This window comes from Haliotis rubra, unplaced genomic scaffold (genome assembly GCF_003918875.1).
Source record: "Haliotis rubra isolate DU_JTF1 unplaced genomic scaffold, ASM391887v1 Scf117, whole genome shotgun sequence".
Taxonomy (NCBI): domain Eukaryota; kingdom Metazoa; phylum Mollusca; class Gastropoda; order Lepetellida; family Haliotidae; genus Haliotis; species Haliotis rubra.
Window position 1 is genome coordinate 1,822,685 of NW_025765081.1, and position 144,179 is coordinate 1,966,863.

Sequence of the window (144,179 nt, forward strand, 5' to 3'; positions counted from 1 at the left end):
ATGGTATGGGAGTTACAATCTCCAGTTTGTAAGTCTATGTCATGGTATGGGAGTTACAATCTCCAGTAAGTATCTATGTCATGGTATGGGAGTTACAATCTCCAGTTGTAAGTCTATGTCATGGTATGGGAGTTACAATCTCCAGTTGTAAGTCTATGTCATGGTATGGGAGTTACAATCTCCAGTTGTAAGTCTATGTCATGGTATGGGAGTTACAATCTCCAGTTGTAAGTCTATGTCATGGTATGGGAGTTACAATCTCCAGTTGTAAGTCTATGTCATGGTATGGGAGTTACAATCTCCAGTTGTAAGTCTATGTCATGGTATGGCAGTTACAATCTCACTGGCGGCTAACTTTTGTAAGTCTATGTCATGGTATGGGAGCTACAATCTCCAGTTGTAAGTCTATGTCATGGTATGGGAGTTACAATCTCCAGTTGTAAGTCTATGTCATGGTATGGGAGTTACAATCTCCAGTTGTAAGTCTATGTCATGGTATGGGAGCTACAATCTCCAGTTGTAAGTCTATGTCATGGTATGGGAGTTACAATCTCCAGTTGTAAGTCTATGTCATGGTATGGGAGTTACAATCTCCAGTTGTAAGTCTATGTCATGGTATGGGAGTTACAATCTCCAGTTGTAAGTCTATGTCATGGTATGGGAGTTACAATCGATAACCTGCTGAGCGCCTGTAGCGTTTGTCAATTAGCACTCATTGATGCGGGTCTCCAGTCACAGCATCCTATTGACCTGACATCCTTGCCTTTTATTTATTTAGAACATCAAAATAAACAAAAGGTATTTGTAGGTTTAGACATTGGTCTTGATGTAATGTGAGATGATAAAGGCAGGCGCTTGCCTACATATATGGTCTTAAAAGGCCGCCCAAAGTGTTCATTCTGAGCTGGATAGGTCTACCACATTCTGAAAGCTTCCATATTATTCTTAAGCTCAACATCATCTAAATATAGCCCACTCCCTGTACAGCACTGTTTTACAGTGAATTACAGCACCACATAACACCGTTATGTTTGACAAACAGCTGTGACCACAGAGCGTTCAGTATTATGCCTTCAGCATGTTTGCATTGTAATATCCCACAATCTTAACCTGAATTGTTGTTATCATACTAAGCTATTCCAAGGGCCACTTGCATGTTCTCATGTAATAAAGTAATAATCAGATAGGAAGATGCTATGAAGTTCCCATTGTGATTTCTTAGCTTCAGAGATTTTGAAGACATGTAAGAAAGTTCGCGGAAGAGTGATGTCTCTTGTTGTACGTTAAAAAAGCACATTAAATTTGATCTCCAACTATTTTATTGTTTCAATCATATTTGTCATAGAAGGCAACCTTGGATGACTGGGATGCCGTTTGGGGACATGAATATTTTACACAAAATCAGGAGTTGGTGTTTTGTCGAAATTTATAGGTTGTTTTTGTGAAGAGGGTTAGATTCCTCCAGTCACAGGAATTAACGACTGACTAATCTTGTAAAAGTTGTAAATGTCGGATTAGAAATTAGATTTACTAGCCCTAATGTCCGGTAGTAAAATAGAGCAAATATATGCATGAATTAGAGGACTTGGATAAATCTTCTTGAGATGAGCCTGTTCCAGATTTGGCATTGTGGGTAACTGTTAATATATTAAAAGCTCATTGTCGGAATCATACAATAAAATCAACATGAAATACATTGTCCATTTGTAAAAACAAAAATCAATAATGATAACATTCGTACTGGAGTAATCATGCATGACAGGTAATGCATGTACGCGTTTTAAAACAGAAACGCAAGGCAGGTAATGAGAAATTGGCTTTGGTTTTATCATGAAATATTCAGTGCAAAGACATTACAGTTCTCCACAATTTTCATAAAAAAGACTAACGCAGTGCAATCTTTCCTTCTGAGTACTTTTTCAAATATATTCAATTACTCAGGTTACATAATAATGCAAAGCAGAATACCTTTTCCACCTAAGTATGTGTCGAAATTGTTCTTGTCGATATAATATTTTTTTCCTATTCTTGCTCTATAAGTGATGTTGAAAGTATACGTTTTACGTTCCTCTTTACGTAACATAGACTTCTGTCAATAAACCAGACATGCTTGTGACCGATTAATATATCAGCAAATTCAGTAAATCTTCATACGTCTTAATGCATTTATTTGATATTGTACAGAAGATTAATCTTACCAGATATGGTCTACAGCCACAATTGTTATATCTCATATTTTGGCAGTCATTTCTACTCTAACAAGTAGGGCAACTGACAAGTGAGATATGACAGTTAAAACTGTATTGATTGTAATAATGAAGTATCAGTTTGCAAACACAAAAGTGGTTTTACGATTTTGTGGCGATGCAGAGGGGCTGAAGCTTTTATTCTTCGGCGATTTAAATTTCATTTATTCTATTTTATATGATTGTTTTCAACATTTATATTCTTGATTTTCTCATTGAAAAGATTAGGAGAAAGTGATTTTTTCCCATGCTAACCAGTCTGACACGTCTATGGGAAAGGTAATAGTTAGCATAAACAGTCAGTTCGTCAGAAAAAAACAAACATTATGAAAACTGTCACGCAATTCAACATCTGCAAATGTCAGTCAAATAAAAATACTTCTGTAAGACGTGTTCAAGTAGCAGCAATAATGTATAAACTAGATATAGCGTAACCCCGAAACGTAGCAATTAAAAATATATTTCATATGTGTTTTACAAGTGATAAATGTAAATTCGAAGTAATAAAACCTTGATTACTTTACTATAATGGTCTGGTTAGTTCCCATGAAGTAGAATTGTAAAAACACAGGAGTGTGCATGGGGGGATTACCTTCAAGGCCTGGTGATGTCGAACAAAGGCCATTCTATGTTTTTACAGGAACAAGGTTGATACGAAAAGTTTAACTGGTAAAGGAATGAAATAACTGATATTTGACATTTCATGACAATTTATTTGGTATCGCTACAACTAATCACAAGATGAAACATATGAAATATATCAAACATTGAACCAAACATTACAAAGTACAATTATATATTCTATAATATGTAAAATTCAGTTATGACATTGTTACTGTGTAACAAATTAATTATCAATATCGCTATAAAACACCCAGTAGTCACAATTCACACAATTCATATTACATACATTACTACAAGCTAGTTTCATGCCATGAGATACTCTAAGTAGTGTAACACATCAATGTCTCCACGCGCAAGTCTATGTTTCAGGGTGGACAGTTCTCTGTGGAGGTCTTGATACTTCTTTTTCTTTTGGGGCAGTCTCTGGCCGTCACTGTATTGAAACATTTTCAGTTCGTTAACTTCTTGCTCCAACAGGAATTTTATCATCGCGAAAACGGTGGGGCTGGCCTTTCCAACGATCGACTATAATCTGCCATCCCAACCCTCCAAGCTGTTGTGGGGCGGTGGGGTAGCCTAGAGGTTAAAGCGTTGGCTCGTCACGCCGAAGACCCGGGTTCGAATTCCCACATTGGTACAATGTGTGAAGCCCATTTCTGGTGTCCCCCGCCGTGATGTTGCTGGAATATTGCTAAAAGCGGCGTAAAACCAAACTCAGTCAGTCAGTCCAAGCTGTTGTTTGTTCTGGATCCGTCGGTATCATGATGGTTCCATTCTCGGAGGTCAGCCTCAACCCAGTTCGTGGTCTGTTGTCCTGGGGCATGTTTGCTAGGATTTACTGAAGATCAATTCTAACCCGGATTTTCACGGGTTGGTGCACGTCGTGAGCCGGTAGACTGTCTCTATCACGAGAGCTCCAAACCTTTGGTTGCTGCCTTTTCGAAATCTGAACTGAATAAAATGCAATGCTCATATTAATCAGGGGAGAAACGTTTCGATAATATAAGAATTAACTCTCTTCCGAACTCCTCACACAGGACTGTGATGTTTAAATATTATTTGAGGTGCTAATGACGTCACAGGTATAACTAAAATAGCATTCGGAATGAATTCGGAAATGGTATTTATTCGTATACCTGTGTGCATATGAACGTGCATGGTGCCTTAAGGAATGCTTTTGGTATCATTGTTTTTCACTCTCTTCATGTTCAGTTTTAACTGGATTATCCCTTTAATTATTTAGGAGATGATGTAATTCACGTAGTCAATAACAAATGTCAATTTTACAACTACAAGTCCGAAGTGCTGTATATGAGCGATATAGCTGAGCAAACATTACATGGAATTGTATTCCAGGTTTCAGCTCACCTGTCCATTAGTTGGGATATCTAAGCTTCAAGGCAGCAGGTGAACCATATCCTGGGTGCAGATGTTTGCCTTTTTGTCGAAATGTTCCGTCATGTTATACTGACAAGCATTCTTATGTAACATGTTTTTGTTGTGGTATTAAGCAGGTGCTTGTTCTGTGAATATGTATAAATGCAGCTACATTTCAACACTTTCCAGCACATGCAACATGAATGTATCAGGCATGATTTGCTTTACTCTGGTAGTGAGCCTTCTTCTGGCTCAGACCGAAGGACGGGCTTTCAATGTGAGTATACGTTCTGCGAATTGTTTTACTACAATTTGACAAGGGTATGATGGTGAAACTCCTGGAACAATCTTGAAACTTAATGTCAACTTTATGTCAACTTAGAGGATTCTGAAAAATATTGAAATATGTGTTTGCGTGTTAAGTAAGATGCCTTTCAGTTTTAAGTACGTTACTATAGTTTTATGTTCATTTAACACATGATGTCAAAAAGAGATGCAAGGTGCCTCCACAATTGATTTCCTCAGCGTTAATGTATGAAATGACCGCCTCCGTGGTGTAGTGGTTAGACTGTCCGACCGGAAAGCAGAAGATCGCTTTGTTATACAATCGTCAGTGTTTCAAAACTTGTGGAATCAACTCCCACAACACCTGGGATCTAACCACGACCTGGACTCATTCAAATCACAGCTAAAGACTCATTACTTCCGTGAAGCATACAACAACTAACTTTCCATCAGGGTCTCAGGCGCTGCAGAGCAGTTTATTTCTGGATATGGAGCTATATTAGTTTTCCATAGATAGATAGATAGATAGATATGTTGTTGTTCATATGTTATTAATGCACATGTTTAACATCGAATTTGTTATCTACACTCTTTTGAATATTAAATAAACAATTTAGATTTTTCAAAAACGTAGTTGGAATCAACAGGTGCCTAGTATAAGGCCAGTGCGAATATTAAGACTGGTTATGTCTATACACATATAAAGAAAGCATGTTTGGTTGGATTGACTAGGACATCAAACTCATTATTTATTCATTTTATGCCACAGAACGCTCAATCACGTGAGAAGCGACAAACAAGCAGTAAGTAAAAATGTTTATTCATGAGTTGTCTTCAACATCTTTTGTTTCAATGACGTATATATACTCTCCGTGTGCTGTATCTACCAATAACGTCCTAAACCATTGTATTACAGCTGCTTAAACAGCGCACTATTTAATAAAATTACTATTAACACGGAGGTTTTAATGTCAACTTGGTAAATGTTGTTCATCTTGGTCTTCTCTGAGTTGTCCACCATTATCAGCATGTAAGGTCTAATCACATTTCTTCTGCAGGTTGTGACGGAGGAACAAGGTATGACACTTTCGGGCCAATTTCCACCAACACTGAGGGTCAATACAGCAACAACGAGAACTGCTGCTGGGATTTCGCACCTGACATAGGAGGGACCACATTTAATATCACGTTCAACTTTGACACGTTTGAACTAGAAAGTAGTTCTACTTGTAGATATGATGCCCTTACTTTCTACACGGTAGATGGGCCTGAGAAGGAGTGTGGACTGAAGACGAACTTCACAAGGACATGTGAGTAGTATGTTTAAGGAAGTTCATATTTGCAAATGTAATGCTGAACGTAGGCGTAGAAATTAATAAAATATAAACAAACAGTAAGAGTCTGTGTTAGTGCTTCTATTCGTATAGTAGGTAATGTTACAAACTCGACTTTAAATGGTTGTTATTCAGCATTTGAGTGCATCGGATTGTTGAATGCATTTCATCCAATACAACCGATGAATAAATAAACAAGGTACTGAAAAAGCTTGGCTTTCATAGTTCTTGGTCTTGAGGTGACGATCCACAAACACTATGGCAAACTCGAAACTCATCTATTCAGAACCAAAATGATCTTAATGGTGCCTGGCATTCGGGATATCCTGGTATTTGCTAATTATCAGAGAAAGACTATCAACTAACACACACAAAATAACCAAAGCAAATATATATTAATTAGTACAATTTTTCTATTCTTTACATGGTCACCATCAAAACATGAATCCAATTTAGTTAACGGCAACAACCGAAATTTGATAGCGCAATGTTTGTCCAATGCAGTGGATCAATACTTTGGTTTTCGGTTGTTACATCTTTAAAGTTTATGCTGTGCACATTTTCAACTATTAAATATTTCAGTCACGGTGACAGAAAGTCCCTTCCAAGTGTGTTTCACCAGCGATAGCTCCGTTACCGGACAGGGTGTCAGTGGATCCTACAGCATAGCCGCAGGTGAGCAGAACAATCCATTGCAGTACATACACAGGCAAAAGAACAAACAGAATTCGTGTTAAACTTTTACTGCCACCAATTAAATGTCATTATATGAAAGGAATGGTAACGAGTAAAAACGAAATCCGCACATATGTAAATAAGCAACTGCACGAAAGGAAGTTCAAGAAGTGTGTCCACCTTGCACATTGATGCAGGCTTCATCAAGGAAACACAACTCTGATGAATAGGTCATGGGGAAGATCATTTATGGGGAAGAAGTAGAGTTTCTGTAGCGTTGTTGGAGGTTTTGATAACTTCGCAGACGTCACTTTGTTTCAGCTCAGACCTTTTCATTGGGTGGGAGCTAAGGGGATATTGCGGGACAGGGTAACACCTTAACATGGTTCTAATTAAAGGTCACATGCAACCAAAAAAAAACAAACATAATTAAAACACAATTATCACTTCTTCATGACATATAATATGCATTGCTGATTATGAAAAAACATATAAACAAAATTATAAGCGTATAATCGCAAATCAAAAGTGCAATATTTTGTACTTGGGTTTACCTCCCTCGAAACGAAGCAGCCGGGATACCGAACCCAGTCAGAGCGGGTTGGTGTGCACTCAAGTGTAACGGCTGGTTCATTAGCAGATGCCGTCTTCACGGCTCATTGTGTGTGTATATAGAGATGTTGGGTTTTGAAAATACATGCTCATTTTTTTGTGTATAACATTTTGCAATCAACAGACATCATAACATGTCATGTGTTCAAGTATCACACCTGCGTGTCTGTGTAATTACATAATGTGACAGAGACCGAACTCGGGCCATAAATCATTGCATTTTGTTTATGGTGTATAGCCTGATTGGTGTTAAGTTCAAATTGCATGTGGTCAGTGATCGCAGTTGTGTATTGAATATTGTCATTAGCAGACAGGCAGGCAGACACACAGGTGTCAATAAAACAAGACATTGAGTTTTGTCTGTGACAGCGACATATCTATATCACAGTTAGAAATCCTGTCAACGCTAAATAATGACATCGATTTTAAGCATCGAACTGAGAAAGTGACTCGGTAAGAAGAACGTGTGGTGAAATAGACAAATGAAATTATATAAACAGTTTATTTACTGTCATAACATATAAAAAGCTCGCGCCTGTGAGATATCAACAAAACATTAGGAAAATAGCTCACACCAAAGCCTTCACCGAGTATTCACCAGACAGCTAGCTTCCAAGTTGCGCGAACCTATTTCACTGCGCACGTGATATGAGCGCAGCCCAGCTGTTGAAACCCGTACTCCCCAGAAAAGTCGGGGGAAAATTAGTGAAATGTTTGAACTCCGATTTCGCGCGGTTTTTTTCATCGCGTTATTTTTCAACTTTATAAGTTGAATTTGCATTTTTGACGATTTGTTTCGGTAAGTCCATACCGAAAGGTATCAGAATCTGCAAAGTTGTGTTTTACGTTGCATGTGACCTTTAAGATACTGCTCTACAACTCGCGCAATGTCTTGTCATCCCTTATCGTAATGAAACGTGACTCAGGATCAGTCTGTTGCAAACACGATAAAGTAGTCATTTGCAAAACCTCGTCTGAATAGCATTCAGGTTCACCTCAACCAACATTATTGGCGTCCTTGCTGAAGCTGTTATAACGTCCCCGCCTCCAACACAATCCTCTTTTAGAACCTGACCTGTTGTAACGTTCACCTGTGTGTGACACGTATCCTGACTGAAGAAGGCATCATGACTCATTTTCCCCACCCACGTGAATTCTGAATTTCATAAATTATTATTTAATAATAGAACATGTGTCTATATAATCTATCATTATGTCTGGACACAATATATCTTAACTTCCAAGGGTGTTAGGCGACTAATCGGAACAGCCACCTAACCATGCATGGCTATGCACTGTTTTGCTGAAAACGTCGTCAAGGTTGCCAACTGGTGTTTCTATGAATTACCTTTGGTCTTTTGAAGTGCACATTTGCTGGTCGTTTTTCTCGATAATGTCATTCCTTTTTGCGTTCCTACTACCAATTTTTACCAACTCTGTTTGTTGTTCAAATAACTACATTCTAAAGATTAGCAGTTACTTTTGCCTCTGAATAAAGACATTTCATTTTCTTGTCATCAGCACTATTGGTAATAATTGAGAGGGGGTCAATTGTTCTATTGAATTCATTTCTTGTTGTGCCATAAATGTAGACTGTTTGAGCTGACATGAAGAATTTGGGTATAAAACGTGAAACACAACAATCACGTTCAGTGAGTCATGTGACCACCTCGGCGATAGTAGCCAGCTGTTCAGAGGCAGAGTGTCAGCACAGATCAGCATGAATCGACAGCATACGACAAGTATCTGAGCTAGACGACAACACACAGGACCTATCTTGACGCAGTTTAAACGTGCTCAACGTTTATGACAGGCATGTAAACACAACAGTTTCCACCAAAAGCGATGGAACAGGATTGTTGTTGCGCTTTGTCAGTAGCAAGGGCAGCATAATTTATTGGGGAGCATATTATGACAACGGGCGATATCAATTAAGAGGGATGTTTTGACCCCAGTCCTTTTGAAACTCCTGCAGCTACATGGTCCTGGACTGACATTTCAACATGACAACGCTACACCCCATACTTCAGTTTTGACACACCAATTGTTACATTAGGCTGGTGTTAATATCATCGACTTCCCCAGACTTGAACCCGATCGCACACATTAGCGATGAGCTGTGAAGATGAGTGCAACAGCAGATTCTCCTTCCCATAGAGAGTTGATGCAGCAGTCACGGAAGTCACACTGCTCATTGACTTCTTCTGTTTCACCAGTTTTATCAATGTTGAATTATAAAAGCTTGTTATTGAACGTCGCGCTCAGCAACATTCCAGCTTCATTAAGGGTGTCCGTAAGTAATCCAATCTTGACCAGACAATCCAGTGATTGACATCATCAGCATCGCTCTATGCAATTTGGATATGGTGACATGTGTCGACCTAGTCAGCGAGCTTGACCATCCTGTTAAGCCCCCTTTACGACACAGCATGGTTGCTGAAGACCAACTATAACCCGGATCTCCACGGGGCAGTGTGGAAGTTCACAAAGGGTGATGAAAGAACGCCATGCATCTGTCCAATAAAACAATGACGCATTCTACTTGTATTGGCCTGTATTGGTAGGAGGAAGATATTTTGTATTGTCATCCTGTTGCTGCTTATTGTTACTCACTCACTCACTATTTTCTTAGTAATGCACACATTACCTCATTATAGGATTTGATTTAAAAACTGTTAATTATATAATTTAGTTGAATATATCAGGCGGCTAGGATTCGCGTGTAATGTTGCTGACGAATCAGCAAAACAAACACGATCATGAACGAATACCATGGACTTATACGGCGGTCATTACCACTAACAGAAACAATAACACTGAACATCTTTTTTGCAGGTTCAAGAGGATCTACTACTCCAAGCTACTTCACAACTGACTATCCCGACTATTACTATAATTATTACCAAGATTACCTAACTACTCCATATCCCTACTACGTCTCTACTGACTATCCCAACTACGTCTCTACTGACTATCCGTACTACTATCCTACTGACTATCCTCAATATCCAACTACCAGCTATCCATATTATTATAATTACAACCAATATCCAGATTATGTAACTACTCCTTATCCCTACTATGGCCCTATTGACTATCCCTACAATTACCAATATCCAGATTACGTGTCAACTCCATATCCCTACTTTTTCCCCATTGACTATCCCCAATATCCCACTACCAGCTATCCCTATTATTATAATTACAACCAATATCCAGATTATGTAACTACTCCATATCCCTACTTTTTCCCTATTGACTATCCCTACAATTACCAATATCCAGATTATTTGTCAACTCCATATCCCTACTATCCAGCAACCATCGGTGGTATGTATTTTTCTTATCATTAAGCCAGATATCGTGCTTCAAAACACATATGTTCTTTCATTTATCGGCCTTCTTTTATAAGCACTTGAAGAGAAAAATTGTATTACTGTATTATTTGGCACTTTTTACTACGATTTCACCTGAATTTCTGATTCACCGTAAAACAGTGATGAAACCAGTTGTACCGAAGAAATCAGCTTCTCTTGTTCCACCTGTCATAACACGCCAGATATTACCAGGCTTGATTTATCAACGAAATACATTATTGTGGTTGTGGAACGATAAAACCTAAATGGACCACTGAAAATCGTTGTTGACACCAGGTGTTGGCAACAAGAGTAAGCATGTCTTGACCTACGGGTAGCCTCTTTCACTCACTCACTCACACAGAACACGACTCCAATATATGTAGTTGTTTCCTGACATCACACAGCAGCACTCCTGCCATGCATCGGCAGCATGTAACAAAACCAGACAATCAAGCGATGGACCAGAGCCACGCAATTTAGGGCAATTGCCGGCTTTGTTTAAACTTAAAAAGATAAGCTCAGTTTGATTTACTTCTTTACTGTGTAAGAGTTGACATATTCTTCTTCTTAGCAAAGAAGCGTTTATGCAATATATTCCTTTACCTCCCGCATTTACTCACTCACTCTCTACAACTATTTCTATTTCATTGTAATTGTTAGTGAAACAAATCCTGCATAAGTATAAGGAGCTGATGTTTTCACTTGTTGGTTTCAGTGGTTCCAATCCCCGAGGACGTACCTGGCTGTGATACTATCAGCGTAAACACTGATGGTGGGTAAGGTCAGGATAACCATAAATGTTGCCTAAACTATATTCGGTATGAAATCTTCGCATAAGACAAAATGAAAACTGGTTTGTTGCTAGCAGTATACCAGCACGTTTTCCTTGTGTTACTGATGATGGTCACGTATCTTCCAGCAGAATCAGGGCACAGCCAATCAACTTCAACAGCATTTCTGTTCTAACGTATGCTATATTTGGGATTACACTTTCTTAGCAAGAAACGTTGAAATTCAAGCAATTCTGTTTCTAAATCATATCTGTTCTTGGTTGGAATTTCAAACTGTTGACAGTTGTGACAAAATGTGAAATTAGTATGTATGCATCTTGTCCAGGCAACACTACATATTATGGTAACCATGGAAGCATCAGTATCAACGATGACGGTAGCTACGGCAACAGCGAGGACGCTTGTTTTTCACTTCATCCAAGCTTCTCAGGGTCGGGCATCATCACCTTTGTCTTCAACGTGTTTGACATTGAAGAGGCCACCGACTGTATATTTGACTATATCGAGTTTGATGACGGCAACACCAGACTGAGGGAATGTGGCTCTGTTGATATGGGGACCCAGAGAGAGTGTGAGTTATTGACTGACTTTGTTGTGGTTGATTACAAGGGTTCCATGGAGTACCTAAGTTAGTGCTTCATGTGTGAGATACCACGGGCTTGTAGTATTGGGAGACAGGATAGAGATATATCCTTATCTCTAAATGCTAATCAGCGTCACAAGACGATAGGAATATAGGGAGAAGAGGTCTAAATATGACTGAATGGTCGCATACGTTGTCATACAAATAACATTCCTTGGAATTGAAGCAGGTGCCGTTTCATTATAATTTGATTAAACAAAAACATAAGGAAGTTCATGAAATAGTTGTCGGTGCGTAATATCACAATCTCAAATATTTTAGCATTCCTATCGTATGTTGAGAAGTATTAACGGATGTCGCAGAGGGATATTCTAATCCTAACATTGATCGAACGCTTAGACTGCTCAACGTCAATCCAAGTCATGATACAGAACGTCAGTGCTAAAGGATACCCAATCTTGACTATCTTCAGAAACAAATTTCTTTTCGTGTCAAGAAAAATTAGCTGTGAAAATTATGTGAATAGATTACTTAAAATCACAGATGACACCAGGTGTTTCATAAACAGCTCTGGTGTTTGATAAAGAGTTCCCAAGAGTGATTGCCCACGATGTGTATGCATGTATCCTAAATAGTGGCGAAGAATTACTGAATTAGGTTCATTGCGGACATTGCGTCTGTGTTGCGTAATGTTTTGCTTTTGTACCTCCAGTTGAGTTCCACGACGGCCGTTTCAATGTGTGCTTCCACTCCGACGGATCAGTGACAGGACGGGGTTTCCAGGCCACGTATACCATGAATCCAGGTAAATACCTGACAAAGGAGGACGATGAATCATGGGTTTAAGACTTGTGGTAATCAGGAAGCTACATTCGGAATATGATTTCAAAGAAACACCCAGAGCACTCCTACAGCCTTAGGCAGTAAGTTGACAATAACGTACATTGGTTTCTAGTTGTTAGTGTTCTAATTATGTTAACATTTTGTTTGTCATACCTCGCAGTTCAAGAGGTTGACTCTGATGTGACTACATCCTTTCCAGTGTACATCTTTAACTCAACCATATCACCTAATTTTACGCTACCAGGTAGTACACGTTTTTCTGTCTTACTGTGAACTTAGTGCTCTTCAATCATTGTCCTCCTTGTGAACAAAATGTTTCCAAGAACTGAAATTTAACATTAAGCTGTGTAGTAAACATGTCACTTTCTATCATGTTAATGCTGTATATGCACGCCACCATTCGATATTGTTTCATTTCGGAAGCAGCATGACACTAGCCCAGACACTAGCCCAGACACTACACAAATAGCATGAGACGTGAGGCTGACAATAACGTACAACCAGAGTTCCTATGTACATACATCCATACCGACACTTTACCTTTGTCGTTGCTGTTCTTCATGTGTAATGCTATTGTCTATATCCAGTAGATCCTATCTTCAACTCAACGATGTCACCTAATTCCACACAGGCCACAACTCTACCAGGTACTCCACGTGTATTATGTAACTGAATGCAAGTTAACAACAGAAGTTTAAGACGTGTGTCAACCAAATCTTTCTTTAATTAGCGTAGTTCTTGTGTAAAATTGTTGTTGTCTCCGAAAAGTGAAATGTAACTATACAACGTGAAGTAACTACGGTTTTCTGTCATGTCAGTATTGCATTATAACTTAAACTTCACCAAAAACTCCTATTGTTCGAATGTAGTCTCGCTGTTGCTCATGCGTGTTATACTTCTGTGTGCTGGACAGTGAATACAACCGTGAACGCTACAGACGACGCAGATGGCGGTGAGTAAAAGTGGTCAAAACATAACTCCATTCAGATATCCTCCAGTGTACTAACAAGGAGAATGAGCCATAATTATTGAAAAGTAGTAACCAGTCAAGAGCGGAATGTCTGTATGGTGTAGAATGACATGTGTAGTATGAATAGCTTTCATTTCATCATTTAAATAGTGAGGGAATTAACATTTCACATCGTGTCGGCAATATTACAGTTATATTGCCATGAAAACAAGGTAATCATTTTAAAATATCTGTCGACGAAGAATAGTAAAATAGGTCGGTATATCACAGTTTTAAAATAAAACCAACCTGAAGGAAATTACGACACGAAAAAGACAGTAGATTCGATAGATTCATTCTTACAAGTTAAAACCAGGCAATAAACCACTAATAACCAAAGTTAGACCCCCTTACTTGGCACCTTTGAGTTTTTGCTTCATACATGATTTCCCAGTAGGATTTACGCCATCTCTTTGGTTATCAGTGGGTTATGCGAGCCAATATTTCAAATGCTCGGAACAATCAAGATTCTAAAACTCTAGACAATATTATATACTTGTTCAGTAATGGACTTATGTGTCACTGGAAGAAGAGCATTATTTTTACACTATTTTAACTCTCTTAGTGTCACTACCATCAATGATCTCAGTTGATGATAATATCAGTAAAATCCTTTACATATCGATATCACAATTTATCAGCATTTTAATAAAATCAAACCTTTTAAGATGCATTAGTTGGCAATCGTTCTGTTCCGAAATTTCAGACTGCAACCTCGATATTGATGATCTTGAGGGCACCTATACCCTGCCCACTGATTCCGAGGGACAATATGAAAACAACCAACACTGTGACATCACTATCCGCTCTCCCCTCACCCCTCACATCACCACTGTCAACTTTACCCGTTTTGACCTCGAGGACGATACGGGCTGCGACTATGACAGTTTAACTATAACAAGTGACGAGGGCACAGAGAACCTGTGTGGAACCGAAGAATCCTTTACCAGACAATGTAAGAGGTCTTGATGTGCTAAGTAACCTATAAATCTATGCTATAAACCAAAAGCTCTCATGGGAATGAACATCAACAACAGCCGCACTACTGTTCTCTATTGATACTAGGACATAGTCTAAGGGGAGAGAGAAGGTGTAGGTTTGGGAGATAATCCAACAATTATACATGCATCAACGCGTTTTAAGTAGCGACCATGTACACACATGTCAAACTGAAGAATACCATAACTGCAAGGGTTTTCTCAAGTGGTCAGCATGGAAGTGGATTATCCTTATCCTTAATTTTATATCGCTTTGTTACTACACAAACACTGATAATCAGAGACGGTTTCTCACGTTATGAATTGTGTGGAGCAAAAGAGTACTTCATCCGACAATGTAAGAAGTCTTGCTATGCTTTTTAACCTTTGAACGTAAGCTATAAGCCAGAAGCTCTCCTGATTATGAATGACTGACTATCTGAGTTTGGTTTTACGCCGCTTTTAGCAATATTCCAGCAATATCACGGCGGGGGACACCAGAAATGGGCTTCACTCATTGTACCCATGTGGGGATTCGAACCCGGGTCTTCGGCGTGACGAGCCAACGCTTTAACCACTAGACTACCACACCGCCCTCCTGATTATGAACACCAACATGACCCGCGCTAAGACTCTCAAGTGGTTCTGTGAATACAGGAGTGAATTATCCTCGAGGTGCACTTCTGGTGTACATCGCTTTCTGACTACGTAAACAAAGATGTTTGGAGAAATGTTGGTATCACCTTTTATACCTGTAACAAACCTGCTGTGTGCTGATACACATCCACTTACCTCACGCAGTTCTCTTGGTTCCAGCTCATGTCCACGTAAGTGGCGTAGTGTATGTCCCTCCCACGGCTTACATCAGCGGTGTTTGCTGTAGGAAAACACAACAACGTCTTAGATGTCTGTGTGGCATGTAATGACACATTTTGGAGCTGTAAATAATGTCTTCATGGGTCCCTTAAATATATACATTAAGCTGATCATTAAGTCTTAGTTCGAGGACATTCAGAGAGACTATGACAGTGACATGTTTCCCATACATTTTACTGTTTTGCAGACACCGGGCAATCAGTTGACATGACATTTACCAGTGACGGAAGTGTTGTGCGTAGCGGTTTCTCCTTTGACTATGTCACTGAAATAGGTACGTATGTTTGCATGCAATATCAGATATTCACATGTGCCATATCTCAGGGTTTTTTTCAGGTGTATTGTATCGGTTTGACATGGACAAGTGAAGATCCGGGTAGAATTGTTTTCCGCAACATATACTTACAGAAAACAGCAACGAACGAGTTTAAGTGATCAAGCATTTTGAATTGGGTGACGCACGTTATTGTGTTCCAGTTGTGAAGATCGATTCTCATGATGTCTGGATATGGATTGTCGAGATTCGATATTTTACAGACAACAGTCATGTAGCTGACATGTTGCTCATTGTGACGTTAAACAACAACAATGACATGTACTTAAACTCTTCGTGTTACGTGACTATTATTTCTGTTTCGCGTGTGCATCTCAGTTTTGTACGGATGTAAAAACACAAACAGTTTGCAAATAATTAGTCGTTGTTTTTCAAGAACCTCCTGATTTAACAATGCTCGATGAATCAATTCTTTATTTTTTCATGTTTCAGTCTACTGTAATGCAACTATTAACGCCCCATCCGGAACTTTTGAGTCACTACCCGGTGGCTACGAGAACAACATGTACTGCACCTACACCATCAACACCCCTGGTCCTGGAGAACTTGTCTTCAGCTTCCCACTGTTTGACGTTGAGTCAAGCAGCAGCTGCCGATACGACGCCGTGGACATGGAAGGAGACAAGCTGTGTGGAACAAACGTGGACGACAAGACCTACAGTGAGTAGTACACAGGGACGCACAAACACACACACCGTGCACTATAAGAATCAAGGTATGCCTCATCTTTTCTGGGGCACATGCTTTGAAGAATAGGGTTTATGTGCCACAAATGCCCATTTATATCTAATATTTGATAATTCAGGGAACAACATATCCTGTCGCAGTAACACTGTTGTGCCCGAAGACACATGTCTGTCTCATATCTCCAGAATCACATGTGACACATCAATATCTATCTTGACAGATACTCACACTCACGTGTGCTCGATCGTGTTCCTCGAGGTCGAAATGATTAGGCTTGGCTCCAGAATATGAAGCCAATGTTATCACTCTACTGGATAGCATAAGTATCACGAAACAGAACTTATTAGTTTCGTTTTTTGTTCTTAAGAAATTATTACCTTTATGGTGTCAGTAAGATATAAGTATGCTCCCACAGGTACTGATGGGCATTTCCAGATCGTCTTCACAAGCGACGGTTCCGTAACTCGTGATGGTTTCCGCATAAACTTCAACTTCACTCAGACCGATGTACCCACATCCCCACTTCCAACACTACCCGGTACTTTGAATACACACGGCCATGGACATAAACCAGGTTCTGGATCGTGGAGCGATAAGTAATATGAATGCCAGCTTTTCTTTGTACAAGGAATTGGCCACGTGCCCACCAGGGTTTGGGGTGGTATTGAATCAGCAGTAAAGTTTTGGGCCGTCTTATGAATCTGAAATATGCCCACCATGGCTTTGTGTCGTGCAAGGAATCGCCAATACGCCAACCAAGGTTTGGAGAAATGATTAAGCAATGTGGATACAGGAACTGGGCCGAAAACAGAATCAGCAATGTTTGGTTGTCACGAGAATATTTGTGGCTTATGTTTTTCGTTTCCGTCTTTGATTCATGATGACAACCAACGTGTTCTCACTGTCACATTGAGAAGATTGTTCTCATGTGGGATCGACACATATCTCAACAATTTATTGGATTTCTGTTTGTATCAAAGACGGTAAACAAAGAGACATACAAATACTTTGCTGTTTTCTCAATCCTCTATGTCATCACTGAAATGGATTTCACAGCTTGATAAGACTTCAAATAATAATGTGATATGATATTTGTTTTCATATTTGCACAAGTGCATGTTTCGCATTACTTTTCAGCAACAACCATTCCCCCTACCACTGAGCCTGGTGAGTCTTAGTTTGTCTTGGAGTGGCAGCGACTGCCTTGGTTCGTTTGTGTGTTCTTCCCGTCTGAGCCGCCATAAAGCTGGAATATTGCTGAGTGCGGCGTTAAACAACAATCAATCTCCCTGTTTGATAGCCAGGCAAATCATGTTCTAAAGCAACACTGAACCCATGACACATTTGATCTGACTTTGTCTGTTCACGAGTTCATAAATAGTCACCAATAATGATTTTCCTGATATATGTTCTTCTATGTCTGTACAAAATGTCTCCAAAATACTGCATGTATTATCAAGTGATAATCCAGACACGCCGTGATGTAACTGGAATACTGTTCAAAACAGCGTTAAACCCAGCACACTCACTGATGTAACAATTTCCGTCTGCTGTCTTTTAATGACAGAAACCTGCAACCAAGTCCTGACATCAGATAATGGCGCCCTAACAAGCCCCGGCAACGGCAGCTACGCCAACAACGAGAACTGTGTCACTGTTATCACAGGCCCCAATACACCATACACCTTGGTCGTCAGCTTCACAACGTTTGACCTCGAGTCCTCATCTAACTGTGGATACGACTATCTGGAGGTGGATACGGGCCTGAGTAGCAGCCTGAAGGGATGTGGATCAACCTGGAGGAACAGAACAGTGGAGTGTAAGTGTCACATGTATTTTAAGTTACATCTTATATTTCACTATTGTATTTAAAACTGTGTCATTCTTTCATTCAAAGCTACATATCATCCCGTTTATGTTCACAATTACAAAAGAATCAGTAAAAAGGAGAAGACAATACATATGTACGTCAGTTTGGGAATTGCATATTTACAAAATATTAACATTGTACGTTTCGTTATGAATGTTAGCAATGTCACATAACAACTTGTTAGTTGAGGTGGGTTGGTGTGATATGATTAAAGCTGTCACTAAATTTTCAGTATAGCCTAAGTTATATTCATAGTGAAAAACTTCCGGAAGATGCACAGGCTGTAGTCTGCGACATCAAAGCACTAAAACCAAAGACACGTGAAAAATGCATCTGGCGTTCATAAATTTCACTCTTGATAGCTTCCTATAAATTTCCATCATAAGGAGGAGATATATGTCAAACGCGCAAAGAGCGATGAAAACAAGTTAAGCATTATATGAAAGGTGTAAGTAACAAATGTTTTAGCTGCACCACTGAACTGCACTCTTAGTTATGTTTAATACAGCAATGTGCTGATTTTTAGACACGTCAAATGGAGGTAACGCCACAGTGACGTTTTCTTCTGACTCCAGTCAGACAGGATTGGGATACAGCGCCACCTACACCATCCAGCCAAGTAAGCTAAATCCACGTGTACTGGCATTAATTACGGATTATACCATTCTGTGACATTAAAGCCAAGTTCATCTGCAGGGTAAACACTTACCCAAAAGCAGAATCAGCAATAACAATCAATAAAGTGACAAGTGGTGTCTATACTTATGTTGATAAAGTTGGCTTCCTGATCAAATTCTTTAAAACAAATACCACTTAATTGCAAGGAAGGCACATTAAAAGTAGAAATCTACTGCTCAATAGCAACGACTTTGTGTGCAGTGTTTCCTTATTTCTGCCAAACAGGCGGTGTTCCTTCCTTGAATAATGGCGAATGTGCATACATCAACACCAACATCTCGGAGGGCGCTATCCAAAGTCTCCCGGGAACCGGCAGCAACTACCCCAACAACATGGACTGCTCGTATGTGTTCACTCGCAACACCCCCTTCTACCTGAACATCAACTTCACCGCCCTCGACACAGAGTCTTCAAGCAACTGCCGCTACGACTATGTCCAGGTTGGGGATGATAAATACTGTGGAAGTGATTTGCCCAACGCAACCAGAGGTATGCGTCTACAGAGAGCTATTAGCATTCTATATTAAAATATTTTGTATCAGTGGAGTTTGTGGCATTAAAATCAAAAGTATGTGTAGATATCACAATTGCAAAAGGACATACATGTATAAATGAATTTGTCAATGGAAACTGAAAATATTTGTCCGTATTTTCTTTACTACATTTTCATATTTTCTTGTGGCTCTGATATTATTTTGGCTTTCCTTCAGTGTCAGTACAAGGTGGATCAGCCATAATTCGCTTCAGAAGTGACATCACTGTTACAGGAAGGGGTTTTGTGGCTTTGTTCAGCATTGAAGAGAGTAAGTATTCCTTAGATCTATATTTCAACCATACTTATCCAAAGCTGGGTCTAAGTCACTGAAACAGCACAACACAGATTATCATAGAAACAGTCAACAACCCTCGTTTTATCAGCTTATACTTAATGCTACACGTGTCATTTTAATCATCTTTAGATATGAAACATTGTCTTTGTATCTCATAAAATAAGAAAGTAGTTCACATTTGCTTACAGATAAGGTACTTGTAAGTGAAGTGAACTATTTTACCATATTACCGCATACGCTCTATGGCAATATGTACAACCTTAAGAGACCAGCAGTCGATGTGGAGTTTTTCACGTCAGTAATACTATAGTCAGGAATAAGTGGGGATGTAACATATGCTGTATTTAGGATTACAAAAGGAATAGTGTATTAAATATTTATAAGACATCTCATGAGGGACAGAGATGAGGATTAAAGTTCGTATATCAGGTTCAAATTCAAGTATCAAAGGAAGAACTTTATTTTCTCATCGTGTTTCCTGTGACATTCCAGACTGCAACGTCGACAGTGATGACCTTGAGGGCACCTATACCCTGCCCACTGATTCCGAGGGACAATACGAAAACAACCAACACTGTGACATCACTATCCGCTCTCCCCCCACCCCTCACATCACCACTGTCAACTTTACCCGTTTTGACATCGAAGACGATGCGGGCTGCGACTATGACAGTGTGTCAGTGACAAGTGGCGGCACCACTGAGAAACTGTGTGGAGCTAAAGAGTCCTTCATCCGACAATGTAAGATAGTCTTGCAGTGCTGTGTAATTAACCTCAGCTAATATTTTTTCAAATACAACAAAATTCGACCGATTATGCTGTGTTATTAATGTACTTATCTTCATCTATTCTATTAGTTGATTAGTTGATGCTCATAGAGGGCATTTATGGAGAGTGACATATTCATAAGAGTGAAAACAGTTGTTTGGAGACTATATGTTTTACTGTTTTGCAGACAATGGGCCAACAGTTGACATGACCTTTACCAGTGACGCAAGTGTTGTGGGTAGCGGCTTCTCCTTTAACTATGTCACTGAACTAGGTACGTAACTTCATGTAATGTCAGTTTATACGTTCTTTATCTCAGTTTCCTTTCTGAAGTACCTCCGTTTCATGTCTGAATTGTTATTCCTTTTACTGCCCATTATCAAACAAAACTCTTTCTAGGTTACAATAATCCCTAATCACTTTTGCAAATCGCACTTATTCCAGTCTACTGCAATGCAACCATAAACGGCACCTCCGGTACCTTTGAGTCACAGCCTGGTGGCTACGACAGGAATATGTACTGCACCTACACCATCAACACCCCTGGTCCTGGAGAACTTGACTTCATCTTCCCACTGTTTGACGTTGAGAGAGGCACCAGCTGCCCATACGACGCCGTGGAGATGGGAGGAGACAGGCTGTGTGGAACAAACGTGGAAGACAAGACCTACAGTGAGTAGTACACACATATTACCCATAACGTTAATATGTGAAAACCAGTCTTTCTTCGCAGGAGAGTTTTTGTCGCATTTCATTACTGGACACATAGTGGGTTGTGTACATGTCCAAAGTGCGATATATAATCTGAACGGGACATTACGTCACTATGTTATAACTGACTGTTAAAGCTGAACACCACACGGTCATCTCATCTCTTTAACAATGAGGTGCTCTCAACACCTGTTTTCCCGTCCAGTATCTAAAGACGTCTCTTCAATTGGCGTGTGCTGATTTCATAGATAATCTGTAATTATCGAACGTTTACTTTATCCTTCTCTTTACGAAACAGATTTGCAATCTTTTCTTTGTATTATACCGATTCCACCACACACTGTTTTTTAATCGGTATTTCTATTTTCGCAGGTACTGATGGTCATTTCCAGTTCACCTTCACAAGCGATGGATCCGTAAATGGAGACGGTTTCAAGATAGACTTCGTCTTCCTCCCTGAAGAATTTCAGAACTAGGTAGCAGTGTAATCACATATTTTAGACAACATAAATATGTTTCCCATTAATCGGATCCTATACATCACCAGGGATCGTATATCCATAAGCCTACACTAGGTATCCCTTTAACCCCTGCCCATTGATGGTGCATTCTCAATTTACGCGCCTTCGACATTTTTCTGAACCAATAAAATAAAGAGTTATGGACAAAGGAAATAGGCGAGGGAGGTAACGTGTACTGCCCAGACACCAAAACCAGCGCTACTTGTGAAGGACATATAGGCATCCTCTCAGTCAAAAAGAATTTAAGGGATTTCTTTTGTGTGTTAATAAAGTTTTTCAATGTTGACCTTTCTTGCAAATGGAATCCATTGAACTGACAGTCACGTAGTTCACATCATCGCATTTGACAGTTAGGTTGGTTGGAAACTCGATATTTCGATTGGTAGGCCAGAGTGAGTAGTGTCTAAAAGTATACAGGGCAAATAATTTGAAATTGCATGAACCCAAGGAAGGCAGTCCCAAAGACAGACAGACAGACAGACAGACAGACAGACAGACAGACAGATTTTATTCAGTAATTAACATCAATCAATCAAATTTACCAATCAACATCAATTTTGAATACTGAGTATACCCATGTTATACTTTGCAGGGTAATAAGCAGGTGTTGCTGATTTAGTATTGCTAAAGGATGAAATTTATAATGTTGAATTCAAATATTATCAAAGAGATTTAAAAAATACTTTTGTGAAGTCCGTCTCCATGAAATGGCAACTATTTGGGAACGTTGGTTATGTGCATGTACAGGGACACAAAGCAACAGCATGGTCCAGATGTTTAGCCATCTTTCCAAAACATAAGAAAAAGATTTTCAACATCACATTCGGAGAAAGTTGGAACAAGTGTTATCTGCCTTGAGAGATCAAACGATATATCACCTGTTGACGTACCGAGAGAGAGATCGTTTTTTAAATCGAGCTCCCTCATCATAATTTCTTCTTCAACTTCCAGTTGCTTCATCCGAAATTCCCTCTCCTCCTGCTCAGTTTCAAATCTCAATAAATCTGCTTCAATTTTTTAAAGCTTCCATTTTCTCTTTCTTTCTCGCCTTCGATGTTTTTAAGCTGAATTTCCACGTGTAATTCCCTTAATACCAAAGTGCCACTCTTTTCCTAAATCAAGGCCAAAGGATCATCATCCTATATTTCGTCCTCAAACAGGAATGTGATCAAAATGTTCTTGACATCGGCATTAAGCAAGTTCAGACTTCCTGAGCATAGAAACCTCTTCCGTAGAAGGTTGGCTAATAATTTAACAACTGGCTTCTAAACCTGACTAAGATAAAAAAAATCAGTACACATCAATACAGCCTAAGCTGATCGTGCAGGGTATAATGATTACGACACATAATGCTGGTCTTCTTCAAACTTGAGAGATGCGAGGCAAGAATTAACTCCCCTTACCAGAAAAAGAGTGCTTGGAAATGTCAACAGATGCAATGCATTACCCTTGGGATATTGTTACACAATGAACAACACTGCCACATAACTAGGTACAAAGTCAGTCTGGCAGTTTTACATGTAGCATGTTTTGATGGCTTGTCTAGTTATCCATCTTCGTACAATTTGACCACACAGTACAATTACTGCCAGAGTAGGCATTGTATATCTCAGTCACAGAATAGACCCAATATCCACACATTCCCTACAAAGTAATGAAAGTTTCACGCTGCATTAACCCCTCACACATAGAATCTTGGATGAAGAAGGATTCCTTTACCATTGTCATCTTTTAAGTAATGAGAGTGGATTAATATCTTGCCCCAAGTAATGCTGGTAACTACCTCTGGTGTTATCAATGTACAATAGCTTCACAAAACCTATTTTGATTGTCTGAATGCGTGTGTAACCAGCGTAATCACATGTCCTACAATGTGCTTTCACTGCTTCTAATGCATGTTTGTTTTGGTTACAGACACGTGGACCATTTACCACCAGATGGAAAACATGCTCAATAAACAACTGCAATGAAAAACACATTGTATTTTTGTTTTCTTTGTATTAGAAGAGCGTAAAGCATTGTTTCCAGTTAATAATATTCGGGCAATCCGGGAATGGTCTCTTCCGCACGTGAGTCAGGGACAGGAGGATTCGATGCTCAAAAGGTGATTGTAGTACTAAAGTATTCATGACCCACATTTCATCTTAACAATGCATTACTAGAATAAAATCATAACAAAATATGCAATAGTATACAAAGTAGTATTGAAAACCCGACACGGATCAATAATATATCATACAACATAAGGGTCGGCGGGGACGTTCATACCCTGCAATGATGTAGCTGGAATATGGTTACAATGATGTGAAACTATCCTGTTCACTCATTCACTCACACAACATGAATCTTTACACAGATACGTTTGTATCACTGACTATATACCCATTTCAATGTAAAGGTAACAATGACACATTGCATCCACACAATGACACGTTGCATCCACACAATGACGTCAGTCTATCTACGTATTACACACCAATTGAGAAACTCGCTTACATTTGAAAAGTGGACAATCTCTGCACTAAAAGTACTAGAATCTGTACCTTACTGAGTTACCTCAAATATTGCATGTTATAGTTGACCACTTTCTAAATGGCATTGTGTATTCATTGTCGGCCGAAGGAGTCGTGCCAATTTACACTTGTCAGAGATGTACACACAGTACATGATCTATGCTATCAGTTGTCAGCCTTTATACTGTTTGAACGGTGACAGGCCGGGAAAGCCACATTTCAAAAATGACTATTGCCGGGAAGGCCACATTTCAATTACATGGCTGTAGCCGGTAAAGCCCCATTTCCAATAGATTCATTAATTAATGGATTACCGTAACCGGTAAAAGAGTGTCCCCATGTATAATATTGTTTTCACAAGAAACGAATAATCTTTCTTACTCACAAGCGTGGTGTTTAGCAAAACCGGTAAAAGACTTTCCCTATTTATGATTCTAGATCACATTGTATAATATTGTTTTCACAAGAAACTAATAATCTTTCCTACTCACAAGCACGTCGTTAAGCTTCTTCACTCAGAGTTTATTACTCAAAATGGAACCACCTCCGGTGGTACATGAGTACGTAAAATGGAATGCAGAATAAACAATGTATGCAAGAAGGTGACAGGAAATATACGCAATGATTACTGAAAACTTGAACATATACATTTGATAAATTTAGATAGGTGTTTGATTGTTGAAATTTTAGTACTTGACATCAAGTTTTTTTATATGTAGAGAGATTAGGAAAGGAACAAGAGCTATCTCCTAGGTGAGAGATGCGTTGTTGGCTAAAATATGAATGTCTTAAGATATAATGGAATTCATCCCCAGTTAACTGCGAGTTACAAAGGTTACATACTCTTTCTTTTCATGCGAGATTCGTCCATCTCCCACTTTCTATTGACAATTTATGGTCCACGATTGTAAAAAACTGGTCTTTCAGGATTGATTCAGTTTTTGATATGATCCAGGATTGAGTATAATGAAAGAGGTTTACAAATACAGCCGTATTTACAAAATATATGTTTCACATGATTTAGCCAGGGAGCATCATCCATAATTTAATCTAGAATCAAAGCTGCTAGTTTGTTGTTTAGATAAGAAAATTTCAATTTGAACCAATAAGTAATTAATAGTTAAGAGATTTGGAGCTGAATAGGTTGTCTTCCAAGTTCTCCATAAACCATAAAGTTCGGGGTGTTATATCTGAGACCGGTAGCTAATTTAAGGAATTTTAAATAAACACGTTCAATGACATCACAATGCCGGAAAAAGACTGTCCTTAGATTAAGATTAATCTAACTGATTAATCTAACAATAACCTAAAAGGATGGCACAATAAGGTAAAGAGATTTGTCCAGAAGTGCTACCCTAACATTTACGAGATAGTAAAGCTATTTTAGCGTGAGCAGTCTCTCACAGAAGTTGCTGTCCTGAGACTATCTGACCAGTGGACAGCACCTCCAGGAAGAAAGAAATACAGAACCATTGACGCTTGTATTGCATCACTGTAGACCAAACTTCTGAGCCAACACCTGAGTGACATACGGATCAAGTGGGTGACCTCCTTCATCTGCAGTAGGGGGTGTAAAACATAACGTTTTGGGATCTTACGCCATTTTATCTGTTTGTACACATGACAACAAACTAAACCATTACCATTATTATTATGTTTTACAGATTAAGATTTATTATTATTTTGTGATATTATTATTATATGTAATATACCTATTAGTATATTATGTTGTGCTAATTATAGAAACAAAACCTGTTGTGATCTGAACAAAATTATGATGAAACATGTCTTGTTTTGTTAAATACGGTAACGCGTTTGAATCACTAAGCATGTTTTGATATCATAGCCTGGAGCCACATTCCATGTTCACGCAACTGTAACTATTGCCGGGAGAGCCACATCAGTTTAGGCTATCTGTTTCGGAAATGTGTCTCTCCCGGCCTGTAACCGTTTGAACAAAGAAATCGAAGTGGGATTACCACAGAAAACTGTAATCCTTGAATGGATTGAAGATGCGCTTCTTCCACGACTGGACAGTTAAAGGTTGAGAGTGATGGGTAGCATGACGTTTCATGAGAACCTGCAACACCCATCCACAAGCAGTATAAAGTGACAATGTAATAGCTCACGATTCGCACTTCATGCTCACATTGCTGTATATTACCAGTCGAAGCCAACCGACCTAATCTGCAGGGTATTGTTCCCGACCTTTAAGTTATCCAATGAGAAAGATCTCAGGTACCATACGTTTGTGGGAAAACACATCATGGTAATAGTGCAGAATTACGATCGACAGCATTGGGTTGAATAATTACGTGAATAATGTTATCAATCACTTATTGAACAGATTTGAAATTCCAAACAAGTTTGTGCCTAAATTCTGTTGACACTACCTCATTTACACAAATCTCATGTGTTGAGTCATTCATGTGCTCGAATGATGTACGTTTTAAGACATATGAAAAGCCATGCACAGTCAGTATGTTTTGCTTGCCGGTGTGTGTGTGAATGTAAGCAAGATGTTGCCTTCTGTGTTGCTACAGCATAAAACTAAATGTTTTCTTCCAGGCTGTCATCCAGCCAGTGCCTCATCAAAACACATGTCTGCATGCACCAACATCTTCCAGGCTGTCATCCAGCTAGTGCCTCATCAAAACACATGTCTGCATGCACCAACATCTTCCAGGCTGTCATCCAGCTAGTGCTTCATCAAAACACATGTCTGCATGCACCAACATCTTCCAGGCTGTCATCCAGCCAGTGCCTCATCAAAACACATGTCTGCATTCACCAACATCTTCCAGGCTGTCATCCAGCCAGTGCCTCATCAAAACACATGTCTGCATGCACCAACATATTCCAGGCTGTCATCCAGCTAGTGCCTCATCAAAACACATGTCTGCATGCACCAACATCTTCCAGGCTGTCATCCAGCTAGTGCCTCATCAAAACACATGTCTGCATGCACCAACATCTTCCAGGCTGTCATCCAGCCAGTGCCTCATCAAAACACATGTCTGCATGCACCAACATATTCCAGGCTGCATCCAGCAGTGCCTCATCAACACATGTCTGCAGGCCAACATCTAGCATCCAGCTAGTGCCTCATCAAAACACATGTCTGCATGCACCAACATCTTCCAGGCTGTCATCCAGCCAGTGCCTCATCAAAACACATGTCTGCATTCACCAACATCTTCCAGGCTGTCATCCAGCTAGTGCCTCATCAAAACAGAACAATGAATGAATGAATGAATGAATGAATCAATGGTAGCAGTAGCAGATTTACCACAAGACGATGTGGAATGCTGCATTAAAATACACTGGAGTATGTTGTAGCAATGCGGCATGTCATTGTGAATCACCATATAGTATGTTGTAGCACAACACAATGCAAAACAGTATAGCCGTACAATAGCATGTACACAATATAATGACACCAAATGTTAGTACACTGTTTTGTCCAGACGAAACAACCAGATGTGGTCCTACACATGAAGACATACAAAAGTTGTGTTTTACGATTTCAGACATACAGGCGTATATCACAGTAGACAATTTCAAGTTCGATTGGTTTACGGTAACCAGTATTTAAAGAAGTCAACATTATGAGTGAAGAAACTTGAACTTGAGTAATAATATTGGGTTCTTCATAACCTCTGACCCTCTAATTAAATTGTTCTAAGAAAGCTAGATGTATTTCGTTTTCCAATTACTCTTGTCTTACTGCCAAAGCTCTCAAATACACATCTTAGAATAATGTATATTTTACACAGTAAACGCAGTAAATATAGAAAATATTAACCATCATATTAGAGGCCCAAACTTTCATCTGGACGTCCACAGTATCTCACACTAGCAGGCTGATGGGCAACGCACAACCCAACTTTGAGCAATTCTACTCAATCCAAATGTATACAATTATCAAATCCCAATAGACAAAGACTGGTTAACACCTATAGGACTTCAGTGGAGGGATGAACGAACATGGAGGCATGTTGTTAAGGACTTGATGTGCAGGAGGTGCAGGGCACGGAATCAGTATGTTTGGATCGTATTGGTAGGGTTCAGTATTGGCCGTTATGTAATGTTGGATGATACATATAGTCTTAAAAAGCTTCCAAAGTGTTCATGCTGTCATGGACAGGTCCAAGCAATTATAGCAGCTCCCATCCATATTATACAGTACAACCAGAAATTATTGAGAATTTAAAGATTGTCAATTATTTCATTTTTCACTCATTACTCACGTATTAAATGTGAATATAAGCAGAACATAACTCCAGATTCACAGACAGGTGAACAGTTAGTATTTTGTCAAGTCACCATGGGCAGCAATGCAGGCTTCAAAGCGGCGGGGCATACTACTTATCAAAGAAGTTAGAAAGTCGTGGTCCATGCTGTCCCAATATCGGACCACCGCTTCTTCATTTCAGCAATATTTGTCAGCTTTTTCTTATTGACACTTTCCTTCATAAGTCCCCAAACATTTTCTATTGGATTTAGGTCAGGGCTATAGCTTGGCCAATCTAATAATGTCATATTTTGGGTCCGAAACCAGGCCTGTGAATGCTTTGAACGATGTTTTGGGTCGTTGTCCTGCTGGAAAATCTAAAACTGTCCATAGAACACGTGAGCAGATGGAAGAAAATGTCCCTCGAGAATATCTGTGTACCGCTCACTGTTCATATTCCCTTCAAATACACAGAGGGGCGTTGCCCCTAACACAGATATGCCACCCCACACGTTAAATTTCGGACTGTACTTTGGGCGCTGATACAAAGGTTTTTCAGTTTGTTTGGTCCAGAATTTCACTGTATTAGGAAACAGCCACACAGAAATTTCATCTGAGAAAATCACATTGTCCCAGTTAAAATTTCTATGCTGTAAGCACAAGTTCAACCTTCGCTCCTTTTGTTCAGGTTTCATGATCGGTGATGGAATTCCTCGATTTTTCGGCCAACCCATTGCATGCAGCTCAGTTCTAATTGTCTCCTTACAGACAGCCACAGTTCCTCTATCAATCATATCCAGCCTTAAGTTTTCTAAACTCCTTCGTTTGTTTTTAGAAACAAGACTACAAAGCCGCCTCCTATCACTGACAGTCAATTTTCTGGGCCTACCTGAGCCTCCCTGGTGCTCAGTGCCATATCCACTTGCAATATTTTTCAAAACACGGTAAACAGTGGAAAAAGGGATGCCTGTTCTACTTGAAATCACTTTAGCTGATCTGATGTCCTTGTTATAATACTCTAAAATCAACTTCCTCTTCTCTAAATCATCCATACTGAGGATCACTGAAAATGTCGTCTGCTAGCAAGTAAACAAAGGGGGATAACTCTTCACAAACTAATGAAACCAAGCACTTGATAGGTGGTCAAGGTTGTTTATACAAGAAATCCAATTAAACATATTCCTAAAATTCTTAATAATTTCTGGTCATACTATAACTATCTAAATATCGCTCTATCTATCTGTCATACAACAATGAAACGATCAACATTCATTCAATAGTAACTCTTTAGTGTGTTTGAGCCGAAATACCTCACAATCTAAACATATAATCATTTTGTTTATAATATTGTTAGCTATTCGAAGGACCATTTGCATGTCTTCATGTAGTAATTCCTGGGAACATTTCTATGCATCATCAACGAGTTTCTGTGCTACACGCTCATTATCATTTCTCAGCTTCGGAGATGTTGAAGAGTTAAAAGAAAGTACTTACCTAACACGCTGAAGGGTTATGTCTTGATTTACTTTGAAATTGCACAATAACTTCGATCTCCAAATATATTTAGGTTCGCAATTGTATTTAAATAAAACCTTTAACAACATGATGTGTATTGGTTTTGTAGTAAAGAATACTGCAACACTGCACTTTCCTAGTACAGTGAAATATGAGCCTGGGGATTATTTCTCAAGTCATGGGAATTAATTACGACGGAACATGCGACTAACCTAGTAAGAGTTGTAAATGTCTGATAAGAAGTTAGATCTACCAGAACTAATGTCCAGTAAAGATATAAAACAAATAAATGTATGAATTAGAGACGTTGGATAAATCTTCTTGAGATGAGAACGTTTCTGATTTGGCATTATGGGTAATTGTTTATATATAAATTGCTCGTGAAGCAGACGGAATCATACAATCTCTTCTGCTTTTGACAGAGATTACTTATGGGTACTGAAAAAGTTTATTTCTACAGAGTTCTATATCTCGTTTATGGGATCTGCACACCAACCTCAATTCAGCCTGAGATCGTCTGACAAGTTGTCGACTAAGTGACCAAAATCACTGCATAAGGGTAATGCATCTACATCATCGACCTGCTCCTGGAACCCACCGAGACTGCAGGGCATGTAGCTGGTTTGACGATGGTATACGACCAAACAATTTAAAATCGTCTGCCAGTCTATCCAAATGGGATGTCATTGAGCAATTTCATATAAGGTTTTGTAAATATGTTTAAGTGTCAGTTATGAGTACACATGTTGCTGTTTTAGCATAATGTGGGAGACATTATGTTTATGTTGACACTTTCTTAAGACTGACAACGTTTAAAAAATCCGAAACTAATGACTTACAATATTAACAAGAATATAATCTACTAAAATTTAAATATAATTCATATAAATCCTTATTTTACAGATGGGTCCAAAGATGGTGGCGCAGTAGCTCCACGGCTCTATTTTTATAGCCGAAGCAAACGCCATATTAACAGCTCTTAAACATATTCAAAGACATCCTCAACATAAATAGTATATAATCTTTTCTGACTCTCTTTCTTGCCTCAGGCCATTAAAAGTCTTTCTTGTAAACATCCACTTTTAATAGAAATTATTGAATTATATAATGATCTTGCTTCTGGCCAATACGACATCGTCTGTTGTTGGTTACCCAGCCACGTTGGCATTTCTAGGAACACAATGGCCGATCTTGCTGCAAAGGCAGCACTGAACAAATCAGTGACACCACTTCTGACCCTATACTATGATTACAAAGCTGCTTTTAGATCTTATATCCGTGATCTGATGCAAAAGAAGTGGGACACCAAACTGGGTCTTAATAATTTGCACGAAATAAAACCCTATATTGGTTATATCTAGTTGGGTTGTCAGTCCAGATTTGAATAGGCCATCATAACGACGACGGCGTCTATGATTGGAAGTTTGAATTAGTAACTCAGATTGTTAGTGGCTGTATCCTTAAAGGGGGGTTAAAGTACTGTAAAATTATTGTTCTCCCGAGAGGATACGTAAGTCCCAAAACATTCAAAGTAAATTAAAACTCTCCACATTTGTAATCGTAGAATATGTGTATTTTGATATATGGCTAGATTATTCTAAATTGCTAACAGCTGAAAGAATGATGTAAATCCAGCTGTAAGTCCCCATGGTCCCTAGTATGGTGATCTACCTTCAGTTGTTGGCGATCTATAGCCTGTATTTTATATAGTATTGTCCTAGTTTTAAAATTCTAACTGTGACATGCTAGTTGTTTTACTGTTCTTTGGCGGCAGATTTTATATTGTAATATTATAAAGTAGTTACTTACAAACTGTTTTAGTCACGATATGACTGAAATATTGCCAAAGTGACTTTAAAATTTAGCTCACTCACTCACTCTTTATTAAGAGTAATTAGATATTTGTTTAAACTTTTGAACGTACATAATGAAAGGCACCCTAAGCAATGTTATATCATTATTTCATTAATACACTTCTTTGTAATTGTTTTTTGCTTGCTACAAATTGTGCAAATTATGTAAAGGATGCGATTGCATTACGTTCATTATATGTGTAGTACAAACTTAATAGTGAATTATTATTATCATGTTTTTGTACATGGGACTAAGACCTTTTCACGAAATATACCGATTGATTGATAATTAATGCGTCAATGTGCTGCCATGGCATGGCATTCCAGATCTTCTGTACTGAACCCGATAGTGTATCAACGTCAGCATTCACCACAGATAACAGCCCAACTGGCCAACACGTTTCAAAAAGAATGGAAAAGATTTCCATTAACATATTTAGTCTGTGCCAAGGATGTAAAGAGAGCACTGAGAACAGCACACGTTGGTCACACCATGGACAGGTAGTGAAGCCACGCCAGTGGACGCATGGTTCTTTTGCCCGGACAATCAGTATTATAATTACAGAACCTGTAACTATCAGTATGCCGTCATCATTATGTCAGTCAAATGAATTAATTGAAAACATTATTATTTCAAAATTAGCTTATGCGTTTTGTGTCACTGCAATGACTGTTGAGTACGACACAAAGTTCTCGAATTTCTGTTGGTGTTGCTATAAGGGTCCCATCTGTCAGTAAAATTTTTGTGGCATTTGTTGAGGTCTCCAATTATCCAGTACTTGCTTTCTAAAAGATAAATAGATCTGCCATCATCATATCCCATTAATTAAACAAACCGATGAAAATATACTATCCCAAAAACGAAACGCATAGGCCAGAAATCTGTTGCGAAAATGAATTTTCAAACATGTAAAACTCGTCCACAATAGACTTTAGTAGATGATTTTTTACATCAGTTTAGAAGAAAGAAATCTCTATACAGCCAAGTGGATAATTTTAGATAACCGAGACGCTGAGTGACGAAGGTGACGACGTAGCAAGGCCCCGACGTCGGGTCTCCTGGCTCTCAGTCCAACCTCTCTCGTCCCTAGTATGGTGATCTACCTTCAGTTGTTGGTGATCTCTAGCCCGTTTTTATACATTGTATTATTCATAAAATTTGTTTAATTTTACAGTTACATGCTAGTTTTAGTTCTCTATCTGTGATAATCTAGTTATTTTACTGTCCTTCGTCGACATATTTTTAATGATTTTATTGCATTTATTATGAATTTATAATTTGTTAAATTCACGATATGGCTGAAATATTGCCGATGTGACTATAAATCTTAACTCACTCACTCACTCCAACCTCTCTCAACCTGTTCCGTACAGATGTACCGATCTTGGCCTGCAGTAGTGACTCGAGGTCTGCCTGTACGGGGACTGTCATTTGTTTTATCTGTTTGGCTGTAACGAGATGCAAGCCGTGATATCGTGCTCAGACTCACATTGGTAATCTCCAGCGTGCATTTTTTCAATGGCGATGTTCCGTGTCGGAGCGTCAAGACGTGGCGTAGTGATTTGACCTTCAAACTCCTTCAAAACGAATGTAGATTTCTGAAAGTAATCTGGATTTTTATAGCCAGACAGTGCACGCTCTTTGCTGCACGACTTCAATTGGAAGGTGATTTTTGTTGCGTCGTGGCGATGCGTTTTAATCCTTGCAAGAAATCTCATCAAAATCAACATTTTTCTTGTGCCATTGTGTGAAATCACGGTATCAACACGTTTGCTACATGTTTTGAAGATTGTTTGAACACAATAGGTAATTAATAGATTTTTTTAAAAACAAAACGTCTATGCGTTTCTTTTTTTGGATAGTATACTTTCATAATGTTCCATGTACTTCAATAATGTATCACTTCTTGAAGATACATCGTTTAGCCCTTTAAAACTGAAAACAAAACCATTTCAGAATTTCTGTACAGGTTGTGACGTATTCACCGTGGTGCGTCCGATGGTAATAAGTATATAATCATCTTTACCTGCAAATTGTACCAGACTGCAAAACACTTTTAGTTCAAGCTGTGGTGTCCAGATTTGTCTACTTGTGTGATCATCAAACTTGTTGACAACCCTCTAAGTCTGTTCTTGCTGCAGAAGTTGTGTTCAATGTATACCTAAATGTGAAATAACATAGTCAACTCCAAAAAAAACCCGGCCCCGTTTGTAACCGATTAAAATATCAGAAAATTCAGTAAATCTTCATGCACCTGAATTCATAGGATCTTAATTATGGCGAAGTTCATGTCCATTAGATATAGTTCATTACCACGACGACTAAATCTCAGATGTTTTGAGAGCCATTTCTACGCCACCATCTAACAAGCGATGTATCCTACAAATGGGTTTTGTCCATTATAGATGTAATTAAGGTGTAGAATATACGACAAGCTTGCACACAAAATTGGTTATACTTACTGGCCCTGCAATAGATTGTATTCTTCTCTATATTACATAAATATTAATTGTAACATTTTACAGGAGGTTTTCAAGATATATTTTCTAGATTTTCTCCTTGTGTTTCGTTATTAGTAAAGAATGAGGAGATTGAGAATTTATTATTTGTTAACCAGTAAATAAGTTACAGTGTTTTAGGTCTGAAGGTAAAGGTAACGGTATGCATACACATTCAGTTTGTTAAGAAAGCATAAAAGAGGCATAAAGGAATTTTTTATACTTGCTCAAATGGCATAACCCGGCAAATAAGCATAGAAAAACAAAATCCATATGCTGTATACACGTGGTAAACGTCAATTGGAAGTCATATAAACTTAATAACTCCACTATACCGGTCTGTGTATTTCTAACACGAACATATAGTCCCATGCTCTATATATCAGGTACTCGCGCTTTTCAATCTCAAGAGAGCTGGCCCTATTGCAGTACAACACAGCGGGCCCTATTGCAGTACAACACAGCGGCCCTATTGCAGTACAACACAGCGGCCCTATCGCAGTACAAGACAGCGGGGCCAGTTGCAGTACAAGACAGCGGGGCCTATTGCAGTACAACACAACGGCCCTATTGCAGTACAACACAGCGGCCCTATCGGAGTACAACACAGTGGGGCCAGTTGCAGTACAACACAGTGAGGCCTATTGCAGTACAAAACAGCAGCCCTATTGCAGTACAACACATTTGGGTGTATTGCAGTTCAGCACAGTGGGGCATATTGCAGTACAACACGGCGGAGCCTATTGCAGTACGTAACAGTGGAGCGTATTGCAGTACAGCACAATGTAGCATGTTCTGGTAAATAACCTTGCAGCATGCTGTAGTGCATCACAATGTAGCCAGAATAGGGTGCCAGTGACCTTAACAAAATCTAAAGGAGCGTGATATATTATGGTAAAATGTTCATTTAGAGAGGCGAGCATGAAAAAGTGCATTCAACCACTTGGAAGCACAGCAATGCTTACATGATTGCAAATTGACAAACTTGTATCACGATTTGAGGACATGATTGTGAGGGTTGCGTAGTCATTATTTGGAAGAAGTAAAGTATGAGTGAGTAACACCACTTATGCTTTCATCATAGGCTCTTACCCGTGTTCTGAAAGCAACCTTGTCTTCATGGTACAACACTAGAGCTCACAGTTGTACACTAAAACAGGGGTCATCTAATCCATCTCAGAATAATTGTGATTCTACATAGTGAACACAGAAAGCTTACCTGTCCACTGTCAGTTCGTTAGAAGAAAAACATTACGAAAATTGTAACATAATTCATCATGTGCATTAATCAATCAAATTACAACAGCTGTGTAAGACTTGCTCAAGTAGCAGCAATAAATGTATAAAATAACGTAACCCGGAAACGTAGCAATGAAACATAAATTTCATATGTGTTTTACCAGTGATAAATGTAAATTCGAAGTCATGAAACCTTGATTACTTACCTATACTGGCCTATGTATTTCGATCACGAACATCAGATCTACCTTTGGTTGTAATGATTTTCCATCGCAAGGGATAAATATTTCAATGTCAAACAATCAAGGATCTTCTATACAATGTTAGTTATCAGTTAATATCTCTGTTTAAAGAAACATAATCTGTTTGATAAATTATCACTAAAGTTGCGTAAATGGATAAATGTTTTATGATTGGTAGTTTAAATTAGTCAGGTTGTGATTGACTTTTCATCTTCTAAAGTTGTGTTTACTGACAACCTGCATTTATTTTCTCAAATAAAATTACATAAAAATTCTGGGTGGTTGGCAATTGTCTATTGACTATTATAGAAAAAAATAACTGGGTGGCAATTGTCCCGGGTGGCAGTTGACCTAGATGGCAATTGTCCAAAGTGGCAATTGTCCGGGTGGCATTCGTCCTGCTCCCGTTTGAATTTACAACTGATATTGTCAGTGGCTGTATCCTTGAAGGGGGTTAAAGTACTGTAAAATTATTGTCCTCCTAAAAGGGTACGTAAGTCCAAAAACAATTTAAGTAAAATTTAAACATGCAACTATTTTTAACTGCAGTATATATGTTAGTTAAATTGTCAAAATTGCTAACATCTGAAGGCATAGTGTAAATCCTTTTTTATACTGTATTGTCTTCTGTAGGCTAAATATTTCAGATTTACATACTAGTTTTTATATTCATAACTGTGATATTCTGGTTGTTTTTACTGTCCTTTGTTGACAGACTTTTTAAAATTAATATGTATTTATGGTGAATTTAAAACTTGTTTTAGTCACGATATGGCTGAAATATTGCCGATGTGACTGTAAATCTTCACTCACTCACTCACTTACGCACTCACTCACTCACTCACGCACTCAGGTCTACCTACTTGTCCTCTATATATCATCTGCCACATGTGCGCATGTTTTATATGACGAGGGCAGTATCTGTCAGATGGATGGTTGCAAAGTGATGCAACGACTGCATTATTTTAGAAATATATAAGAAAATATCACACTCCTCACAGCGAAAACGTATTCACGGGACGTGTCTTGTTACTGCAGTGACCACACTCTCACCAGTCAGTGTTACCATGGTGCACGTCGCGAGCCGGTAGACTATCTTTCTCACTATTTTGCTGCTGCCTTTTCGAAATCTGAACTGAAGGAAAGGCAAAGGTCATATTAATCAGGGGAGATAAGTTTCGATAACGTGAGAGTTACCTCTCTTCCGTACTCCTCACAGGACTGTGATGTTTAAAGTTTACTTTTAGGTGCTAATGACGTCACAGGTTTAACTAAAACGGCTTACGAATTTAGAAATGGTATGTTTTTCGTGTACTTATGCGTGGTGCCTCAAGGACATTTTTTAGCATTATTGCTTTACACATTCTTCATGTTCAGTTTTAACTGAATTATCCCTTTAATTATTGAAGAGATGATGTAATTCGCGTCGTCAATAACAAAATGCCAATTTTACAACTACAAGTCCGAAGTGCTGACTATGAGCGATATAGCTGAGCAAACATGACATGCAATAGTATTCCATGTTTCGGTTCACCTGTCCATTAGTTGGGATATCTAAGCTTCAAGGCAGCAGGTGAACCATATCCTGGGTGCAGATGTTTGCCTTTTTGTCGAAATGTTCCGTCATGTTATACTGGCAAGCATTCTTATGTAACATGTTTTTGTCGTTGTATTCAGCAGGTGCTTGTTCTGTGAATATGTATAAATGCAGCTACATTTCAACACTTTCCAGCACATGCAACATGAATGTATCAGGCATGATTTGCTTTACTCTGGTAGTGAGCCTTCTTCTGGCTCAGACCGAAGGACGGGCTTTCAATGTGAGTATATGTTCTGCGAACTGTTTCACTACAATTTGACAAGGGTATGATGGTGAAACTCCTGGAACAATCTTGAAACTTAATGTCAACTTTATGTCAACTTAGAGGATTCTGAAAAATATTGAAATATGTGTTTGCGTGTTAAGTAAGATGCCTTTCAGTTTTTAAGTACGTTACTATAGTTTTATGTTCATTTAACACATGATGTCAAAAAGAGATGCAAGGTGCCTCCACAATTGATTTCCTCAGCGTTAATGTATGAAATGACCGCCTCCGTGGTGTAGTGGTTAGACAGTCCGCCCGGAAAGCGGAAGATCGCTTTGTTAATATACAATCGTCAGCGTTATATGTTGTTGTTCATATGTTATTAATGCACATGTTTAACATCGAATTTGTTATCTGCACTGTTTTGAATATTAAATAAACAATTTAGATTTTTCAAAAACTTAGTTGGAATCAACAGGTGCCTAGTATAAGGCCAGTGCGAATATTAAGACTGGTTATGTCTATACACACATACAGAAAGCATGTTTGGTTGGATTGACTAGGACATCAAACTCATATTTATTCATTTTATGCCACAGAACGCTCAATCACGTGAGAAGCGACAAACAAGCAGTAAGTAAAAATGTTTATTCATGAGTTGTCTTCAACATTCTATTGTTTTCAGTGACGTATATATACTCTTCGTGTGCTGTGTCTACCATTAAGGTCCTAAATTGTCATCTAAACCATTGTATTACAGCTGCTTAAACAGCGCACTATTTAGTAAAATTACTATTAACACGGAGGTTTTAATGTCAGCTTGGTAAATGTTGTTCATCTTGACCTTCTCTGAGTTGTCCACCATTATCAGCATGTAAGGTGTAATCACATTTCTTCTGCAGGTTGTGACGGAGGAACAAGGTATGACACTTTCGGGCCAATTTCCACCAACACTGAGGGTCAGTACAGCAACAACGAGAACTGCTGCTGGGAATTCGCACCTGACATAGGAGGGACCACATTTAATATCACGTTCAACTTTGACACGTTTGAACTAGAAAGTAGTTCTACTTGTAGATATGATGCCCTTACTTTCTACACGGTAGATGGGCCTGAGAAGGAGTGTGGACTGAAGACGAACTTCACAAGGACATGTGAGTAGTATGTTTAATGAAGTTCATATTTGCAAATGTAATGCAGAACGTAGGCGTAGAAAAATGTAAAATATAAACAAACAGTAAGAGTCTGTGTTAGTGCTTTTATTCTTTAAATGGTTGGGTATTCAGCATGTACGTGCATTGGATTGTTGAGTGCATTTCATCCGGATGCAAATACAACCAATGAATAAATAAACAAGGTACTGAAAAAGCTTGGCTTTCATAGTTCTTGGTCTTGAGGTGACGATCCACAAAACACTGTGGCAAACTCGAAAGTCATCTATTCAGAACCAAAATGATCTTAATGATGCCTGGCATTCGGGATATCCTGGTATTTGCTAATTATCACAGAACAGACTATCAATTATCACACACAAAATAACCAAAGCAAATAAATATTAATTAGTACAAGTTTTCTATTCTTTATATTATCACCATCAAAACATGAATCCAATTTAGTTAACGGCAACAACCGAAATTTGATAGCGCAATGTTTGTCGAATGCAGTGAATCAATGCCTTGTTAATCGGTTGTTACATCTTTTAAACTTTATGCTGTGCACATTTCAACTATTAAATATTTCAGTCACGGTGACAGAAAGTCCCTTCCAAGTGTGTTTCACCAGCGATAACTCCGTTACCGAACAGGGTGTCAGTGGATCCTACAGCATAGCCGCAGGTGAGCAGAACAATCCATTGTAGTACATACACAGGCAAAAGAACAAACAGAATTCGTGTTAAACTTTTACTGCCACCAATAAAATGTCATTATATGAAAGGTATGGTAACGAGTAACAAACGAAAACCGCACATATGTAAATAAGCAACTGCACGAAAGGAAGTTCAAGAAGCGTGTCCACCTTGCACATTGATGCAGGCTTCATCAAGGAAACACGACTCTGATGAATAAGTCATGGGGAAGATCATTCATGGGGAAGAAGTAGAGTTTCTGTAGCGTTGTTGGAGGTTTTGATAACTTCGCAGACGTCACTTTGTTTCAGTTCAGACGTGCTCATTGGGTGGGAGCTATAGAGATATTGCGACACAGGGTAACACCTTAACATGGTTCTAATTAAGATACTGCTCTACAACTCGCGCCATGTCTTGTCATCCCTTATCGTAATGAAACGTGACTCAGGGCCAGTCTGTTGCAAACACGATAAAGTGGTCATTTGCAAATCCTCGTCTGAATACCTCATAGCATTCAGGTTCACCTCAACCAACATCATTGGCGTCCTTGCTGAAGCTGTTGTAACGCCCTCGCCTCCAACACAATCCTCTTTTAGAACCTGACCTGATGTAACGTTCACCTGTGTGTGACACGTATCCTGACTGAAGAAGGAATAATGACTCATTTTCTCCACCTACGTGAATTCTGAATTTCATGAATTATGATTTAATAATAGAACATGTGTCTATATAATCTATTATTATGTCTAGACACAATATATCTTAACTGTCAAGGGTGTTAGGCGACTAATCGGAACAGCTACCTGGCCATGCATGGCTATGCACTGTTTTGCTGAAAACGTCATCAAGGGTGCGAACTGGTGTTTCTATGAAATCTACCCTTGGTCTTTTGAAGTGCACATTTGCTGGTCGTTTGTCGATAATGCCATTCGTTTTGCGTTCCTTCTACCATTTTTACCAACTTTGTTTATGGTTCAAATAACTACATTCTAACGATTAGCAGTTACTTATGCCTCTGAATAAAGACATTTCATTTTCTTGTCATCAGCACTATTGTGATAATTGAGAGGGGGTCAATTGTTCTATTGAATTCATTTCTTGTTGTGCCATACATGTAGACTGTTTGAGCTGACATGAAGAATTTGGCTATTAAACGTGAAACACAACAATCACGTTCAGTGAGTCATGTGACCACCTCGGCGATAGTAGCCAGCTGTTCAGAGGCAGAGTGTCAGCACAGATCAGCATGAATCGACAGCATACCACGAGTATCTGAGCTAGACGACAACACACAGGACCTATCTTGACACAGTTTAAACGTGCTCAACGTTTATGACAGGCATGTAGACACAGCAGTTTCCACCAAAAGCGATGGAACAGGATTGTTGTTGCGCTTTGTCAGTAGCAAGGGCAGCATAATTTATTGGGTAGCATATTATGACAACGGGCGATGTCAATTAAGGGGGATGTTTTGACCCCAGTCCTTTTGAAACTCCTGCAGCTACATGGTCCTGGACTGACATTTCAACATGACAACGCTACACCCCTTACTTCAGTTTTGACACACCAATTGTTACATTAGGCTGGTGTTAATGTCATCGACTTCCCCAGAGTTGAACCCGATCGCACACATTAGCGATGAGCTGTGAAGATGAGTGCGACAGCAGATGGATAGACCCTAGACCTTGCAAGAACTTAGGCAAGCATTCATTGGCCAATGACGACGACTTCTGGTTGGAGTGTTCTGACAGATTCTCCTTCCCATAGAGAGTTGATGCAGCAGTCACGGAAGTCACACTGCTCATTGATTTCTTCCGTTTCACCAGTTTTATCAATGTTGAATTATAAAAGTTTGTTGTTGAACGTCGCGCTCAGCAATATTCCAGCTTCATTAAGGGTGTCCGTAAGTAATCCAATCTTGACCAGACAATCCAGTGATCGACATCATCAGCATCGCTCTATGCAATTTGGATATGGTGACATATGTCGACAAAGTCAGCGAGCTTGACCATCCTGTTAAGCCCCCCCCTTACGACACAGCATGGTTGCTGAAGACCAACTATAACCCGGATCTCCACGGGGCAGTGTGGAAGTTCACAAAGGGTGATGAAAGAACGCCATGCATCTGTACGATAAAACAATGACGCATTCTACTTGTATTGGCCTGTATTGGCAGGAGGAAGATATTTTGTATTGTCATACTGTTGCTGCTTACTGTTGCTCACTCACTCACTATTTTCTTAGTAATGCACACATTACCTCATTATAGGATTTGATTTAAGAACTGTTAATTATATAATTTAGTTGAATATATCAGGGGGCTAGGATTCGCGTGTAATGTTACTGACGAATCAGCAAAACAAACACGATCATGGACAAATACCATGGACTTATACGGCGGTCATTACCACTAACAGAAACAATAACACTGAACATCTTTTTTGCAGGTTCCACAGGCTCTACTACTCCAAGCTACTTCACAACTGACTATCCCGACTATTACTATAATTATTACCAAGATTACCTAACTACTCCATATCCCTACTACTATCCTACTGACTATCCTCAATATCCCACTACCAGCTATCCCTATTATTATAATTACAACCAATATCCAGATTATGTAACTACTCCATATCCCTACTATGGCCCTATTGACTATCCCTACAATTACCAATATCCAGATTACGTGTCAACTCCATATCCCTACTTTTTCCCCATTGACTATCCTCAATATCCCACTACCAGCTATCCCTATTATTATAATTACAACCAATATCCAGATTATGTAACCACTCCATATCCCTACTTTTTCCCTATTGACTATCCCTACAATTACCAATATCCAGATTATTTGTCAACTCCATATCCCTACTATCCAGCAACCATCGGTGGTATGTATTTTTCTTATCATTAAGCCAGATATCGTGCCTCAAAACTCATATGTTCTTTCATTTATCGGCCTTCTTTTATAAGCACTTGAAGAGAAAAATTGTATTATTGTATTATTTGGCACTTTTTAGTACGAATTCACCTGAATTTCTGATTCACCGTAAAACAGTGATAAAACCAGTTGTACCGAAGAAATCAGCTTCTCTTGTTCCACCTGTCATAACACGCCAGATATTACCAGGCTTGATTTATCAACGAAATACATTATTGTGGTTGTGGAACGATAAAACCTAAATGGACCACTGAAAATCGTTGTTGACACCAGGTGTTGGCAACAAGAGTAAGCATGTCTTGACCTACGGGTAGCCTCTTTCACTCACTCACTCACACAGAACACGACTCCAATATATGTAGTTGTTTCCTGACATCACACAGCAGCACTCCTGCCATGCATCGGCAGCATGTAACAAAACCAGACAATCAAGCGATGGACCAGAGCCACACAATTTAGGGCAATTGCCGGCTTTGTTTAAACCTAAAACGATAAGCTCAGTTTGATTTACTTCTTTACTGTGTAAGAGTTGACATATTCTTCTTCTTAGCAAAGAAGCGTTTATGCAATATATTCCTTTATCTCCCGCATTTACTCACTCACTCTCTACAACTATTTCTATTTCATTGTAATTGTTAGTGAAACAAATCCTGCATAAGTATAAGGAGCTGATGTTTTCACTTGTTGGTTTCAGTGGTTCCAATCCCCGAGGACGTACCTGGCTGTGATACTATCAGCGTAAACACTGATGGTGGGTTTAGTCAGGATAACCATAAATGTTGTCTAAACTATATTCGGTATGAAATCTTCGCATAAGACAAAATGAAAACTGGTTTGTTGCTATCAGTATACCAGTATGTTTTCCTTGTGTTACTGATGATGGTCACATATCTTCCAGCAGAATCAGGGCACAGCCAATTAACTTTAATAGCATTTCTGTTCTAACGTATGCTATATTTGGGATTATACTTTCTTAGCAAGAAAGTTGAAATTCAAGCAATTCTGTTTCTAAATCATATCCGTTCTTGGTTGGACTTTCAAACTGTTGACAATTGTGACAAAATGTGAAATTAGTATTTATGCATCTTGTCCAGGCAACACTACATATTATGGTAACCATGGAAGCATCAGTATCAACGATGACGGTAGCTACGGCAACAGCGAGGACGCTTGTTTTTCACTTCATCCAAGCTTCTCAGGGTCGGGCATCATCACCTTTGTCTTCAACGTGTTTGACATTGAAGAGGCCACCGACTGTATATTTGACTATATCGAGTTTGACGACGGCAACACCAGACTGAGGGAATGTGGCTCTGTTGATGCAGGGACCCAGAGAGAGTGTGAGTTATTGACTGACTTTGTTGTGGTTGATTACAAGGGTTCCATGGAGTACCTAAGTTAGTGCTTCATGTGTGAGATACCACGGGCTTATAGTATTGGGAGACAGGATAGAGATATATCCTTATCTTTAGATGCTAATCAGCGTCACATGGCGATAGGAATATAGGGAGAAGAGGTCTAAATATGACTGAATGGTCGCATACGTTGTCATACAAGTAACATTCCTTGGAACTGAAGCAGGTGCCATTTGATTTTAATTTGACTAAACAAAAACATAAGGAAGTTCATGAAATAGTTGTCGGTGCGTAATATCACAATCTCAAATATTTTAGCATTCCTATCGTATGTTGAGAAGTATTAACGCATGTCGCAGAAGGATATTCTAATCGTAACATTGATCTAATGCTTAGACTGCTCAACGTCAATCCAAGACATGATACAGAACGTCAGTGCTAAAGGATACCCAATCTTGATTATCTTCAGAAACAAATTTCTTTTCGTGTCAAGAAAAATTAGCTGTGAAAATTATGTGAATAGATTACTTAAAATCACAGATGACACCAGGTGTTTCATAAACAGCTCTACACATATCACAAAAATGTTGATTGGTGTTTGACAAAGAGTTCCCAAGAGTGATTGCCCACGATGTGTATGCATATATCCGAAATAGTGGCGAAGAATTACTGAATTAGGTTCATTGCGGACATTGCGTCTGTGGTGCGTAATGTTTTGCTTTTTTACCTCCAGTTGAGTTCCACGACGGCCGTTTCAATGTGTGCTTCCACTCCGACGGATCAGTGACAGGACGGGGTTTCCAGGCCACGTATGCCATGAATCCAGGTAAATACCTGACAAAGGAGGACGATGAATCATGGGTTTAAGACTTGTAGTAATCAGGAAGCTACATTCGGAATATGGTTTCAAAGAAACACCCAGAGCACTCCCACAGCCTTAGGCAGTAAGTTGACAATAACGTACATTGGTTTCTAGTTGTTAGTGTTCTAATTATGTTAACATTTTGTTTGTCATACCTTGCAGTTCAAGAGGTTGACTCTGATGTTACTACATCCTTTCCAGTGTACAGCTTTAACACAACCGTATTACTGAATATTACAGAAAATACGACGCTACCAGGTAGTCCATGTTTCTCTGTCTTACTGTGAACTTCCCTTCAATCATTGTCCTTCTTGTGTAAAACTGTTTCCAAGAACTGAAATCTAACATTAAGCTGTGTAGTAAACATGTCATTTTCTATCATGTTAATGCTGTATATGCACGCCACCATTCGATATTGTTTCATTTCGGAAGCAGCATGACACTAGCCCAGACACTACACAAATAGCGTGAGACATGAGGCTGACAATAACGTACAACCAGAGTACATACATCCATACCGAGACTATACATTTGTTGTTACTATTCTTCATGTGTAATGCTATTGTCTATATCTAGTAGATCCTATCTTCAACTCAACGCTGTCACCTAATTCCACACAGGCCACAACTCTACCAGGTACTCCACGTGTATTATGTAACTGAATGCAAGTTAACAACAGAAGTTTAAGACGTGTGTCAACCAAATCTTTCTTTAATTAGCGTAGTTCTTGTGTAAAATTGTTGTTGTCTCCGAAAAGTGAAATGTAACTATACAACGTGAAGTAACTACGGTTTTCTGTCATGTCAGTATTGCATTATAACTTAAACTTCACCAAAAACTCCTATTGTTCGAATGTAGTCTCGCTGTTGCTCATGCGTGTTATACTTCTGTGTGCTGGACAGTGAATACAACCGTGAACGCTACAGACGACGCAGATGGCGGTGAGTAAACGTGGTCAAAACATAACTCCATTTAGATATCCTCCAGTGTACTAACAAGGAGAATGAGCCATAATGATTGAAAAGTAGTAACCAAGAGCGGAATGTCTGTATGGTGTAGAATCACATGTGTAGTATGAATAGCTTTCATTTCATCATTTAAATAGTGAGGGAATTAACATTTTACATCGTGTCGGCAATATTACAGTTATGTTGCCATGAAAACAAGGTAATCATTTTAAAATATCTGTCGACGAAGAATAGTAGAATAGGTCGGTATATCACAGTTTTAAAATAAAACCAACCTGATGGAAATTACGACACGAAAAAGACAGTAGATTCGATAGATTCATTCTTACCAGTTAAAACCAGGCAATAAACCACTAATAACCAAAGTTAGACCCCCTTACTTGGCACCTTTGAGTTTTTGCTTCATACATGATTTCCCAGTAGAATTTACGCCATCTCTTTGGTTATCAGTGGGTTATGCGAGCCAATATTTCAAATGCTCGGAACAATCAAGATTCTAAAACTCTAGACAATATTATATACTTGTTCAATAATGGACTTATGTGTCACTGGAAGAAGAGCATTACTTTTACACTATTTTAACCCTCTTAGTGTCACTACCATCAATGATCTCAGTTGATGATAATATCAGTAAAATCTTTTACATATCGATATCAAAATTAATCAGCATTTTAATAAAATCAAAGCTTTTCAGATGCATTAGTTAGCAATCGTTCTGTTCCGAAATTACAGACTGCAACCTCGATATTGATGATCTTGAGGGCACCTATACCCTGGCCACTGATTCCGATGGACAATACGAAAACAACCAACACTGTGACATCACTATCCGCTCCTCCCACCCCTCACATCACCACTGTCAACTTTACCCGTTTTGACCTCGAGGACGATACGGGCTGCGACTATGACAGTTTAACTGTAACAAGTGACGAGGGCACAGAGAACCTGTGTGGAACCGAAGAATCCTTTACCAGACAATGTAAGAGGTCTTGATGTGCTAAGTAACCTATAAATCTATGCTATAAACCAAAAGCTCTCATGGGAATGAACATCAACAACAGCCGCACTACTGTTCTCTATTGATACTAGGACATAGTCTAAGGGGAGAGAGAAGGTGTAGGTTTGGGAGATAATCCAACACTTATACATGCATCAACGCGTCTTAAGTAGCGACCATGTACACACATGTCAAACTGAAGAATACCATAACTGCAAGGGTTTTCTCAAGTGGTCAGCATGGAAGTGGATTATCCTTATCCTTAATTTTATATCGCTTTGTTACTACACAAACACTGATAATCAGAGACGGTTTCTCACGTTATGAATTGTGTGGAGCAAAAGAGTACTTCATCCGACAATGTAAGAAGTCTTGCTCTGCTTTTCAACCTTTGAACGTAAGCTATAAGCCAGAAGCTCTCCTGATTATGAACGACTTATTATCTGAGTTTGGTTTTACGCCGCTTTTAGCAATATTCCAGCAATATCACGGCGGGGGACACCAGAAATGGGCTTCACTCATTGTACCCATGTGGGGATTCGAACCCGGGTCTTCGGCGTGACGAGCCAACGCTTTAACCACTAGACTACCACACCGCCCTCCTGATTATGAACACCAACATGACCCGCGCTAAGACTCTCAAGTGGTTCTGTGAATACAGGAGTGAATTATCCTCGAGGTGCACTGTTGGTGTACATCGCTTTCTGACTACGTAAACAAAGATGTTTGGAGAAATGTTGGTATCACCTTTTATACCTGTAACAAACCTGCTGTGTGCTGATACACATCCACTTACCTCACGCAGTTCTCTTGCTTCCAGCTCATGTCCACGTAAGTGGCGTAGTGTATGTCCCTCCCACGGCTTACATCAGCGGTGTTTGCTGTAGGAAAACACAACAACGTCTTAGATGTCTGTGTGGCATGTAATGACACATTTTGGAGCTGTAAATAATGTCTTTATGGGTCCCTTAAATATATACATTAAGCTGATCATTAAGTCTTAGTTCGAGGACATTCAGAGAGACTATGACAGTGACATGTTTCCCATACATTTTACTGTTTTGCAGACACCGGGCAATCAGTTGACATGACATTTACCAGTGACGGAAGTGTTGTGCGTAGCGGTTTCTCCTTTGACTATGTCACTGAAATAGGTACGTATGTTTGCATGCAATATCAGATATTCACATGTGCCATATCTTAGGGGTTTTTTTCCGGTGTATTGTATCGGTTTGACATGGACAAGTGAAGATCTGGGTAGAATTGTTTTCCGCAACATATACTTACAGAAAACAGCAACGAACGAGTTTAAGTGATCAAGCATTTTGAATTGGGTGACGCACGTTATTGCGTTCCAGTTGTGAAGATCGATTCTCATGATGTCTGTATATGGATTGTCGAGATTCGATATTTTACAGACAACAGTCATGTAGCTGACATGTTGCTCATTGTGACGTTAAACAACAACAATGACATGTACTTAAACTCTTCGTTTTACGTGACCATTATTTCTGTTTCGCGTGTGCATCTCAGTTTTGTACGGATGTAAAAACACAAACAGTTTGCAAATAATTAGTCGTTGTTTTTCAAGAACCTCCTGATTTAACAATGCTCGATGAATCAATTCTTTATTTTTTCATGTTTCAGTCTACTGTAATGCAACTATTAACGCCCCATCCGGAACTTTTGAGTCACTACCCGGTGGCTACGAGAACAACATGTACTGCACCTACACCATCAACACCCCTGGTCCTGGAGAACTTGTCTTCAGCTTCCCACTGTTTGACGTTGAGTCAAGCAGCAGCTGCCGATACGACGCCGTGGACATGGAAGGAGACAAACTGTGTGGAACAAACGTGGACGACAAGACATACAGTGAGTAGTACACAGGGACGCACAAACACACACACCTTGCACTATAAGAATCAAGGTATGCCTCATCTTTTCTGGGGCACATGCTTTGAAGAATAGGTTTTATGTGCCACAAATGCCCATTTATATCTAATATTTGATAATTCAGGGAACAACATATCCTGTCGCAGTAACACTGTTGTGCCCGAAGACACCTGTCTGTCTCATATCTCTAGAATCACATGTGACACATCAATATCTATCTTGACAGATACCCACACTCACGTGTGTTCGATCGTGTTCCTCGAGGTCGAAATGATTAGGCTTGGCTCCAGGATATGAAGCAAATGTCATCACTCTACTGGATAGATTAAGTATCACGAAACAGAACTTATTAATGTCGTTTTCTCGTTCTTTAAAAATGATTTTCTTTATGGTGTCAGTAAGATATAAGTATGCTCCCACAGGTACTGATGGGCATTTCCAGATCGTCTTCACAAGCGACGGTTCCGTAACTCGTGATGGTTTCCGCATAAACTTCAACTTCACCCAGACCGATGTACCCACATCCCCACTTCCAACACTACCAGGTACTTTGAATACACACGGCCATGGACATAAACCAGGTTCTGGATCGTGGAGCGATAAATAATATGAATGCCAGTTTTTCTTTTTACAAGGAATTAGCCATGTGCCCACCAGGGTTTGGGGTGGTATTGAATCAGCAGTATTCCAATAAAGTTTTGGGCCGTCTTATGAATCTGAAATATGCCCACCATGGCTTTGTGTCGTGCAAGGAATCGCCAATACGCTAACCAAGGTTTGGAGAAATGATTAAGCAATGTGGATACAGGTACTGGGCCGAAAACAGAATCAGCAATATGTTTGTTTGTTACGAGAATATTTGTGGCTTATGTTTTTCGTTTCCGTCTTTGATTCATGATGACAACCAACGTGTTCTCACTGTCACATTGAGAAGATTGTTCTCATGTGGGATCGACACATATCTCAACATTTTATTGCATTTCTGTTTGTATCAAAGACGGTAAACAAAGAGACATACAAATACTTTGCTGTTACTCAATCCTCTATGTCATCACTGAAATGGATTTCACAGCTTGATAAGACTTCAAATAATAATGTGATATGATATTTTTTTTCATATTTGCACAAGTGCAAATTTCGCATTACTTTTCAGTGACAACCATTCCCCCTACCACTGAGCCTGGTGAGTGTTAGTTTGTCTTGGAGTGGCAGCGACTGCCTTGGTTCGTTTGTGTGTTCTTCCCGTCTGAGCCGCCATAAAGCTGGAATATTGCTGAGTCCGGCGTTAAACAACAATCAATCTCCCTGTTTGATAGCCAGGCAAAACATCTTCTAAAGCGCTATTGAATCCATGGCACATTTGATCTGACTTTGTCTGTTCACGAGTTCATGAATAGTCACCAATAATGATTTTCCTGATATATGTTCTTCTATGTTAGTACAAAATGTCTCCAAAACACAGTGTGTATTATCAAGTGATAATCCAGACACGCCGAGATGTAACTGGAATACTGTTCAAAACAGCATTAAACCCAGCACACTCACTGATGTAACAATTTCTGTGTGCCGTCTCCTAATGACAGAAACCTGCAACCAAGTCCTGACATCAGATAATGGCGCCCTGACAAGCCCCGGCAACGGCAGCTACGCCAACAACGAGAACTGTGTCACTGTTATCACAGGCCCCAATACACCATACACCTTGGTCGTCAGCTTCACAACGTTTGACCTCGAGTACTCATCTAACTGTGGATACGACTATCTGGAGGTGGATACGGGCCTGAGTAGCAGCCAGAAGGGATGTGGATCAAGCTGGAGAAACAGAACAGTGGAGTGTAAGTGTCACATATATTTTAAGTTACATCTTATATTTCACTATTGTATTTAAAAATGTGTCATTCTTTCATTCAAAGCTACATATCAGCCAGTTTATGTTCACAATTACAAAAGAATCAGTAAAAAGGAGAAGACAATACATGTGTACGTCAGTTTGGGAATTGCATACTTACAAAATATTAACATTGTACGTTTCGTTACGAATGTTAGCAATGTCACTTAACAACTTGTTAGTTGAGGTGGGTTGGTGTGATATGATTAAAGCATGTTACTAGATTTTCAGTATAGCCTAAGTTATATTCATAGTGAAAAACTTCCGGAAGATGCACAGGTTGTAGTCTGCGACATCAAAGCACTAAAACCAACCACACGAAAAATGCATCTGACGTTCATAAATTTCACTCTTGATAGCTTCCTATAAATTTCCATCATAAGGAAGAGATATATGTCAAACGCGCAAAGAGCGATGAACACAAGTTAAGCATTATATGAAAGGTGTAATTAACATATGTTTTAGCTTCCCCACTGAACTGCACTCTTAGTTATGTTTAATACAGCAATGTGCTGATTTTTAGACACGTCAGATGGAGGTAACGCCACAGTGACATTTTCTTCTGACTCCAGTTGGACAGGATTGGGATACAGCGCCACCTACACCATCCAACCAAGTAAGCTAAATCCACGTGTACTGGCATTAATTACGGATTATACCATTCTGTGACATTAAAGCCAAGTTCATCTGCAGGGTAAACACTTACCCAAAAGCAGAATCAGCAATAACAATCAATAAAATGACAATTGGTGTCTATAATTATGTTGATTCAGTTGGCTTCCTGATCAAATTCTTTAAAAAAATACCGCCTAATTGCAAGGAAGGCACATTAAAAGTAGAAATCTACTGCTCAATAGCAACGACTTTGTGTGCAGTGTTTCCTTATTTCTGCCAAACAGGCGGTGTTCCTTCCTTGAATAATGGCGAATGTGCATACATCAACACCAACATCTCGGAGGGCGCTATCCAAAGTCTCCCGGGAACCGGCAGCAACTACCCCAACAACATGGACTGCTCGTATGTGTTCACTCGCAACACCCCCTTCTACCTGAACATCAACTTCACCGCCTTCGACACAGAGTCTTCAAGCAACTGCCGCTACGACTATGTCCAGGTTGGGGAGGATAAATACTGTGGAAGTGATTTGCCCAACGCAACCAGAGGTATGCGTCTACAGAGAGCTATTAGCATTCTATATAAATATTATGTATCAGTGAAGTTAGTGGCATTAAAATCAAAAGTATGTGTAGATATCATAATTGTAAAAGGACACGCATGTATAAATGAATTTGTCAGTGGAAACTGAAAATATTTGTCTGTATTTTCTTTACTACATTTTCATATTTTCTTGTGGCTCTGATATTATTTTGGCTTTCCTTCAGTGTCAGTACAAGGTGGATCAGCCATAATTCGCTTCAGAAGTGACATCACTGTTACAGGAAGGGGTTTTGTGGCTTTGTTCAGCATTGAAGAGCGTAAGTATTCCTTAGATCTGTATTTCAACCATACTTATCCAAAGCTGGGTCGAAGTCACTGAACCAGCACAACACAGATTATCATAGAAACAGTCAACAACCCTCGTTTTATCAGCTTATACTTAATGCTACACGTGTCATTTTAATTATCTTTTGATATGAAACATTGTCTTTGTATCTCATAAAATAAGAACGTAGTTCACATTTGCTTACAGATAAGGTTATTTTCTCATCGTGTTTCCTGTGACATTCCAGACTGCAACTTCGACAGTGACGAACTTGAGGGCACCTATACCCTGCCTACTGATTCCGAGGGACAATACGAAAACAACCAACACTGTGACATCACTCTACGCTTTCCTCCTACCGCTCACATCACCACTGTCAACTTTACCCGTTTTGATCTGGAGGACTATATGAACTGCGACTATGACAGTGTGGCAGTGACAAGTGGCGACACTACTGAGACACTTTGTGGAGCAAAGGACTCCTTTATCCGACAATGTAAGATAGTCTTGCAATGCTGTGTAATTAACCGCAGTTAATATTCTTTTTTAAATTTAACAAAATTCGATCGATTATGCTGTGTTGGTATTAATGTACTTATCTTCATCTATTTTATTAGTTGATTAGTTGATGCTCATAGAGGGCATTTATGGAGAGTGACATATTCACAAGAGTGACTATATGTTTTACTGTTTTGCAGACAATGGGCCAACAGTTGACATGACATTTACCAGTGACGGAAGTGTTGTGGGTAGCGGCTTCTCCTTTAACTATGTCACTGAACTAGGTACGTAACTTCATGTAATGTCAGTTTATACGTTCTTTATCTCAGTTTCTTGTCTGAATTACCTCCGTTTCATGTCTGAATTGTTTATTCCTTTCACTGCCCATTATCAAACAAAACTCTTTCTAGGTCACAATAATCCCTAATCACTTTTCCAAATCGCACTTATTCCAGTCTACTGCAATGCAACCATAAACGGCACCTCCGGTACCTTTGAGTCACAGCCTGGTGGTTACGATAGGAATATGTACTGCACCTACACCATCAACACCCCTGGTCCTGGAGAACTTGCCTTCAACTTCCCACTGTTTGACGTTGAGAGAGGCACCAGCTGCCGATACGACGCCGTGGAGATGGGAGGAGACAGGCTGTGTGGAACAAACGTGGAAGACAAGACCTACAGTGAGTAGTACACACGTATTACCCATAACGTTAATATGTGAAAACCAGTCTTTCTTCGCAGGAGAGTTTTTGTCGCATTTCATTACTGGACACATAGTGGGTTGTGTACATGTCCAAAGTGCGATATATAATGTGAACGGGACATTACGTCACCATGTTATAACTGACTGTTAAAGCTGAACACCACACGGTCATCTCATCTCTTTAACAATGAGGTTTTAACATGTGCTCCCCACACCTGTTTTCCCGTCCAATATCTAAAGACGTCTCTTCAATTGGCGTGTGTTGATTTCATAGATAATCTGTAATTAGGGAATGTTTACTTTATCCTTCTCTTTACGAAACAGATTTCCAATCTTTTCTTTGTATTATACCGATTCCACCACACGCTGTTTTTTTAATCGGTATTTCTATTTTCGCAGGTACTGATGGTCATTTCCAGTTCACCTTCACAAGCGATGGATCCGTAAATGGAGACGGTTTCAAGATAGACTTCGTCTTCCTCCCTGAAGAAATTCAGAACTAGGTAGGAGTGTCATCATATATTTTAGACAACATAAATATGTTTCCCATTAATCGGATCCTATACATCACCAGAGATCGTCTATCCATAAGCCTACACTAGATATCCCTTTAACCTCTGCCCATTGATGGTGCATTCTCAATTTACGCGCCTTTGACATTTTTCTGAACCAATAAAATAACGAGTTATGGACAAAGGAAATAGGCGAGGGAGGTAACGTGTACTGCCCAGAAACCAAAACCAGTGCTATTTGTGAAGGACATACAGGCATCCTCTCAGTCAAAAAAGAATTTAAGGGATTTCTTTTGTGTGTTAATAAAGTTTTTCAATGTTGACCTTTCTTGCAAATGGAATCCATTGAACTGACAGTCACGTAGTTCACATCATCGCATTTGACAGTAAGGTTGGTTGGAAACTCGATATTTCGATTGGTCGGTCAGAGTGAGGTGAGGTGAGGTGAAATTGGGTTTAACGTCGCGGTCAGAGTGAGTAGTGTCTAAAAGTATACAATTTGAAATTGCATGAACCCAAGGAAGGCAGAAAGACAGACAGACAGACAGATTTTATTCAGTTATTAACATCAATCAATCAAATTTACCAATCAACATCAATTTTGAATACTGAGTATACCCATGTTATACTTTGCAGGGTAATAAGCAGGAGTTGCTGATTTAGTATTGCTAAAGGATGAAATTTATAATGTTGAATTCAAATATTATCAAAGAGATTTAAAAAATGCTTTTGTGAAGTCCATCTCCATGAAATGGCAACTATTTTGGAACGTTTGTTAGGGACACAAAGCAACAACATGGTCCAGATGTTTAGCCATCTTTCCAAAACATAAGAAAAAGATTTTCAACATCACATTTGGAGAAAGTTGGAACAAGTGTTATCTGCCTTGAGAGATCAAACGATATATCACCTGTTGACGCACCGAGAGAGAGATGTTTTTTAAATCGAGCTTCCTCATCATAATTTCTTCTTCAACTTCCAGTTGCTTCATCCGAAATTCTCTCCTCCTGCTCAGTTTCAAATCTCAATTTATCTGCTTCAATTTATTAAAGCTTCCATTTTCCAAAACCAAATTCTCTTTCTTTCTCGCCTTCGATGTTTTTAAGTTGAATTTGGACGTGTAATTCCCTTAATACCAAAGTGCCACTCTTTTCCTAAATCAAGGCCAAAGGATCATCATCCCATATTTCGTCCTCAAACAGGAATGTGATCGAAATGTTCTTGACATCGGCATTAAGCAAGTTCAGACTTCCTGAGCATAGAAACCTCTTCCGTAGAAGGTTGGCTAATACTTTAACAATTGGCTTCTAAACCTGACTAAGATATAAAATCAGTACACATCAATACAGCCTAAGCTGATCGTGCAGGGTATAATGATTACGACACATAATGCTGGTCTTCTTCAAACTTGAGAGATGCGAGGCAAGAATTAACTCCCCTTACCAGAAAAAGAGTGCTTGGAAATGTCAACAGATGCAATGCATTACCCTTGGGATATTGTTACACAATGAACAACACTACCACATAACTAGGTACAAAGTCAGTCTGGCAGTTTTACATGTGGCATGTTTTGGTGGCTTGTCTACTTATCCATCTTCGTACAATTTGACCACACAGTACGATTACTGCCATAGTAGGCATTGCATATCTCAGTCACAGAACAGACCCAATATCCACACATTCCCTACAAAGATATTAATGAAAGTTTCACGCTGCATTAACCCCTCACACATAGAATCTTGGATGAAGAAGGGTTCCTTTACCATTGTCATCTTTTAAGCAATGAGAGTGGATTAATATCTTGCCCCAAGTAATGCTGGTAACTACCTCTGGGGTTATCAATGTACAATAGCTTCACAAAACCTATTTTGATTGTCTGAATGCGTGTGTAACCAGCGTAATCACATGTCCTACAATGTGCTTTCACTGCTTCTAATGCATGTTTGTTTTGGTTACAGACACGTGGACCATTTACCACCAGATGGAAAACATGCTCAATAAACAACTGCAATGAAAAACACATTGTATTTTTGTTTTGTTTGTATAAGAATGAGCGTAAATCATTGTTTTCAGCCACAGATAATAATATTTGGGCTAGTCGGGAATGGTCTCTTCTGCGCGCGAGTCAGGGACAGGAGGATTCAATGCTAACAAAATGATTGTAGTACTAAAGTATTCACGACCCACATTTCACATTAACAATACATTACCACAACAAAAACACAAGAAAATATGCAATAATATACAAAGTAGCATTGAAACCACGACACAGATCAGTAATATATCATACAACATAAGGGTCGGCGGGGACGTACATACCCTGCCATGATGTAGCTGGAATATGGTTACAATGATGTGAACTATCCTGTTCACTCATTCACTCACACAGCATGAATCTTTACACAGATACGTTTGTATTACTGACTATATACCAATGTCAATGCAAAGGTAACAATGACACATTGTATCCACACATTCTGCACTAAAAGTACTAAAATTTGTACTTTATTGAGAAAGTGTAACCCCAAATGTTGCATATCTTACATTTGACCACTTTCTAAATGGCATTGTGGATTCATTTCGGTCGAAGGAGTCGTGCCAATATACACGTGTGAGAGAGGTACACAAAGTACATGATCTATACTATCAGTTGTCAGACTATTGCCAGCTGTTGTGTCTGAGTGAGTTGGACTGCTGACTTTGTGTGGTGGCAATTATGTGCCTGACCCTGAGAGTGTGGGTTCAAATCACGGATGGGACTCAACCCTAAAAGTACTAGAGTCTGCATTCACTGAGAATGTAAAGTGTAATCCAAATATAACTCGTGTTACTGCACGCGAGGGAAATGTCTTACCGTCGACTGTGAACAAAGAAATAGAAGTGGGATTACCACAGAAAACTGTAATCCTTGAATGGATTGAAGATGCGCTTTTTCCACGACTTGACAGTTCAAGGTTCAGAGTGATGTGTATCATGACTTTACATGAGAACCTGCAACACCGAACCAGAAGCAGTATAAAGTCACAATGTAGCAACAGCTCACGATTAGCACTTCATGCTCACATTGTTGTATATTGATTGATCAGCTGAACTCAACTGATCTGATCTGATCAAGGGTATTTCTTCCCGAGTTGTAAGTTATCCAGTGAGGATATATACCATACGTTTCTGGGAAAACACACCAGAGCAGCAGTACGGTCGGCACCATTGGGTTGAATATTTACGTGAATAATCTTATCACTCGCTTATTGAACAGATTTGAAATTCCAAACAAGTTTGTGCCTAAATTCTGTGTTGGTTCATTCACGTGCTTTAGGCACGTTTAACGACAATTGGTTTCGTGTCTTTCAGTGGCATTTAGAAGATGTACATTGATGTCCAAGATATTTTTTATGGATTAAACTTCTTTTTAATTTCTCTCACGAAATATTTCATGTCAATAAAATATCCATCATCAGTGAGTTTGTGTGCTGCAGAAAGGAAGACAAATGCTCATTGTCATTTCTCAGCTTCAGAGATGTTGAAGAATTTCTGTGTCGTGAGAGAAATTAAAAAGAAGTTTATTCCATAAAAATATCTTGGACGACAATTGGTTTCGTTCCAACAATCCATGAACAGCCAGTATGTTTTCGTGCCGGTATGTATGAATGTATGCAATCAGTAAATTGTCTTCTTTGTTGCTGTTGCATGAAACCGTCCAGGCTCTCATCCAGCCAGTGACTCTTCAAAACAAAGTCTACATGTACCGAGAATGAATGAATCAATGAACGAACGAACGAACGAACGAACGAATGTTTCCTTCGATAACTTCGGAGAGTGACAACTGTTTAAGATCCTCCTGTTTATCACAGAGGTATATATTGTAATAACAGTACATATACAACCACATGTCATATACAGATTATGTCTGTACTACCATCCCTGCAACATGGCGACTATTAAGGATAGCACAGTACATTACAAGTAGCATGTTTGGGTAGAACCCAATGTAGCCTGCTGTGTCACAACACAATGTAGCATGCTGCTCTAACACACGTGGCATGACATTGTGAACCACAATATGCGGCATGTCTTAACGCAAAACAGTGTAGCATGTGCAGTAGCGTGTACACAATATAATGACACCAAAGTTTAGTACACACAACCAGATGTGGTACTATACATGAAGACATATAAAAGTTGTGTTTTATGATTTCAGACACACAGGCGTATATCACAGTAGACACCTTCAAGTTCGAGTTATTTACGGTAACCATTATTTTAAAGAAATCAAAATTATGAGTGGAGAAACTTGAACTTGAGTAATATTATTTGTGTTCTTCATAACCGCTTACCCTCTAATTAAAAAAATTGTTCTAAGAATGTTAGATATATTTGTTTTCCGATTACTCTTGTCTTTCTAACGCAGCTCTCAAATACACATGTATATTGTACACAGCAAATATAGACAGATATTACCCACCATATTAAATGCCTAAACTTTCGTCTAGGCGTCCACGGCATCTCACCACTAGCAGGCTGATGGGCAACGCACAATCCAACCAAATGTTTACAATTATCATATCCCAATAGACAATGATTGGGTAACCCCTATATGACTTCAGTTGCGGTATGAACGGACATGGAGGCATGTTGTCATGGAATTCACAAGCAGGGGGTGCAGGGCCCGGAATCAATAAATGTGGACCAGCTACCCATGAACCAGTGATATGCAGGATGTTGACAGTGTTCCACCACAAAGTGTGTAGACAGATTTCTCCTGAGTGCAGCAACGCATTGCTGCCATCAGTTTAACAAATGACATGCGCCAGTGGCATCCACGTTTCTATTCAGTCAGTCCTCTTCATGAGGCCGGACTCAAGTCACAGAAGACCATGTACTCACATCTCACTGACTGACATCACAGGTTACATCTTGAAATGTCGTGATCACGTTTGTCTTTTCTAAACACACTAAGACACTATTACATTTGGGTATTCTCTTTGCTCTGCTGAAAATCTGTGTACTCGCTGAATTTGATTTGATATTGCCAAAATATTTACAACCTGTGATGTTGACATTGGCTGAAAGATTATTGCTCTGCTTTACACATTACCAATGCATATACTATGTAAAATATGAAAACCAGCCCACTTTACATCATTTAGAAACTTCAAAGAGGGTTTGACAAGTATGATATTGCCGAACTGGCCTACAAATCAATTCGGTCACTATAATAACTTTTCTCGTGGAGGTAAATGCTGGGTGATAGATACAGCTTCCAAAGTGTTCATGCTGCCCTGGATAGGTACAAAAGCAATTGTAGAAGCTTCCATCGATATTAAAACCGTCTAAATATCGTCTCATCCATCAGTCATGAAACGATCAATATTCGTTCAATAATATCTCTTTAGCGTGGAGGAATCAAAATACTTCACATCCTGACAATATCTTGTATTATTTTTAACATTCTAAGCTATTCCAAGGACCATTTGCATGTCTTCGTGTAGTAATGGCTGGGCAACATTTCATGTCAATAAAATATCCTGACCATCATCAGTGAATTTGTGTGCTGCAGAAAGGAAGATAAATGCTCATTGTCATTTCTCAGCTTCAGAGATGTTGAAGAATTAAATGTAAGTACTTACTTAACACGCTTAAGAGTTTCGATCTTACAAAATGCGCAATAACTTCGACTGCATTTGGTATTGTCGAAAAACTTTTGGAAGCGATCACTTCCGTTCTGTCCTGAAAGCTATAACACCAGATGATAATCCACCTCATTCACGGTGGAATTTTATGAAGGCAAACTAACCTTTATATGAACAATTATGTGTTGAAAAATTAACAGCTGACCACTTCAATAATGTACAAGATCCCATCCAGCTGTTTTCAACCCAACTGAATGAATGAAATTGCTGACCAAACAATTCCTCTGGAACTCCTCATATTCGTAAACCATGGTTTAATGACGAATGCAAACAAGCAAGAAAACGTAGGAAGAAAGCAGAACAATATTTTCGCAGACATCTTTCTGTTCATAACTTGAACAATGTTAAAATTACTAGTGCCAAAGCACGACGCGCACATAAACAAAACGTGTCAATCCTGTCTCCAAAATTAATTCACGCACGCCCATGTCTAAGGTGTGGAACATGGTTCAGAGAATAAAAGGCAAAGGTTCTAAATCAGCTGTTCACCATCTTAAAGATAATTAATCACTAACAAATCTGACATTGAAATAAAATTGGTGAAACTCTTGCCAAAAATTCTTCATCGGAAAATTATGTTTCTGATTTTCAGAGATATCAGAAACAACAAGAAAAGACAAAAGTTATTTTGGATTCCAATAACGGTGAAGACTATAAAGAAGTGTTTTCCTTACATGAGCTTCATACAGCTCTTGAGCAAGATCATAATACTGCAGCGGGTGACGACAATATTCACTATCAACTACTGAAACACTTGTCTGAATCATGTCTCGAGACACTTTTAGATATATTTGACAGAATATGGACGTCTGGAAACTTTCCTCCTTCGTGGCGTAATGCAATTGTGGTCCCCATACCAAAACCTGGTCGGGATCACACAGATCCATCTAATTACAGACCGATATCTTCAACCAACTGCGTCAGAAAAAACATGGAACGAATTGTAAATAACAGATTGACTTGGTATCTGGAAACCAATAACCTCATTCTGAGAGGGTACGTACGTCCCAAAACTTTCAAAGTCAATTTATACTTACCAGGATTTTAAACGTAGTATTCTTGTTACTTTAATTGTGGCTAACATTTTGTACAATCGCCAACGGCTGAAGGGATGTTGTAAATCCAAATAGGCTCCATGCAGGTAGCAAAGGTATTGTAAGTCCCCATGGTCCCTAGTATGGTGAACTACCTTCAGTTGTTGGTGATCTATAGCCTATATTTATATTGTGTTGTCCTCTATAGTTAACATGTTTTAGATTTAATTACTAGTTTTACATTTAAATCTGTAATATTCTAGTTGTTTTGCTGTCCTTCGTTGACAGGATTTTATACTCTATCTTTAATTATTGTTAATATATATGTTGTTTTAGTCACGATATGGCTGAAATATTGCCAAAGTGACTTTAAATTTTAACTCACTCACTCAGTAACCTCATTACAAATATTCAATGTGGTTTTCGGAAGAATAGAAGTACTATTGATCATTTAGTACGCTTAGAATCCTTTGTGAAAAATGTTATTATTACTAAATAATATGCAGTATCAATATTCTTTGATCTGGAGAAGGCATATGATACCACCTGGAAGCATGGCATTTTAAAGGATTTACATGACTTTGGACTACGAGGCCGTTTGCCTCAATTTATATCATAGTTTGTAACGGACAGACAATTTCAAGTCCGAGTGGGAACAACCCTGTCTGATCATTATAACCAAGATCAGGGTGTTCCACAAGGCAGTATTCTGTCTCTAACATTTTTCAGTATTAAAATAAACAGTCTTTCTAAGGTTTTAAATGATTCAATCGATGGATCCCTCTTTGTTGATGAGAGTTTTTACATTTCTTGTCGTGGTAAAAACATGCGTACCATTGAGAGGCAGTTACAACTAAGTCTCAATAAAATTCATAGATGGTGCCTTGAGAACGGGTTTAAATTCTCTAAATCCAAAACCAATTGTATACACTTTTGCAGAGAATACAAACCCCATAAAGAGCCTGAACTATCTTTAAATGGCACATCCATCAAAGTTGTGAAGGAACCTAAGTTCCTTGGTCTCATCTTTGACTCGCATTTAACTTTTCTACCGCATATTAAATACCTAAAAGCCAAATGCCTGGAGGCACAAGACTTGTTGAATGTTGTGTCTAATTTGAAATGTGGAGGGGACCAAACTACCCTCCTACACTTGTATAGATCACTGGTCCAATCGAAACTTGATTACGGCTCCATCGTATATGGTGGGGCCTGTAAAGCAACCTTATACTACTTAATTCTGTCCACCACCAAGGTCTAAGGCTTTGTCTTGGATCTTTCAGAACCTCTCCTGTTGACAGTCTTTACGTCGCGGCTGATGAGCCATATTTAAAACATCGACGTATCAAATTATCATTACCAAACTATATTCTAACTAATCTAACCCTGCTTTCAATTGTGTTTTTAATCCTCTTTCGGAGGATCTGTAGAATAAAAAAATCATCATTTGTTCCTCCTCTTGGAATACGAATTAAACCTTTCCTTTCTGATGCTGGCATTGAGCTAGAAACTATAGCTCCTTTCCGTCTTCTTTCGTCTCCTCCTTGGCAGTTAGTGAGGCCACAGGTTGACCTGAAAATGACAGCTTTTAATAAATCAGAAACTAATGAATTACAATATAAACAAGAATATAATCAATTGAAAATTAAATATAATACATACAAATCCTTATTTACAGATGGGTCCAAGGATGGTGGCACAGTGGCTTGTGCTACTGCCATTGGATCCAGAACAATATTTTCTCGATTACCGGATAATAGCGATAATTTTTACAGCAGAAGCAAACGCAATACTAACAGCTAGTGGTGGTCCGATTAATTGAAATAATCGAAGACTGGTCGCAGTGACTAAACGACCAAGCAATCGAACATGTTTTCTCATCATCGAACACGACCAATCTTTGAACACTTGTTTGCATTAACAATAGTTTTCACAAGGCTGGTTTTGTCTGTGTCATTAAATTTACATTTCATAAGCACTACATGTACAAGCTCGTTCCAAATCATGATTGAATTTATCTTAAAGAATCCGGGAAATATGTGTTCCTAACATACTAATCATCATTTAAATATGCAAAATTTGCAAATGGACTTTATGCAATTTGAAAAAACAAAACAAATTACTACATGTTTTTCTTTAGTTTTAACAGGAACATTTGATAAATGACGCTAACCAATTATTTTCGATGATTGGTCGGTTGTAATGGACCAATCATCAAGTAGTAGATTTTAACCAATTCCCAACACTACTAACAGCTCTTAAATATATTAATAGACACCCCAAATATAAGCAATACGTAATCTTTTCTTACTCTCTTTCATGCCTTCAGGCTATTAAAAATCTTTCTTGCAAACTTTATTAGAAATTATTGATTTATATAATGATCTTGCTACTGGCCAACACGACATCGTCCTCTGTTTGGTTACCCAGCCATGTTGGAATATCTGGTAACACAGTGGCTGATCTTGCTGCCAAGGCAGCACTCAACAAATCTATGACACCATTTCTTATTCCATACTCCGATTACAAAGCAACCATTAGACCGTACATCCGTGATCTGATGCAGAAGAAATGGGACACTGAAGTAGGTAAAAATAAATTACATGCAATAAAGCCCTAAATATTGGTTACACCTGCTTGGGTTGTCAGTCCAGATTTGAAGAGATCATTATGCGACGTTGTCATATTGGCCATACTAGATATACTCATGAATGCATATTAAAAGGTGAGGATCCTCCGTTTTGTATCCCTTGTGATGAAAGAATCACGGTCAAGCATGTGCTGCTTGACTGTGTTGAATATTCCATCACAAGGGATATCTATTTCAAATCACAAACTATGAAGGACCTTTTTAGTAATATAATTTCTCATTTAATTATTGCCTTTTTAAAAAAAATAGACTTGTTAACTGATTTTTCCATCACAAGGGATAAATATTTCAATGACAAAACAGTCAAGGATCTTTTTAACAATGTTAATTATCATTTTATAATTCAATTTTTAAAGGAAATAGAAATATTACATAAATTTTTAATAATAACTTTTGTAGTAAATGAATGGTATTTTAAACACGGTAGTATACATTAGCAACGGCGATTGATAGTGGCTGTATCCTCAAAGGGGGTTAAAGTATCGTAAAATTATTGTTCCCCAGAGAGGGTATGTAAGTCCCAAAACATCAAAGTGAATTTAGTTCTACCAAACTTTTAATCGTAGTATATTTATTATTTTTGATAATGGCTAAACGTCAGCATAATCACCAGCAGCTAAAGGGATGGTGTAAATCCAGCTAGGGTCCATGCAGGTAGCAAAAGTACTGTAAGTCCCAATGGACCTTAGTATGGTGATCTACCTTCAGTTGTTGGTGATATATAGCCCGGTTTTTTTTGTACTGTCTATACTGATTTAATTTAATGATAGTGTACCAGTTTTACATTTACATCTGTGATGCTCTGGTATTTTACTGTCCTTCGATAACAGGTTTTTATGTTCTAAATTTATTGATTTTAATATTTATATAAATTAACTTGTTCTCGTCACGATATGGCTGAAATATTGCCGATGTTAATATGAACTCACTCACTAACTCAAAAATCTTCAACAGCATGAGGTGACTTGGTTTTGTCGAAATAAATATGCAATACCACTTTTCTAGTACTGTGAAAAATGAGCTTGGGAGTAGTTGGATTATTCCTCCAGTCATGGGAATTAAATACGACGGAACATCCGACCTAACCTAGTAAAAGTTGTAAATATCTGACAAGAAGTTAGATCTACTAGACCTAATGTCCAGTAAAGAAATAAAGCAAATGAATGTAGGAATTAGAGACGTTGGATCAGTCTTCTTGAGACGAGAACGTTTCTGATTTGGCATTATGGGTAATTGTGTAAATATTAGTTACTCGTGAAGCAGACGGAATCATACAATCGACAGAGATTTGTGTGTGTCTTATGGGTGTGGAAAAAGTTATGTTACAAATGCATTTGCGCTCGATTCAAACACCAATCGAGGTAATACAGTGTACATTTGAAAATAATACTCAAATTTATAAACAAAGGAAACGCAGACTAGATGAGAATGATAAAAAGCTGATGGTGTTAAATCAGGAAATATTTAATGCCAATACAATAGTGTTAATTGAATACATGTGCGGTGCAAAAATGCAACGATTTTAAACTTTAAACTTGTTTAGCTTCCCGATGCTCACACAAAATGTTTTGGAAACTTAAACATAAAACAGAATGCACGTGCATGTTGTGACAATCATGTGCAGTGTCAATGACTATTAAAGGTCAATTGTCAGCCAACATTTTGTTATTTGTACTTTTGTCACTTATAAATGGAAGAATACCTAAACTTAGTGCTGAGATTTGCAGCATCGCTATTGGACGTCTTGAAACTGTCCCAGTCACTGCATATGGGTAATTAATCTACATCATCGACATGCTACTGCCACCGAGACTGCTGGGCATCTACCTGGTTTGAGGATGGCATCCAGCCAAACAATTTAGAATCATCCGTCAGACTGAGAACACACACGGATGGCGGCACTATTGATTCCTTTTATATTTAATGCGTCAGTGTCTTGCAATGGCCTTCCAAATCTCCTGATCTGAACCTGATAGTGTATCAACGACAGATACCAGCACAACTGGCCAACACGTTGCAATAAAGAAAGGAGAAGAGTTCCGTTGACATATTTAGTCTGTGCCAAGAATGTATAGAGAACACTTAGAACAGCACACGTTGGAACACCATAAGAACACGCAGAACAGCACACGTTGGTCACACCATGGACAGATAGTGAAGCCACGCCAGTGGAACAGCACACGTTGGTCACACCATGGACAGATAGTGAAGCCACGCCAGTGGAACAGCACACGTTGGTGACACCATGGACAGATAGTGAAGCCACGCCAGTGGAACAACACACGTCGGTCACACCATGGACAGATAGTAAAGTGCCACAGCACACGTTGAACACACCATGGATGGAGATAGTGAAGCCACGCCAGTGGAACAGCACACGTTGGTGACACCATGGACAGATAGTGAAGCCACGCCAGTGGAACAGCACACGTTGGTGACACCATGGACAGATAGTGAAGCCACGCCAGTGGAACAGCACACGTTGGTGACACCATGGACAGATAGTGAAGCCACGCCAGTGCACACGTTGGTGACACCATGGACATGAAGCCACGCCAGTGGAACAGCACACGTTGGTGACACCATGGACAGATAGAAGCCACGCCAGTGGAACAGCACGTTGGTGACACATGGACAGATAGTGAAGCCACGCCAGTGGAACAGCACACGTTGGTGACACCATGGACAGATAGTGAAGCCACGCCAGTGGAACAGCACACGTTGGTGACACCATGGACAGATAGTGAAGCCACGCCAGTGGAACAGCACACGTTGGTGACACCATGGACAGATAGTGAAGCCACGCCAGTGGACCGTTGGTGACACCATGCAGATGGAACAGCACACGTTCGTCACAACATGGACATGTAGTAAAGCCACGCCAGTGGACCCATGATTCTTTTGCCCTGACAATCAGTATTGCCGTTATAATTACAGACCTGTGACTATCAGTATGCCGCCATCATTATGTCAGTCAAATGAATTAATTGAAAACAGTTAGCTTATGCATTTTATGTCACTGCAGTGACTGTTGAGTACAACACAAATTTCTCTAATTTCTGTTGGTGCTGTTATAAGGGTCCCATATGTCAGAAACCTTTTTGTGTCATATGTTGAGTTCTCCAACTATCCATTCCTTGCTTCCTAAAAGATAAATGGATCTGTCATCATCATATCCCATTTGCAGCACAGTTGTTCAGAATTAAACAAACTGGTGAAAATAGTTGATGTTTCATGTGCTTCAACAATGAATCACTGATTGAAGGTACATCATTTAGCCCTTTAAAACTGAAACAAAAATATTTCAGAAATCTGTATAGGTTGTGACGTATTCACCGTGGTGCGTCCTCTGGTAATGACTATATAATCATCTTTACCTGCAAATTTTACCAGACTACAAAACACTTTTAGTTCAAGCCTTGTGGTGTCTTGAATTGTCTATTTATGTGATCATTAGACTTGTTGAAGACTCTTTTAAAGTTCTTCATTTGTTTTGCACAAAAATAGTTTCAATCACTCTTCCCTGCTGAATAGTTTTGAAAACATTATATATTAAATCACTTTCGTTACAAGAATGAATTTCGATATTGTTCTGTTTAGTACAACCCTTTAAGTGTGTTCTTGCTGCAGAAGTGGTGTTGAATGTCAATCTATGACGCTTCTCTCTGAGAAGTAACATTGTCAAAAGTAAAAAAACTGTCCCTGTTTGTGACCGATTAAAATATCAGAAAATTCAGTAAATATTCATGCACTTTAATTCATTGGATCTTAATTATGGAGAGGTTCATGTCTAGAAGATATGGTTCATTACCACGATGGGTAAGTCTCGTATGTTTTGACAGCCATTTCTACGCCACTGTCTAAAAAGTGGAGTATCTAACAAATGGGTTTTCTTCATTATAAATGTATTAAGGTGAATAATGTACGTCTATGCGCTGCAAAAGATTGTATTCTTCTCAAAGTTGAATTTACGGAAATATCAATTGTAACATTTTACAGGATGTTTTCAACATATTACATATTCTAGATTTTCTCTTTGTGTTTGGCTATTAGTAAATAATGAGGAGATTGAGAATTTATCATTCGTTAACCAGTAAATAAGTTACAGTCTGAGGGTAAAGGTAATGGTATGCATACACAGTCACGTTGTTTGCAAAACATAAAAGGAAAAGACAGTCGCAAGAAAAATTCAACATCTGCAGTCATCGACAAAAATATTTGGAATTCTTTGGACTTGCTCAAATGGCATAGCCCGGCAAATAAGCAATGACAAAAGAACCCATATGTAGTATACACGTGGTAAAGGCCATATAAACTTAATCACTTCACCATACTAGTCTTGATATATACTTAGTTTAAAAATATCACACTACTCACGGCGAAAAAGGGTTCACGTCATGTGTCTTGCTACTGCAATGACCACACTCACCATGGTGTACTTCGTGAGCAGGTAGACCGTGTCTATCACGAGAGGTGTCCCATAGTTGATTGCCGCGCTTCTCAATCACCTCGTACTCTGACTCAAACATTTGGCTGCTGTACAATCTGATTTGATTTACTTACCGCAATTATATATTGCATTGTTATGTTTAGAAACCTATTTCTAGAGTTAGATACTAGTTTTATATTCTGGTTCCGTGATATGCTAATGGTTTCTCCCAAACTGTCCTTTGTCGACATGTTTTTATACTTTAAATGTATTTATCATGCATTTAGACCTTGTTGTAGTCACGATATGGCTGAAATACTGCCGATGTGACTTTAAATTATAACTCACTCACTCACTCACTCACTTCGATTTTACTTTTAGAAATCTTTTACAGAAGGAAATGCAAAGGTCGTATTAATCAGTTGCGATAAGTTTCCGTAACATGGTGGGAGTAAACTCTCTTACGAGCTTCTCAGACAGGACTGTAGTGTTTGAAGTTAACATTGTGGTGCCAGATATTCTTTTTATACTTGTGTGCACGTGCGCGGTGCCTTTTTTGGCGTGACCGCTTTTCATATACTTCATGTTCAGTTTTAACTTAATTATCCCTTTAATTATTGAAGAGATGATGTAATTCGCGTAGTCAATGGTAATTCCCAATTTTACTAACTCAAGTCCGAAGTGCTGTCAGTGCGAACATACATCTGAGCAAACATAACATGCAATAGTATTCCAAGTTTCAGGTCACCTGTCCATTAGTATGGATATCTAAGCTCCACGGTAGCAGGTGAACCATCGACTGGGTGCAGATGTTCCATCAAGCGTCTCTTTTAGTCCGTCATGTTATACTGGCAAGCATTCTTATATAACATGTTTTTGTCGTGGTATTCAGCAGGTGTTTGTTCTGTGAATGTGTATAAAAGCAGGTACATTTCGTGGTATTCAGCACATGCAGCATGAATGTATCAGGCATGATTTGCTTTACTCTGGTAGTGAGCCTTCTTCTGGCTCAGACCGAAGGACGGGCTTTCAATGTGAGTATATGTTCTGCGAATTGTTTAACTACATGTAGACAAGGCTATCATTGTGAAATTTAGAGATTTCTGAAATTGTCAACTTAGAGGTTTCTGAAAAGTTTTGAAATATATTTGTGTGTGTTAAATATTATGCACTTTTAGTTATTATTAAGTCAGTGACTACAGTGAAGCACCTGGGGAAAATGCTCATTTTTGAACATGTACATTTACGTACATTTCGCGCATTTTAGTAAATAGATTTCATCCGCGTTAATGTGTCAAATAATCGTCAGTTAGATGCTGTTGTTGTTTATGTTATTAGTGCAAATGTTCATCATGGAGTATGTCAGTTTATACTCTTGTGGATATAAAATACGTTATATATTTTTCAGCAATTTAGCTGGAGTCAGGGAGTGCGAAATATATGGCTAAGTTGATTGCTTAGACTGGTGATGGCTATATAATCACTTGCAAAGTAGGTTTAATTTGATGGCCTATGATATCAAAATCATTATTTTATGCCACAGAACGCTCAATCACGTGACAAGCGACAAACAAGCAGTAAGTTAAATTTTTTATTCATGAATAAACTCCAATATCCTATTTCGTTTACGGACGTATATATGTAAAATCGGAGGCGCTGATTTAGACGACATTATCTCAGAGCTCTATGGACGTAAATTGTTATTGAAACCCATGTGTGTTGTCTCTACCATTAAGGTCCTAAAATTGTCATCTAAACCATTGTATTACAGCTACTTAAACAGCGCACTATTTAGTAAAATTATTATCAACACGGAGGTTTTAGCGTGAACTTGGTAAATCTTGTTCATCTGAATCTTTTCTGAGTTGTCCACAATTAGCGTGTAAGATCTAATCACGTTCCTTCTGCAGGTTGTGATGGAGGAACAAGGTATGACACTTTCGGGCCAATTTCCACCAACATTGGCGGTCAGTACAGCAACAACGAGAACTGCTGCTGGGAATTCGAACCTAATGTACAAGGAAGCACGTGGACAATCACATTCAACTTTGCTACGTTTGACCTAGAAAGTAGTTCTACTTGTAGCTATGATGCCCTTACCTTCAACACGGAAGATGGGCCTGAGAAGGAGTGTGGACAGAAGAGCAACTTCTCAAGGACATGTGAGTAGTATGTTTAAGGAAGTTCATATTTGCAAATGTAATGCTGAACGTAGGCGTAGAAAAATGTAAAATATAAACAAACAGTAAGAGTGTTTGTTTGTGGTTCTGTTCGTATAGTAGTTAGTGTTACACTTTGGCTTTAAATGGTTAGGTATTCAGCATGTAAGTGCATGAAGACTGTTGCGTACATTTCACCCGGAAGCAAATACAACCAATGAATAAATGAGCAAGGTACTAAAAAAGCTTGCCCTGCACAGTTGTTGTTCGTGAGGTGACGGTCCATAAGCACTATGACAAACTAGAAAGTCATCTATTTAGCACCAATATGATCTCAATGATGTTTGGCACAATTCCGGGATTTCTTGGCATTTGCTAATTATCACAAATAGACGTTGAAACTATCACACACAAAAACAAAGGAAATAGATATCAATTGTCCAGTTTCTCTATTCTTTACATTATCAACATCATATCATGAATGAATGAGTTCAGTTTTACGCCGCCTTTAGCAATATTCCAGCAATATTACGGCGGGGGACACCAGAAATGGGCTTCACATATTGTACCTATGCGGGGAATCGAACCTGGGCCTTTGCCCTGACAACCAAACGCATTAACCACTAGGCTACCCCACCGCCCCTCAAAACATAATATATATTGATCCAGTTAGTTTATGGGAACAACCGAAATTTGATAGATGTCTGATGCAGTGGATCAAAGTTTTGTTTTTCGGTTGTTATAGCTTTAAAAACCATATGCTGTGCACATCTTCAACTATTATATATTTCAGTCACGGTCACAGAAAATGTCTTCCAAGTGTGTTTCACCAGCGATGGCTCCGTTACCAGACAGGGTGTCAGTGGATCCTACAGCATAGACGCAGGTGAGCAGAATAGTCTATTGTAGTAAACGCAGCGGTAACATCTCGTTTCGGTTCCTCATATCAAGTGCCCCTCAACCAACATCATCGGCGTCCTTGCTACAGCTATTATAACGTCCCCGCCTTTAAAACAATCCGCTTTTAGAACACATGACGTGATGTAACGTTCACGTGTGCCTCTGTCGACACGTTCTGGCGTTAGTTCTGTGAAGAAAACTCTTCTCCATTCACGTGCTCCCCATTGCAAGTATTGTGCGCTCCAGTGGAGACATCTGCCGCCATAACTATACCTCTGTTGCCAGGTATAGTACGAGTTGTAAGGGTTGCTATCTGAGACCTGTGTTGGAAGTGCATCTCGAATCCAATAGTCTTGTGGAACCGTTATTAGTGGGCGGCCAATATGGGGATGATCTGTGATGCTACACTGTTTTTCTGAAAACGTTGTCATAGTGCCAGGTGGTGTTGCTATGGACGTGAGTTCTACCTTTGGCCTTTCAAAGTGAACATTGTCGAGCATTGTCATGCTTCTTGCAAATCGAACAACTGCTTGGTTGCGGTTCTTCGACCATGTCAACACACTCTGTCGGTGGTTCAAACAAAACATCACCTTCAACATTACCAAAGAAAGCATCCCATGTCACAATAACTCTCAACCGTCCTTTCACTATTCTGAACTTATTGCGTAACGCCGGGGTTAAAGTCATAGACTTTCCCACAGTTACCCCGATCCCAAATACCTGCGATGAGCTTGAAGAGACGAGTGGGTTAGAAGATATATAGATATATAGACCTTACTACAAGAACTTGGGCAAGCACTCTTTGGCCAATGGCGACGACTGCTGGTTAGAGCTTTTTAAACCGTTCTCCTGTCCATGTGGAGCAGGGGGTATAGCCGTCACGGCCGCTCTCAGACGTCACTGCTGATTGATTTCTTCTGCCTAATAATCAGGGATGGAACGTCATTCTTTATTTTCCTAATAAAACAGCAATGCCGCAATCCACTTTGCATCTCCTGTATTGTTACCTGGGTGAGAGAAGTATGATATACATCTGTAACATAGAGCATCTTTTTTGCAGGTTACAGTGGCTCTACTACTCCAAGCTACTTGACTACTGACTATTACTACAATTATTACCAATATTCAGATTACGTCACAACTGGCTATCCACAATATGCTACTACAGGCTATCCCTACTACCCATATACAGATTATTCAACGACTCCATATCCCTACTACTTCCCTACTGACTATCCCACAACTGGCTATCCACAATATGTTACTACCGGCTACCCCTACTTCCCATATACAGATTATTTAACGACTCAATATCCCTACTACTTCCCTACTGACTATCCCACAACTGGCTATCCACAATATGTTACTACCGGCTACCCCTACTTCCCATATACAGATTATTCAACGACTCCATATCCCTACTACTACCCTACTGACTATCCCACAACTGGCTATCCACAATATGTTACTACCGGCTACCCCTACTTCCCATATACAGATTATTTAACGACTCAATATCCCTACTACTTCCCTACTGACTATCCCACAACTGGCTATCCACAATATGTTACTACCGGCTACCCCTACTTCCCATATACAGATTATTTAACGACTCAATATCCCTACTACTTCCCTACTGACTATCCCACAACTGGCTATCCACAATATGTTACTACCGGCTATCCAGTGATGAGTGATTACAGCAGAAACGCCACCGGTGGTATGTATTTTACTTATCGTTAAGCCAAATATCATGCTTCAAAACACAATTGTTCTTCAATCCTTCTTCTATTAGCCATTTGAAAAAAAGGAAATGTCTATCACTTGGCAGTTATGACTGCACGTATCTTCGCCATAAAACTGGTTGTATGAATATATTATGAATATGCACTTGATTCTATCATACTAACCTGTCATAGTCGGCAAGTTGAATATGTTTCATTGTACTTCGATGTTTACAGGCTCAGATTATCTCTAGTGCTAGAAAACATCGGAGTGTGGCCTTTAAAAAATTGCAATCTTTTTCCATGTATAATCTAAGAAATCGACACCTGTTCTGTGACTACATGCATGCTGTTCCCTATTCAGTTGCAATGTCTGCTAAAACCAGAATCAGTTTACGATGTGGACTATTTCATAAACATGTGTTCTTGAAACACTGTAAAGCAGAGATGACACCAGGTTTTCGAGAAGGAATCAGCTTCTCTTGTTCCAACTGTCCATCTTGAAGAGAAAAATTGTATTATTTGGCATTTATTACTACGAATTCACCTGAATTTCTGATTCACCGTAAAACAGTGATGAAACCAGTTGTACCGAAGAAATCAGCTTCTCTTGTTCCACCTGTCATAACACGCCAGATATTACCAGGCTTGATTTATCAACGAAATACATTATTGTGGGTGACAATCGTTGTTGACACCAGGTGTTCGTAGAAAGACTAAGCATGTCCTGACCTACGGGTAGCTTCCACCACTTACACAGAAAACGAGTCAAATAATATGTAGTTGTTTCCTGATATCACACAGCAGCGCTCCTGCCATGCACCGGCAGCATTTAACAAAACCAGACAATCAAGTGATGGACCAGAACTCCAGCCACAGAATAGAGCAATTACTGGCTTTGTTTAAACTTAAAACGATGAAGGAACCTGGAATGGTCTCGAAACGTCGTGAGCGAAATTAAAAAGAAGTTTAATCCATAAAAATATCTTGGACATCAATGTACAACTTCTAAATGCCACTGAAAGACATTAAAACGATAAGCCAAGTTTGATTTTGTACTGTGTAAGAGTCCACATATTCTGATGCCAAGCATCGAAACGTTTGAGCAGAATAATTGTATTTCACTGATTCGCTCACTTACACTTCACGACTATTTCTATTCCATTGTAATTGTTAGTGAAACAGTCATACTCACGTAGAAGTTGAGGCTATGTTTGTTTTCACTTTGATGGTTTCAGTCTTTATCAGACACAACTTGATGTTGCTAGCAGTAAACCAGCACGTTTTCCGTGCGCCATTGATAACGGATAATGGTCACGTATCTGCAGCAGAGCCAGAGCATAGTCACTTAACTTTCGTAGCATTTCTGTTCTAACCAATTCTGTTTCCAAGTCAAACCTGTTCTTGGTTGGTCTTTCAAATTGTTCATAGGTGGGGCGGAATGTGACATTAGTATTTATGCATCTTGTCCAGGCAACACAACCTACTATGGTAACCAAGGCAGCATCAGTATCAACGCTGACGGCAACTACGACAACAACCAGGACGTCTGTTATTCACTTCGCCCAAGCTTCACAGGGTCGGGCATCATTACCTTTGTCTTCAACGAGTTTGACATTGAAGAGGCCACCGGCTGTATATATGACTATATCGAGTTTGATGACGGCAACACCAAACTGAGGGAATGTGGCTCTGTTGATGCAGGAACCCAGAGAGAGTGTGAGTTGGCGACTGGTTTTGTTCTGGTTGGTTGCTTGCAGGGGTTCCATGGATCTAAGTTAGTGCTTCATGCGTGAGAGACCACTAGCTTATAGTTTTGCGACACAGGATAGAGATTAATTTGGATGCTCATCAGATACAGTCATTATATATTTTATATACTAGTCCCTTGGGGAATATCCACATCATGTCTGAATGTGACTAATTTTTCGGATATCTTGTCATACATATATCATTCCATGGAACCGAAGCACGTACAGTTTCCTTTTCAGATAATTTAACATAAATAAACATAAATGTTTAAAATACAGCTGCAGGTGCGTGACATCACAATTGAAAACATTCCAGCATTCCTAGCGTATGTTGAAAATATACACCGATGTTGGACACGTATATATTTATCGTCACTTCCAGAGCCATGTTTCACACATTGAACTAGTGCATAGCCTACCCAACATCTGTCAAACATATACATAAATATGCACATATCAAACAGCTTTGACTGTTGTTTGATACAAAGTTCCCCATAGTTTTTGTCCACAATGCATATACATCTATCACAAAAAGTGGCGAAGCATTACCTATCTACGTTCGGTGTGTAGGATGAACCAAGACATTCATGAATTGTTTGATCAAAATTGAAGTTGTTCGTGATACAAACTGCTTCGAAGCTCACCACGTTTGTGCTGGGCATGTTATATAATCTTTTGCTTTTATACCTCTAGTTGAAGTCCACGGCGGCCGTTTCAGTGTTTGCTTCCACTCCGATGGATCAATCACCAGACGGGGTATCCAGGCTACGTATGCCATGAATCCAGGTAATTACCTGACGAAGGAGGGTGGATCATTGTTTTAAGACTTGGAGATGACACAACTTTAGGGATGATCATCTTCTTTATTTTAACAATAGCGACGTTTCGGTATAGGTTGTTATACCGTTTCCAAGCATATTGGGGAATGATGGGGTACACCAGTTTATATACAAGATAAGATAATGCGATAACAATAACAAAGGTGGGGAAACAAAGAATCAAAGAAAGTTACATGATGAGCTACAATGACATGATGAAAACGGTATAAGAACCTATACCGAAACGTCGCTATTGTTAAAATAAAGAAGTTGATCATCCATAAAGTTGTGTCATCTCTATACCAGCAACTTCTAAAATGCCACTCAAACAAATCGGTTTAAGACTTGTAATAATCAAGTTCAGTTTATTCTCAAATAACCACGTTTGGTGGTACAAGAGAAAATCAAACATAATCCATTTAAATACATATAAATAAACATGACAAAATGACAGGTAGAACAGTTTAAAATGAAACATAATAAAGCCATAAATTAAGATCTGTTAAGTGATTTGTTGTCTATAGAAAGAGCTGATTGAGGTTTAACCATTTTTGACAAAGAGTTTATCTAATACTAGCAGATATTTGGATAGATTTCTTATTTCTTTAAAATTTCTACTATTAAATATTTTCTTCAATTTTGATAAATTGGGGAAGTATATATGTCTAGTTGGTAAATATTTCAATCTAATATCTGTAAGGACTTCACATTTAAATAAGTAATGAAATTCGTCGCCTATTGCTGGTGAATTGCAAAGTTTTCATGTTATGTATTTTCTAGCGATACCATGCCAACGACCAGTTTCTACCGGGAGATTGTGATTACAGGTTCTGTATTTCAAAATAGGATAGTAAATATAAGCTGGGAAGAGAAGATAGTTTTCAAACATGGGAGTATCTTTAATATGTTTATAGTAAAATCCCTTAGAGCTATTTTTAATATCAACTTTCCAACTTTGTTGGAACTGGTCTTTTAATACAGTCTCCACTTGTGAAACTAGCCATTGGCATGGTACGCTTACAGGGTTATAGAATACAAAAGATAAGCCAGATTTATCTAATAAAGATTTAATATGATGCATCCAGGGATCAAAATCATTCTCAAAGATACCTTGTGCATATGCATAATTGTTGATCAGTTTTGATAATTTCTGCTGCATTCCAGGATTATTAAGTTTATGCCAGTAACAAATAATACGCTTAGCTGCAGTGATATATAAAGGAAATCATGAGGAACCTTGATTCGCAGCGTTATTTCGAAGAAACGCCTGGAGCGCACCTACAGCCTTAGGCATTAGGTTGACAATAGTACATTCTGGTTTCTGGTAGTTCGTGTTCTAATTATGTTAACATTTTGTTTGTCACGCCTTGCAGTTCGAGAGGTTGGCTTTGATGTGACTACACCCTTTCCAGTGTACATCTTTAACGCAACCATATCACCTAATTTTACGCTACCAGGTAGTCCACGTTTTTCTGTCTTACGGTGAACTTAGTGCTCTTCAATCATTGTCCTCCTTGTGAACAAAATGTTTCCCAGAATTGAAATCTAACATTAAGCTGTGAAGTAAACATATCCTTTCCTATCATGATAATGTTGTATGTGCACGTCACCATTAGATATGGTTATATTCCGGAAGCAGCACGGTGTCAAGATAGCCCAGACACTACACAAATAGCATGAGACATGAGGCTGACATACAACCAGAGTACATGCATCCATACCGACACTATACATTTGTTGTAACTGTTCTTCATGTGTAATGCTATTGTCTATATCCAGTAGATCCTATCTTCAACTCAACGATGTCACCTAATTCCACACAAGCCACAACTCTACCAGGTACTCCACGTGTACTGTGTAACTGAATGCAAGCTAACAACAGAAGCTTCAAACCTGTGTCAATCAAAGCCTTCTTTAACAATCGTAGTTCTTGCCTAAAATTGTTGTGTCCAAAACCCGTGAAAATCCGGGTTAGAATTGATATTAACTAACCCATGCTTGTTGTAAGAGGCGACTAACGGGATCGGGAGGCCAGGTGTGCTGACTTGGTTGACACCTGTCATAGTATCCCAACTGGGTCGATCGATGCTCAGACACGATTATTTACAGATAGCTGAACTCACTCACTCTAAATTGTGTCCGAAAAGTGAAATATTACGACGTGAAGTAATTATGACTTCTTTCGTGTGAGCATTGCTCTATATTATTATAAATTCACCAACAATTTCTATGAAATCGAATGTGGCCTCGCTGTTGTTCATATGTATTATATTTCTGTTGGCTTGACAGTGAATACAACCGTGAACGCTACAGGTCTCCCTAGCGCAGATGACAGTGAGTACAACTTGCAGTGGTCAAAACATAAATCCTTTCACATATACTCCAGTGTCAGAACAGGGTTAATGAGTCAGAATCCACTAGCGAAGTGACAGCAGTTGTTTGAAAGGATTGATGTTCACTATGTGTGCAGCAAAGAATACTTGTGCATCCAATCTCGGAGGGTGATGTAACGGTCCATAAAATGGTTCTGCAGATCTTCGTCTGTATGAATACAACTCTAACAGAAGGGCACAGAAACGGTTGTTCGGACATTCTGACAGCTTCACGTCTTTTGCGCGTTGGAACCACATTTATGAGGTCGGTTATTCAGATAGCATACCATCGTGACCGTAACTCGCAGGGACGTGCAAGCTGGAGTTGCAAATAAGGCATGGGAGACAGCTGTGTACAGAATGAGCATGACGCATTTAAGGGGTCTGGACTTTCGGTTGTCCTTTATTTACGAGTCATGTACTTACCACTTCTAGGATGGTGGGGCAAACAAGAGGGTGGGCCTGGTCAAGAGTTGAAAATATACATGTATAGCATGAATAGCTTTCATTGTCAGTCAACTACGTGCCAGTTCAACGAAGAAATTCATGTATAATTACGTTTGTATTTCAATAACAGGTTTTCAATAACATTCCAACATATTCAGATACGGAAGCAACTTATAATTTTTTTCCAAAATTTCAGGCTGCAACCTCGATATTGATGATCTTGTAGGAAGCTATACCCTGCCCACTGATTCCGATGGACAATATGAAAACAACCAACAATGTGACATAACTATCCGCTCTCCCACCACCCCTCACATCACCACTGTCAACTTTACCCGTTTTGACCTCGAGGACGATACGGGCTGCGACTATGACAGCTTAACTATAACAAGTGACGAGGGCACAGAGAACCTGTGTGGAACCGAAGAATCCTTTACCAGACAATGTAAGAGGTCTTGATGTGCTAAGTAACCTATGAATCTATGCTTTAACCTATGAACATATGCAGTAAACCAAAAGCTTTCGTGCTGAGGCTCTCAAGCGGTTTCAGTGGATTATCCTTGAGGAGCACTGTTGGTGTACATCGCTTTCTGGCTACGTAACAAAAATGCTTGGAGAAATGGTGGTTTCTCATTTCATGCCTGTAACAAACCTGCTGTGTGCTGATACACATCCACTTACCTCACGCAGTTCTCTTGCTTCCAACTCATGTCCACGTAAGTGGTGTAGTGCATGTCCCTCCCACGGCTTACATCAGCGGTTAATCAGCGGTGTTTGCTGTAGGAAAACACAACAACGTCTTAGATGTCTGTGTGGCATGTAATGACACATTTTGGAGCTGTAAATAATGTCTTCATGGGTCCCTTAAATATATATATTAAGCTGATCATTAAGTCTCAGTTCGAGGACATTCAGAGAGACTATGACAGTGACATGTTTCCCATACATTTTACTGTTTTGCAGACACCGGGCAATCAGTTGACATGACATTTACCAGTGACGGAAGTGTTGTGCGCAGCGGTTTCTCCTTTGAATATGTCACTGAAATAGGTACGTATGCTTGTATGCAATATCAGATATTCACATGTGCCATTTCTAAGGTTTTCAGGTGCATTGTATTGTTTAACATGAACATCAACCAGTGAAGATTCGGAACTAATCGATTCTCCTGATGTCTGTGACTGGATTGTCGAGATTCGATTGCCATTACTGTTGCTGATTGCGAGGATAAACAACAAACAACGTCAATAATATGCACATAATGTCTTCGTTTGGCTTGTCATATGGTTAGAACAACACAACTAGTTTTCTATTAAACATTCTTTGTTTTTTAGAACCTCCTGGAGCCATTATAATGGCATAATTATTTTTGCATCAGTTCACAATAGTCAATGCTTCATTTTCTCCTGTTTCAGTCTACTGCAATGCAACTATTAACGCCCCATCCGGAACCTTTGAGTCACTACCCGGTGGCTACGAGAACAACATGTACTGCACCTACACCATCAACACCCCTGGTCCTGGAGAACTTGCCTTCAGCTTCCCACTGTTTGACGTTGAGTCAAGCAGCAGCTGCCGATACGACGCCGTGGACATGGAAGGAGACAAGCTGTGTGGAACAAACGTGGAAGAGAAGACCTACAGTGAGTAGTATACAAGGATGAACTATGAACAACATTTCCAGTTATCCTGTCACAGTAACACGTTTGTTGTCGAAGACACCTGCCTGTCTCATGTCTCTAGAAGCACGTGTGACATATCAGTAACCTGCCTGTCTCATGTCTCTAGAAGCACGTGTGACATATCAGTATCCTGCCTGTCTCGTGTCCCTAGAATCACGTGTGACATAGCAATATTCCTCTAGACAGATACCCACACATCACGTGTGCTGGCTCGTGTTCCTCGAGGTCGAAATGATTTGGCTTGCCTCCAGGATATGAAGTCAATGTTATCACTCTACTGGTTATTAGCAGTCTCTCAAAAAGAACTGATTAGTTTCTGTTTTTCGTTCTTAAAAGATAACAGATTTCTTTTTATTGTGTCAGTAAGATACGTGTATGCTTCCACAGGTACTGATGGACATTTCCAAATCGTCTTCACAAGTGACGGTTCCGTAACTGATGCTGGATTCCGCATAAACTTCAACTTCACTCAGACCGATGTACCCACATCCCCACTACCAACACTACCAGGTACTGGGTGCACGACAGTCGAGTAATATGCCTCTTGGCAGTAATTGTGGAGGGATAAGTAATATGAATGCCAGCTTTCCTTTGTGTATATTAGCAATATTCCAACAGTGTCTTATGAATCACCAATACGCCCACCATGGCGTTGAGTCGTGCAATGAATCACCAATATGTCAACCTGGGTTTTGGGAAATGAATCAGCAATGTGGCTGCAAGTACTGGATCGAATGCGGAATCCGCAATGTGGTGATATGCTTCACTGTAACTAGAAGCGGTGGGTCTTATGTTTTGGGTTTCAGTCTTTGTTTTCATAATGAGAACCAACGTATTCTCATCGTCACATTGAGCCCAGTATCCTCGTGAGGGATATCGACACATATGCAACATTTTATTGGATGTATTTTGCATTAAAGACGGAAAACAAAGACACATATAAATACCTAGCTGGATTTCTATGTCATCGCTGAAATGGATTTAACAGCTAGATAAGACTTTCAAATAATAATGTGTTTTGATATTGTTTCATACCTGCACAAGTGCCTGTTTGACATTACTTTTCAGTGACAACTGAACAGACCATTCCCCCTATCACGACATCACCCACTGAGCCTGGTGAGTCTTAGCATGCCTTGGAGTGACAGCCTTGGTCTGTTTGTGTGTTCAGCCCGTTTGGAATGATAGCCAGAGAAGCCGGTGACTCCATGACACACTGGATCTTACTTTGTCTGTTCATGACTTCACAAGTAGTCACCAATAATGATTCTCCTGATATATGTTCTTTTATTTCTGTACAAAATGTCTCCAAAATACAGTATGTATTATCAGTATAATATGATAGACTAAGACTTGCAGTACTGTTCAAAACAGCGTCAAACCCAGCGCACGCACACACTGATGTAACAATTTTCGTCTGCTGTCTCTTAATGACAGAAACCTGCAACCAAGTCCTGACATCAGATAATGGCACCCTGACAAGCCCCGGCAACGGCAGCTACGCCAACAACGAGAACTGTGTCACTGTTATCACAGGCCCCAATACTCCATACACCTTGGTCGTCAACTTCACAACGTTTGACCTCGAGTCCTCATCTAACTGTAGATACGACTATCTGGAGGTGGATACGGGCCTGAGTAGCAGCCAGAAGGGATGTGGATCAAGCTGGAGAAACAGAACAGTGGAGTGTAAGTTGCAGATTAATGTTTAGCCACATCTTACATCTCACTGTCCCTACACCAGTGTCTTTAGAAACGTGTCATTGTTACATCCAAGTGACATATGCATTATGTACAGTATCAACATTACAAAAGAAGAAAATAAAACGTAGCTGACAATGCATGTGTAAGTCACTTTCAGAATTGCCTACTTACAGAATATTGACATTGTACGTTTCATCACAAGGGTTCACTGTTTTAGTTTTACATGCTAGTTTTATGTTCATATCTGTGATACTCTAGTATTTTTACTGTCCATCGTCGACAGGTTTAACTCTTCACAATGTTTTCATTTTTGTATTATATAAATTGTTTTCGTCACGATTTAGCTGAGATATTGCCGATGTGACGTTAAATATAAACTCACTCACTCACTCATCACAAGGACTAGTAATGTCCCTTGGCAACTTGTTAGTTGGGGTGGCTGAGTGTGATATTTGGGAAGATGCACAGGCTGTAGTCTGCGACATCAAAGTACTGAAATGATCGTCACAAAATTGCATCTGGCGTTCAGAAATTTCACTCTTCACTCCTGTAAATCTTCACCGTAAGGAAGAGACATGTGTCAAGCGCAAAGAGTGTTGAACATACGTTAAGCATATTTGAAAATTTTAAATAAAATACCCCACTGAACTGCACTCTTAGTTATGTTTAATACAGCAATGTGCTGATTTTTAGACAAGTCAAATGGAGGTAACGCCACAGTGACGTTTTCTTCTGACTCCAGTCAGACAGGATTGGGATACAACGCCACCTACACCATCCAACCAAGTAAGCTAAGTCCACGTGTACTGGCATTTGCGCGGGGCATCAACGATGCTTTATGCCATTCTGTGACATTAAAGCCAAATGCATCTGGTGAACACTTACCCAAAAGCAGAATCATCATTAACATTAAATAAAATGGCAATTGATGTTGATTCAGATGCCAATTGAAAAAACAAATGGTATCAATTTAACTAACTAATTTAAAATACAATGTCGAAATTTACTGCTCAATAGCAACGTTTCAATATATGTGCAATGTTTCACTATTTCTGCCAAACAGGCGGTCTTCCATCCTTGATTAATGGCGAATGTGCGTACATCAACACCAACATCTCGGAGGGCGCTATCCAAAGTCTCCCGGGAACCGGCAGCAACTACCCCAACAACATGGACTGCTCGTATGTGTTCACTCGCAACACCCCCTTCTATCTGAACATCAACTTCACCGCCCTCGACACAGAGTCGTCAAGCAACTGCCGCTACGACTATGTCCAGGTTGGAGAGGATAAATACTGTGGAAGTGATTTGCCCAACGCAACCAGAGGTATGCGTCTACAGAGAGCTATTAGCATTCTATATAAATATTATGTATCAGTGAAGTTAGTGGCATTAAAATCAAAAGTATGTGTAAATATCATAATAGTAAAACGTCACACCTATAAAAAGGGATTCCTCATTGGAAACCGCGAAAACGGAAATATTCGTCTATATTTACTTTAATACAGCTTGATCCTTTCTTGTGGCTCTGATTTTGTTTTGGCTTTCCTTCAGTGTCAGTACAAGGTGGATCAGCCATAATTCGCTTCAGAAGTGACAGCAGTGTTACAGGAAGGGGTTTTGTGGCTTTGTTCAGTATTGAAGAGCGTAAGTATTCCTTGGATGTGTAATTCATTAGCCATACATGAAGCTGATGTCTGAAACAAAACATAACGCAGATTATCATAGATACAGTAAACAATCCTTGTTTCATAAGCTTTTACTGTTTGCCACAAGTGCCATTTTGATATTTTATATTTCAAATATTATCTTTGTATCTCATAAAATAAGAATGTATTTCACATTTGCTTACTGATAAGGTAAATGTAGATTACTATCTTATCATGTTATCAGTGTCACATACGCTCTGTGTCAATGCCGATATGTACAACCTAAATAGACCACCAATCTGTGTGGAGTTTTTCATGTCACTAACACGATATAATCACAAATAAGTGAGGATATAACATATGCTGTATTTGGGATTACAAAATGACATTGTTTATGTATAATTATGATGAGCTGAGATTCGGATCCAATAGATTTTGCTTTACAAAACACAACACATGATGGGTAGAAGAGGGGGAAAGAGGAAAACGCTTCGCATATCTCTCTTCGTTCAGGATCAAGTTCAAGTATCAAATGAAGAACTATATTTTCTCATCACATTTCATGTGGCATTTCAGACTGCAACTTCGACAGTGATGATCTTGAGGGCACCTATACCCTGCCCACTGATTCCGACGGACAATATGAAAACAACCAACACTGTAACATCACTATCCGCTCTCCCTCCACCCCTCACATCACCACTGTCAACTTTACTCGTTTTGACATCGAGGACGATGCGGGTTGCGACTATGACAAGTTAAATATAACAAGTAACGAGGGTTCTGAGAACCTGTGCGGAGCGAAAGAGCCCTTTACCAGACAATGTAAGATAGTCTTGTTATGCCTATTAATTAACCGCAGTTAATCATTTTCCAAATTCATAAATGAAATCGAACTAACATTGTGTGTTGATTTTTGTGTTTCCTGAACAATTTTTATATACTTATCCTTGCAATTTATTATTAAGTAATACTTCTCTGATGCTTATAGAGGGCATTAAGGGAGAATACAACAGTGAAAACAGTATTGTGGAGTTTCTGTGTCTTGTATTACCTATATGTTTTACTGTTTTGCAGACACCGATCCTACAATTAACATGACATTTACCAGTGACGGAAGTGTTGTGCGCAGCGGTTTCTCCTTTAACTATGTCACTGAACTAGGTATGTAATCTTATACGTTTGTTATCTTAGGTGCACGTGTGCATTACCTCAATTCCACATCTGAATTGTCTATTACATCAAAAAATGTTTTACTAGGCAGCGAAATTCAGTGAATCACTTGCTACACACTTATTCCAGTCTACTGCAATGCAACTTTGAACGCCACGTCCGGTACCTTTGAGTCCCAGCCTGGTGGCTACGAGAACAACATGAACTGCACCTACAACATCACCACCCCTGGTCCTGGAGAACTTGTCTTCAGCTTCCCACTGTTTGACGTTGAGAGAGGCACCAGATGCCGATACGACGCCGTGGAGATGGGAGGAGACAAGCTGTGTGGAACAAACGTGGAAGACAAGACCTACAGTGAGTAGTCCACACATATTACCCATAACGTTAATATGTTAAAACCAGTCTTTCTTCGCAGGAGAGTTTTTGTCGCATGTCATTACTGGACACATAGTGGGTTGTGTACATGGCCAAAGTGCGATATATAATCTGAACGGGACATTACGTCACTATGTTATAACTGATGTTAAGACCAGTCTTCCTTCGCCTTCCATTACTGGACACACATTGTATTGGATACATCAAAGACAAATATACGTCCTTGGATACATGTACAAAGCACGGCATATATTCAGAACGGGGCGGGACGTCACAGTTAGTAAACCGATGTCACGGGAAAATTACATACGCTCTTGACACCTGTTTTCCCGGGTAATGTCTGAAGATGTTTCTTCAATCGGTATGTGTTGTTTTAACAGATAGCCTGTGATTCTCGCACGTTTTCTCTTTCCAAACAGAGTATACTCTTCGAAATTCTTTCTTGTATCATACCGATTCCACCACACGCTGTTTTTTAATCGGTATTTCTATTTTCGCAGGTACTGATGGTCATTTCCAGTTCACCTTCACAAGCGATGGATCCGTAAATGGAGACGGTTTCAAGATAGACTTCGTCTTCCTCCCTGAAGAAATTCAGAACTAGGTAGGAGTGTTATCACATATTTTAGATAACATAAATATGTTTCCCATTTATCGGATCCTATACATCACCAGGGGTCGTGTATCCATAATTCTAATTCAACTTAGCATGTAACACGAGTTCCGATTGGTCAATGCTATAAATTTCCGACCGTATAATCAGCATATACGGTCGCAATTTGAAAACCGATTCACCAAAACCTTTGAATGTATTCCTACACAATTGGGGTAAGGCTGTTTTTCAGGGAGACGTTGCCCTCGTTGTTTGGCACACGTGGGGCTAGAATTCTTTTAATCCCCATCATTTTTGGAATTGAATCGACTTATAACATCAACAAAGTAATTTTAAAATATGGTGTCAGCTTAAAGATTGGCTTATTTGGCAATATTGCGCTTCTCCCCTTTGGTAATGTGACTTCTTGCCCAACATGGAAGGTCTCAGTTTGAAGGATATGGGGATGAAGAAATCTTAAACACATCTGATGAAATATCTGCCGATGGATGCTTTGTTTTCAAAAATACTATATGTCTCAGAATGATTTGAAAACAGTTTCTGGTTAACCTCAGACCTAGCCTGAAAATAATAAGGCCCACTTTCTTTGAGCCGTGTCAAAGGACAATAGTAAAAAACGTCTAGGTATAGTTCATAATAATAACAACAAACATAACATTTGAGATATGTTTACATAAATGTAAATCATGTCTTCAGACCTATCATTAAGCCATTGCTCCTTCGGGTATTTTTAAAAGTCCCCAAATTGTAATGTTAAAATGACTGAATGAGTGAGAGAGTTCCCTCTTAGCAATTTTACAGCAATATCACGGCGGGAGACACCAGAAATGGGCTTCACACATTGTACCCATCAAAAGGACTGGGACCTTATGATTCTTGAACTGACCCAACAACAAATAAATGAATACCCTGATCCCATTCCTTCTCAGTCTCAAAACATAGGTCCATGTGATATTCTGGAGAGTCTCTCTGGAGCTCTCTGAGATTCAGGATGATATGCACTAGACTTAGTATAACCTGAGTATGCCTAATTGATGCCTTTTCTGAAAGCAAACATAACGGTTAGCATGCATGTACTGACATAGTTTTAGGGAAAGGATCAACATAGTCAGTGATGACCTGTTGACGTAGGGAAAGGATCAACATAGTCAGTGATGACCTGTTGACGTAGGGAAAGGATCAACATAGTCAGTGATGACCTGTTGACGTTCTCTTCAATAGGTGGAAGCGGTTTCAATTGTGCGGATGGTATTGTTGTGGTGTCTCAAACAATCACATTACTGCGCAAGTTTTGCTCCCATCAAAATGACTGACCAAAAGAATGTTATGAGCCAAACTAGCGGCCTCAATTTTCATCATAGGAAACAATCCTTGAAATAGTAGGAAAGTGAAACCTTGTCAGCTTCTTCTACAGAGAATGTCCTGTTTTCAAAGATTTTAAGTATTTTCCCCCTGCCAAATCAATCCAAATAAGCAAGTATTAGCTGGTCTTCTTGTAACTTGAAATATAATGCGATGGGATAAGCAAGAGTCAGCTCCCCTTATAGGCTCTTTGCAGCACTTGACAGATCTGTCTGTCTAAATCTAGCAGAAGTCTAAATATAGAGCACGCCACTGCCCCTACTGAATGTCAACCGATACAATCAATTTCACTTTGAACATTTTTACATCATACTGCCAAATAACAAGGTAGCCTTCTTTCAAATATTCTAATGGCTTATCTAATTATCTTTTTGACAACACTGAATGATTACTGTGATAGTAAGTACCTGCATTTACACGTACGGTTCTTTCAGTCACAAAATAGACCCAATATCCCCACATCTCTATGTAGTTTCCTACAAAGATCATTACAAAAGCATAACCCTTACCACTTGAGATCTTGGTTAAAGTAGGAGTTCCGATACCTTTGTCATCTTTTGGGTAATGAGAGTGGATTAATATCTTGCCCAAAGCCATGCTAGTAATTATCTCTGGAGTAATTAATGTACAACAGCTTTACCAGACGAATTTTGCTTCATCTAAAACTATTTATTGTTTTATGTGCTACTGTGGTTATTCCTGAACCAAAATAATGTCCAACATCTTTTCACTGCATGTAATACATGTTTGTTTTCGTTACAGGGACGTGGGTTATTTGCCAAGAGATGGAACACATGCTCAATAAACCACTTAAATGAACATCATTTTGTATCGTTTCTTTGTTAATAATTTAGCGAGCAAACATTGTTTTCAGCTGTAGCTAATAATATTCCGGCTATTCCGGTTTCTACTGCACGTGGGTCAGGACCAGGAGGATGTGTAAAGGTGATTCGTGGTTTTTCAACTGTAGTACTGAAGTATTCAAGCCCCACACCACATATTAACGATAGTTTACCACAACAGAAACACGGCAATAAGGAACAAAACCATGGCCGCCGATCAGAAATATATCATACAAAATAACGGGCGGCCGAGAAATTCGTACCCTGCCATAATAAAGCCGGGATGTCGCTGCAATATGATGTTTAACTACCCTTATAGTTCATGCTTTACATGGTGGCTTGCAGATGTTTATATGGCTGTAGGGAATGTACACAACTCTTCTCCTTCATACTAACGCCGGTTAATATCCGAAAACTCGCACGGAACTTGATTTTCCATTCACACTAGTGTAGGGCCTTGTCAATTAAGCACCGTGACAAAGCTCCGAAATAGTTTAAGGATCTACTAGAATATGCAATAATATCTAAGTAGTCTCTTAAATGGAATGAGTGAGTTTAGTTTTTACGCCGCACTCAGCAATATTCCAGCTATATGGTGACGGTCTGTAAATAATCGAGTCTGGACCAGACAATCCAGGGATCAATAACATGAACATCGATCTGCGCAATTGGGAACCGATGACATGTGTCAAACCAGTCGGCAAGCTTGACCACCCGATCCCGTTAGTTGCCTCTTACGACTAGCATAGTCCTACTGCCATCTCGTACTGACGTGCACGTTGCCACTCGCACTGAATGTCTTACAGTCGGCTGTGAACTGACATGTGAGACCATGAAATCGGAGGGCGATTACAACAGAGAAATGAGGTGAGGTGAAATTGGGTTTAACGTCGTGCTTGAGAATATTTCGCTCATATGACGACGTGCATGCGTGTGTATGTGTATGTGCGACTGCTTGTACTAGCCCAGACTGAAGCTGGTTTTATAGTGCTTGCCCACTAAGATACCATGCCGCAGTGAAGCATGAATACCCCACTCAGACACATTATACTGACTCCGAGCCGACCAGTCCTTGTTGTACCCATTAATGCCGAGCGCCAGGCAGGGACCAACAAGTACCATATTTTAACGTCTTTTGGTATGACGCGGTCGGGGATCGAACCCGCGACCTTCCGCTCTCCGGGCGGACGCTCCAACCACTACACCACGGAGGCGGTCCCACAGAGAAATGAAAGGAACGGTGATCTTTGAATGGATTTAAGATGCGCTTCTTCCACGACTGGACTGTCAAAGGGTGAGAGTGATGGGTAACCTGACTTAACATGAGAACCTGCAACACCGAACCAGAAGCAGTATAAAGTCACAATGTAGCAACAGCTCACGATTAGCACTTCATGCTCACATTGTTGTGTATTGGTTAGTTGAAAAACCTCGGCTGATCTAGACTTACTGCCGACAGTGAAGTTATCCAATGAGAAAAGATCATACATACCATGCGTTTCTCGGAGACAAGAATATCTAGAGCATTAGCACCTGAGGCAGGATTGGGCTGACAGTAGTTACGTACATCATGTTATTGATCACTTATTGATACTGAACAGATTAGACATTTGACAATATCGCTGTCATCGTGTTGGTAGCTTGAATGTAATACCGAAAAGCAGATAGCTTAACATCTTCAAAATATAACAAACATCATGGGTATAAATATTCCTTTCAAAGATTTACAATGACAATACCATTTATACAAAATAACAAAGGTCAATGTTATAGTTCATTCATGTACTTGTATGATGCATGTTTTACGACATATCATATGAAGTTTGATTCCAATATTCCATTAACAGTCAGTTTCTGTCCTCAAATTGTCATAGTCCATGGGCTGATATAGGTGGAACACACACACACACCCTCGTGGGGGGTCAGGGCATGAAAAATCCCCAGCAGCCAGACTACAATAAATCATCTCAAAGTCATTTCATGCTTTAAGTATAGCTGTAACATTAATGTTGATCATTTTAGAGCTATTGAAACAAGAATACCTTCTTAAAACAATTGCCCACTAGAAAGCGTAGAAAAACAGCTATAAAGTTTACTTTTTTCCCTTAGACGCAATGCATTTTTCAAAGTAAATGTCTTCCTGTACCTGTAACTAATCAATAAACCTTAAATATTTGTATAGTTCGTGATAGAAAGCAGTTATTAGAATGTATTTTGTGAAAAAAGCAAAAACTAATTTTCCCAAATTTTTCCCACCTTGACCCCTTATGGGGGGTCACGGCGGGAAAAATCCCCGCACCCAGCCTGCAAACACCTGGATTTTGAATGTACATATGATAAGCTTTCAAAAAAGAGCCACAAAAGCGGCGTAAAACCAAACTCAGTCAGTCAGCATGTCTGATGGTAGACTCTACCTGCTGCATGTACATAACAAGTGCAGCTGAGCCCAGTTTGTGCATCAGGTGACCAGCTCTATCCTGTTTGTTACCAAATCATATCTTTTAGCAGAATAATCAAGACCTTTTTTCTCGTCATGTAGATTAATAGTCCCAGCACAGAACATGCACTGATGTTTATAATGAAAATTGGTATCCAGTGAAAGTAAAATCCTACACCTGTCAGTCCTACTGCTGCTGAATTTCTTAATTTGCTGTGGATTACAATAATTTCAACAACATTCACCGTGAAGAGTATGTCCCGTAATTGTTTTAATAGCATCACCAACTGCTAATAATACTTTATTTACACCTTTGCTACCATACCGTCTCAGAACAACTCAAGATCATCATGTGTAGCCCAGAATAGGCAGCTTCCATGTTTGACAAACATCTATGATGTCATGTTTTGGTCCTCAAAGGAGAAACAATTATTACAAGCTACCATTCAAAAACGATATTTTCCAAATATTCAGCAAAGAATATCAAACGAAAATTCTAATTATTATTGTGAAAACACAAAATCTCTACAAATCTAATATCTTTAGTAAGTATCTTCAGGATCAAGTCAATTAAAGAGTTAAAATTGTTACTGTAAAATGTAATATACCATCAATACTAATTTGGTGTTATCCACAAATAATTAAAACTATGTAATTGAATCGAATGCATCCTTCAAAAGTCAATGTTACCTGAAACCTAAACAATTCTTTTTTTTATATATATACTTATTTTTTAATGTAAATCTCAAAATCAAACGATTGATCAAAATATATTAATGTTATATAACATAATTAATATACACACAGCAAGAGTTAAATGTGTGTTGTTTCACAACTTAATAAAATTTGTCCGATTATTTCCACCTGAGGACTTTGGCCGGCGTCGAACGGATTTACGACTGAAATTGATCTATGAGGATTTAGATTACTGTCGCCAATCCAATGTCGCCGCTTTAAAATGTTCCAAGGTACCGTAACGCTTGGTCAATATTCAAGTTTGCCTGTGGATAATATGTAGTGAAAATAGGATCATATATACATCAAAAGGGTATGTGACAATGTAGCATATTATATTGACCAAGTCTGCTTGGCCTCACTGTCGTTCGATAACATCAAACGAGACCGTCTGTGGTTCAAGGGAGATAACTCCAAATTATGTTTCAATCACCTGATCAATAGCCTTGTTCATATGCACAATTATGTACAGTTTTATTTAAGAAATGACACAAATTAATATTTTTAGCAAATGATAATTCACACGCTTCAATCTAAATGGAATAAATGACCCTGTGAAGTCTGTGGTGGAGACATTAACATAAAATAGATCAGGCCTGAAAACCTATGTGCATAAAAGTATGGCGATTTTATGTTCAGATATTGATATGTTTAGATCAGACAATGATCTTCTCGACAGGCAACTATAATCCAATGCTTACACGACCAACGGTACATAAATATACAATTCCTTCGGCAGACGTGCAGCACATTTCCATACACCTTCACCCAGCCACCATTCTGTTAGCTTCTGTTGCCGAGTGTGGCAATCCACTTCATCACTAGTGACAACGAATTTCACAAACAACTAATAATAATCATTCCTCTTCAGGCTCTACGAGAATGTTGACCAAGTATGTCACGAATCAAAAGAGAATTACGTGGTCAGGGTACGTGGTCTCCAAAAGGGATGAAGCGCCATCCGATAAGTGGATGTTCACTTCCGCCAATGGTAAAGATTGCCCCATAGAGTCCACGTGCCTGTTTGTCAGTAAAGCTGAAAACAGATCCTTCTCGGTGTCGTTTCTTGGTGTCGTATCAGATGGCGGTGGGGTAGCCTAGTGGTTAAAGCGTTCGCTCGTCACGCCGAAGACACGGGTTCGATTCCCCACATGGGCAAAATGTGTGAAGCCCATTTCTGGTGTCCCCCGTCGTGATATTGCTGGAATATTGCTAAAAGCGGCGTAAAACCAAACTCACTCACTCACTCACTGGTGTCGTGTCACTGTTCAACACAGTAGAAAAGATACTATTTGCAACACCAAACGTTGAAAAGCCTTTCATGTATGAAATCTCGCACAATAAAGACCACTGTCAAAAAACGTACACTGAACAGTGCCTCCGAGCCACAAGCAAGTGTTGCATATATAGCACGGGTAATATATATCTACCACGGATTTTGGAAAGTTTTGAATTTCACAGACATCCATCTTACAATGACGGGGAAAAAACAACACTATCAACCCATAGGTTTTCTACCTCATTCATGAATATTAAGACCAAATTCATTGTAGGATGAAATATATGTTCAATATTTTCATCTTTGGACACATCTTACATCAGACATTTCTTGAACAGAAAATAGTACACAATAACTTCCTTTCTTGGGTCAGGAGGTGACCTTAATTGTGTCCATGATTCTAATTAATTCAGCACTCCATCAGACAAAGCATCATAAAACATCAGATCTTGTGAAATATAAGTAACTTAGGATGATACAAAGGAAGATCAATATATAAAAGCTTAAAAGTCTCTCCTTGAAAATACCACATGCAAGCGGCTAATTAATACCGAACAAAATATTATATCCATGTTGTTTTCTCAAGTCGCCTATCGTAACAGCAACTTTTATGCGCATGCCTTGAAAGGGAAACTTTGCTCTTCCGGAAGAACGATCGTCTGCTCCTACATCAAAAGACGATGAGAAGAAAACTGACGAAAAGACAAGTAACGGGCATTGCATGCGTAAACGTCATGCATATATATGGGCAATGAGAGGGCTAAGCCAAAAGGTCTTGGTCAAAACTGGGATATCCCTTTCTAAATGTAGCACCATGTTAATTTCAGTACATTAAGCAATTCAAAACCATAATGTAAGACTTTGTCAGCCTAAAGACGTGTATATATATATATACGTCTTTGGTTAGCCAGATGTGGACTTTAATACCGTCTGATCAACACTACAGCTAACCATTAACTGTGTACAGTCGTGGGACATCAGTATTCGTCACTGTCAACTTGGTGGAACTTTGTTTACATTTTATGCGTTTAAAAAAAGGCGTTTTCTCAACAAAAAATAAATGACATACCTTAATATTTTGTCAGATGACCCTTCATTGTGATTACTTCTCGAATTCTAGCCGGAAGTATGTGGTACAATCCAAGAACTGTCTCCATGTCAACGTTTTGCCAGAGACGTATAGTAGTATTTCACTGAAAAGTTCATCGCGGTTTGATATCCTGGCAGCAATAGGTTGCAGGTCTCGCTTTATCACGAGCCACATATTTTCCATTATGTTGATATAATGGGATTTTGCTGGCCAGTATGTGGTTATTACATCGTTATCAAACATGTAGGTAGTTACCAAGCGGGTTCGATATACCGGGGCATTGTCATCCTGGAAGGCATAGTCTCCCTGCAAATAACGTGGGGGCTCCTCCGTCCTTTCGCCACAGGTAGACACGGTTATTCGTCCCAATCACTATCTGGCTTTCATCAGAAAAGATGAATTTATTCCACTTTTGATTGACAGTCCAATCCTTTCTATCCCTGCACCACTGAACATGTTTTTGCTTATTCACCTCTCGAACGACCATCTCCTTTTTTGCAGCTCGTCTTTTAAATCCCAGTTGGGATAATTTCCTCCGAATTGTTTTTTCACACAATGTCTTTTCCCTACACTCATTGAATTTTGAAGTTATATCTTGTAAAGATTGTCGTGACCAATTCGTGATATTCCAGGTTAGGGAAAGGGACGAGTGTTGACAAATGGCATGTCGATAAACCTTTGAAATATCCGACCGTGACTTTACATGTCAAGGGCAGTTAATTTCACGGTTTTGGTGAGGGTGGTTTCCCTTAGATTGTGTTCCATTGCTGTCAGACGGGCACCTTGTGGCGTCATATCACGTCATATAATTTCCAATCACACTATTCATTAACGACCGATGCTCAAAGTAAAATCTAGCACCAACGCTTTTTTAATAGAAAAAGAAATTTGCAATTATCCTCAACTTATTGCACTACCAAAAGAACATGATATCTGGGACCTACGCTTACGTTATTCGGCGCTCACAAGAATATGGGGTTGGTGACCAATTCCCACCTTATTCAGCTATGACAAGGTGTCAACTTATTGTGCCCACGGGAATAAGATCTTTTGTCATCGTATTCCACTCTAATGCTTGGGACCTATACTGAGTCATGCCATATCTATCTATCTATCTTTCTATCTTAGAAGGTAGCAGCTAGAATATGGCCATCACTGAAATCACACCTAAATGCATAACATGCTCAGGCATTGTAACAATACTGTTGAGCGTAAATACTTTATTTCAAATATTTACAGTAACAACAACAAACATATTAATAAAAACATTTATACAAAATCTGATAGGTTCAAAGTTTGGTTTGTTCATGTACATAAATAATACATGTTCCACGATATATCAGCTGAACTGTCATACTAACATTCCACTTAAAATCAGTATGTTTTGCCAGAAGGTATATATGTACCTGATGATGCAGTTGTGTTGTTTGTGACAATACTGTAACACTGACAGGCGTTTTCCAACTATGTGACTCACAAAAACATATCTAGGTGACGATAGTTGTGAATCGGCATGTTGTACAAGAACCTAAAAGTATTCTCAGAAAATGAACAGGAGCAAATATGTCATTTGCTGTGATATTACATCTTGTGTGAAACAAGAATCAGAGATTGTAACAAAAGGACACTTAATACAACATGGCATATGAATGCAAAGTGAGATTGTATCTGTACAACAATTGAACTTACAGTACATTGTCAGAAAACATGTTGAAAAGGCCGAATAGCACAGTACAACACAAAGTAGCACGTGTGAGTACAAGATACAGCATGTTGTAATACAAGGTATTTTAGGGGTACAGGTTGTCTAAGGCAATCTGGAGTTCTGACTGACATTGCTGCAGTTGTAGGGGCGTTGGGGTAGCCTAGTGGTTAAAGAGTTTGCTTGTCATGCCGAAGACTGGGTTCGATTCCTTACATGGATACAATGTGTGAAGCCCATTTCTGGTATCCCCTGCCGTGATATTGCTGGAATATTGCTAAAAGCTGCGTAAAACTTAACTAAATGTAGTTGTAGATTCACTGCTGTTACAGATTTGTGGAGTGGTTCATGTGTTCCACCAGCATCACTTCACTTCCTCCAACACCAAGTGGACACAGATGATAAAACTGATGTTCTGTTAAAACAGCATTAAACCGAACTTATTCATTCAAAACACAATGCAGTGTGGTGCCACAGAACATTTTGACCATGCTAGAGAGTTGTACAAGTGTACAACTTAGCTTGTTGCAGTACAACACAATGAAGCAAGTAATAAAACACGATGTGGCATTCTGTAGTACAATGCGTAGAGTGTAGGAAGTTGTAGAACACAACTTAGCATTGATTACATCATTCGACTACCAAGGACACAAAATACACCAAAGGACTACATGAACACAGCATACAACAAAGGACAACAAACAAACACAGCAGACAACATGGAGACGACAGAGGTTGCACAGTATATACATCAATGATAGATCTACACTACTGACTAGCATATTTTATGCACATGTAAAACTAAAAGCATCTTAACTTCAATAAAGAAAAATAATTTCAACCTGCAGTATTACAGAGAGGTGCATAACCTCATCAATTTATCAGAATTCCAGAAATATACCAAACATCTCATGCTGCTGTCTTTGGTATTGTATCAAGGCAGATCAGGATGCCATTGTACAAAACAACCTTTGAGCTACGACTGTCTTATGTCTATGTTAAAGTATATACGATCACCTTAACACTAAGTTCCCTTTGTACAACGGCACCCAGGTTGATATGATGGGAAAGGGATATGGGTCATAGCCCTCAAGCTTAAATAGTGCTGACAGACCAAGGCTTATAATTGACATGAATGTAAGACTTTCATCTCTGAACAGTACCTGCAACTTAAACTAATGGGATCAAGAATCAATGGTCCTTAGACATAGCTAAACTAATGGGGCCCACAGCTCATTAATGGGATCCTGTTTTCCATCCTATCTCAGACCACTGGGCTCCCATACCCCCACAGCAATACAGATGTACCATCAGTCAGTTGCTACGCTCGACCCCCAGCTTGATGGGCTGCCTCTGACCATTCAGCTACCATACCATCAACAGCTTGACACATTAAATCATTCAGCTACCATACCCCACAGCTTGATGTGCCTTAGACAACCCTGCCTCCTTACTCTAACATCACACAACTGACACAACACACTTTAACACAGAAGAACCTTTCAGTAGCTGATCACGCTGGATATGTTCAAGTGATAATAGATAATTAATCCAGAACTACTGTGAGCTGCAACGCCCTTCACCTGAGGCATGTTACATCATGATCCATTCAGTCCTCATGGAGGGCACATGACACAGCAGCAGGACAAAGCTTCTCCTCGTACGTGTTGACCAGATTGGAGGACACATTTAGAAACAGGTTTCTGTGGCTGGAGAGAGGTGAACTGCATGAAGACATGAAAAGATTTGTAGGAATGAACTTTCCTGGCCATGAACTTTGTGCCACTTTCTCCCTCATGTTTCTACTCTCCCCTTGTATCCAATGTCTCTGTCTTCAAGTTCAAATATTTGGGAATGTGTCAGTGGCTGATCATAAGAATGTTCCCGTTATGTGTCTGTTCATGTGTCATGTATCCGTTCATGTCACTTTTGCTGTTCATATGTATATCTCTCTGTCTGTTGAAGTGTCTCTTCATGTTCCTGAGTCTATTCGTCTATTCATGTGCATCTGCATATCTGCAGCTGTAACCAGTAGATTACTGCATGGGAAGCTGTTCTATTGGCGTCGCAAACTTGAAATCTTCTGGGAACAGTTGATGTGCTTTAGGGTACATAAGCTTGTATGACTGGCGGATTGTCACCTCAGCCACACCAGCAATATCTCCAATTTCTGTAAACAAAAGACCACACATTTTCTCAATGGACTAAACGAGTAATTTGTGGAAAAAAAAAAGACATGGGAGGGATCAAGGGGGATAACTTTTGCTTCATGAGCACCCAGTAGCAAAAAGATGTGCCTTTCAAAAAAGATTTGAGATCACAATGACGGAGAAAGTTGCAATGTGTTCTAAGTTAAAAAGTCACAACTAGCTGTGTTAGTTTGTTTGCACTCAGCCATAATAAAGCTATATGACAGCAGTCTGTAAATAAAGGAGACTGGGCCAGACAATCCAGTGATCAACATCAAGAGCATTGGTTTCTGCATTTGGGATATGATGTGACATGTCAACCAAATCAGCAAGCCTGACCACCCGATCCTGTTTGTCACCTCTTACAGCAAACAAGGGTTGCTAAAAACAATTCTAACCCAGATCTTCATGGGTCCACAACAGGCTGTGAGGCTGTACAAATCATTGGAAGAGGTCTTGGGTTGTAGGTGGGTTACAGTGAAATCATGCAACATCACAACTCCACCATGGTCTGGGTTACAGTGAAATCATGCAACATCACAACTCCACCATGGTCTGGGTTACAGTGAAATCATGCAACATCACAACTCCACCATGGTCTGGGTTACAGTGAAATCATGCAACATCACAACTCCACCATGGTCTGGGTTACAGTGAAATCATGCAACATCACAACTCCACCATCGTCTGGGTTACAGTGAAATCATGCAACATCACAACTCCACCATCGTCTGGGTTACAGTGAAATCATGCAACATCACAACTCCACCATCGTCTGGGTTACAGTGAAATCATGCAACATCACAACTCCACCATCGTCTGGGTTACAGTGAAATCATGCAAAATCACAACTCCACCATCGTCTGGGTTACAGTGAAATCATGCAACATCACAACTCCACCATGGTCTGGGTGACAGGAGGTACTATTAATGCTTCAAAGCACCATCAAGTTTTCCCAGCATGTTAATGTCTTTCATATTGAGCACCAGAGAATCAGAGACCATCAACCTACCCTTCTGAGACTTCTTGTCACTGGAGGCCTGTGATGCCATGTAAATGGCTGCTGCGGCCACTGAGATGGGGCTCCGTCTGGAACAACAAAAACACATCAATATAACACAGCTCAACTTGGCAAAGTTCCAGCCAAATCTCCAGGTATTATACAGTCTGGTATCACAAGCAGCTAATATGGTTACAACTAAACTCAAGGGAGCTGACATTGGAATTGAATATGTAAAGTCAAGGTAATAACAGGTCAGGTGTTTTCTCTTTCATCATGGTGATAATATGTTGTGTGGTTTCATGCTGATCATGGTAAAAATCTTTTGTATGGTTTCTCGCTGATCACATTAATATGGCATGTGTTTTCTCTCTCATCAAAGAAATGTGTTTTGATCCCTTCTCAAACACTCATTTATTGCTGGTATTTTTAAAAGGTGGAAAGAGGAGAACACAAGTAGACGTGGGTGAAGTGTGACCCCCGTATCCTGTGTTACTGACCCTGGCACCAGATCCATGTCCACAGCCTTGCGGGCAATATACGTCGCCCCCTTCTGCACCGAGGAGGGCAGCTGTAGGTTGGAGCAGAACCGAGACTGAAACATACACATCACAAATCAACACAACAAACCACATCTATACTGAAAGCAAATACACACAACATACATAACTAATACTGTATATACTGGTGGTAGTACTTGGCACTGTACCAAGCAATGACACAAAGTCCTTGCCCTAATGCTGTATACTGTTTTATCTTATCTCCAACTTGGCTAGTTATCTCCCTTGACTCACCATGAAGTCTCCCGTGGTGATGAGTTCCACGTTTGTCTCAAGGGTCTTCAGGATCAGCTTGAACACCCGACCGATTTCCTTCTTGGATATTTTGGATACAGCACAGATCTCTGAAAAACAAGCACCCTATTCTTCAGTTTCCAATCTAACACTGAATCTGAAGGATGATAATATGTGTGTTGGTTATTAAAGAGGAAATATTATGAACATTTTAAGCTAAATGCAAACAGAAATGATGAACCCAATGTTTTGATGATTGCATAACTTAATCCAAACCAAAAGATATTGTTGAAATGGTTATTCTTAACAGGATGGTGTGGATTGCAAAGCATAGAAATATTTTCCCAACAAGATGTTGGCATGGTCACATAGCTTCAGGGGAACATGAACTAGAGTGAGTGAGTGAGTTTAGTTTTACACTGCACTCAGCAATATTCCAGCAATATGGCAGCGGTCTGTAAATAATCAAGTCTGGACCAGACAATCCAGTGATCAACAGCATGAGCATCGATCTGCACAACTGGGAACCGATGACATGTGTCAACCAAGGCTGCCAGTGAGCCTGACCACCCGATCCCACATGAACCAGAGCGTGTTGAATGACACCAGAAACATTAACCAGAGCGTGTTAATAACATGAGGAACATGAACCAGAATGCTGGATCATTGTATGAACATGAACCTCAGTATGTTTTATGAGGCTATGAAGATTCAAACATTTTATGTCCAGTATTCAACTAAATATGTTAAAATTTGTAAAAAGTCACCAAATTTTAGTGTGTTCATGGACTCCAAAGCTTGAGTAGTCAGCAGGTCAACAACACAACAATCATGTATTCATCAGTATCTCATTGAGTTTTTATCGGTAGAAACAATTAATGTCCAATAAATACACATTTCATTTTGTGTCCAATGTTACCAATCCACACTAAATACCTTTAAATGTTCTGGGCACCCCTTCCTGTCGACATGCTATGTACATACAGGCAGATGCAATGGCATCGTTACTGCGGCCCTTCAAGGACTTGCCCTCGTGCACCTGCTTGAACAGTGTGTTGCCTCGATCCTGGGGAACAATACAGTGGAGCTCAGTGAGTGGTGAAGAACATTGTACAATGCAATATGGTCAGTTGTTTAACAAGTCAAACAGAATCAGACCCCAGAAACCTACTGCACTCATCACTACATATGAATACTTTTCTTGATAAGTTTCCTTGGTAATACATTTAGCATGGCTATGGAAGCCTTTTAGGGCTATTTGCTTTTATATTTTGTTTTCTCATTCCATGATACTGAGTGCTAGGCGAAATTCATAGTTTATTGATTTAATACTAAATTTGATTAATAATTATCTAAACTCCAAAGCAGGTTTTCCCGCTCCACACTGTGCTAAGCATGCAGGCTCATTTCCCACTGTCTCATCACACCTACCAGCTTCCGCAGTCAAGTCACTTATGTCTCACAACTGTGAGAGATAATGTACAGTGAGTGAGGACGTTTAGATATATGCCGTACTCAGCAATATTCCAGCTATATGTCGGCGGTGTGTAAATAATCGAGTCTGGACCAGAAAATCCAGTGATCAACAACATGAGCATCAATCTACCAACTGGGATACGATGACATGTGCAACCAAGTCAGCGAGCCTGACCACCCAATCCTGTTAGTCACTTCTTATGACAAGCATATCTTACTGAAGATCAGTTCTAACCTGGATCTTCACGGGTCTGATAATCATGAAATGAATATAGATTGATTATCAACAAACATAGAAGTAACTGAGTAAAAATACAGAAAAATGTCTTAAAAATCAACACACAACTGGTTAGTGTTAGCACATTTATGTATATTATGGATTAAAAGTGGCCAATGAATACAGACGATCTTACCCGCTAACACTACACTGCTATATATTTACAGTGTCAATACACATTACGGGTTTAACACTTTTTACAGTGAGCATGTTGGATGTAAGATGAATTGTACATTCAATAACATATGTGACGGAGAAAACAAACTACTAATTAGCACAGTAAATAAATGAATTATAAGCGAGTTTCGGGGATATCCCTTTCTGTATCCATAGCAACAGTTCAAAGTACCGACAAAGGTAATCCACTTACAGCTATCATCTTGGGTAGGTTGAGTCTGTCGGCCATCTGGTTGATCTCACGGAATGCATTTAGCAAGGCTCGGTCAGAACTGTTCATCTGTTCAACACACAAAATACTGTACACTCAATTTGGACAAACACAGCAAGCTACCTTTGTTAACATCTACACAATAATGTATTGTGTGACGTCGAGGTCAGTAATGGCTGTAACACAGTAAGTGGAAGTTAACACCTCTTAACAACTTTCTGTCTACAGACACCCCACCAGTAAAACCATGAAGAACATGGCCCAGAACCAGTGTAGGAATTAATTTTGAGAAGTCACAGGCAACGTAAAAACGTTGCCAGCACACATCATATTTCACTGGCCCTGCAAAATATCAAGATCGAAATGCACATCAGTCAGAACTGATGTGTTGTTTGGTAATTGAAGATGGTAAATTATTGGCACCTCTTTTGCGTAACACTATTAACATTTTTTATACAGTGACAGGGCTACAGATAACTTTTGGGGGTGCGAGTGTACTTACACATCATATTGCAAGTGGAGGTGTACTGAGAATTTTGAAGGAGTACTGACATGTTTTTGTGTCAGCGAGTTGGTGATGTGGTTTGTCTGGACGATTCATCGATCACTATTTCCAACCATGTATTTGTATTTGAAGATGCGTGAGAAATAACTGAGCGACCGTGTGATGCGTGAAATGTCAGGTCCGACTGGATATAAATAGGAACAGTGTAGTTTTTAGCCAATCGAAAAATAGTGACGCATATCGTTGCATGGCAACGCAAGTGATTCCTACTGTCGGGGTTTCCTCACGTGTCAAATCGTGTTTCGCAAAATAAACTTGACAAGTATTTATCCGAAATAGATTTCCATTTGCACGATACGCACAGAAATTAAATGTTAGACGTACAAAGGTATTTATGTGGGTACACGATACGCTTGAAATCTTATATTATGTCGTACTTAATTGATTTTGAGGCGCGTACATTACGCCTGTACACCCCTTATCTGTAGCCCTGCAGTGATCTTCATGTGATAAGAGATAATAAATATTATGAAACATTACTGGAAGGACTTTTAACACCTTAATAATTAACTTCATCATATTCATGTGAGTTAAATAAAGAACAATTTAAACTGAGATTTTCAGCTAGCCAGTCGGGATAGCTTTAACAATATATTACTGGCCCCATTCACAATCAGCAAGCATTTGGCTAGCGGGCCAGTAGCTATTTCAAATGCTGTACAGAATGTATAGCCCATCAACAGATTGAGTGTAACCTACTCTCCCCAGAGTAAGACCAGCCTAGTTTCATGTTTGACCAACACTGGCACCTACTCTTCCCAAGTGTAAGACCAGCCCAGTTTCATGTTTGACCAACACTGGCACCTACTCTTCCCAGTGTAAGACCAGCCCAGTTTCATGTTTGACCAACACTGACACCTACTCTCCCCAGTGTAAGACCAGCCCAGTTTCATGTTTGACCAACACTGACACCTACTCTCCCAGTGTAAGACCAGCCCAGTTTCATTTTTGACCAACACTGACACCTACTCTCCCCAGTGTAAGACCAGCCCAGTTTCATGTTTGACCAACACTGACACCTACTCTCCCCAGTGTAAGACCAGCCCAGTTTCATGTTTGACCAACACTGACACCTACTCTCCCCAGTGTAAGACCAGCCCAGTTTCATGTTTGACCAACACTGACACCTACTCTCCCCAGTGTAAGACCAGCCCAGTTTCATGTTTGACCAACAGACACCTACTCTCCCCAGTGTAAGACCAGCCCAGTTTCATGTTTGACCAACACTGACACCTACTCTCCCCAGTGTAAGACCAGCCCAGTTTCATGTTTGACCAACACTGACACCTACTCTCCCCAGTGTAAGACCAGCCCAGTTTCATGTTTGACCAACACTGACACCTACTCTCCCCAGTGTAAGACCAGCCCAGTTTCATGTTTGACCAACATTGACACCTACTCTCCCCAGTGTAAGACCAGCCCTGTTTCATGTTTGACCAACACTGACACATACTATCCCCAGTGTAAGACCAGCCCAGTTTCATGTTTGACCAACACTGGCACCTACCGTTCTCCTGTTCCTGTACATAGGTTTGCCAAACTCGTCCACCATGTCCTTCCCTCCACCAGGCACAGCTGCAATCATTGTGGACAGGTCACCTCCATCCAGCAGGCTGTTCTGGAACACACAAAAACAAAACACTGGGCTATAGTTGATGCCTGTCACGGTTATCATGTGTCCCATAGTCTGGCATGGTAAGGCAGATTAACTATAATAAGAAACCATCTTTGGATTGGTCATTTATTAAAGAGTAGGGGTGGCATTGGGGTTAAGGGTGTTTGTGCAGTCACAATGAGTGAGACTATACTTTTATGCCTCTTTTAGCAATATTCTAGCAATATCACGACATTATACCCACCCATGTGGAGAATCGAACCCAGGTTTTCAGTGTGATGAGCGAACGCTTTAACCACTAGGCTACCTCACTGCCTGCACACTCACAAGCACAGGTATGATGCAATAAAGCTAAAATATAACCAGGAGAAATCTAGGATGAGAAAAACAGTTGAGGTTTCAGACACGCCAAAGACAGAACTCTCCAAAGAGAATTCTAGCACTTTCACATGTTGCATGTCTGAGTATTACAGAGGAATAATGGATGTTCTTGTGTTTTGGGCCACCCAAGTCAAGCTTGTCACGATGAAAAGAAACAGAAATGTTTCTAAAATCCCATGTTGTCTTAAGTTCCATACAACCCAGGTCACAACCTATAGAATCATGCCAAAACCAAACAGGAAGACCCAAGAGTGAGAAATACTTACTTCTGCTGCACCAACTCGAGAAGCATCTTTTGTATTTTTGTCATTGCTGAAGGTTCTCCACTCAGATCCAACATCTATCACTCTGTAACACAATACCAACATCTATCACTCTGTAACACAATACCAACATCTATCACTCTGTAACACAATACCAACATCTATCACTCTGTAACACAATACCAACATCTATCACCCTGTAACACAATACCAACATCTATCACTCTGTAACACAATACCAACATCTATCACTCTGTAACACAATACCAACATCTATCACTCTGTAACACAATACCAACATCTATCTGAAACACCCAACATCTATAACACAATACCAACATCTATCACTCTGTAACACAATACCAACATCTATCACTCTGTAACACAATACCAACATCTATCACCAACATCTATCTGTAACACAATACCAACATCTATCACTCTGTAACACAATACCAACATCTATCACCCTGTAACACAATACCAACATCTATCACTCTGTAACACAATACCAACATCTATCACTCTGTAACACAATACCAACATCTATCAATCTGTAACACAATACCAACATCTATCACTCTGTAACACAATACCAACATCTATCAATCTGTAACACAATACCAACATCTATCACACTGAAACACAATACAGGGTGTGTACACTCACCTATCTCCCACCACCAGGCCACATTCCTGACAGATCATATCTCCTGCATGGTAGTCTTCAATCAGGGCAGCATCAGGGTGCTCACGACAGTACACCTGGGCAGAAGCTCTAAACAAAAAACAATCATGTCAAAGAAGTTTAAGGTACAAGATGCAGGGATGCAATACAAAGGAACAATTTTATTTAATTTTTGCATTGTCCATATCAAGTTTTCTTTTTATCATGTTTATTAGTTAGATCAAATATTCATACAGCAAACTTGAAATTCCTTGGCAAGTACTGTGATTAAACTTTTAAAAACTATCACTGAAAGGATGTAAAATTTGCAGATATATCAAGAGCGAGTCAATGATTATCAGAGGCCCAGATAAGCTTCGTATCCGGGTAAAATATGCATAGAAATTTCCAATTACGCATTGAAAAATAATTGTTGCGTACCAATTACGCATTTAAAATGTTAGATACGAAAAAAATTTAAAACAAATGCGTACAGAATATATTTATAGACATCGCTTGCGTAATGAAAAAGACATCAATTGCTATCAAGTTGTACTGTTAGTATAGGACAAGTGTTGTACTGTCAGTATACGATAAGTGATTATTTATGAAATTAATGAAAATTGAAAAACCCACTCAACATTCATAATACCCACTCCAAAAAAATACAGTGGGTACAGTACCCATACGAGCTAAATCTTATCTGGAGCTTTGGACTATTGTTTTTTGCCACTTTTAGCAATATTCCAGTAATATGACATCAGGGGACACCAGAAATGGGCTTCACACAAAGTATCCATGAGGGCAATTGAACCCGGGTCTTCGGTCTGACGAGCGAACACTTTAACCACTAGGTTACCCGACTGCCCCTCGAGAATCAGAACAAAACCGTGCTATTCTCCAAGACTTGGGTGTTTAGGATTGTTCCCTCAATGAATCTCGCAATTAGTGATGGTCATAAAATACACCAAATATGATGTGTGAATACTACGAATGACACCAAATCTCATAACCATCATATTTGCAAACAGAAACTGGAGTGAGCAACTTTTACAATGTGACTAGCATATTGAACATTTAAACGGACAATGTGTTGACAGTTCTATGCTTTTTAAAAGTGCATAAAACTATTTCTGAGTGGGATGACATGCCTCCAGTTCAAGCTTGATTTAATTTTCAAAACAAAACAGGTCAAGATAAAGAAGCCAATAACACAACTAGTGTGCGGATTATGGTAAAATTGAGATAACAAAATATTTTTGCCATGGTTGCATCAGGATAATCCCTATATTATCCAGAGTTCCTTGAAGCTAGTGTAATTCCTTTTTGTCACATTATAATATTTAACGTGCACTGAAAGGCTTTTATTTCGTCTGCTTGTTCTTAATTCAGAATACGTGCACTCGTTGAAAATCAAGAGAAATGTCCATTTATATGATACGCCTACTAGTGCAGTTGACCTGGTGCTTTTCTGGTGAAATAAGGCGAGCAAAGCAGAGTAGGCTCGGGAGGTATCGGCTCTTGTCAACAAACAATGCCTAGTAACGCCCGACATACAGTCCCTTTAACTTGTTAGATGACATTTACCTCGTTTTAACTTGCTACATTCCCTCAATACGTAAACATAAATTCGTGTAAGCTGTCTGACACTAGAACGTTTACTATGGTTTCGACTTCCACACAACATTTCGGGGGCCTTGTACCTTCGAATATTCGCTGTGACAGCACAAAGAAGATGATTGTGAACGAATACCGAACAATCCGTTCTATCGGAGGTCGAGCGCGTTCAAATTACCATCTATTTCTATGAATTTGCCAGCTATCTTGATTTCAATTTACTTCTGTGAATCTATGTGATCAAGTAAACCCCCAGATATCTTAAATGTTGTCTAAGAGGGTCAAAACATAGAAGTATATTGACTCGAATGCCCACCAAACCTTACCCTTTGCCGGCCATGTTGGTTTGATGGTTTTCAAGGGAATCCGGGCCATTTATCATTCCATGTTTGACTGCGAAGGGTGAGTCGAAACCCGTCACGTGCCTTCTAAGATGGCAAGAAGGGCATGTTTGGGCGATGTTGAAGAAATGTGTTAAATATTTGGTTTGAATTAGTTTTATCGTCCATGTGTAATAGGTAGTTCAAATTAGCGACTATTTTCAACACGTATAATTCGTCAACACCCCCTATAACGAATGAGCATGCTCCACGGCGATTAGGGTATTTCCTGGTGCTGACGTCACGATACGCTTGTCGGGACAACTATCATCAAGTCTCAGTCGGCTGTTGCTTGTTATAAAAGACATACAAATGTAAGTTAAGGTGATTATTTTAGGAGATATGCATTCTGTGTATAGTGTTTTAAGTGTTTAGCGTTTGATTAAATCTGAACTGCACTGTAGAAGTACGATAAAGTAACACGTGCCCAGTTTCAGGTAACTAAGCATTATAACGTGAAAATAGGCAGTTGTGATTATTTATTTCTGTCAATGTTGATTACTGGTGAAATTGTGATACAGATCTAACGCATGCCACTTCACGAATTATCTTCGCCTTATTGTTGTCATGGTTACATTGAGGTGAATGTACCAAGTGAAAGTTCGCCTTAATAAGATTACGATTGAAGTCGCCACAATTTGCCCCACAGAACCCGTCGGGTATACAAAATAAAAAGGATAATCTTCTGTTCTCACGTTCTAATCCCAAATCATTTTAACACATCTGTCAGCCCCATAAGGTGGAAACATCTCGTCAACACCAGCACAGAGACTCTGATGATCTATAAACACATATAAAATTATGAAAAAATCCCAACAAAAACAAGAAATATTGCTTATGGCGGCACTAACGAATAGTTGACCAACAATTATTTAGCGCAAAATGTATTGCCATGTACCTGCATTCGAGCGTAAAAATCTGAGACCTATCCACATCAAACTGACACGTAGTAAAAAGGAATTATGCTCAAAACAGCGTTAAAGCAAACTCAAGTAATTATTACAATAGTGGCAATGTTTGGCTAACCACACCTCCAAATGGGTGTCCTAGACTAACAACTAGTCTCTGAAATAAACATATTTTACAGACAAAAAAACCCAGTTCATAATAAAAGATAAAAATAATGAAAAAGGAGCACTGAGACTTTCTTCATGAAACTGTGGAAATCTAGTCTTGCATGGGCTTTCTTGGATATATTTGTTTCAAGGAATGTTTGACAGACTAGGGTTGTCTGACGATGCTGCTCAAAGAATCAGTCACAGGTATGCCTCGTGTATGTACTTTCCGCCATCACGTATGGCTGCACTGAAACAAACAGCAGAACAATTAAACAACTGAAGTCGTCCACGCAGGTAAGGGATAATTAATACAAGATACAGGAATATATAATTACTTTTTACTGAAACACAATTGACTGTTTTACATAAGATATGAGAAATTAAAATGAAACGAGTTTCAACAGATTATGTGCATACACACACGAGCCTCCATTATACAACGTACTGAGTGACAATTCTTAACTCAAGGCTAGGGAGGGCGATGATGATTTTTATGGAGCTGCATGTACAATGTGAATGCACCCCACCCCACCCACCCCCACACACACCCAAGAAAATAAATTATGTACAAAGTAAGTGCCCTCCCACTCTGCATGTCATGTACAAAATCAATTATCCCCTTCTACATGGGTACAAACTTTCCCGAGAACAAGATAGGTGCTCCCCCATCTCCACCCCCTTAATATTATCACACACACACACCCTCTCCCTTGTTATGAATTATGAACGGACCCAGGAAATTAATAATCTAGACGTTTTATTGAGGTTAACTTGGGTATCCTTTGTGTGTAAACGTATTTAAACACTACAAATGTATCTCAAATAGCAAAACTGACACGGTCACAACATCAATTGCTTCGCTGAATATTTGCATTCTTGAAGCACTTGTGTGATTACTAAATGTAAATGCATCCATTCTGTTCACGTAAGGCATCCCTTCCTTTTACAATTGCACCCCTTCTTACTAAAGACACCCTGTTTGGGGTTATCTTTTCCGAATGCATCACGTTTGACCAAATGCATCCAGTGCTTTTCATTCCGTATTTTCACTGAATGTATCTCTTCATTTCATTAATGCATCCCTTCTTTTCACTATAGGCTTGTCACAAGGCTAATCGATTCAGTTTACTGACGACCAAATTGCTGTCGAGTGTGAATGTAACTGGAATGGCCGAGCGCAATGAAGAGACGACTATGGTCAGTGACTAGCGAAACTCGACAGTTCAAAATGACGTCATGATAAAACTACACGTGTATTTCTGACAACAGCGTTCATAGACTCACCTTCCGTCATATATTGAACACTGAACATGCAGCAAGTATCCTGTGTACGAATAACACGGGACTCGCGATCGTTCAGAAGCACTATTAGAAGTAAGACCGCCGAAGCCGAAGTGTTGCCAAACGTATGTTGTATAGAGAATAGCATTAGGGGGATTTCCCCGGAAGGAGAAATCGCTTGTCTCAATTTACGAATATTACTCTCATGTTTGTTTTAGAATTGATGTTACAGAAATGTTCCGAAAGAGTATCATTCCGATAGTTTCATCAGTGTCTCTCGGGATTGGTGTTCTAGCTGGCACAAAGTTAGAACGATGGACACAATCTGTGAACAAGGAGAGAAAAATTCTGCCATGGTTCCCCTCTGTTTTGGCTGTGAAGCTCGACGATGTCGGTACCCCAGTGCAAGAGTCGGGAGGGAAGCCATCGTCAGTCATCCCCGTGAATAGATCACAGGAGATCATGAGATTCGGCTTTCCTGGATTTGACCAAGTTCGAACGTTTGATAATTATGTGATGTCGTATGATAGACGTAACAAGAACGCCCACTGGGTGTTCGAACACCTCACGCCTCAAAATCTCGCATACGACGAATCGGTGAATCGGCGGAACTCTGAATTTAGGGAGGATTCCTCCATTCACCAGTATTTCAGATCTACAAACTATGACTACAGAAGAACACCCTATGATAAAGGACATCTAGCGGCTGCACAGAATCACAGAATATCACAGAACGCTTTGGACCAAACCTTTTTCCTCAGTAATACATCACCCCAGGTAGGCAGCGTGTCTGACTGTAGGTGGGGTTGCTGCCTCAACACAAGACTAACGCTTAGTTCCTGAATATGTATGATGTTAATACTGAGTAACAAATAAACCCATTTAAGTTGAAAAGGAGCCCCAGTGAGTTGGGATATTCCTGAACCTGGGGAAATCTAGAATTGCTTCATTTAGGACTTTAGCATTGCAGGGAAGGTAGGGAAAATAATGTGGCTCAGGGACTATGAGACTGACTACCTCAACTCAAGTCTCCGAGCTATCCGTACAAAGTATCCCCGTGGAAAAGAGACCTATTGTTTAGTGTCAGACTCAACGTTGTCAACATAGATGTAAACACATTTACTTGTGTGCGCTCTGAACTAGCGCTGATATATTCGATATTCGTTGTCACTTATCTCCTTATGTTTACATGAAGAGCGCCTTCGTGGTCTAGTAGAAGAGTGTGTACCCGGATCGAAAGGTGTGGTGGTTCGATCCCCGGCCGCAACATACCAAAAAGAGGTTAAAATATGGTACTTTTTGTTACCCTGCCTTAAACCTCAGTAAACTGTGTCATAGCGGAGTCCTTGTTAAAACTGTGGCATGGCATCTTAGCGGACTAGTACGGTACGTAGTACTAGTACGATTTTGAACCCATTTTTATCCCACACTGTTCAATCATGGAGTGCAGAGAAAGGGACAGCCAGGTGTTAGAGAAGCACGTGCACAAGTGCCCACCAAGTTATTGATTCATTAGCCTGTGCTGTGCCGTCTCAATCCTTTCTCGAACACCTGGCTGTCCCTTTCTCTGCACTCCTCCCTCGTAACAAATACTGAACTGTGTCAAAATTTTAATGATAGTTTCTTAAAGAACTGTTTTGGTGGAGTCCGGAAAATTTTCAAATATAGGAAAGCTGTTGGGTATTAGTAAATGATAAACATGTGTACTATTTATATTTATGTGGCAATTTTGTACAATGGTAAAATTTGCAATTCATCGGTCCGTTTCTGACTCAAAAGGACTGTAGTCTGTACACGAACAGCCTTGTGCGTATAAGAGTATCTTAACGAGCACTCAGATACGCGATGCACTCATTCAGATATTTAGAGCAGACTAGTCCAATACCCAGTGGCCAGTAAATCATCATAGTTGTCCTTTCAATGTGTTTAGGTGGGCGAAGGCTTTAACCGCGGCGTCTGGAACGACCTGGAAAAGTACGTCCGCGCCGTGGCCAGAAACAACAGGAACGTGTACGTCTGCACGGGGCCCCTCTATCTTCCCCGGTGAGTCACACTACTGGCGGTGAAACACGGAAGTGTTGAACCAGCGGCGAAGCTGGAGGAATGTTGGCTTTGTTGTTCGTTGTTTAACAACACGCAGCGACAGTCCAGCTGTATGACGGCGGTCTTTAAATAATTGATTCTGGACCAGACAATCTGGTGATCATCAGCATCAGAGACCAAATCTATTATATGGTCTCTGTCAGCCTGAACATCAATCTATGCTATTGGGATACGATGACATGTGATCTGAGACAGTAAGCACTCTGACCATCTATTCACTTTATTCGATTCTTTCGCAAAGATTAGGGACCAATTCTACTACCGGAATTGCGAGGCTTGCTTTGCCACAGTGATATGTATTACTCAGGTAGTCACCCAAGAACTTTGTTTACATGCACTTTTGTGTTTTGAAATCTGAAGTCATTAAATAAAAACAATCTTAACTCTTGAAAATTTGAAATCGTTTAAAGCAGGATCCATTTTATGATAAATCTACTTTTGACTGCATATCTAATATTCCTTCTTCCTGCGGGCATTGTCTGTGTGTTGTAGGTCGTATATAAGTCCTGTGGCCCATTTTAGTCAACAGAGTGTCGCCAAAGTTGGGTGGCCCCTGCAAATTTCATTACTTTGGGAACACGATAATAAAAGCTGAATCTGAAATGCAACCGAAATACTGGTCCAGCAGCGTGGACATGAAACTCAGATTGTAGCATGGTCAGATGCTATGTAAGGTCGGTGGGTTTTTCTCGAGTTTAAAGCACTCGCTCGTCACGGTTAAGACCCGGTTCGATTCCCCTCTTGGGTACAATAAGTGGAGCCCACTCACTCATTTGCTAAGTAAACACGCCTATGCCAGAACAGATCTATGATGAGCTGCTGCACTCTTGCAATACGTTTAGCTCTGTTAGGTGACTATTTATAGATGTTTCTGTTCATTAATGTTGATGCAGTTGTGCCCCGTAATCAGTAATAGTCACGCAGGTGTCTTATGTTTCAGTCTGGAGGCTGACGGGAAAGTGTACGTCAAGTACGAAGTCATAGGACAAAATCACGTGGCAGTTCCCACTCACTTCTTTAAAGTGATTGTCATCGAGAATATGATTGGTCAGTTTGAACTCCAGTCTTACGTCATGCCCAATCAGATGCTTCCAGCGAACACGCCTCTCAAGCAATTCTTCTGGCCTTTAGATGCCATCGAGAGGTCAGCTGGATTTCTCCTATTTGACAAGATTCCCAGGAATATGTTTCATAAAATTAACAATGTGAAGCGGTGAATATCAGTTACGAGGACTTGAGAACTGTGATATGTTATTTGACAAGATGTTATTAAAGCGCTTGTGCATGTGTGTGTCTGTGTGTGCCAGTGCGCGTGTTTGATTGGGAATTTAGGGGAGGGTATTGCAGAGAATTTTCATATTGCGATATATTGCGATGCGAAAGCATGTATTGCGATATGTATTGCAATATATTGCATGAAGTATTTTTAAACAAAAAAAAGACTTTAAATCGAGAGAGCAAATACACAGCAAAATCACTATGCTTAATTAAGTTTTGATAACAACATTTATTCATGATTAAAAATAAAAATGTGAATAATATTTGGCACAAATGAAAAAACGAAATATCCGAAGATTTCCGAGTGTTACGAAGTTTTCCGAATGAAAGTCAAAATACCGGTTTTCGATCAGCGTATCGCAATACGTATCGTTTTCAATACGTATACGTCTGAACCGGTAAATATCGGTAAAACAGTTATATTGCGCAGCCCTATTTGGGATGCTAACAGGTTAGCCGCGTGTGACGTTTGTTCCAAGTGTGTGTTGTATGTTTTGTATTTTTAATCAAAATCAGCAGTGACATTAAGCTGGCATTCCTCACGCGACCCTGTCAATCATTTTCTGTAGGCCATTCACCACCAGTGTTGAAGACTGAAGCCCCCAACTCTGGGCCATACTAAACGTGTAGTTACAGTGGGGCGGATTCGGTATTAATTCAAATATTCTGCGACCACGTCCCCGTTTTTACCTGTATAATTTTTGTGAGAACATGTTCTTGTTTTGACCTAACCAAGACACTACCTGATGACAGTATAGGTTTGTGGAAATGTAGTTGGCCAACAGTTTAAACAATTTGTACAGCATAAGCACATGGGCTGAGCCATTTTTATTGATTTCAAGTGCATGCAGGTAAACAATTTTGTGATCATGATTACTCCTTCTTGAGGTTATAATTCCTGGGGGGAGGGTGTTGCCGTGCGTGAAACGTGGCGGTGGTGAGGGAGTGTGTTAGCATGTCAGACACAGATTCAATAAAATATTTTTTCATGAATGTAACATTTTGGTGTCAAATTGATCGGGCGGGCGGGTGTTGTGTAAATGAACGTGAAGGAATTCAATCAACAATCGCACGTATATTTCATGGGTGTTGTTCGTTGTAAAACTAAGCCCCCGACACCTGTATACAGCTGGTGGCTACAGGACGTCCTCATGTAATTTTCATGTAGCCCTACCCAGCCATTGTACATTATCCCTTGTGTCCATCACCTCACTACTGGCTTCCTAACATTACCTTATCACCTATGTATACACCTATGTACATCACTCCCTTCTGGCTGCCAATCAACATCCTTAATCCCTTATGTATACAACCATGTACTTCCATCAACTTGCTTCCATCTACTTAATTCTGTGTTATCAACCTCATCTATTGTATAAACAACTCAATTTCGCCTCATGCTTCATCTACTGTCCAAACATCTCATGTATATATATGACCCAAAATTACTTCTCATGTATCACTTAATTGCTTGACAACGACATTAGAATCTATGTCGAAACGTCGCCTATACAGTATAAAGAAGTTGTATATCCATAAAAATAGTCCTCATCCTTCATCTACCCAACTTCTAGAATGCCAATCAAAGATGTTGGCCGTGTACACGTGGACATGTTAATGCATGAACTGGGGTGGTGGGGTAGCCTAGTGGTTCAAGCATTCGCTCGTCACGCTGAAGACCCGCGTTCGATTACCCACATGGGTACAATGAGTGAAGCCAAATTCTGGTGTCCCCCGCCGTGATGTTGCTGGAATATTGCTAAACGCGGCGTAAAACCAAATTCACTCACCAATGCTCGAGCTGCACATGGAACGTAGTGTTCCTGTCTCGACGTCCTTCAATCCTCGGCATGACACGACATCATGAACAGGAACGGCGCTATCTTCACGTTTTCAATACCACGGGGGCGGCTTAAGAATCTCCTTAGTGTAAGGCAACACTGGCCCATGTGTTGACGGGCTAACCCAATGTTGTTATTACATTTTCTGCCCTTGTAATGTCGTGCTGCTTGCTGTCACCTGTATTGAGACGGATGGTATCTGGCTTCATCTTCACCTCGCGACCTGGGCAGCTTATTGAGCTGCACGTCGTATTAATCTCTCTACGACCAGTTCACGGGCTCAAAGACTAACAAGGGATCTGGGAGCGTCCGGCCATTACTGATCTGATATTGAGAAGCACGTGCAAAAACCGACCCCTCTACGCATCAACAAGAGGCAACTCGCCCCCGCCGAGATCACGGAAATTGTCAACACAGAGTGTCATTTAAGATAGAACATGCAAAGAATCGTTCATTCTCTGATATAAAATATTTGGTGAATATTAACAATATTGACCGACCTACGTGATCTTTTAGATAAGTAAATATCGCTAAGCAATGCAGTGGAACTTTATGCCATTACATGGTAACTGACCCATTAGACTTGATCTTGAGCAACTCATGCTTGTCGTAGGAGGTAACGAACGGGATCGGGTGGTCAGGCACGTTAACTTGGTTGACACATGTCATTGTATTCCAATTGCGTAGATCGATGCTCATGCTGTTGATCACTGGATTGTCTGGTCCAGACTCGATATTCACAGACCGCCGCCATACAGCTGTAATATATATTGCTGAGTGCGGCGTTAAACAACCAACCAAACCTCTTACACGAGTCAAGAAGTTCTGCATAGACAAATGAAACTCGCTCACTACATATACAAATGAACACCAGTAAGCACTGAGCAACACGCTGTGCAAAGTTCTTCGCTTCAATAATGGGAAGTATGAGAAAGGAACTGTCCTAATCCGTCCATAATTTATGGGGAGGGGGGGATGATGATTTTTATGGAGAAGCATGTACAATGTGAATGACCCCCCATCCCCCAAATGTACGTTTTACGATTTCAACTGCTTTGCTGATGAAATACACAGCGTCGTAGCTTTGTGGTTTCATTAATTACGAGATTGGACAGCTAGAATATAGATGAAAAATAACTTTCTGAAAACAAAGGGGAAATTTTCATTGCATATTGCACATTCAGTAAACATATGATAGCTAGAGTTTGAATCACTCCCAAGCCGTCCACTATCACTTTCAGGTGCTTGAAAACTATCTCCTCTCCAAAACATCTCTGGATATCACCTACCATACTCTTCAACTGCCACGTGCCATCACCATCACAATAATGATGAACATTCCTAAGAATACAACGAATGACCGCTCTTTAGAATCCATTTTCTGTGGAATTTGAACAAGTGAGAGAGCGCCTCGGGTGTTAAGCAATATTCCAGCAATATCAAGGCGTGGGACACCAGAAATAGGCTTCACTCATTGTACCCATGTGGGGAATCGAACGCGGGTCTTCGGCTACCCCACCGCCCTCCAGACATAAGCTTGACGAACAGGCTACGAGGTCTTCAACCACGAGGCTACGTAAACCAACCGCACAGAATATAATTAAATCAAGAATGGCGTCTAGTGACTGTGAGCAGGTGGAGCCACACAGCCGGTGTATAAACAACTTGTCTTAAGTAACCATTCAAATGGCAATAATCCACGCATGAATAGAAATTCATGACGAAAAAAGACAAATTGATAAAGACAAATTCTTTCACTCTCCAAACTTCTGCCCAACATGTACTCGGTGGACTGAGTATAAACATGAATTAATATGTTTCTTAACTTCTGTCCGTTAGGTGGAAGAGAATGACCTGGCCTCATCTTGATTTGCGGGTGTTCCATGTAGTCCAAACTCTAGGCTTATACCAAAGAAACATTTTCGTATCTGCTTTCTAAATATATGTGTAATCTACATTTGTATATCCACTTTCTCTAAAATGTCTTTGAGTCGTTGGTTGTACTTGTTGACGTCGGCACACAGTTCACCGTTGATATGTCTAATATGCGGGTACATTATGCGATAGGTCAATTTCCCTCTCAGTAGCTAACGTTCCTAATATGAATTCTTATAAACAGTCAGATGTTCATCGCCACTGTTCAATCGCACACACGTCTTGCAATTCAAATGCCATTCTTGCATGGGAACCTCAATTTGGGATCAAATATCCCCTCAATCAGATCATAGATGCTACCCCAATTCACTTTCGACTCCAGTTTCGTCCCGATATCCCTCTCATGGCCAGCAGGCAGTGACAGTTCCAGCCGAATACACTTAACAAACAGAGTGCTTAGAAGGTTGTGTTTTCAATTTCTTCTGTTCTACTTGTGTCTTTAATGTCACTGAATCTGATTCAATGGTAACTTCATGTTTCCCGAGAAAGTCTAAACCAACAAAACAACCTTCAGATAAACCAAATAAATACTGCGTGTATGGTCTACAAATTACATAATCTCAAAAGTTTCTTTTAGTCTCGGCGTTTAGGAAACCTTTTATTTAAACACATCAATTTTTCCACTTGTCTTCATCCTTAACTTTCATTCTAATTGAATAGGACCATTTCTTTCACATAACCAGCATTGGACACGTGCCATTCCCGACATGTTTTATATCACATAATCAGCTGGCCATGCTTATACCCACATGGCCAGACTCAGCACTGACGGCACTGCTTCCAGCTATCTCTAGCACCATTGTAATAACACGTTGCATGTCTTGGTTAAGGAACTCCGTTCACCTTTTTTATTGACATTATTGATTCTGAAGAAAGACGACTTGTTTACGCCATGTTAGATAAAAACCCACAACTTATATTTAACCGCTAACTCACAGACTTACCCTTACAAACAGGCCATGTCTGCCGTGATCCGAGTTGCATTGCTTGGTTTAATTGTCACTTTGAATTATTTCATTTAAAGCGGCGAGAAAGTACGGGGGAATATCTGTGATATCCGTTGGCCTGTTATGTCAAACCCAATATGATTGAATAAACAAACGGGAAAAAAACATCTTCGAAAAGCGAAGTTAATGGTAAACCTTGACTTAAATCATTATACTACCTTCCCAAAAACATGCATAAAACATCTTCTTCTCTCTTCACCGATTCTTCTCAAATTTCTTAAAATGGTCGCTAGCCCACTGATGGTAGTGATGGTGCGTGGAGGGTAACGAAGGGTCACCTGATGGGAAGAACCTTGTGATATAAAACAGTTCCGCTGATGGTATACGTGACAAGCTTTGTGACTGAAGCCAATAGTCTGCGGCCAGAAAAAAATGGTACAAATCTCTACCAGGGCTATGGATGACATTCAGGGGTATATTTATTGCGAATGCAAATGCTCCTTTACTCGACAAACAAACTTCCCATAGTATGCAATACGTTTTCACAGAGGCCGCAACTAAAGAATGATACATTGAGTGTCGTCGCAGCATATGACAAATGGCCAGGGGCTGTCCACTCATCGACGTAGACAGGGGCCCAGTCCACAATGAACGAATGCAGTATTTCAACACGGCATGGTAATCATTATGTACCGTTACTGCTGTGTCGTCTGCTAGTTTGCCTGGGACCAAACTGGCAATATTATCAGGCTGTCGTTAAACGTGGGAACAATGCTGACTACGGCGCAAAACATCATTCATTCATTCATTCGCCATGACTCCATGACGTCTTTTAAAGCAGTAACTATGTTATGATCCCAGTTATGCGCCTTCATGGTGTTAGCAGGGATCCGTGACCCGGTGGCATCGTGTTGCCCAGGTAACACAACATGCTGCACAAATGCTATTTCCGATAGCCATAGCTTATCAAACATATTTCAAATGTAGGCTTGAAAAATATACGTTTTCTGGAATGCATTTTGGCAGTGTATCTGTGTACATAACGTTTTATAACGCATTCAGTCTAACAGTTAAGTTACATTTTGAATATGTACATTTAGATAGAACCACTTCGAAGTGAATGTCAGATATCTCAAATTCTAAAAAATACAGAGATCTTTTTTTATGTTTTCTCGCTTTGTGGTAGCTGAGATCAAAGAACAGCTAATTACTTTTGAGCGGCTTGTCATTACGTTCATGTTCTTTTCAGGTTCTTGAAGGCCGTAACCTTTTTTCAGTGTTGCTGTAAAGAATGCAGGTTTAAAAACTCTGCTCATCTTCCAGAAGTCAGCATTGTTCATCAATGGTCACCGGCACTGTAAGGACAGCTAATTTCCCATGACACTGCAATGCGTTGAACCGGAAGGTATTGTTTGTGTACAAATCCCTGTTGAAGAGTGATGTACCTGAGTTATACACCACGGAGCATACACACACATCACCTATAATACTTCCACTAGTCCCACTGCAATCAACTGCTCATGGACGTACTCAGTACTAATGGCAGACTCCAGTTGCTGTGTTGTGTATCTACTCTCTACATCATTACCTGGTAATAGGATGTATTGTCTCGTTGTGACAGGATATGTGTGAATCTCTGAAGCAAATACACTGGATCTGATGTATAAATCCTGCTGCTCTCGAAGCATTACCAGAAAAGACAGGTTTAAAGTATGTAGTTAAATCTATGAAAGTCGTACTGAAAGCTGAATATCATCTTCTCTGCGGACAACAATTTTACTTTAATTAAGTTGAAAACTTCTGTGTCTGAGTATAATTTGATATCCACCTTGGTTTTCGAAAACAACGAAGTGCATGTGTTTTCGCACTTCCAGTTGTATTGAATAATACATTAGCTGACATCCACAGTACTGGACTTTTTTGTACGTGAAAACTGACAAATTGATTTATATGGTGCTGTGAGCGAGCTGCATAAACTGTTCAAAAAGATTGTGAAATCTGAATATTTTTGCGATCATGTTTAAGGCTTCGGTGAATAAATATGCCGAACGCCAAATATCCAAAAGTACAGTCCTGGCCACTGATCAGATATCAGTTAATATCACGTGTTGTGCTTTGCATATGTGGCACATATACACATGGGAACAAATATTGCAACATCCATATTATTCATAGTCCACAATGAACGAATGCAGTATTTCAACACGGCATGGTAATCATTATGTAACGTTACTGCTGTGTCGTCTGCTAGTTTGCCTGGGACCAAACTGGCAATATTATCAGGCTGTCGTTAAACGTGGGAACAATGCGGACTACGGCGCAAAACATCATTCATTCATTCATTCGCCATGACTCCATGACGTCTTTTTAAGCAGTAACTATGTTATGATCCCAGTTCTGCGCCTTCATGGTGTTAGCAGGGATCCGTGACCCGGTGGCATCGTGTGTGCTTAGGTAACACAACATGCTGCACAAATACTATTTCCGATAGCCATAGCTTATCAAACATATTTATTTCAAATGTAGGCTTGGAAAATATACGTGTATCTGTGTACATAACGTTTTATAACGCATTCAGTCTAACAGTTAAGCTACATTTTGAATATGTACATTTAGATAGAACCACTTCGAAGTGAATGTCAGATATCTCAAATTCTAAAAATACAGATATCTTTTTGGTTTTCTCGCTTTGTGGTAACTGAGATCAAAGAACAGCTAATTACTTTTGAGCGGCTTGTCATTACGTTCATGTTCTTTTCAGGTTCTTGAAGGCCGTAACCTTTTTTCAGTGTTGCTGTAAAGAATGCAGGTTTAAAACTCTGCTCATCTTCCAGAAGTCAGCATTGTTCATCAATGGTCACCGGCACTGTAAGGACAGCTAATTTCCCATGACACTGCAATGCGTTGAACCGGAAGGTATTGTTTGTGTACAAATCCCTGTTGAAGAGTGATGTACCTGAGTTATACACCACGGAGCATACACACACATCACCTATAATACTTCCACTAGTCCCACTGCAATCAACTGCTCATGGACGTACTCAGTACTAATGGCAGACTCCAGTTGCTGTGTTGTGTATCTACTCTCTACATCATTACCTGGTAATAGCATGTATTGTCTCGTTGTGACAGGATATGTGTGAATCTCTGAAGCAAATACACTGGATCTGATGTATAAATCCTGCTGCTCTCGAAGCATTACCAGAAAAGACAGGTTTAAAGTATGTAGTTAAATCTATGAAAGTCGTACTGAAAGCTGAATATCATCTTCTCTGCGGACAACAATTTTACTTTAATTAAGTTGAAAACTTCTGTGTCTGAGTATAATTTGATATCCACCTTGGTTTTCGAAAACAACGAAATACATGTGTTTTCGCACTTCCATTTGTATTGAATAATACATTAGCTGACATCCACAGTACTGGACTTTTTTGTACGTGAAAACTGCCAGATTGATTTATATGGTGCTGTGAGCGAGCTGCATAAACTGTTCAAAAAGATTGTGAAATCTGAATATTTTTGCGATCATGTTTACGGCTTCGGTGAATAAATATGCCGAACGCCAAATATCCAAAAGTAAAGTCCTGGCCACTGATCAGATATCAGTTAATATCACGTGTTGTGCTTTGCATATGTGGCACATATACACATGGGAACAAATATTGCAACATCCCATATTATTCATAGTATCAGATTGTTATCATTAACCGAAGCAACGAAACTTATTAAACGTCATTTTAACTTACTGTATTAATAAATTTAACCTCTCCGAATAATCAAATGGAAAACCTTAACACAAAAGAATGAATAACTATTCATAAAACAAATACATGTATGGCGAAAAAATGTACTCAATTTGTCGCGCTCATAACCTTGGTCGTATGACGTTAGCAAGTGCGGCCATTTTCAGGATTCTGTCATACAATCCGCAATAACACACAAAAGCACCAACAACCAAGCGCAATGTCAATACCCGGTGTAATCTCCATCAGCCACCATAACATCCCTGACCCTCCTCTCCACTGACAGCATCAGTGAATTTCTTGTTGAGGTATTGCGTCCCATTCTTGATGGAGGGCTTGTTCCAACTCATCAAGATGAAAACTGGCCTTGTGTTAATGTTCAGAGGATGGTCGTCGAAATGTGGTACAACAACCCTGTCTAGGATGTCAGTGATATACTGTTGTCCATTCAGTTTTGCCTGATCGTCACAAGTTCAGGTTTACAATCATATATGGGAGGTACCCGCACACCGTCAATGAACCCCCGCCAAACGATACTTGCAACAAAATATTCCGTTGTGTACAGGCAGTGTTTCTGCTCGTCCGACCAGTGGACTCTTACCCATGACGTCATATTCAAGTGACGTCGAACTTGACACCAAGCAAGTCGTGCTGCTTTATTCTCTAGGAATAACAACGGACGTCTGATACGTCGTCTGGTCCGAGGGTAGACGATTTCGGACTGTCCTGTTGTTAACACGCCATTTAACACCAGTGGATTCTTGTGATTCTGGGAATGGCTGTATCATCACTAGGTCGGTGATGGCCCTCAACATCATTATTCATTAGTTTGATGGTGTTTTCTGGCCAATCGACTGATAGTAGATTGATGACAACCAACATCTCTTGCATTAGCCCTGAATTACGCATACAATGAGCAGTAGCCAGTTGAAGAAGCCACATATTTGCTAATTAACAATGAAATCAATTTATTTTCCAAATTATCAAGCATGAAGAACTTTTTTATATTTTTTATTTATTTTATTTTTCATGAAACCAAAGTCTTCCGTCATAAAACGGCGGTCATTACATGATGACATATACAAATACATGAACATAATCAGATATAAGCATGAAGAACTTGATATTTACTTAATGACGGGTACACGTATTGCGCGTGATGCTCGCCTTTGACCGTAGCAAGTGCATATCTAAAATCAATGTATCGAAAGTTCAGCACAGTCATTCAAACAAACATAATTATGATATGAATATGAATGGTTATTTGGTGGTTAAAAAATATGTGTTGCGATATTTTTTTCAATGTGTATATAATGTGCGATGTATACCCTGTGGGGTGTATATTATGTGTGGTATATACTATGTATAATGAGTGTGTGTGATATATATAGTGCTATATATCATGTGTGGTTTGCCATGTGTGATGTATTTATGCATGTGTGTTGTATACCATGCGTTAAATATTTTGTGGTATATATCATGTGTGTTTATCCTGTGGTGCATAACGTAATATACTATGTGTTGTGTATACCATGTGTTTTATACCATTTGTTGTGTATATTATGTGTGGTGCCTATCGATTGCTGTGTATACCATTTGTGGTATACCATTTGTTGTGTATATCATGTGTGGTGCCTATCGATTGCTGTGTATACCATTTGTGGTATACCATTTGTTGTGTATATCATGTGTGGTGCCTATCGATTGCTGTGTATACCATTTGTGGTATACCATTTGTTGTGTATATCATGTGTGGTGCCTATCGATTGCTGTGTATACCATTTGTGGTATACCATTTTGTTATTAATATATATCATGTGTGGTGCCTATCGATTGCTGTGTATGCCATTTGTGGTATACCATTTGTTGTAATATATCATGTGTAGTGCCTATCGATTGCTGTGTATACACCATTTGTGGTATACCATTTTTGTGCTTGTATAGCCATTTTATATTATATGTGTGGTGCCTATCGATTGCTGTGTATACCATTTGTGGTATACCATTTGTTGTGTATATCATGTGTGGTGCCTATCGATTGCTGTGTATACCATGTGTTTTACACCATTTGTTGTGTATATCATGTGTGGTGCCTATCGATTGCTGTGTATACCGTAAACCGCATATCATGTGTGGTGCCAATGTATACCAGCTATATATATGTGGTTTTGGTTTGTTTGTTTGTTTGTTGTTTAACGTCGCACTCAGCAATATTCCAGCTATATGGCGGCGGTCTGTAAACAATCGAGTCTGGACCAGACAATCTACATGACCTGCCCAACTGGGAAACGAAAACATGTGTCAACCAAGTCAGCGAGCCTGACCACCCGATCCCGTTAGTCGCCTCTTACGACAAGCATGGGCTGCCGAAGATCAATTCCAACCCGGATCTTCACGGGTCTCTGACTCATGTGTGGTGAATATCATGTGTGGTGCAAAAGTGTGTGATTTATATAGTGGTATATATCCTGTGTCATGCATACCACGCGTGGTGTATATCATGTACTGTGTATATGATAATGTGCGGTATATATTGTGTTGTGTATACCATGCAGTGTATAGCATTTGTGGTGTCTCATTATCATTGAACAGACATCAATAAATATGTTATTATCGAACCATTTTCCTCCTAAACTCACGTCTACCAAGTACAAATGTATTTCTGGACATGTGTCAACTTAAACAGCATGTGGACGACAGTGTGTATGAATCTGTCTATCAATGAATTTAGTGAACCGTGAGAAATGATGTAGACAGGCCTTTATCTGACACATACGCCGAACATAAAGACAATGTCGTCAGACTGAAACAAACTTGTAAAGCTCGGAACGACAACACGGGACGTACAGTAACATCCTTCCTCCGCCGCTGATGCCAATAACGGACTGATCTTTGTCCTTTACCTCTACTGCTTCACGTACAATACGTTGTTGTACCTGGCCACGCCCTTCCGTTTTTGGTGTAGCTGGACGTCAGCTCTACTATAGCGAAGAGAGTTCTGTTTGAGCGTCCGTCGTAGAAAGACGTCTATGTGCTGTAGCGATCGAGATATTGTTCTGTTGTAGAGAGGCGTTTGTTGTTGTAGCAAAGATGAAGTTCCTACGTTGTTTATCGTTAACGAGACACTGTATGAGGACGGGTTGTACTACTGAATCAAGACTTCGATATTTGGCGTGAGAGAGAGAGAAGGGCGGGGAGAGACGCAGGGACAGCCGGGGAGGAGTTTGTAATGTGGATCGAGTAATATTGTCTTTGCGCAATGTGGATCGAGTGATATTGTCTGGCAGTAATGTTCATCGAGTGATATTGTTTGGCAGTAATGTGGATCGAGTGATATTGTCTGCCAGTAATGTGGACCGAGTGATATTGTCTGGCAGTAATGTGGATCGAGTGATATTGTCACAGCGGTAATGTGGATCGAGTGATATTGTCTGGCAGTAATGTGGGCATTTTGGTGTCTCATTATCATTGAACAGACATCAATAAATATGTTATTATCGAACCATTTTCCTCCTAAACTCACGTCTACCAAGTACAAATGTATTTCTGGACATGTGTCAACTTGAACAGCATGTGGACGACAGTGTGTATGCATCTGTCTATCAATGAATTTAGTGAACCGTGAGAAATGATGTAGACAGGCCTTTCATCTGACACATACGCCGAACATAAAGACAATGTCGTCAGACTGAAACAAACTTGTAAAGCTCGGAACGACAACACGGGACGTACAGTAACATCCTTCCTCCGCCGCTGATGCCAATAACGGACTGATCTTTGTCCTTTACCTCTACTGCTTCACGTACAATACGTTGTTATACCTGGCCACGCCCTTCCGTTTTTTTGGTGTAGCTGGACGTCGCTCTACTATAGCGAAGAGAAGTTCTGTTTGAGCGTCCGTCGTAGAAAGACGTCTATGTGCTGTAGCGATCGAGATATTGTTCTGTTGTAGAAAGGCGTTTGTTGTTGTAGCAAGATGAAGTTCTACGTTGTTTATCGTTAACGAGACACTGTATGAGGGTGGGTTGTACTACTGAATCAAGACTTCGATATTTGGCGTGAGAGAGTGAGAGAGAGAAGGACGGGGGGAGAGAGGGGAGGGAGAGTGGGGGTGGGGGTGGGGGGTGGGGTGGAGTTTGTAATGTGGACCGAGTAATATTGTCTTTGCGCAATGTGGATCGAGTGATATTGTCTGGCAGTAATGTTGATCGAGTGATATTGTTTGGCAGTAATGTGGATCGAGTGATATTGTCTGGCAGTAATGTGGATCGAGTGATATTGTCTGGCAGTAATGTGGATCGAGTGATATTGTCTGGCAGTAATGTGGATCGAGTGATATTGTCTGGCAGTAATGTGGATCGAGTGATATTGTCTGTCACCAGCATGTGGATCGAGTGATATTGTGGCAGTAATGTGGATCGAGTGATATTGTCTGGCAGTAATGTGGATCGAGTGATATTGTCTGGCAGTAATGTGGATCGAGTGGATCGCAGTAATGTGGATCGAGTGATATTGTCTGGCAGTAATGTGGATCGAGTGATATTGTCTGGCAGTAATGTGGATCGAGTGATATTGTCTGGCAGTAATGTGGATCGAGTGATATTGTCTGGCAGTAATGTGGATCGAGTGATATTGTCTGGCAGTAATGTGGATCGAGTGATATTGTCTGGCAGTAATGTGGATCGAGTGATATTGTCTGGCAGTAATGTGGATCGAGTGATGTTGTCTAATGTGGATCGAGTGATATTGTCTGGCAGTAATGTGGATCGAGTGATATTGTCTGGCAGTAATGTGGATCGAGTGATATTGTCTGGCAGTAATGTGGATCGAGTGATATTGTCTGGCAGTAATGTGGATCGAGTGATATTGTCTGGCAGTAATGTGGATCGAGTGATATTGTCTGGCAGTAATGTGGATCGAGTAAGTGGATCTTCTGATATTGTCTAGCAGTAATGTGGATCGAGTGATATTGTCTAGCAGTAATGTGGATCGAGTGATATTGTCTGGCAGTAATGTGGACCGAGTGATATTGTCTGGCAGTAATGTGGATCGAGTGATATTGTCTGGCAGTAATGTGGATCGAGTGATATTGTCTGGCAGTAATGTGGATCGAGTGATGTTGTCTGGCAGTAAGGTGGATCTTCTGATTAATCTGTAAGTAATGTAGGCCGACGGCATTGTCTGCAAGTAATGATCATCATTACGCGTTTCGACAACAGACTGACTTTAGGTTGATAAAATTACCATTTTGTTTGGTCATTCGTCATTTATATAACATTCATCACATATATCACAGACTACTGCCCTGTTATGTAGAGTAAATATTCTCCGCTGGTCCACTAGCCCCAGAATGCCCCTTCCTTCACCTGTAACGATTTCGAGGCACTTTCGGCTGTCTTCCGGAAACACATATAGGTGGACTAAGTGGCCCCGGATGCTGAAGTGTTCAGATCAATTGTACCATTGAAACAGTCGAGACAACTCAATACTTTGTCCAGTGTTATTGGCTCCTAAACAAGTATGCAAATAATTTTCCCGAGTAGCAACACTTACTTTTAACTCTGGACAAGTTTCCTTATTACAGGTAAACACTCACAAGAGCGGCAGCGTGCTTAACGCCATTTTCATCCCAGTTACTCAACGTCGCTAATGGACGGCATCCGGTGTCGTCTGTTGTCTTCAGCCTACAACCGCCATCTTGGATCTGAGACATAGAACACCTGAAAAACGTTCGTTTAAACAGGCAATGTCTGATCGTCCTGGCAAAGCCACCTTCCCCAGAATACGATAAAGGTGATTTACTGACAAATGATTAACTGGAATAAGGACGGACAGAGCAGGGGGCATACACAAATATAATAGTAGATATGTGTGCATGTAGGTAAATACAATATAAACACGCACAATGTCTGGTGAGGGATTGTAAGGGTATGTGTGTACATGAAGGCAAATGCAATGTACAATGTTTGGTTTGAGGAATATTCCACAGGAAGTATATCGCTGAACGTGAGCATCTAAGCAGATACAATGTACAATGATTAGTTTGAGGAATATTCCACAGGAAGTATGACTGAATATGAGCACGTAAGCAGATACAATGTACATTATGTTACCTCTCACATCAACGTTTTATGATTGTCTGAGCCTATCAGTGTACTCCGCTTGCAAGCGATGTACTCGCTGGAAATGCCGAACCGTGGGAATTCGTTTGGTGTCTTGAGTTGGTAGTGTTTGGGTTGTTGCATAACTCCGGTACTCCTTATTATGATCCAATACCCGTGCTTCAAACAGTTCAAAATTGACATTGAGGTGTTCGGTAAGATAAATACGTTGTTCATAGGTCCCATAGGACCATGTACCCTCTAAACAAACATAGAGGGTACATGAACCTATGGGCCCCTAGGGACCTATGAACAACTTATAATGTTTGGTGTGAGGAACATTCAACAGGAACTACGACTGAATGTGAGCATGTTAGCAGATACAATGTACAATGTTTGGTGTGGGGAACATTCAACAGGAACTATGACTGAATGTGAGCATGTTAGCAGATACAATGTACAATGTTTGGTGTGAGGAACATTCAACAGGAACTACGACTGAATGTGAGCATGTTAGCAGATACAATGTACAATCGGTGTGTGAGGAACATTCAACAGGAACTACGACTGAATGTGAGCATGTTAGCAGATACAATGTACAATGTTTGGTGTGAGGAACATTCAACAGGAACTACGACTGAATGTGAGCATGTTAGCAGATACAATGTACAATGTTTGGTGTGAGGAACATTCAACAGGAACTATGACTGAATGTGAGCATGTTAGCAGATACAATGTACAATGTTTGGTGTGAGGAACATTCAACAGGAACTACGACTGAATGTGAGCATGTTAGCAGATACAATGTACAATGTTTGGTGTGAGGAACATTCAACAGGAACTACAGGACTGAATGTGAGCATGTTAGCAGATACAATGTACAATGTTTGGTGTGAGGAACATTCAACAGGAACTACGACTGAATGTGAGCATGTTAGCAGATACAATGTACAATGTTTGGTGTGAACAGGAACATTCAACAGGAACTACGACTGAATGTGAATGAGCATGTTAGCAGATACAATGTACAATGTTTGGTGTGGGGAACATTCAACAGGAACTACGACTGAATGTGAGCATGTTAGCAGATACAATGTACAATGTTTGGTGTGAGGAACATTCAACAGGAACTACGACTGAATGTGAGCATGTTAGCAGATACAATGTACAATGTTTGGTGTGAGGAACATTCAACAGGAACTACGACTGAATGTGAGCATGTTAGCAGATACAATGTACAATGTTTGGTGTGGGGAACATTCAACAGGAACTATGACTGAATGTGAGCATGTTAGCAGATACAATGTACAATGTTTGGTGTGAGGAACATTCAACAGGAACTACGACTGAATGTGAGCATGTTAGCAGATACAATGTACAATGTTTGGTGTGAGGAACATTCAACAGGAACTATGACTGAATGTGAGCATGTTAGCAGATACAATGTACAATGTTTGGTGTGAGGAACATTCAACAGGAACTACGACTGAATGTGAGCATGTTAGCAGATACAATGTACAATGTTTGGTGTGAGGAACATTCAACAGGAACTACGACTGAATGTGAGCATGTTAGCAGATACAATGTACAATGTTTGGTGTGAGGAACATTCAACAGGAACTATGACTGAATGTGAGCATGTTAGCAGATACAATGTACAATGTTTGGTGTGAGGAACATTCAACAGGAACTACGACTGAGTGTGAGCATGTTAGCAGATACAATGTACAATGTTTGGTGTGAGGAACATTCAACAGGAACTATGACTGAGTGTGAGCATGTGTATGCGTCAATGTAAGTGTACAATGTTTGGTGCAATTGAGCTTGGCTAATAAAATAACATCTGTGATATTCAAGTCCCCGCCATTTCATCCACATTAGTCTTTTGATCAACCAAATACAGAAGACGGTTTGTATAAATCATATGTGGTCCTCGTGAGAGATATTTGTTTTAATGTCTGAAGGATATATATATCGTAAATCAATTAACATTTCAGTCGGCAGCCGTGTTTTATAGAAAAGCGTAGGTGCATATTAACGCACCATAGGCATACAATAACCAGTCATCCTGTAGAAAACGACACATAATGATTAGATCAATTACCCCAACAAATATGTCATTTTTCACGATTTCAGAGATAGCTGTTCACGTGATAGACTTCTGAAATGCCATTTGTGCTTCATGAAGACATGCAGAGCGTGTGGCATAGGAGGGAAGATTGATTGTAAAGTGCTTCGTGGCCTTTCTAATGAGTCTATTCACACATCGTCCTCACAGGCTTTCATCTCCCCCAGACAAAGTCACGTGGTCGCGCCCTGTCCCCGTAACTACTTCCGGTCCGGTCACGTGACAGTTTTGAACCGGCAAAGGGTCTAGACATTGGGATTTTGACGGAAGTTGTGTTAAGTGGTGGACTTTACTCTTAGATTTTAATAGTAACTTAGTACGAATTGGTCGTAGATATAAATGGCCTTACTCTGATTGGAATGAAAACCTTTATTAGTATGAACAAACAGATATACATATAGGTTCTGACAAGTTGAGCCATGTTACTGTGAGTGAGTGAGTTTAGTTTTACGCCGCACAGCAATATTCCAGCTATATGCCGGTGGTCTGTAAATAATCGAGTCAATCCAGTGATCAACAGCATGAGCATCGATCATGAGGGATACGATGACATGTGTCAACCAAGTCAGCGACCCTGGCCACCCAATCCCGTTAGTCGCCTCTTACGACAAGCATGGGTTACTGGAGACGAATTCTAACCCAGATCTTCACGGGTAGACCGTGGTTACTGTGAAGGACCTCTCTGATTTCAGTACAAACGCGCTTGTTTACAAACATGCTGATGCTAAAACTAGCATGCTTATTATACAGCTTGTGTCGTAAGGCTAAATGGTCCCTGCCTTATTCCAGAAGCGATACCAAATCGAACATTCAATAGTGAATTTATTTTTCATTCTTTCATCAACATCCACAGTCGTCTAAGATCCGTTTTGCATAGTTTCGCCCTTTAGCTTACCAGAAACCTGTTGTCGTGGGCTCCGGTCTTGGATTACTCTGATTATGCGTCTTGATTTAACAAACGTTGTTTCCGATATCAACATTTCACTCACTCCATTCCCTCTCTCTCACTCACTCACTCACTCATTCACTCACTCATTCACACACTCACTCACTCACTCACTCACTCACACACTCACTCACTCACTCACCCACCCAGCGTCCAGGTCTAAGTACGGTTGCCTCTGTGACGGTATGTGTAGATCACCTACGGGGATGGGAAGATGGCGTGAGGATATCCTGACCTCAAACTGCATCTCCTGCCATTAAGCACGGGGGACCAACTCAAACAATATTAACTCACAAGGATAAATCAACATCCATCGTTTGACCAAACTATTAAGAGGCGGAAATGGAGGCGAAATTTCAACTGCTTTAAATCAATAAAAAAACAACCGAGCCTGACCTTACACGAAAAAGCTGCCTAGCCTAAGTCTATGTACATCGTCACGAGATGGGGCGCTGCAGGTTGACAGAACGGCAGCACCCACTGTTGACAAGTAAACCTGGTCTGTGATGGGGGCGGTCACTCAGCCAATCGCAGGCTGACGGTGTCAGTTTATAACGCATGGTACCACCTCAGTGGATGCATACACATCGCGGGTCCTGAAGAGCGCGACCAGAAAGGTAGGAACAGTTGATTCATTGATTCTCAGGCGGCGCCTGATTTTGTGTTTGTCACCACAGTCATGTCTTGAATTACGTCTTAGACAAATGACACCATTTTGAGTGACAGCGTAAGTTTTAGGTTATCACCATGTAATTTAGTTGACAATTGCTGTGTCGTCATTGGTATTGACTGTGATATAAGTAATTTGATAGGCATCGAGAACAAAACCACCTATGAAGACCATTCACACGTTGTCATTTCTAAACTGTCTCGTGTATTACTAGAACACTCCTGTCGCACAGGGGAGTTGGAACATGTTATGGGAGTATTTGGCAGTATGAGTGCACACCGATACTGTTGGAACAGGGATTGGGATTGAGATAAGTGGAAGTCCATGTGTATATTCAAGTCATTAGTACTCCATGTGTCGTATTTAAAACACAAACGCGAGTCTATGTAGGAGGCTTCATCAAAACACCATTGTTGACCTCAATAACATTAGCAACACATATCTTGAAAGTTACTTTTTAGTATGTACATCGAACTTCAGGTGAAATTCTCAATGGTGTCATACAGATTACATTTGCACCAAAGGCCGGCAATGTTAATTATACATACATGTATGTTTCCGACGTTAATTCTCACTCATGTTGATATTTATTGTGTATTTCTCGTCACTATATGGCCGAGGTGACGTTAAATTTTAACTCACTCACTCACTCATGTTGAATATACCCACCTAAAAAAAAGCACTGAATCTAAATCCACTTGACTGAAATAGTTTACTTGACCAACCGTGAGTGGGCTGATTATCATCTTTTCCAATACGACAGTGGATGTACGCTCAAACTACATGTATAAAATAAGCTGTACGTTGGTACTTATATTGTACAAACGCAAAACACATGCTCTTTATAAATTCTGGTATTTATATAAAAAGTACTGTCCACGTTTCGGTTAAAGTGCATTCATTTGTGAATTTTTTTGTTTCGAGAAAACAAAGGAATCATATTTTATGTTGTGGGTAAACAGGTTATCTCTAAATCTCCAGCCATATCTCAGGACATAATGGTCTAATGCTGCACCTTATATGGCTATAAATATGGTTCGCCTTTTAAAAATCTCTCTACTCTCAAAAACGGAGTAGGCTAATTAATATCCGTTTAAAAATCTCTCTGAGTAGGCTAATTAAGCCGTTCCATTATAGCTGTGGGGTGAGGGTAATTAATCCCTCTAGTCAAGTGTCTGTCGAATGACTGTCTGTAGAATGGCTGTCTGAAGAATGGCGTTCTGAAGAGTGGGAGGACACTGGTAAACATATTATAATCGTTTATCTTCCTGTTTACATCCTGATCCGGTGATGAAAATATGAATTCAGTTTCAAAGTGAGATCCTAGACCTTGAGAATATTACTTGGCTTGTGATACAGATGCTGCACGTGTCGCATGGTATGATGAACCTTCATTCCTTCAATCAACACACCACCACCTGCAGGTGCACCAAGATTTTATTGCCCGTGCAGACGCGCACGTTGCCCAATATGCTGACTACACGACATATGCTGATTTTATTCGTAGTAGACTGGATTTTAGATTTTGCCTGCAGTATTTACAAGTTTGTCAAAGACAAATGTTACATGCTAGCTTACCTTAGATAAACTGAAAACAGATGTTTGATGATTTGGAAATGGGACAGCTAATGGTGGCTTTTGTACCTGAATATCGGAGAGCCGTTCTACCCAGGAGCATGTAGATTGTGTACACGATGAATCGTCGCCATAAATACTATAGATAGGCTATAGAAGGATTACACTCAGTGATATGCCATACAGTCATAACTAGCCATTGTGTAATAAACCGTCACTTGTGGGTAAGAGTGAATGTCTTGAGAATAAACCTTGAGGTGTGTACACTAACATGGTTTTGCAGTACAGATAAATATATATTTAAAACAGTCGGTGAAATAGCTACTGTGAGGGGACTTGAATATTAGTGACTGCCATAGTCCTTGTAGGGGTTTATTCCAAAACAAGGATATAGCTGAGTGCGGCGTAAAACTAAACTCACTCACTGTTCCAACTCCAAACCCTGAAAAAGGCTTATGACTTAACTGTTGATGGTGCTATCGTTAGACATTAGTATAACCCTGCAGCTGACTCACTCACAACTTCACTCTCTTAAATTATGTGACATAATACCATTCACATTTCGGTAACCTTGTACCATTAACAACCCTTCAGTACTGAAGAATATCCTTGACAGTAAAATGTATAAATATAATTTTAACCTTGGACGATCAAACTGTCTTGCGTAGTATATGTCATTTAACTCACCCTATCTTGACAATATTCAATAAGACTATTAAGTTATTCTGCTAATGTAGTTAATTTAAAGTCAAATCATTCTACCCTTGCCACTTCAGGCGCCACTTTCCATCGATGATGTAGAATTTGGGTTGATATTTGTTCCATAGACTGGGATGAAGCTGGCGTAGTATGGATAGCGTGGCGTTGTCTGGAAGTAAGGTGGGGAAGTGGCATTATCGGATGAGAGAAAGGGAGAAAGAAAGAAAGAGTGAGCAAAAGGGAGAGAGTGAACGAAAGAGAGAGAGAGAGAGAGAGAGAGAGAGAGAGAGAGAGAGAGAGAGAGACAGACAGACAGACAGACAGACAGACAGAGAGAGAGAGAGAGAGAAGAGAGAGAGAGGGGTTTGGGGGGAGAGTTTCTAATGTGGACCGAGTAATATTGTCTGGCAGTAATGTGGAGAGAGAGAGAGAGAGAGAGAGAGAGAGAGAGAGAGAGAGAGAGAGAGAGAGAGAGAGAGAGAGAGAGAGAGAGAGAGAGAGAGAGAGAGAGAGAGAGAGCAGTAGTAGTAGTACTGTCATAGTTTAAAGGTATTGTCTGTAAGTCTGTTACACGTCAGGTTCTCTCTCCTCTACCAGGGCCGACCTCCGTATCAGTAGTAGGATGTTATTTACAATCTGTCCAGACTAGTGTGACACTTGGAATAATCGCCATGTCTCTGGCCAGGGGATAATTAGAACATAATAACAACCCGTGAGTCTTGGTACTCTTTGACAAAAGCATTACGTTCAATGTGGCTGTACTTCCTAAATGCCAACGCTTTTGTTACCCGATAACATTAAAGATGGTTTGTGTGGAGTGTTCTACAATCTCTGGTGGGCTGCCGTTATACAGCTTGACATTTGGAAGAACCGCTCAGCTGGTATTAGGGTGCGACCTTGGAGCCACTCAACAAGTTGGATTTATGTTGCACGATGGAATACACATCTACAGTAGATTGGAGGCGTCCCGAGTCACACAACCTGTAATTAAATAAGGAATAGGAGATTTATGGGAATAGATGCCTTCTCTGTGGATCGAATTCAGGGAAACAACATGGTATTGATTAAAATACATACTTCAGCATACTCTTGTGGAGAATGCCCATTCGAGACCCATACCTATCTACTCACTCCTCTAGCTGTTCAAACACGTACTCGCGTAACATCAAAACCAAACTCGGTGAACAATATTTATCACATGTCGGCTTTCGTGGAACCAGCCAGACTTGCGCGTTCATTTTTCTCATGTTGTTTATGAGGGTGATACAAACAAAGCCGGTTTCGCCTTGCTATGTATCACAGGTACACTGGGTCGAAACGTGGGAAAGTTATCCTGACTCGGTATTTAAGCCTGACGCACAGATCACCAACACCTTCACTGGCTCCCTATATCGTTCAGAATTAACTTCAAGCTTCCCCTCTGGACACACAGCTATATTTATGATAATGACGTTCCCAAATATCTGAAGAATCTTGCAACTCCCAGCAGATTTCTCCGTTCCAGCAACTCCCTTCTTCTCTCCCAGCCAACCACCAACACCACTATGGGTGACAGGGCCTTCTCAGCTGCAGCCCCACTACTAAAGAACACCCTCCCTATCACTATCGGAGAAAAAAACTGTAAAGCCTCTTTAAAAAATCTGTTCACAATATCCCTCTCATAGCCTTACAGACTTTCCTCTTCAGCGTGGTTGAGCAAATACTTTTCGTTATATAAATTCATTATCATTATCATTATCATCAGATAACGATTCCACTGTACAATAAATGAGATTCCGCTGTACAATAAAGAAGATTCCACTGTACAATAAAGAAGATTCCTGTACAATAAATAAAGAAGTACAATAAAGAAGATTCCACTGTACAATAAAGAAGATTCCGCTGTACAATAAAGAAGATTCCGCTGTACAATAAAGAAGATTCCACTGTACAATAAAGAAGATTCCACTGTAGTGCTGATATATACATAAACCTCCATGCACTTTCTTTCCTATTTCTGAAAGTACAATCTAAATATGCTGTATAACAGTCAATCCCGCTGTGCCATATTGCTTAATGAAACTAGTGCTTGTTCAAACCCTTGCATGGCGTTTAGAATAAGCAACAGATAAAATATTGTGGGGATCATCGACTTGTTTATCGCATTAGGAAATACGTCTTAATATGGAGTCTATTTGTTTCTTATATTTTTGGATCATTTATGTTGTATGTTCAATGAATGCTATTTGTACAGTAGAAGCTGTGAGCACCTTGCCCCACGTGATTCACATGGAAGTACATAGGGTCTAAGGTTAGTCCGTGAGGAGGAATAACTACCTTCATCCATCGGTGGTGGGGTAGCCTAGTGGTTAAAGCGTTCGCTCGTCACGCCAAAGACCCGGGTTAGATTCCCCACATGGGTGGCCCATTTGTGGTGTCCCCCGCCGTAATACTGCTGGAATGTTGCTTAAAGCGGCGTAAAACTAGACTCACTCACTCATCCATCAAACTGTGTTGAGGTCAGCGGTTGTCATTAACCGAAGTTCACGGAACGTAGCTGTAATCTGCAATAGTAAACCTACACATTGCATAACTTCACATGTTCTAAACTCACTTTAATGAATGAAAAAATTACTTAAACATCTTGTAAGGATAACATCCTATGGTAAAGAATGTAGTTCTTGTGTGTTTCGAAATCAAAACCATCCGACACTAGAGAAATAATGAATGTCGATTAATAATATCTACGTTTCGAAAACGTACATGTCTAGTGCTGTGTGTCAGATAAACCAGTGGTTGATACAGTGAACACCGATAGACATCGTCACCAGTTTCTGTCCTCTATCCGTGCTACTGACCCGTCCTGTAGTGTCGATACCACTCGGAGTATTACACCACAGAATCTGTTCTACTTACAAGATATGCTGGAGGGTACTCCAACATCACACAATCAATCTCTCCCCCTCCCGTCCCCATCTTCCTCCCCACTCCTCCTCTCCCTCCCAACCCCCACCAATCAAGAAGGCTACCAGGGCAAGTCAGCACCCGTGGCAGGAGACGAAGGAAGATGGTAATGTCGAGCAAGGCTGACCAAGGTAATTAAAGAGTGGCCCTGGGGTAGATAACTCTGTTTAATATGAGCACAATTGCACACAACACAGGCAGCCTAATTGTACAGATTTGTCAGCTGTATTATGAAACCAGCCGATAATCCCGGGGGTCATTTGTTTCATGAAAAGATGAAGTTTGGTAATTGCGAGCGTCACATGGGGTGGATGCAATAACAGCTGTGAATAGATCCAACACACGACGCTAAGTCAGGAGTATTGAACAAGGAGGGGGGTCGCCGGGCACACCTTCATTGATTTGTACTGCTAATGTAGCATCTTGAATGTCAGCAACATCATCGACTGCTGAATGTATCGTACATTCAGGGATGGTCTGAATCAACCAATCAACTACAGACCAAAAATATACATTTTTGCCATTCTTTGAGACAGTCGGTATATCGGGTAAACGGTTTTCCTTGCATTAAGTCACTGAAATCAATCTGCCAATCGTTAATGTGATGTCAACAGTGTCTTATGGCATCAAATCAACACGCGAGTTTATGAGTTTTGCCGTCCTTTAGGACGGCGGTTGATATATCTGATACCTTAAATATGTCTAGATTTTGGTTATTATCTATTCAAATATAAAGCATTTATCTGCATTTACCCTTTGAGTTTAGTTTGAATCTCAAGTTAACATTTAAGGATCTCTTAAAATCAATAGCCCGCATCACGATGCTTGAAAATATCGGCATACATATTTTTAGTTCAGCTGAAACTTTGAGGTCCTGATCATAGTATTTGTTATGACATCTCCACAACAATAATGTATTAGACGTGTCATGTACTCCAAGACGAATCGAGTCTATCTAAAGTTGGCTCACAGAAATATTGAAATTTATCTCACAGAACTTTGCTCAATCATCCACCCATTGACCAATATGCACACACTCATGCACACGCACACGCACACGCACACGCACACGCACACGCACACGCACACACGGAGACTATATGCAGCCAGAGTGAATTTAGGGAATCAATGTGATTTACCGCAAATGTCTGCATTTCACAATCGTATTATTTTGACTTGCCTCTCGTGAAAATTCTGAATGACACAATAGGACATGATACTACCGCACTCACATCCCTAACACCCCTACCCCACCCCACCCACCCCCACCCACACACACAGACAGAGAGACACACACACTCACACACACAACCACACCCACCCCACTCATCCCACCCACACACACATCCTGCCCCCAACACACTCGCGACCCCACACACACACACACACACACACACACACACACACACACACACACACACACCATCATACAACCACAGACACCCACACACACACCCTCATACAACCACACACACACACACACACACACACACCTCATTCCATCCACACAACCACAGACTCCCCACAACACACCCTCATACAAACCACAGACACAAACACACACCCTCATACACCCACACACCCTCAAACCACAGACCCCCCACACACACACACCCTTTCACATCCCTACACACCCTCACACACCCACGCATTGTCCACGTTCCTAGTGACCTGTAGAAGATACACAGGCGATTCTTTATTGACGTCCAAATGTTCAAATATCGGTATGTTGTAGTAGTACAAGTTAAAGAAGATTCCATTTTAAGAAGAATGTAACAGCGAGTAACGTGAATTATAAGATAATAAATGTAGAAACGCTTTATTGTTATCAATGAACGATGATCAAGGTCGTTCAACACTCCCGGAAATGGGCCTCTTTGTAGAAACACGACTTCCGCCATAGCCACTAAGCTGAAAATATGTATATATAATGGACGACGGGTTGTTGCTTCATTTCTCTTGAATTCCATTTACAAAAGCGATAAATTAGCAGAATGGCGGAGGTCATTTGTTGTGGCAGACGACTTCCGGTTCCACAAAGGAACACGATTTTTCCATCTTCGGCGAGCGGTGGGTGATCGACGTTTGTCTAGAAACAAGCAGACCCGAGCGACTAAAATAAGCACAAACACACAATTAAATGGCGCTATACAAAAGACGGTGAAGTCATCAGTGGTTTCATAGGGGTAAAGAAAGCAGCAGAGCTTTTACCAGGATCGCTTCTATTTGAAAAGTCGCTGGTCCGTAGGCGTATTGGACCATTGTCTGTTCTCTGTGGCTAAAAGTAACCTCAACTGATCAAATGTGGACACTTGTGCAAACTTCTCGTTAATAATAATAAAAGAGGTTTTGATACTTGATTTCTTTAGTTGACTGCGTTCGTTTAAAAGGTCGGCTTATTATTGCCCGGTAAAGTATTTTCTCAACTGGGGAGGAAAAGAAACTTGACATTTCGGCCACATCGACCTCGGTTGCTGCCACCACCTCCTTGTTAGGTCGTGGAAACACAGGTCGATGACAGAAACATTAACATACAGAAGTGAACCTCCCAACACCCGCAGAACATACATATAAGCCCAGATTATAAAATACGAATGTTTAGAACTAGGTATTTACTAAACGACCAGTTCACGAGCTTGATCTGTTTTTTGTTTACCTGGATGTATTAAAACACGGACGCAGACAACATCCAATGTTATACTGGTAAGAACTTTCATGTTCGAGACATCAGACATGTATGTTTTCACAGCTGTGTTCTGTTTGACCAGCCGTTAATGTTTTGTGTCAGATTCATGTTTGGATTCAGAAATGAAATCAGCTAGTATGCAAACCTATGCGGATTTTGTACGAGAGTAATCACCAATAGCCAAGTGAACCGCATACGGCCTTCACATGCGCCGAGAAACTCAGCCATAATTTTACTTCTGACCAAACGACCTATGTAGCGTTATGACAACACAGTGAGTGAGTATGGTTTTACGCCGCTTTTAGCAATATTCCAGCAATATCATGGTGGGGGACACCAGAAATGGGCTCCACACATTGTACCCATGTGGGGAATCGAACCCGGCTCTTCGGCTTGACGTGCGACCGCTTTAGCCAGTAGGCTATCCCACCGCACCTTGACAACAGAGACGTGACCTGCTTTTAACATAGCAATGACTGACTGTACCCAACAAACTGAGTATATTGAACGACATTGTCTCTTCCGCCGTTATATCATGGCGACACGTGAGTAATGAAACTACTGCTTGTTCAAATCTTTGAGTGGCATGTACCCTATGCAACTAGTGAAATGTCGAGTGGATTATCAACTTGTATATCAAAACTGCAACGATGTTTTAGGTCGTGTCTAAGGTCGTCCCGTGTGGAGTATACCGAATCGTCGCTACAAGTGTGACAATTACTTGATCCATCATTGTCAGTGGTTGTTGGAATCCATCTTCCCCATCACATAGTTCCCAACTGGGAATCCCTACATGTGTCCCCTATATAAGATACGATAAGCTTGGTTCTACTACGGACCTCACAGACCTATCTGGGCCCTGCTGGGTGCGGTTGGCGACTTGTAGTCACACTGATCATAATTCTCTGTCGGTGCAGTTTGAATTTGTTCTTAGTATGTTTCCGGTGATCCCCGTCGTGATATTGTTGGCATATTGCTAAAAGCGGCGTAAAACCCAACTCGCTTACTTTTAGTATGTCCTCTGTTTTCAGATGAGGTGGCTTACCGCATTTCTACTGGTCCTTCTGTCCATAATGGCCGTACATGCCACCGAGAGCACCAAGTCCTCCAGTAGCAAGGCAGCGAAAGCCACGCAGGCCCCAGAGATGGATGACGATGAGGAAGACGATGAGGAGATGGGCGGGTTTGGATGGTGTAGAGATGACCAGAGGGTGGCTGCCATCTGCATAGCATGTGCTCAGCTTCCGGAGGCGCTTTCACTACCACCGAGCGAATGTTGCAGCGACGCCGATGCCCTAGAAATCTGTAAGAACTGTGTTGACGACCCCGTCCGATGTCTTCGAGATGTGTTAGATATCGCCACAGATGGCGAGAGTCCACAGATAGAGGACGAGGACATGCAGGCGTACGACAAGCGATACGGAAAGTTGTTCTCGAGCCAGAAACCAATGTATGTTCCTGATTATGAAGCCGAGAAGAGATTTGGCACTCTACATCTTGAAACTATGGGAAAGAGGTTCGATGATGAAGTGGAGAAGCGATGGGGGACCCTGAACCTAGGCAGTTACTTTAACAAACGTTACGGTATGCTGGGTTTGGGCAGCCGGAACCCAAAAATGGGAAGGAGGTTTGGGACACTCAATTTTGGAGGACTTTACAGCAATGTTGGAAAGAGATACGGGAGTCTCAACATTGGCAAGAAGAGCGATCTTTTATCTGAGACGGAGCTGGAAAAGAGGTACGGTTCATTAAACTTGGGCAAGAGATACGGGACTCTGAACATGGGTAACGGGTATCGTGGACCTCTGACCCTGGGCAAGCGATATGGAACACTGGGCATGGGTAACACCTTTGGCTACTTCCCCTATAAGAGAAGTGAGTACGTCCCATACAATGGAGCTATTGGGACAGACATGAAGAAAAGGTACGGTCGACTATTTATGGGGAGGTTTGGTGGAAAGCGGTTAGGTTCTGCTAACGAAATCAGAATCAGTCAAATAAAGAAATGAAATTCGGGTAGACAAGACTGAACTTAAGAGACTTGTACGAGAGTCATCAAAACTCATTACAGTGTTCATTAAATGTACCACGTGATACTGACAGTGCTTTATCTGGACACTGCCTCACTACTACAGTGGAGAGTCTTCGGGACTTGTCATCAATGTTTCAGATGTCAACATAACAGTGACTTGTTATACAAAGAGAATGCAATCACAGACGTGTACGCTCGATACATGTAACATTGGATATTAGTGACGTGAACTATTAAGAGAGTAACTCGCAGGGGTAACACTGCGATTCCATACAGACACGAACTTGTTCCATTCACAGATTTTACATTAGATAGAATTGATCTCTTCTGTGATCCTGGAAGTCTTTTTGTTTTGTTGTTATTTATTTTGTGTATTTGTATGTCAATAAAAGCATTTGACGATCTCCCGTGGTATTTGAAGCCAGCTGTGACTCGTTATTAGTAACCCTGGTGCCAGACCTGTAATTGTTACATAGAGTCATATCGCTGATGACGTCGTTCCCAGTGCATTGAGTGTGTGGACGACATCCAGAAACCAGTGACGCAGGGAGTCGGGGACAATAACTCACACATGCGGAAATCACAAGGCGTTGTCTCATTTTGAGTGCAGAAATGATGGCACATATCCACGAAACAATGGTTTCCGTGCACACTTTGATTCAAGCAACTAATGAGCATTAAGGAAATTTGAAAACAGTCTTTTTCCGCTGTTTCAGTGCGTTATGGTAACGTGACACTTAAACAGTCTGTCAGACGTTTTTGTTCCCGGTTTTCTTCGTTTCATGGAAGTAATCAGTGATGAAATTATCACTCAGTAGGAAATTACACACACCTTGATATCGTCCGACAACAAGTAATCTCGGACAGATTTATAATGTCAGGATATCAGGAATTATTACCCGTCCGTCTGTCTCAGTGCTGGGTTTCAACGATACCGATTACATTGGTTGCTTGTTGTATCAAAGCATATACTATATCAACATTGGTCGCTTGTTGAATCAACATATAGACTATACCAACATTGGTCGCTTGTTGAATTAACATATAGACTATACCAACATTGGTCGCTTGTTGAATTAACATATAGACTATACCAACATTGGTCGCTTGTTGAATTAACATATAGACTATACCAACATTGGTCGCTTGTTGAATTAACATATAGGCTATACCAACATTGGTCGCTTGTTGAATTAACATATAGACTATACCAACATTGGTCGCTTGTTGAATTAACATATAGGCTGTACCAACATTGGTCGCTTGTTGAATTAACATATAGACTATACCAACATTGGTCGCTTGTTGAATTAACATATAGGCTGTACCAACAGTGGTCGCTTGTTGAATTAACATACAGACTATACCAACATTGGCCGCTTGTTGAATTCACACATAGACTGTGCCAACATTGGTCGCTTGTTGAATTAACATATAGACTATACCAACATTGGTCGCTTGTTGAATTAACATATAGACTGTACCAACATTGGTCGCTTGTTGAATTAACATATAGACTATACCAACATTGGTCGCTTGTTGAATTCACACATAGACTATGCCAAATGTTACCACCTCAGACTCAATGCTACAGTTCAAACGACTCAAAAGGTAATTTCAAATCACTAAGGCGTTGAACAACCATAATCTGAACTAGACGATGATGTCAAACCTTAGACTTCAGGTTTTGATTGGAAATGTTTTTCGCATAAGATTGTTTGTTTCTGTCTCAAATAGACAAGAACAATATGTGGGCGAACAAAACTATTCTGGATCTCTGAATACACTAAGGAGTAAGCGAGCGACAAGCGGGCTGTAGACCAGCACGGGTCTATATTCTAGTGACTGCAGACATAGGAAGTTAATCTGCAACCCCCCAGACCGTAATCACCGTCAGCTTGTTTTTTCAGCCCCGTTGCGTTTGTTTTCATAGCAAAGTCATTTTCTCGCCAAAGCGCAAAGGGTGTGATACTGTTTAGAATAAACACGGTGATTTTTTAAAAGTGCCTTTATGTTCAAACTGAAATCGCATTAAAAGATACATAACCTCTGTTGATTGAACACGAAACAGTAGTTAAGAAAAAAAACGTATTTATGAAAGGTTTAATTATTTGGGTGTGGCATGTAAACGTGAGCATGGATATCACGGGCTGTAACATGCACTTTTCCAACTGCTACAGTTACTGCAAGAGAAAGTCGACGCATATCAGATGTACGCTCATTGTGAAATGTTCAGTCCATATTAACGTTCATATATTTTAAGTTTTATCACAACACGTTCCAGATCCCGCCAAACACCATCTACGCTGTTACGGATCTCAGAATGAGTAATATGCTATCAAATACCATGCTTTCGAGAAACATTTCCCGACGTTGATATTAACTGTGGAAATATAATATTTTATACCAAACATGCATATATTGTAAAGTCGCAAAGTCGAAGCTGCAACTGACAGCACCGGAACAGGCAGACCGAAATTTGGTTCCGCACTGTTACCGGGATCTTGTACTGACGCATGATAATTTACTGACTAATTTATAAATCCCGCTCCCGTATTTGAAAATTCAACCGAAACATAACTTTCTATAATAAATTGCCAGTTTGTCAACAGACACGGGTCTGCTTCCCTGTGTGTCGTAATAGGCGGCTAACAGGACCAGGTGGTCAGGCTCGCTGACTTCGTTGAGGTCATTGTAACCCAATTGCGTAGATCAATGCTCATGATGTAAATCACTGGATTGTCTGGTCCAGACTCGAGTACTTACACACCGCCAGTTATCTGGAATACTCACTGCTCGCCCGTAGTAACCCTCTGTCTAAAGGCTTGTAGCATAACAATGTATACTGCTTGGATATTAAAGTGACAAAGGGAGTGAGTATTGTTTTACGCCGCTTTTAGCAATATTCCAGCAATGTCACGGCGGGGGACACCAGAAATGGAGCTTCACACATTGTACCCATGTGGGGAATCGAACCCGGGTCTTCGGCGTGACGAGCGACCGCTTTTACCACATATAAAGATACAATGTGTGAATTTCCGGTGGTCACAACACGATATTGCTGGAATATTGCTAAAAGCGGCGCAAAACCACGCTCAATCATTCAATGTGACATAACAAATGAGCGAGTGAATGAATCTTGTTTAACGCCGCAGTGTTCAGCAATATCCCGGTTTCATACACACCGTGTATAACCGAACCCGATAGACAGTCTACGCCATCGGGCACGATGATGACAATGAGTCAGCCGCAGATCCTAACCACCCAATCCACAGGTCTGTAGGCTCTTCTGACATACATGTATGAGGTACTAGCGACCAGTTCTGACCCGGAGGCCATATAGATGTATAACAATTATCATGTGTGGTATTGCACGACTTTCTACAAATTGGGAGTTTATCAGAAATTATCCTCCTTTGGGTTAAAGGAACTATCGTATGCACGGCTGTGGAACAGTTACTGCAAGAAAAGTAGAACGAGTGTTTATGTTAAAGGGTCACACGTGGAAACGGCTTTGATTAACCATTCGATTGAGAATGACAATATGGCAGAAACTTCTATTTGTACCCCAGCCCTGGGCCACTGACGACTCTATAAAGTATTAAATAGTACCTTGCCGCGACACGAGTGAAGGTCTGTATGAAGCGAGGTGGTCTGCCATACAAGTAATTACATCGCAAATAGAATGGTCAGTATGCCCCAAGAAATACTTCAAGTATGTTTCTGACATTATGATTCGTGTTAATTCAAGGCGATAAATACGACAAGCGAGTCCAGCCAGAGACAGAAACCACGATCAATGTGCTGCTATGCCGTACTGCAACCCTCTCCCGGGGTCACCCACACATCAAGTGATTTGCCAAGATACCCAACATTGGCCAACAACCAGCTCACGTCACCCAGAAGGGTTAGACTCTTGTCCAGGGTCACCTCCAGTCTGTATTCACGACAGTAAAGTACGTTTTTAACGATGAATATATGGAACCGTTTTTTGATCCTGGCCACGAGATGTGGGTAACAAACTACCTTTTGAGTTTCTTATAGACATACTTTACAGTATTTCCTAAAAGATTTATACGAGTAAACTGATCACAGGGGATTAAACACACAGTAAATCAGTAAAACTCAAGGAA

The 144,179-nt window shown here is 39.9% G+C and overlaps 5 protein-coding genes and 1 long non-coding RNA gene across 14 annotated transcripts; 4 read left to right on the forward strand and 2 right to left on the reverse strand.

Annotated features, from left to right (window-relative positions):
* The first annotated feature begins 4,444 nt into the window (after positions 1 to 4,444).
* Positions 4,445 to 87,202, forward strand: LOC124257708 (cubilin-like). 9 transcript variants are annotated; one of them, XM_046691875.1, is made up of 35 exons: positions 4,445 to 4,524; positions 5,302 to 5,335; positions 5,591 to 5,842; positions 6,449 to 6,541; positions 9,989 to 10,483; positions 11,228 to 11,284; positions 11,629 to 11,874; positions 12,599 to 12,691; positions 12,890 to 12,973; positions 13,317 to 13,376; positions 13,643 to 13,679; positions 14,434 to 14,693; positions 15,779 to 15,865; positions 16,358 to 16,585; positions 17,028 to 17,150; positions 17,750 to 17,779; positions 18,180 to 18,431; positions 19,009 to 19,101; positions 19,386 to 19,649; positions 19,871 to 19,963; positions 20,483 to 20,731; positions 20,946 to 21,032; positions 21,203 to 21,430; positions 49,181 to 49,303; positions 49,912 to 49,941; positions 50,342 to 50,593; positions 51,170 to 51,262; positions 51,546 to 51,809; positions 52,029 to 52,121; positions 52,377 to 52,625; positions 52,828 to 52,914; positions 53,086 to 53,313; positions 53,736 to 53,839; positions 65,374 to 65,376; positions 69,531 to 69,541. In XM_046691875.1, exons 1-33 carry the CDS (start codon positions 4,447 to 4,449, stop codon positions 53,837 to 53,839), a joined length of 5,046 nt encoding a protein of 1,681 aa, XP_046547831.1. In that variant the 5' UTR covers positions 4,445 to 4,446; the 3' UTR covers positions 65,374 to 65,376; positions 69,531 to 69,541. The 9 variants fall into 9 exon arrangements, with proteins under 9 accessions (XP_046547831.1, XP_046547838.1, XP_046547811.1 ...); XM_046691882.1 differs by lacking the exons at positions 65,374 to 65,376; positions 69,531 to 69,541 and adding exons at positions 58,421 to 58,431; positions 65,309 to 65,320; XM_046691855.1 differs by lacking the exons at positions 49,912 to 49,941; positions 50,342 to 50,593; positions 51,170 to 51,262; ... (6 more) ...; positions 65,374 to 65,376; positions 69,531 to 69,541 and adding exons at positions 80,573 to 80,623; positions 80,942 to 81,193; positions 81,902 to 81,994; ... (5 more) ...; positions 84,909 to 85,012; positions 87,146 to 87,202 and having other exon boundaries at positions 13,643 to 13,681; positions 14,445 to 14,693.
* On the forward strand, positions 37,826 to 46,663 carry LOC124257768 (deleted in malignant brain tumors 1 protein-like). Its single transcript, XM_046691903.1, has 12 exons — positions 37,826 to 37,905; positions 38,490 to 38,523; positions 38,793 to 39,044; positions 39,633 to 39,725; positions 42,184 to 42,630; positions 43,375 to 43,431; positions 43,775 to 44,020; positions 44,769 to 44,861; positions 45,060 to 45,155; positions 45,474 to 45,533; positions 45,756 to 45,836; positions 46,587 to 46,663. Exons 1-11 carry the CDS (start codon positions 37,828 to 37,830, stop codon positions 45,800 to 45,802), a joined length of 1,503 nt encoding a protein of 500 aa, XP_046547859.1. The 5' UTR covers positions 37,826 to 37,827; the 3' UTR covers positions 45,803 to 45,836; positions 46,587 to 46,663.
* On the reverse strand, positions 40,046 to 53,181 carry LOC124257781. Its single transcript, XR_006893369.1, has 3 exons — positions 53,062 to 53,181; positions 49,975 to 49,977; positions 40,046 to 40,057 (listed from the first exon to the last, which is right to left on the reverse strand). It is a non-coding gene; the product is annotated as an uncharacterized LOC124257781 (long non-coding RNA).
* A 6,769-nt stretch (positions 87,203 to 93,971) lies between the features above and the next one.
* Positions 93,972 to 106,221, reverse strand: LOC124257789 (transcription initiation factor IIB-like). Its single transcript, XM_046691933.1, has 10 exons — positions 106,027 to 106,221; positions 104,087 to 104,194; positions 103,421 to 103,502; positions 102,666 to 102,776; positions 100,576 to 100,662; positions 99,389 to 99,518; positions 98,453 to 98,562; positions 98,159 to 98,253; positions 97,671 to 97,747; positions 93,972 to 96,638 (listed from the first exon to the last, which is right to left on the reverse strand). The coding sequence occupies exons 1-10, from the start codon at positions 106,080 to 106,082 to the stop codon at positions 96,505 to 96,507; spliced, it is 990 nt and encodes a 329-aa protein (XP_046547889.1). The 5' UTR covers positions 106,083 to 106,221; the 3' UTR covers positions 93,972 to 96,504.
* Positions 106,222 to 108,566: 2,345 nt separating this feature from the next.
* On the forward strand, positions 108,567 to 111,975 carry LOC124257796 (endonuclease G, mitochondrial-like). The gene is made up of 3 exons (XM_046691942.1): positions 108,567 to 109,196; positions 110,350 to 110,462; positions 111,463 to 111,975. The coding sequence occupies exons 1-3, from the start codon at positions 108,654 to 108,656 to the stop codon at positions 111,737 to 111,739; spliced, it is 933 nt and encodes a 310-aa protein (XP_046547898.1). The 5' UTR covers positions 108,567 to 108,653; the 3' UTR covers positions 111,740 to 111,975.
* Positions 111,976 to 129,934: 17,959 nt separating this feature from the next.
* Positions 129,935 to 140,450, forward strand: LOC124258122. The gene is made up of 2 exons (XM_046692194.1): positions 129,935 to 130,058; positions 139,046 to 140,450. The coding sequence occupies exon 2, from the start codon at positions 139,046 to 139,048 to the stop codon at positions 140,021 to 140,023; it is 978 nt and encodes a 325-aa protein (XP_046548150.1). The 5' UTR covers positions 129,935 to 130,058; the 3' UTR covers positions 140,024 to 140,450.
* The last annotated feature ends 3,729 nt before the right edge of the window (positions 140,451 to 144,179 follow it).

What these genes read in the sequence shown, in the direction of transcription:
- LOC124257708 (XM_046691840.1), top strand. Translation starts at nt 4,447, where the DNA reads ATGAATGTATCAGGCATGATTTGCTTTACTCTGGTAGTGAGCCTTCTT. An exon ending in GACGAACTTCACAAGGACAT is followed by an intron (nt 5,843 to 6,448) that starts GTGAGTAGTATG and finishes TAAATATTTCAG; the next exon opens with TCACGGTGACAGAAAGTCCC. An exon ending in TTTGCCCAACGCAACCAGAG is followed by an intron (nt 82,536 to 82,762) that starts GTATGCGTCTAC and finishes GCTTTCCTTCAG; the next exon opens with TGTCAGTACAAGGTGGATCA.
- LOC124257768 (XM_046691903.1), top strand. Translation starts at nt 37,828, where the DNA reads ATGAATGTATCAGGCATGATTTGCTTTACTCTGGTAGTGAGCCTTCTT. An exon ending in GACGAACTTCACAAGGACAT is followed by an intron (nt 39,045 to 39,632) that starts GTGAGTAGTATG and finishes TAAATATTTCAG; the next exon opens with TCACGGTGACAGAAAGTCCC. An exon ending in ACAGGCCACAACTCTACCAG is followed by an intron (nt 45,534 to 45,755) that starts GTACTCCACGTG and finishes GTTCGAATGTAG; the next exon opens with TCTCGCTGTTGCTCATGCGT.
- LOC124257789 (XM_046691933.1), bottom strand. Translation starts at nt 106,082, where the DNA reads ATGATAAATGGCCCGGATTCCCTTGAAAACCATCAAACCAACATGGCC. An exon ending in CTCGAGTTGGTGCAGCAGAA is followed by an intron (nt 102,777 to 103,420) that starts GTAAGTATTTCT and finishes TGTGTGTTCCAG; the next exon opens with AACAGCCTGCTGGATGGAGG. An exon ending in TCACCACGGGAGACTTCATG is followed by an intron (nt 98,254 to 98,452) that starts GTGAGTCAAGGG and finishes TGTATGTTTCAG; the next exon opens with TCTCGGTTCTGCTCCAACCT.
- LOC124257796 (XM_046691942.1), top strand. Translation starts at nt 108,654, where the DNA reads ATGTTCCGAAAGAGTATCATTCCGATAGTTTCATCAGTGTCTCTCGGG. An exon ending in TCAGTAATACATCACCCCAG is followed by an intron (nt 109,197 to 110,349) that starts GTAGGCAGCGTG and finishes CAATGTGTTTAG; the next exon opens with GTGGGCGAAGGCTTTAACCG. An exon ending in GGGCCCCTCTATCTTCCCCG is followed by an intron (nt 110,463 to 111,462) that starts GTGAGTCACACT and finishes CTTATGTTTCAG; the next exon opens with TCTGGAGGCTGACGGGAAAG.
- LOC124258122 (XM_046692194.1), top strand. Translation starts at nt 139,046, where the DNA reads ATGAGGTGGCTTACCGCATTTCTACTGGTCCTTCTGTCCATAATGGCC.